This window comes from Microcaecilia unicolor, chromosome 11 (assembly GCF_901765095.1).
Source record: "Microcaecilia unicolor chromosome 11, aMicUni1.1, whole genome shotgun sequence".
NCBI lineage: Eukaryota > Metazoa > Chordata > Amphibia > Gymnophiona > Siphonopidae > Microcaecilia > Microcaecilia unicolor.
The window spans coordinates 131,213,913-131,358,091 of record NC_044041.1 but is presented as its reverse complement, the minus strand read 5'-3'; the positions used below and the strand labels follow the sequence as shown (position 1 = coordinate 131,358,091).

Here is a 144,179-nt window from a genome sequence, read left to right as displayed (position 1 = left end):
AGGAATGGATCTTCAGGAGCTTAGTCAAGATCGGGAGGCGGGGCTGGTGGTTGGGAGGTGGGGATAGTGCTGGGCAGACTTTTACAGTCTGTGCCAGAGCCGGTGGTGGGAGACGGGACTGGTGGTTGGGAGGTGGGGATAGTGCTGGACAGACTTGTATGGTCTGTGCCAGAGCCGGTGGTTGGGAGGCAGGGCTGGTGGTTGGGAGGTGAGGATAGTGCTGGGCAGACTTATATGGTCTGTGCCAGAGCCGGTGGTTGGGAGGAGGGGCAGGTGGTTGGGAGGCGGGGATATTGCTGGGCAGACTTATACGGTCTGTGCCCTGAAGAGCACAGGTACAAATCAAAGTAGGGTATACACAAAAAGCAGCAAATATGAGTTATCTTGTTGGGCAGACTGGATGGACCATGCAGGTCTTTTTCTGCCGTCATCTACTATGTTACTATGGAGCCAAAGGATAGGATGTGGAAGTTTTCCCCATCCCTATACAATGATAAGGCTTTTCATACCTATCTGAGGGAGAAGTGGATGCATTACCAGACTTATAACCACATATCAGATGTAGGCCCTGTTACTTACTGGGAAGCATCGAAAGCAGTTTTGAGAAGCCATATAATAGCATACACATCATCTCAGAGGAAGAAGAGGGAAGCAGAACTTCTGCGTCTCTCCCAGGAGTACCAGCAGATTCGCAGCCAGCATGTGCTGAGAATGAGCGATGAAGTTAAACAGCACATGCTGCAGCTTAGGAGACAGACTGATATACTGCTTTAGACTTAGCCTGGCCTCAGAATGACATCCTATAGTATATCTCCTATCAAACTGAGCTCTCTTTTTCATCAAGCACTGCCATTTCCTCCCCTCACCCTCCCCACTGACAGTTTGAACTTCGTGGGTGTGGCTTGGATCTCTTTCAGGGAGAGAAAACTAACAACTTATAGCAGCAGCTTCAGAGAGCATTTTCCATCTCACAGATAGGCTGCAGAGAATACCTCCTCCTGCTTTAGACTTAGCCTGGCCTCAGAATGACATCCTATAGTATATCTCCTATCAAACTGAGCTCTCTTTTTCATCAAGCACTGCCATTTCCTCCCCTCACCCTCCCCACTGACAGTTTGAACTTCGTGGGTGTGGCTTGGATCTCTTTCAGGGAGAGAAAACTAACAACTTATAGCAGCAGCTTCAGAGAGCATTTTCCATCTCACAGATAGGCTGCAGAGAATACCTTCTCCTGCTTCCACCCACCCCTAGAGTGACATGTCTTATATAACCTCCCTATCAACCCACTCATTACTTTACCTCACCCATTTCTATTCTTCTATCACCTTCTCCCACTACTCCAACCAGAGTTACACCTAATCACACTGACCACCCTTCAACATCTTCTGTCCTTCTGTGACTGTTCTCTTGTGCTTGACTGCTTAAATATTTTAAATTTAAATGCTTTACTTTTTGTCTATTAGATTGTAAGCTCTTTGAGCAGGGACTGTCTTTCTTCTGTGTTTGTACAGCGCTGCGTACACTTTGTAGCGCTCTAGAAATGTTAAATAGTAGTAGTAGTAGTAGTACTGTTGAACCAGAAGGTGGAAAGGGATATCTATTTCCAATGCTTTAAACTATTTAAATGGGGTAGCAAAGCGGGAAAACGTTTAGCCAATTTAGTGAGACCGCCGCGCAAGAAGCAGGTTGTCATCGCCATAAAAGATGGCAGTGGGCGGGTGTATACAACAGAATCACAAATCAGAAACCAATTTGTAAAATTTTATGGGTCACTATATCAAGTGTGGGACTTTAGAGGATTGTGAAGCCTTTTTCCAGGATATAACAGTGCCGACCCTTACAGCTGATCAGAGAGACGTCTTAAACTCACCTATATCAGGACAAGAAATTAGATCTGGCATTAAATCTTTGAAACTAACAAAGGCCCCTGTACCCGTTGGTTTCGGCCCAGAATATTATCGCATCCTATCAGACTTAATCATGTTACCTCTGGGAGCCATGGGTTGGTGCAGGAGGGAGTGGGTCTCTATCAGAATTTGGCACACATTGTATTATTACCAAAACTGGGTAAGGACACAGCTCAAGTGGGTTCATACCAACCTATTTCACTCTTGAATCAGGATGTCAAGCTACTGGCAGCTATACTTGCCCAACAATGAAATATAGCAATGCCCGCCCTCGTACATTTTTTTTTTTTTTTTACATTTGTATCCCACATTTTCCCACCTATTTGCAGGCTCAAGGTAAAATTATGTATAATCATACCTGATAATTTTCTTTCCATTAATCATAGCTGATCAATCCATAGACTGGTGGGTTGTGTCCATCTACCAGCAGGTGGAGATAGAGAGCAAACTTTTGCCTCCCTATATGTGGTCATGTGCTGCCGGAAACTCCTCAGTATGTCGATATCAAAGCTCCATCCGCAGGACTCAGCACTTAGAGAATTACACCCACGAAGGGACACTCTGCCCAGCTCACCACCGCCGAAACGGGGGAGGGGAATTAACCCAGCTCATCCCCACACAAGTGGGGGAGGGGAATCCGTCCAGCTCATCCCCGCGGAGCGGGGGAGGGACACCACACCCGCCGATGCGGGGGGATCTGGCTTATCCTGCAACCGCAACCGCGGGAGGAGCTGACTGACCCTAACACCGCCGAAGCGGGAGGGGTACAAAGCTGCCCTACAGCCGCACGAAGCGGGAGGGAGTGCCGGCAGAATTTAAATCTCAATCCAGCCCCGTAAAACGGAGGGGAGAGGAATGCAGCAGCTCACTGTAACACAAACTCGTCTCAACTCTTGAAGAATCCAAGTGAAGGAAGAACTTGAACACGAAGTCTTTCTGAAGTAACTGAAGACTAAACTTGAACCTGAAATGCAACCAGAATAAAAACAGATATCTGGGAGGGGCTATGGATTGATCAGCTATGATTAATGGAAAGAAAATTATCAGGTATGATTATACATAATTTTACCTTCCATATCATCAAGCTGATCAATCCATAGACTGGTGGGATGTACCGAAGCAGTACTCACCCAGGGCGGGACATAGAAATCCCTGACCTCAACACTGAAGCTCCAAACCGGGCCTCCGCCCGTGCAGCCACAGTCAACCGGTAATGCTTGGAGAATGTATGAGCCGAAGCCCAAGTTGCCGCCTTGCATATCTCTTCCAAGGAGACGGATCCGGCCTCTGCCATCGAGGCCGCCTGAGCTCTCGTGGAGTGAGCCTTCAGCTGGATAGGCGGCACCTTCCCCACGGCCACATAAGCTACAGGATTGCATGAAGAAAAGCAAACGTCATTACAGAAATCAGGTAAACAAGCGTATACCTCATGATTATATATGGCATCCAAAGATAAGTGCACAATTGGGCGTATGATTATAGAATAGGTTTTCTTGCAGGCATAAACTAATTATCTCAATTGACAATTGTCAACTGTCAATAATTAGCACTAATTAGTACTAATTAGGAGTGTAACATGTGTAACTGTTTTATGCTCCTATTCTATAAACAGCACACTTCATTTCTATAGCATGCATCTCCTAGTATATGTAAACCACTTTGACTGTATCTGCGGAAAGCGACGTCTGGATTCAACGTCCTCATCGGTACCGGGGAGCTCCGTTGACATGCTTCGCTCGAAGAAGTCGAAGAAGCATCTTCACCGGTCACCTTCCCGACTTGGTACCGGGAGCTCTGGGTCGCCGAGGGAGTTGGCACCCAGCAGGCATCGGCACCGGGAGGACCGCTCACCCTCCATCCAGGAGGTGTCGGTGCGCTCTGCCCCGGACAGCCCGGTACCGCCTCCATGCCCGGAACAGATTTTGACCTCGATGCCTACACCGGCTTCTCAGCCTTTCTCTACAGCCGCTCTGCACGAGAGTCTCCGGGCCGTTCTTCCTGGCATTCTGGAAGAGCTGTTGCGCCCTTCTCCGGTACCGGGGGTGCTTGCGCCACCGGTGCCATCGAGTGAGGTCCCCGGGGTGAGGTCCCCAGTACCGGTGCCGCTTGCGGTACCGGTTTCGGCTGCCTCCCAGGTGGACTCCCCGACGACGTCGGGGGAGGGAGCTTCACCGCTGCCGGCCAGGGCGTCTACCTCTCGACGCTCTCACCGTGGCCGTGGTTCCACGGAATCGAGACGGACACGGCTTCAGACACAGGTCCATGAACGTGTCTGATACCGATGATGAGGCCTCGTGGGAGGCAGAGGAAGACATCAGATATTTCTCTGACGAGGAGTCTGATGGCCTTCCTTCTGACCCCACTCCTTACCCTGAAAGACAGCTTTCTCTCCTGAGAGTCTGTCTTTCTCTGCCTTTGTCCGGGAGATGTCTACGGCCATCCCCTTCCTGGTGGTTGTGGAGGATGAGCCAAGGGCTGAAATGTTTGAGCTCTTGGACTATCCTTCTCCACCTAAGGAAGCGTCCACAGTACCCATGAATCATGTCCTGAAAAAGACATTGCTGGCGAACTGGACCAAGCCACTAACTAATCCCCACATTCCCAAGAAGATAGAATCCCAGTATCGGATCCATGGGGACCCAGAGCTGATGCGCACTCAGTTGCCTCACGACTCTGGTGTGGTGGATCTGGCCCTGAAGAAGGCTAAGAGTTTTAGAGAGCATGCTTCGGCGCCCCCGGGCAAAGACTCTAGAACCTTAGACTCCTTTGGGAGGAAGGCCTACCATTCTTCCATGCTCGTGGCCAAGATTCAATCTTACCAGCTCTACATGAGCATCCATATGCGGAATAATGTGCGGAAGCTGGCGGACTTGGTGGACCAGCTCCCTTCTGAGCAAGCCAAGCCGTTTCAGTAGGTGGTCAGGCAGCTGAAGGCATGTAGGAAATTCCTGGCTGGAGGGGTATTTGATACCTTTGATGTTGCGTCCAGGGCCGCTGTCCAAGGTGTGGTGATGCGCTGACTCTCATGGCTGCGTGCCTCCGACCTGGAGAACAGGATCCAGCAGCGGATTGTGGACTCCCCTTGCTGTGTGGATAACATTTTTGGAGAAAAAGTCGAACAGGTGGTAGAGCAGCTCCATCAGAGGGATAACGCTTTCGACAAATTCTCCCGCCGGCAGCCTTCAGCACCTACCTCTTCAGGTAGACGTTTTTATGGGGGAAGGAGGGCTGTTCCCTACTCTTCTGGTAAGCGTAGGTACAATCCTCCTTCTCGACAGCCTGCGGCCCAGGCTAAGCCCCAGCGCGCTCGATCTCGTCAGCAGCATGCGCCTCAGCAAGGCCCCACAGCTCCCCAGCAAAAGCAGGGGGCGAGCTTTTGACTGGCTCCAGCAGAGCATAGCCGAGATCAAAGTGTCCGTGCCGGACGATCTGCCGGTCGGGGGGAGGTTGAAAGCTTTTCACCAAAGGTGGCCTCTTATAACCTCCGACCAGTGGGTTCTCCAAATAGTCCGGCAAGGATACGACCTCAATTTGGCCTCCATGCCTCCAAATTGGCCACCGGGAGCTCAGTCTTTCAGCTTCCAGCACAAGCAGGTACTTGCAGAGGAACTCTCCGCCCTTCTCAGCGCCAATGCGATCGAGCCCGTGCCACCCGGGCAAGAAGGGCTGGGATTCTATTCCAGGTACTTCCTTGTGGAAAAGAAAACAGGGGGGGATGCGTCCCATCCTAGACCTAAGGGCCCTGAACAAATATCTGGTCAAAGAGAAGTTCAGGATGCTTTCCCTGGGCACCCTTCTTCCCATGATTCAAGAAAAAGATTGGCTATGCTCTCTGGACTTAAAGGATGCTTACATGCATATCCCGATACTGCCAGCTCACAGACAGTATCTCAGATTCCGTCTGGGAATGCGTCACTTCCAGTACTGTGTGCTACCCTTTGGGCTCGCCTCTGTGCCCAGGGTGTTGACAAAGTGCCTGGCTGTGGTAGCAGCAGCGCTTCGCAGACTGGGAGTGCACGTGTTCCCATGTCTCGACGATTGGCTGGTGAAGAACACATCCGAGGCAGGAGCTCTACAGTCCATGCAGATGACTATTCGACTCCTGGAGCTACTGGGGTTTGTGATAAATTATCCAAAGTCCCATCTTCTCCCAGTACAGAGACTTGAATTCATAGGAGCTCTGGTGGATTCTCGGACGGCTCGTGCCTATCTCCCAGAGACAAGGGCCAACAACCTGTTGTCCCTCGTCTCCCGGGTACGAGCGTCCCAGCAGATCACAGCTCGGCAGATGTTGAGATTGCTTGGCCACATGGCCTCCACAGTACATGTGACTCCCATGGCTCGTCTTCACATGCGATCTGCTCAATGGACCCTAGCTTCCCAGTGGTTTCAGGCTGCTGGGGATCTAGAGGACGTGATCCACCTGTCCACGAGTTTTCTCGTATCCCTGCACTGGTGGACGATTTGGTCCAATTTGACTCTGGGACGACCTTTCCAAATTCCTCAGCCGCAAAAAGTGCTGACTACGGATGCGTCTCTCCTGGGGTGGGGAGCTCATGTCGATGGGCTTCACACTCAGGGAAGCTGGTCCCTCCAGGAACAAGATCTACAGATCAATCTCCTGGAGTTACGAGCGGTCTGGAACGCTCTGAAGGCTTTCAGAGATCGGCTGTCCTACCAAATTATCCAAATTCAGACAGACAACCAGGTTGCCATGTATTACATCAACAAGCAGGGGTGCACCGGATCTCACCCCCTGTGTCAGGAAGCCGTCAGCATGTGGCTGTGGGCTCGCCGTTACGGCATGTTTCTCCAAGCCACATATCTGGCAGGCGTAAACAACAGTCTGGCCGACAGATTGAGCAGGATTATGCAACCTCACGAGTGGTCGCTCAACTCCAGAGTAGTGCGTCGGATCTTCCAAGTGTGGGGCACCACCTTGGTAGATCTCTTCGCATCTCGAGCCAACCACAAGGTCCCTCAGTTCTGTTCCAGACTTCAGGCCCACGGCCGACTGGCATCGGATGCCTTCCTCCTGGATTGGGGGGAAGGCCTGCTGTATGCTTATCCTCCCATACCCCTGGTGGGGAAGACTTTGTTGAAACTCAAGCAAGACCGAGGCACCATGATTCTGATTGCTCCTTTTTGGCCGCGTCAGATTTGGTTCCCTCTTCTTCTGGAGTTGTCCTCCGAAGAACCGTGGAGATTGGAGTGTTTTCCGACCCTCATCACCCAGAACGAAGGGGCGCTTCTGCATCCCAACCTCCGGTCTCTGGCTCTCACGGCCTGGTTGTTGAGAGCGTAGACTTTGCCTCTTTGGGTCTGTCAGAGGGTGTCTCCCGTGTCTTGCTTGCTTCCAGGAAAGATTCCACTAAGAGGAGTTACTTCTTTTTATGGAGGAGGTTTGCCGTCTGGTGTGACAGCAAGGCCTTAGATCCTCGCTCTTGTCCTACACAGACCCTGCTTGACTACCTTCTGCACTTGTCTGAGTCTGTTCTCAAGACTAACTCTGTAAGGGTTCACCTTAGCGCAATTAGTGCATACCATTACCGTGTGGAAGGTAAGCCGATCTCGGAACAGCCTTTAGTTGTTCGCTTTATGAGAGGTTTGCTTCTGTCAAAGTCCCCCATCAAACCTCCTACAGTGTCATGGGATCTCAATGTCGTTCTCACCCAGCTGATGAAACCTCCTTTTTAGCCACTGAATTCATGCCATCTGTAGTACTCGACCTGGAAGGTCATTTTCTTGGTGGCAGTAACTTCAGCTCGTAGAGTCATTGAGCTTCAAGCCTTAGTAGCTCATGCTCCTTATACCAAATTTCATCATAATAGAGTAGTCCTCCATACTCACCCTAAGTTCTTGCCAAAGATGGTGTCGGAGTTCCATCTGAACCAGTCAATTGTCTTGCCAACATTCTTTCCCCGTCCTCATTCCTGCCCTGCTGAACGTCAGCTGCACACATTGGACTGCAAAAGAGCATTGGCCTTCTATCTGGAGCGGACACAGCCCAACAGACAGTCTGCCCAAATGTTTGTTTCTTTTGATCCCAACAGGAGGGGAGTTGCTGTGGGGAAACGCACCATATCCAATTGGCTAGCAGATTGCATTTCCTTCACTTACGCCCAGGCTGGGCTGGCTCTTGAGGGTCATGTCACGGCTCACAATGTTAGAGCCATGGCAGTGTCAGTGGCCTACTTGAAGTCAGCCACTATTGAAGAGATCTGCAAAGCTGCGACGTGGTCATCTGTCCACACATTCACATCTCATTACTGCCTGCAGCAGGATAACCGACGCTACAGTCGGTTCGGGCAGTCGGTGCTTCAGAATCTGTTTGGGGTTTGAATCCAACTCCACCCCCCTAGGCCCATGTTTTATTCTGTTCCAGGCTACACTCTCAGTTAGTTGTATAAGATGTTAGGTCAATCTCAGTTATGTCCTCGCCGTTGCGAGGCCCAATTGACCATGTTTGTTGTTTTGAGTGAGCCTGGGGGCTAGGGATACCCCATCAGTGAGAACAAGCAGCCTGCTTGTCCTCTGAGAAAGCGAATGCTACATACCTGTAGAAGGTATTCTCCGAGGACAGCAGGCTGATTGTTCTCACAAACCCGCCCGCCTCCCCTTTGGAGTTGTGTCTTCCCTTGTCTTTGTCTTGCTATATACGGGACTGACGAACACGAGCCGGTTCGGGCGGGAAGACGACCGCGCATGCGCGGTGCGCATCAGCGCGCGAGGGCTAGCAAACGTCTTTGCTAGTGAAGATTCCTATTGGAGGGGGTGCCGTGGACGTCACCCATCAGTGAGAACAATCAGCCTGCTGTCCTCAGAGAATACCTTCTACAGGTATGTAGCATTCGCTCTATGTGAATTTCTGAATAGTTGGATCAGCCTTATGTTATTATCCACAGTGAACCATAACATGTTATTTGCAGGGTATGAGACTAGTTTCCTTAGCGTCCCACAGATCAGTCCACAGATGAGTGGGTTATGTCCCTCTACCAGCAGGTGGAGATAGAGAGAACCTCAGAAGTTTACTATATGTGGACCTGTGCATCCATCTTAGCCTCAGTATTCTCTCTATCTCAGCAGGTGGATGGTAATAATCTCTTGTGGGTTTAGCAGAGAGCTGCTGATTGTAAGCTCCGACAATCCCCAGTAGGCCTCATTGGTTCACATTGACACAGTCAAATTTTAGTTTTCGACTTCAGCCGAAACTTAGTAATAAGTTTCGGCTGCAGTTTCAGTTTTGGCCAATAGTGGTTAGACAATTTTGGTTTTGGCCGAAACTGGAAAAACCCAGTTTCAGTTGGCCTCTACCTTGGGTGAGGTCTCACATAAGGCCACTAGTGGGCCATTTGGTATTGTTTGTACCCCCAGTTGCATGCGTTCAAAATCACAAACCTGTTCTCATCGTCCTTAAGGAGATATCTGGCTTGGTGGGACCTTCCTAGATACCTTGTCTCCTCCAGATTATATGGTGGTTACTATTAATGATAGTCTGATGGGCTGAGGGCCTATTATCTGGTGGGCCAATGCTTGGAACCTAATGCCAGCATTAAAGACGATTAGTGCCAGACTAGTTCTCCTGATGAATGCTGTAATTGTTTCAGCGCAAGTACTGAAACCATTAGCACAGACCGCATTTAAATGCATGTAAATGTATTTAAATGTGGTTATTAAAAACCCCGCAATGCTTAGAAAAAAAACAAGTCTTGTAGGTATGTTTAGAGCCAGAAACCTGGTCTCGGCGGTATTGAGGATTGGTTGAGAGAAGAGGCGTCTAAAGGCACCGCTTCAGTCCCTGTAGCCTGACCACCCTACCCTGGATGGGCTTTGCCAAAATTGCTGCCACTGCCTCCCCCTGAGCATCAGCTCGACTCCCCCCTAAACTTCAACCTTAAAAATTAATCCCCGGGGTCCCTCCCAGCCCCTTTGCAAAAAAATAGCCTGGTGGTCCAGCAGATCCACCCACCCATCAGACCCCTCGGAGGGAGAGATATGTGGAGGCTAATGTTGTACCACTGGGGTGCTTTTTTAGGTTTTGGTGGGGGAGCCAGTGCAGCCTTTTTTTTCTTTTTCTTGAGGAAAGGGGTAAGGGGCTGTGGCATGCTAGAGCATGGTTTGTTGGGTTTTTTTAAACATCAACTTTCCTGTCAGTGCCTGAGCCAGTTAACATGCAGGCACTGATAGGAAAATTAGCACAGAGTAGTAATCAACTAATGAATGCTGCAATTAATTTGCATGCTCATTATTCTGAGTATAACACAGCAATTCTGCTGTGCTAGGTTCACAGTAGAATTTGTTTCTACTGCAAACCTTTGTGTACCGCCCCGTGGGACAGATAGGTTGGCCTAAGCAGGGAAACCTCATGGAACATCAATCACCTGAAAGCAAGGTTCATTCGTTTAGCTCTGCCTCAGGTCCCCCTGCTGTTACCTGGGAAGGCTGTTCATATGAAGTCTGACCATACCATTGTAGTGTAGTACCTCAACAAGCAAGGCAGGACCAGGATTGCTACAGTTGCTCAGGAAGTCAGCAGGATTGGCAACTAGGTGCAGTTCCATTTGGTGGCAATTTCAGCAGTGTATGTTGTGGGAGTGGAGAATAAACAAACTGTCTCAACAGACATTGGGAGAGTGGGAGCTGAGGCACTCAGCCTTTCACCTCTTAGTTGATTGGTTGGGGCCCCATTCTTTGATTTAGTGGTGATACAGCAGAATGCAGAGTTCCCTCTCTTCCTCAGCCACAGAAAGGAATGGGATTCAGTGAGAACTGATGCTTCGATTCAATTCTGACCAGAGCAGGAATTCCCGTGTGTCTTGCCACTGTGGGCCTTTATTGGTTGTGGTACCTCAGAAGGCAATGAGAACACCCATTTTTAATGATTGTAGTGGTTTTGGACTGGTCCTGGCTTATGTAGTACATACAATTTGGTTCACTTGTTGAAAGCACCCCTCTCTCCTCCCATTCCACAGGTTCTATCCCCAAGGGACCCTAGTCTCTTGTGGCAATACAATTTTGATGGAAGATCAGTTCCCTTTGGCTATGACTTGGCCCCTGAGAGGTGGCATTTGAAGCACATAAGTTATTCAGTGTTGGTCACCATGAATTTTCTCAAGGCCCTCAGGAGTCCTACAGTTGTAGTGTATGTCTGTTTGTTGCATGTTTTTGAATACAAGGGTTGGTAGCAAGAACTATTTCTGTGGTATGCAAACCTGTCTTTCAGTTCTGGCATTTCTGGAGGGTGGTCTTGATCAGGGCTTGGCTCTCAACTTTGGCAGCTCCGTCTTGTTTCAGAGGCATGATCAATAGTATCTCCTTGGAGGTTCAAGTGGATGTTGGGGCACTTTTGGCGGGCAGTAAAACATTCATTCTTCATTGCAGGGAGTTGTTCCACAGTGAAATTTAACTTGGGCTTTTTTGTGCCTTTGTTAATCCCTTGAGATAGACTTTGAAGGTGATTGTCTGGATTATGTGTTGCAGGTCCTCTTTTAGCCTTCAAGGCTGACTCTTTGTTCCATTTGCACATACTTGCCACCTTGCTCAGGATGGTTTCCTCCTTTCATGTGAATCAGAAATTATATTTTAGAATCTGTTTGTATGAGCATATATATATGTTTACATAAACTGAGTGTTCTTTGGTGTATGATAAAATATTGTAGGTGTTCCACCACAGTAAAAAGAGTTTAGGAATCACTGTCTTAGGAAGTGAAGAATTCTTCAAGGTGAGGTGGTATTGAAGTCCCCTCTGATGCATTGGATTAAAGCAGGTTACATCCTTAACTACAGCATTGTTCTGGTTATTGAAAACTCGAGCAACCTGGCACAAAGCCTAGGTGCTCACCCTAGAAGATATTTGCAGAACAACAACTTGGATGTTGCTGCATTCCTTTGTGCAACATGACAAGATTGATGTAAAGGCTGGAGTCAGTATTGGGGGAGGGGGGCTTTGTCTTCCTCCTGCTCTGAGAGATAGAGCTCTGGTACATCCTGTTAGTCTAGATTAGTCTAGCAGGATGAAAAGAAAGGTGAAACTTGGCCTTACATGATGATTTACTTTCCTTGCTTCCTCCTAGACCAATCCAGGAACCACCCAGAGAGATTGCTGTGATTGAGGATTTTCTTCAGTGTCAGCCTGCCCTTTCAGTTTTGGAGTTGCCAGATATCTCTCTTCATAATTCTCTCTAGTCTGTAGATGGTTTCCCTGAGGAGCTTTTCCAAATGAGTTTTTGAAAAGTTTCAGGTTATACCACTCCTTACTCTGATGATGTCACTGGAATATTATGGTTTCTTTGCTGCCATCTGGTGTTAGGATAATGGAAGCCATTATTCTGGACTAGTCTAGCAGGAATTAAGGAAATAAAATGATCAGGTAAGACATAGTCACTGCCTTTGAGTAAGGTTAAATTTAATGTGAGCAAATACCAGAATTTTTCATTTTTGTGTGCAGAATTCTCCCAGCTGTATTTAATAGGTGAAAACAAATACAGGCTGACAATATTTTCCCTCACCTCTTACAGATCCTGAAGCCATCTGAGAAGAAAGCCAAATACCAATATGGAGGGTTGAACGCTGGCCGCCCAGTCACCCCTCCTCGTTCAGCCACCCCTCCTAAGAAGCGATAATACACTTCTGAGAGATGATTACGAAGAAACCAACAATCAAGGAGTGGATGCCAACCACCTTTCACCTGCTTCCAAGAAAATTCAGTTACACACGCCCTGCACTGCATCACTTTTCACACTCAACCAGTGTTTACAAATATTTAAAGAGGCTTTGCTCCGCAGGTGGCCAGGGCCATGCTAATGATATCCTGCTGGCCTTCCATGGTAGCTGTAGCTGGTGGAAGAGTCCTAGTGCCTAATTGCAACTCAGTGCACATGCCCCCATCAAACAATTTACAAGGCAGCCAGTGGACTCAGCTTGAAAATATTTTAGTATGGAGTGGGGGCTAGTGGAATTATCATGGGACAGAATTTTAACTCTAAAGTCCCAAAATGCAATGTGAGGTTGACAGTATTCAAATCAAGAAATCAAACCAGGTGTTCTGTGAAAGTTACTTTGTCTATAGCAGCAGCAGAGGGACAGATGAAAATGACCCAGCTGGATGAGTCTTAGTCATTGATGTAACCCAGGCACATGCTGTGCTCGCGGAAGCACACATACCTTTTCACTTTTTACAAAACAAAAGTCTCTTTGTAAATACTTAACCTTGATTTATCTAGAGCCTTTTTTTCTTACTGTCCTGTGTTGAGCCTTTTATTGTTTGTTTTCTAAGTCACCCTCACTCACTTTCAGTCTAGCTTTTGTATTCTATCATCCTCTTTGCTCATGAAAAAGAAAAGAAAGAAATGAAACAGATGGTTGAGTAATTTATTTCTTGACACGGGAAGAGGCAGAGCTTAGGGCCCCTTCTAGATAATCCTTCCTAGTTTATGGCAGGATGTATTACGGGATCACTTGGTCCTTCTGCACAGTGCCTGCTGTCTCGTGGCAGGATGTATCACAGGAACACCAGCCTCTTCTGCTGTTTCTTGACAAGATGTCCTTATGTATTTCAGTCACATAATGTTCTCCATGATAGTCATTTGGTATGTTTGATCAATATTTTCTGAGATACAGTACCTGTACATTGGACCTACTCTGTTTAGGCCAGCTGGAAATGAAACTCAGTCTTTCAGATATACATCTGTAACACGGCTCAGTTTTTTTAGTTAACCTGGATCTGAACACATCTTGCTGTGCAGCACTAGAGAAATGAGAAGTAATATGAGTAGTTTTTTTTAATATTGGGAAAAAAATAACAGGATGAACTCAGCTTTCCATGTAGATGATTTCTTAGCATTTGACCTTGTGTTGCTTTGACTTTCAGCTCATTCAAAGTCAGGGATTTGATGCCATGATTATTTGCGAATACTAACAACTGTTTTCTTATTTTACATTCATGCCCAACTTACTGTAGTGGCGTCATTGAAATAATGGTCTTTGGCCAGGTGCCACACATTTAGAGTCCATGATTGCATAGTTCAGAAAGGAACCCTAAATCCCAGCATTCTCCGAGGACAAGCAGGCTGCTTGTTCTCACTGATGGGTGACGTCCACGGCAGCCCCTCCAATTGGAATCTTCACTAGCATAGGCCTTTGCTAGTCCTCGCGCGCCAATGCACACCGCGCATGCGCGGCCGTCTTCCCGCCCGAAACCGGCTTGTGCCGACCAGTCTTCTTTTCTCCGCGCTCGGTACGGTTGTGCTTTACCGTTCGTGCCCCGAAAAGTCGGCCTCGCGCGTCGTTTTTCGACTGTTTTCTGTGAGAAATCCAGAAAGTGTTTGGATTAACCATTTTTGTTTTTTCCTTCCTCTACTTCGAGTTTTTTCGCCCCGTTAAGTTTTCTTTCGTCGTCGGGGTAGGCCATACTTAGGCCCCGGTCGAAATTCCCTTTTTTCTGTGCCAAATTTCGCCATTTCGTCTTTCGATTTCGCCGGCGTGATTTTTCCGCCCATGACATCGAAGCCTTCCAGCGGCTTCAAGAAGTGCACCCAGTGCGCCCGGGTAATCTTGCTCACTGACAGGCACGCGTCGTGTCTTCAGTGTCTGGGGGCTGGGCACCGCCCTCAGGCCTGTAGTCTGTGTTCCCTTTTGCAAAGGCGGACTCAGGTAGCGAGGTTAGCCCAGTGGAACATTTTGTTCTCGGGCTCTTCGTCGGCATCGGCACCGGGGGTATCGAGTGCATCGACGTCTTCAGCGTCCAGACCTTCAACCTCGGCGGCCAGTACATCGAGTGCATCGATGCATCGGCCCTCTGCATCGGCGCCGAGACATCGGACAGCTGCATCGACGTCGGTGGTACCGGGACCTCGTCTGCTGATGTCGTCGGACGGTGGTGCTTCGTCTGGAGTGCAGGTGAGGGCTGTCCATTCCCCTGCTGGTGGCGGTGAGCCTTCGGGTGGGTCTCCCCCTACCCTGAGGGCTCCTGCGGTACAGCCCCCCCGAGACCGACCTCCTTCGGCCTCGGCCCCGAGGAAGCGACGGCTGGATTCTACGTCCTCCTCGTCGGTATCGGGAAGCTCCGGTGACATGCTTCGTCCCAAGAAGTCGAAGAAGCATCGTCACCGGTCCCCTTCCCATGTCGGTACCGAGAGTTCTGGGTCGCCGAAGGAGTCGGCACCCAGCAGGCATCGGCACCGAGAGGACCGCTCACCCTCTGTTCAGGAGGTGTCGATGCGCTCCACTCTGGACAGCCAGGAACAGCCTCCACGCCCGGAACAGGTTCTGACGTCGACGCCTGCATCGACCTCCATGCCTTTCTCTGCAGCCGCTCTGAACGAGAGCCTTCGGGCCGTTCTCCCAGAGATTCTGGGAGAGCTGCTGCGCCCTACCCCTCCGGTACCGGCGGTGCTTGCGCCTCCGGTACCGTCGAGCGTGGCGCCGGCTGGCCCATCGCCCGAGGTGAGGTCTCCGGCGTCGGTGCCGCGTGCGGTACCGGCTGCCGTCGCCTCCCAGGAAGGCTCCCCCACTACGTCGGCGGAGGGAGCTTCGCCGATGCGGGCGAGGGAGTCTACCTCTCGACGCCCCCATCGTGGACGTGGCTCCACGGAGTCGAGTCGGGCACGGTTGCAGACACAGGTTCGTGAACTTGTGTCTGACACCGAGGGTGAGGCCTCGTGGGAAGAGGAAGAAGACCCCAGATATTTCTCTGACGAGGAGTCTGAGGGTCTTCCTTCCGATCCCACTCCCTCTCCTGAAAGACAGCTTTCCCCTCCTGAGAGTCTGTCTTTTGCTTCCTTTGTCCGGGAGATGTCTACGGCCATCCCCTTCCCGGTGGTTGTGGAGAACGAGCCCAGGGCTGAAATGTTTGAGCTCCTGGACTATCCTTCTCCACCTAAGGAAGCGTCCACTGTTCCCTTGCACCATGTCCTCAAAAAGACATTGCTTGCGAACTGGACCAAGCCTTTAACTAATCCCCACATCCCCAAGAAGATCGAGTCCCAGTACCGGATCCATGGGGACCCAGATCTGATGCGCACTCAGTTGCCTCATGATTCTGGAGTTGTGGATCTGGCCCTAAAGAAGGCTAAGAGTTCTAGGGAGCATGCTTCGGCGCCCCCGGGCAAGGACTCTAGAACCTTAGACTCCTTTGGGAGGAAGGCCTACCATTCTTCTATGCTCGTGGCCAAAATCCAGTCTTACCAGCTCTACACGAGCATACACATGCGGAACAATGTGCGGCAGTTGGCGGGCTTGGTTGATGCGCTCCCCCCTGAGCAAGCCAAGCCTTTTCAGGAGGTGGTCAGGCAGCTGAAGGCGTGCAGAAAATTCCTGGCCAGAGGGGTGTATGACACCTTTGATGTTGCGTCCAGGGCCGCTGCTCAAGGTGTGGTGATGCGCAGGCTCTCATGGCTGCGTGCCTCCGACCTGGAGAATAGAATCCAGCAGCGGATTGCGGACTCGCCTTGCCGTGCGGATAACATTTTTGGAGAGAAAGTCGAACAGGTGGTAGAGCAGCTCCACCAGCGGGACACCGCATTCGACAAGTTCTCCCGCCGGCAGTCTTCAGCCTCTACCTCTACAGGTAGAAGATTTTTTGGGGGAAGGAAGACTGTTCCCTACTCTTCTGGCAAGCGTAGGTACAATCCTCCTCCTCCACAGCCTGCGGCCCAGGCTAAGCCCCAGCGCGCTCGCTCTCGTCAGCAGCGCGCGCCTCAGCAAGGCCCCTCGGCTCCCCAGCAAAAGCAAGGGACAGGCTTTTGACTGGCTCCAGCAGAGCATAGCCGACATCCAAGTGTCAGTGCCGGGCGACTTGCCAGTCGGAGGGAGGTTGAAAGCTTTTCACCAAAGGTGGCCTCTCATAACTTCCGATCAGTGGGTTCTCCAAATAGTCCGGCAAGGATACACCCTCAATTTGGCCTCCAAACCTCCAAATTGTCCACCGGGAGCTCAGTCCTACAGCTTCCAGCACAAGCAGGTACTTGCAGAGGAACTCTCCGCCCTTCTCAGCGCCAATGCGGTCGAGCCCGTGCCATCCGGGCAGGAAGGGCTGGGATTCTATTCCAGGTACTTCCTTGTGGAAAAGAAAACAGGGGGGATGCGTCCCATTCTAGACCTAAGGGCCCTGAACAAATATCTGGTCAAAGAAAAGTTCAGGATGCTTTCCCTGGGCACCCTCCTTCCCATGATTCAGGAAAACGATTGGCTATGCTCTCTAGACTTGAAGGATGCCTACACACACATCCCGATACTGCCAGCTCACAGACAGTATCTGCGATTTCAGCTGGGCACACGTCACTTCCAGTACTGTGTGCTACCCTTTGGGCTCGCCTCTGCGCCCAGGGTGTTCACAAAGTGCTTGGCTGTAGTAGCAGCGGCACTTCGCAGGCTGGGGGTGCACGTGTTCCCATATCTCGACGATTGGCTGGTGAAGAACACATCCGAGGCAGGAGCCCTGCAGTCCATGCAGATGACTATTCGCCTCCTGGAGCTACTGGGGTTTGTGATAAATTATCCAAAGTCCCATCTTCTCCCAGTGCAGAGACTCGAATTCATAGGAGCTCTGCTGGATTCTCGGACGGCTCGTGCCTATCTCCCAGAGGCGAGAGCCAACAACTTGTTGTCCCTCGTCTTGCAGGTGCGAGCGTCCCAGCAGATCACAGCTCGGCAGATGTTGAGATTGCTAGGCCACATGGCCTCCACAGTCCATGTGACTCCCATGGCCCGCCTTCACATGAGATCTGCTCAATGGACCCTAGCTTCCCAGTGGTTCCAGGCTGCTGGGGATCTAGAAGACGTAATCCACCTGTCCACGAGTTTTCTCGAATCCCTGTATTGGTGGACGATTTGGTCCAATTTGACTCTGGGACGTCCTTTCCAAATTCCTCAGCCACAAAAAGTGCTGACCACATATGCGTCTCTCCTGGGGTGGGGAGCTCATGTCGATGGGCTTCACACCCAAGGAAGCTGGTCCCTCCAGGAACGCGATCTGCAGATCAATCTTCTGGAGTTGCGAGCGATCTGGAACGCTCTGAAGGCTTTCAGAGATCGGCTGTCCCACCAAATTATCCAAATTCAGACAGACAACCAGGTTGCCATGTACTACGTCAACAAGCAGGGGGGCACCGGATCTCGCCCCCTGTGTCAGGAAGCCGTCAGCATGTGGCTCTGGGCTCGCCGTCATGACATGGTGCTCCAAGCCACATATCTGGCAGGCGTAAACAACAGTCTGGCCGACAGGTTGAGCAGGATTATGCAACCTCACGAGTGGTCGCTCAATTCCCGTGTAGTGCGACAGATCTTCCAGGCGTGGGGCACCCCCTTGGTAGACCTCTTCGCATCTCGAGCCAACCACAAAGTCCCTCAGTTCTGTTCCAGGCTTCAGGCCCACGGCAGACTGGCATCGGATGCCTTCCTCCTGGATTGGGGGGAGGGTCTGCTGTATGCTTATCCTCCCATACCTCTGGTGGGGAAGACTTTGTTGAAACTCAAGCAAGACCGAGGCACCATGATTCTGATTGCTCCTTTTTGGCCGCGTCAGATCTGGTTCCCTCTTCTTCTGGAGTTGTCCTCCGAAGAACCGTGGAGATTGGAGTGTTTTCCGACCCTCATCACGCAGGACGAAGGGGCGCTTCTGCATCCCAGCCTCCGGTCCCTGGCTCTCACGGCCTGGTTGTTGAGAGCGTAGACTTTGCCTCTTTGGGTCTGTCAGAGGGTGTCTCCCATGTTTTGCTTGCTTCCAGGAAAGATTCCACCAAGAGGAGTTACTTCTTTCTGTGGAGGAGGTTTGCCGTCTGGTGTGACAGCAAGGCCCTAGATCCTCGCTCTTGTCCTACACAGACCCTGCTTGAATACCTTCTGCACCTGTCTGAGTCTGGTCTCAAGACCAACTCTGTAAGGGTTCACCTTAGTGCAATCAGTGCATACCATTATCATGTGGAAGGTAAGCCGATCTCAGGACAGCCTTTAGTTGTTCGCTTCATGAGAGGTTTGCTTTTGTCAAAGCCCCCTGTCAAACCTCCTACAGTGTCATGGGATCTCAATGTCGTTCTCACCCAGCTGATGAAACCTCCTTTTGAGCCACTGAACTCCTGCCATCTGAAGTACTTGACCTGGAAGGTCATTTTCTTGGTGGCAGTTACTTCAGCTCGTAGAGTCAGTGAGCTTCAGGCCCTGGTAGCCCAGGCCCCTTACACCAAATTTCATCACAACAGAGTAGTCCTCCGCACTCACCCTAAGTTCTTGCCAAAGGTTGTGTCGGAGTTCCATCTGAACCAGTCAATTGTCTTGCCAACATTCTTTCCCCGTCCTCATTCCTGCCCTGCTGAACGTCAGCTGCACACATTGGACTGCAAGAGAGCATTGGCCTTCTATCTGGAGCGGACACAGCCCAACAGACAGTCCGCCCAATTGTTTGTTTCTTTTGATCCCAATAGGAGGGGAGTGGCTGTGGGGAAACGCACCATATCCAATTGGCTAGCAGATTGCATTTCCTTCACTTACGCCCAGGCGTGGCTGGCTCTTGAGGGTCATGTCACGGCTCATAATGTTAGAGCCATGGCAGCGTCGGTAGCCCACTTGAAGTCAGCCACCATTGAAGAGATCTGCAAAGCTGCGACGTGGTCATCTGTCCACACATTCACATCTCATTACTGCCTACAGCAGGATACCCGACGCGACAGTCGGTTCGGGCAGTCAGTTCTTCAGAACCTGTTTGGGCTTTAAGATCCAACTCCACCCCCCGAGGGCCCTGTTTGTTCTGTTCCAGGCTACACTCTCAGTTAGTTGGTAAATTTTTTAGGTCAATCTCAGTTATGTCCTCGCCGTTGCGAGGCCCAATTGACCATGGTTGTTGTTTTGAGTGAGCCTGGGGGCTAGGGATACCCCATCAGTGAGAACAAGCAGCCTGCTTGTCCTCGGAGAAAGCGAATGCTACATACCTGTAGAAGGTATTCTCCGAGGACAAGCAGGCTGCTTGTTCTCACGACTGGGTGACGTCCGCGGCAGCCCCCACCAACCGGAAAAAAGCTTCGCGGGACGGTCGGCACGCAGGGCACGCCCACCGCGCATGCGCGGCCGTCTTCCCGCCCGTGCGCCACCGCTCCCGCCAGTTCCTTTTTTTCCGCGTCTGGAGAGAGTCGTGCCTCGCCGCTCTCTCTGATTCAGCCGCCGGATTTCGATCGCGTTTACGCGGATCGTGCTTTTTCTTTGTTTAACTTTGTTTAGTTACCGTCCGGTTTCTTTTTAAAAAAAAAAAAAAAGAAACCCTGCGCGTGTGGAGCACGCACTCCCTTTTTCCCTCGCTTCCAGCGGGGACGCCGCGTTGCGGCCTAGTGGCCGCACGGTCGTTTTCCTTTTTGTGGTGTGATTTCAGCCACCATTGACGACTTTGACTTCGCCGACGCGATTTTTCCGTCGATGTCCTCAAGGGTCCCGAGTGGATTTAAAAAGTGTGGTCGCTGCGGCCGGCCGATCTCGCAGACCGACACCCACGCTTGGTGCCTCCAGTGCCTCGGGCCGGAGCACAATATCAAGTCGTGTTCCCTGTGTCTTGGTCTCCGGAAACGGACTCAGGTTGCGAGGCAAGTTCTGCGGGACCGTCTTTTTGGAACTTGCGCCGGCCCCTCGACGTCGACCTCGACGGCATCGGTATCGACGCCCGGTCCTTCGGTACCGGTATCGATGCCCGAGACATCGGCACCGATGGCATCGACCCCAGGAGAACAGGTCCCGCCGGTCCGCTGGCGAGGGTAGAGGTGAGCGGCCGCGTGAGCAGTTGGCCCCGGTCACTCCCTCAGCCCGTGGCCCTCGGGACCGAACCCTGTCTGACACGGCTCCCCGGGACCGAGGGGGATCGTCCTCCTCCTCCTCCATACCTCCCGGCACCGGTGACGCGCATCGGAAGAAAGACAAGAAGCGTCGTCACCGGTCGCCCTCGGTGCATCCGGACATCGGAGAGGAGGCGGCGCCGAAGCGTCATCGTCGAGAGGAGAGGTCCCCGTCGGTCGTGGAGGTACCGACGCGTCAGGGTTCCGGCACCTCGGTGCCGTCTCCTGGCCCCCATCAGCTTCTGGCACCGACACCCCTACCGGCCCCACCGCCTTTCTCGGCAGCGGGCCTGGACGAGTGCCTCAGAGCCATCCTTCCGGGGATCCTGGAAGGGCTGATGCGCCAGGCTGTGCCGGCGCCGGGGGTGCTTGCGCCCTCAGCGCCGATGTCTGTGGCGCCGGTGAGCTCTAGCCCGGCGCCGGGGCCATCGACACCGCCGCCGCTTGCGGCGCCGGTCTCTACCGCCACGCAGGTGGAGTCGACGTCGATGGAGGGAGCTCCGTCCCCGCCGGCGCGGGAGTCCACCGCTCGACGACACCGAGACCTCGGTGCCTACACGTCGAGCCGGGCCCAGTTCAGGACTCAGCTACATGAGCTTATGTCCGATACCGAGGATGAGGACTCGTGGGGGGAAGAGGAGGACCCTAGATATTTCTCCTCAAAGGAGTCTATGGGCCTTCCCTCGGACCCCACGCCTTCACCGGAGAGGAAGCTCTCACCCCCCGAGAGCCTCTCCTTTGCCTCCTTTGTGCGGGATATGTCTATCAGCATTCCCTTCCCCGTGGTCTCTGTGGAAGAGCCGAGGGCCGAGATGCTCGAGGTCCTCGACTATCCATCGCCACCTAGAGAGTCCTCCACGGTGCCGCTGCACAATGTCCTCAAGGAGACACTGCTTTGGAACTGGGTGCGACCGTTAACTAACCCCACCATTCCCAAGAAAGCACAGTCCCAGTACAGGATCCACTCCGACCCAGAGTTAATGCGGCCCCAATTGCCCCATGACTCGGCGGTCGTGGATTCTGCTCTCAAGAGGGCACGGAGTTCGAGGGATACCGCCTCGGCGCCCCCGGGGCGGGAGTCTCGCACTCTGGACTCGTTTGGGAGGAAGGCCTATCAATCCTCCATGCTCGTGACCCGCATCCAGTCATACCTGCTCTATATGAGCATTCACATGCGGACCTATGTGCAACAACTGGCGGACCTGGTCGAGAAGCTCCCGCCGGAGCAGTCCAGGCCTTATCAGGAGGTGGTCAGGCAGCTGAAGGCGTGCAGAAAGTTCCTGTCCAGGGGTATCTATGACACCTGTGACGTGGCATCTCGTGCTGCGGCCCAAGGTATAGTGATGCGCAGGCTCTCATGGCTGCGTGCCTCTGACCTGGACAACCGCACCCAGCAGAGACTGGCCGACGTCCCTTGCCGGGGGGATAACATTTTTGGTGAGAAGGTCGAGCAGATGGTGGACCAACTGCATCAGCGGGAAACCGCTCTCGACAAGCTCTCCCACCGGGCGCCTTCAGCATCCACCTCAGCAGGTGGACGTTTTTCCCGGGCCCGGCAGGCTGCACCCTATTCTTTTGCAAAGCGTAGGTACAACCAGCCGGCCCGAAGGCCTCGTCAGGCACAGGGACAGCCCCAGCGCGCTCGTTCCCGTCAACAGCGTGCGCCTAAGCAGCCCCCTGCGCCTCCACAGCAAAAGCCAGGGACGGGCTTTTGACTGGATCCACGGGAACATAGCCGCCCTCAAAGTGTCCGTACCGGATGATCTGCCGGTCGGGGGGAGGTTAAAATTTTTTCACCAAAGGTGGCCTCTCATAACCTCCGACCAGTGGGTTCTCCAAATAGTGCGGTGCGGATACGCCCTGAATTTGGCCTCCCTGCCTCCAAATTGCCCTCCGGGAGCTCAGTCCTTCAGCTCCCATCACAAGCAGGTACTTGCAGAGGAACTCTCCGCCCTTCTCAGCGCCAATGCGGTCGAGCCCGTACCACCCGGGCAGGAAGGGCAGGGATTCTATTCCAGGTACTTCCTTGTGGAAAAGAAAACAGGGGGGATGCGTCCCATCCTAGACCTGAGAGGCCTGAACAAATTCCTGGTCAAAGAAAAGTTCAGGATGCTTTCCTTGGGCACCCTTCTGCCAATGATTCAGAAAAACGATTGGCTATGTTCCCTGGATTTAAAGGATGCATATACTCACATCCCGATACTGCCAGTTCACAGACAGTATCTCAGATTCCGCCTGCGCGCACGGCACTTTCAGTATTGTGTGCTGCCCTTTGGGCTCGCCTCCGCCCCACGAGTGTTTACAAAGTGCCTCGTGGTGGTGGCGGCGTACCTACGCAGGCTGGGAGTGCACGTGTTCCCATATCTCGACGATTGGCTGGTCAAGAACACCTCGGAGGCAGGAGCCCTCCGGTCCATGCAGTGCACTATTCAACTCCTGGAGCTGCTGGGGTTTATGATAAATTACTCAAAGTCCCATCTCCAGCCAACCCAGTCTCTGGAATTCATAGGAGCTCTGCTGAATACCCAGACGGCTCAGGCCTTCCTTCCCGAAGCGAGGGCCAACAACCTCCTGTCCCTCGCTTCGCAGACCAGAGCGTCTCAGCAGGTCACAGCTCGGCAGATGTTGAGACTTCTGGGTCATATGGCCTCCACAGTTCATGTGACTCCCATGGCTCGTCTTCACATGAGATCTGCTCAATGGACCCTAGCTTCCCAGTGGTTCCAAGCCACCGGGAATCTAGAAGATGTCATCCGCCTCTCCACCAGTTGCCGCACTTCACTGCTCTGGTGGACCATCCGGACCAATTTGACCCTGGGACGTCCATTCCAAATTCCGCAGCCCACGAAGGTGCTGACGACGGATGCATCTCGCCTGGGTTGGGGAGCTCATGTCGATGGGCTTCACACCCAGGGTCTGTGGTCCCTCCAGGAAAAGGATCTGCAGATCAACCTCCTGGAGCTCCGAGCGATCTGGAACGCGCTGAAGGCTTTCAGAGATCGACTGTCCTGCCAAATTATCCAAATTCGGACAGACAATCAGGTTGCAATGTATTACGTCAACAAGCAGGGGGGCACCGGATCTCGCCCCCTGTGTCAGGAAGCCGTCGGGCTGTGGCGCTGGGCGTGCCAGTTTGGCATGCTCCTCCAAGCCACATACCTGGCAGGCGTAAACAACAGTCTGGCCGACAGACTGAGCAGAGTCATGCAACCGCACGAGTGGTCGCTCCATTCCAGAGTGGTACGCAAGATCTTCCGAGAGTGGGGCACCCCCTCGGTGGACCTTTTCGCCTCTCAGACCAACCACAAGCTGCCTCTGTTCTGTTCCAGACTTCAGGCACACGGCAGGCTAGCGTCGGACGCCTTTCTCCTCCATTGGGGGACCGGCCTCCTGTATGCTTATCCTCCCATACCTTTGGTGGGGAAGACCTTACTGAAGCTCAAGCACGACCGCGGCACCATGATTCTGATAGCGCCCTTTTGGCCCCGTCAGATCTGGTTCCCTCTTCTTCTGGAGTTGTCCTCAGAAGAACCGTGGAGATTGGAGTGTTTTCCGACTCTCATTTCGCAGAACGACGGAGCGTTACTGCACCCCAACCTTCAGTCTCTGGCTCTCACGGCCTGGATGTTGAGGGCGTAGACTTCACTGCGTTGGGTCTGTCGGAGGGTGTCTCCCGGGTCCTGCTTGCCTCCAGGAAGGATTCCACTAAAAAGAGTTACTTTTTCAAGTGGAGGAGGTTTGTCGTTTGGTGTGAGAGCAAGGCCCTAGAACCTCGTTCTTGCCCTGCACAGAACCTGCTTGAATACCTTCTGCACTTATCAGAGTCTGGCCTCAAGACCAACTCAGTAAGGAATCACCTTAGTGCGATTAGTGCTTACCATTATCGTGTGGAAGGTAAAGCCATCTCTGGAGAGCCTTTAGTCGTTCGATTCATGAGAGGCTTGCTTTTGTCAAAGCCCCCTATCAAGCCTCCTACAGTGTCATGGGATCTCAACGTCGTCCTCACCCAGCTGATGAAACCTCCTTTTGAGCCACTGAATACCTGCCATCTGAAGTACTTGACCTGGAAGGTCATTTTCCTGGAGGCAGTTACTTCAGCTCGTAGGGTCAGTGAGCTTCAAGCCCTAGTAGCTCATGCTCCATATACCAAATTTCATCACAACAGAGTAGTGCTCCGCACCCACCCAAAGTTCCTGCCGAAGGTGGTGTCGGAGTTCCATCTTAACCAGTCAATTGTCTTGCCAACATTCTTCCCCAGGCCGCATACCCGCCCTGCTGAACGTCAGTTGCACACATTGGACTGCAAGAGAGCATTGGCCTTCTACTTGGAGCGGACACAGCCCCACAGACAGTTTGCCCAATTGTTTGTTTCTTTCGACCCTAACAGGCTAGGGGTCGCTGTCGGGAAACGCACCATCTCCAATTGGCTAGCAGATTGCATTTCCTTCACTTACGCCCAGGCTGGGCTGACTCTTGAGGGTCATGTCACGGCTCATAGTGTTAGAGCCATGGCAGCGTCAGTGGCCCACTTGAAGTCAGCCACTATTGAAGAGATTTGCAAGGCTGCGACGTGGTCATCTGTCCACACATTCACATCACATTACTGCCTCCAGCAGGATACCCGACGCGACAGTCGGTTCGGGCAGTCGGTGCTGCAGAATCTGTTTGGGGTGTAAATCCAACTCCACCCTCCAGGACCCGAATTTATTCTGGTCAGGCTGCACTCTCAGTTAGTTGTTCTTCGTAGGTCAATTTCTGTTGTACCCTCGCCGTTGCGAGGTTCAATTGACCTGGGTTCTTGTTTTGAGTGAGCCTGAAAGCTAGGGATACCCCAGTCGTGAGAACAAGCAGCCTGCTTGTCCTCGGAGAAAGTGAATGATACATACCTGTAGCAGGTGTTCTCCGAGGACAGCAGGCTGATTGTTCTCACCTACCCTCCCTCCTCCCCTTTGGAGTTGTGTGTTTCATCTTTTGCTAGTCATTCAACTGGCGGGAGCGGTCGCGCACGGGCGGGAAGACGGCCGCGCATGCGCATGCGCGGTGGGCGTGCCCTGCGTGCCGACCGTCCCGCGAAGCTTTTTTCCGGTTGGTGGGGGCTGCCGCGGACGTCACCCAGTCGTGAGAACAATCAGCCTGCTGTCCTCGGAGAACACCTGCTACAGGTATGTATCATTCACTTTCTCCGAGGACAGCAGGCTGATTGTTCTCACAAACCCGCCCGCCTCCCCTTTGGAGTTGTGTCTTCCCTTGTCTCTGTTTTGCTACATATAAGACTGGCCGGCACAAGCCGGTTTCGGGCGGGAAGACGGCCGCGCATGCGCGGTGCGCATTGGCGCGCGAGGACTAGCAAAGGCCTTTGCTAGTGAAGATTCCGATTGGAGGGGCTGCCGTGGACGTCACCCATCAGTGAGAACAATCAGCCTGCTGTCCTCGGAGAATACCTTCTACAGGTATGTAGCATTCGCTTTAGATACTGCCTTTTCACAATGACTGGGACTTTACCCTGAATGTCTTTGCTGAAGCAGCAGACTTCGCTGACGCAGAGAGCAGAAGACCTGATCTGGAACTCAAAAGCCAGGTTCCTCCACATGGCAGTGCGCAGCAGTCAATGGACAAGCCTGTGGCTTTTTTTTATTTTCAATTTTGCATACATTACATTTTGTTAGCAGAATGTATGTGTGGTTGGGCTGAAAGAAATTTGGAGTGTTTTTCTGCCTTCAGCATTGAGAAAAAAAAAATCCTTCCTAGTGCCAAACCTAGCCAAAATTATCAGCAGCTCAGACTCAGTGTAGCTCTTTTCATCCTACCTACCTGTTGATTTTTCTTCTTAATGAGTCTGTTTTGCCTTTGAATTGTAGTCCTAGCCAGATTTTATTTTTCCAGCAGGAAGTTTAATCCTGCTTTGACAATGGTTGTACTATAACTGCATTTCTAGTGGGGCTGAATGGCAGGGCATTAACAGCCAACTCCCCCCTTCTTTGTACCCTTTCTAACTATGGGATATCCATTCTGAGGGTCTGGGTATTCTAGATCAGTGTTTCCCAAGTCCCAGTTCTGGAGTACCCATTGCTATTGCCTCCATTATATGCAAATATCTTTCAAGCATATTCATTGTGGATATCCCAAAAACCTGACAGGCAAGAGGTACTCCAGGTCTGGACTTGGTAAACACTGCTCTAGATTTGTCTCTCTCTCTATGCCAAGTGTATTTTGGTATTATCCTACCTCTTTTTAAAGAGTTTTTAATATATGCTAACATGGACTTTGCTTTTTTTTTTTTTTTTTGGCTTTATGTATTTATATGCAGTTTGTTAGGTCTCTTACCTGGTTAGTGTGAGCAAGAACTACTCAGTTCACAGTATTATTGTGCTGTATCCTTTACTTGGGCACATTCAATTTAATCTCCCCAGTATTTGCCCCATCCCTATGTGATCTATGTGCTTCTGGAGCATCAATGAGGATCACAGGGTTTGTAAAAAATCAGTTTCTTCCTTTGAGATGAGCACTATGACCTTTGGATCAAAACCAGCCCTGAGGTACCTTTCATCTGGCCTATAGTGACCCCATATGTAGGCCGTGCTCTGCTACTCTTTACCTCCTTTCTGCCAGCTGTGATTGGCTGTTTTCTGCAAACAGCTAATCAAGTTTAGTTTCAAATTTATTATACTGTCCATCATGTAACTTTTGAGTGGTGTACAATTGTTAATATTCAATAGAAAAAAAAAAACTATTCAACAGAGGAAAGGAACAGTATTAATGATATTCCTATCATTAATACTGTTCCTTTCCTCTGTTGAATAAAGGAAAATAAATACCACGTTGCCAGGTTCTCCAGGCCCCCCCTAGTCCATCGTGCTATAGACAAAAATAAATTACCATTATGCTAAATTGAGAAAGTATCACTGAATAAACATTTTTGAGTTCTCATTGAAATAATTTTAGACATGTTTCACATCTTAATTCGATGGGCAGGGCATTCCACAATTGATGGGCAGCAATTCTCAAACATTTTGTTCAAATGTGATCGTATTGTATCTATCTAAAAGTAGGAACTATGAGCAACTGATATGGGCTTGACTTTAGCGACCTGCTTGGGGAATAGAGTACAGAAGGCACGATAGAAAAAGTGGATAACTCATTTGTTGGACTTTGTAAGCTGACAACAGGTTTTATATGTGAGACAATGTGATAATGGTAGCCAGTGTTCACATTTAGGCGTCATTCCTACCAATCCAATTCCTGGACCACAGTGATTAAAAAAAAAATTTTTTTTGACTTGTCACAGCCATAACTGCTTGTGGTTAGCACAGGTATTGTCATTGTGCTACTGAATTTTGGTGAACCTGGAAGATGTACTGAGCCAAATTGACAAATTAAGAGTAGTAAATAACCTGGACCGGATGGCGTACATCCAAGGGTACTCAAAGAACTCAAGCATGAAATTGCTGATCTGCTGTTTATAATTTATAACTTGTCATTAAAACATCTATAGTACCTGAAGATTGGAGGGTGGCTAATTTGAGGCCGATTTTTAAAAAAGATTTCTAGGGGTGATCTGGGAAATTATAGACCAATAAACCCGACATCGGTTACAGGCAAAATAGGGGAAACTATTATAAAGAATAAAATTATGGAACACATAGACAAACGTGGTTTAATGGGACAGAGTCGGCATGGGTTCAGCTAAGGGAAGTCTTTCCTCACCAATTTGCTTTATTTCTTTGAAGTCATGAATAAACATGTGAATAAAGGTGAGCCGGTTGATGTAGTAGATCTAGATTTTCAGAAAGGTTTTGATCAACGTTCTTCATGAGAGACTCCTGAGAAGATTAAAGAATTATGGGATAGGTTATTGGACAGAAAACAGAGGGTTGGGTTTAAATGGTCATTTCTCTCAGTGGAAGAGGGTGAACAGTAGAGTGCCGAAGGGGTCTTTACTGGGTCTGCTGCTGTTTAACATATTTATAAATGATGTAGAAATTGGAATGACGAGTGAGGTGATTAAATTTGCAGATGACACAAAACTGTTCAAGGTTGTTAAAACGTGCGTCTGTGAAATACTGCAAAAAGACCTTAGGAAATTGGAAGACTGAGCATCCACATGGCAGATGAAATTTAATGTGCACAAATGCATGGTGATGCATATTGGAAAGAATAATCCAAATCGTAGTTACCTGATGCTAGAGACCACCTGGGGGGGGGGGGGGGGTCAGCACTCAAGAAAAAGATCTGGGTGTCGTCATAGATAATCTGCTCAAATTTTGTGCTCGATGTGTGGCACGGCCAAAAAAGCAAACAGGATGCTAGTAATTATTAGGAAAGGGATGGTGAATAAGAACAAAAATACCATAATGCCTCTGTATCACTCCATGGTGTGACCGCACCTGGACTATTGAATTCAGTTCTGATCGCTGAATCTCAAAAGATATATAGTCAAAGAAGAGCGACCAAAATGATAAAGGGGATTCAGCAACTCTCATATGAGGAAAGGCTAAAGAGGTTAGGGCTCTTACGCTTGGAAAAGAGACAGCTGAGGGTTGATATCTCTTTATTCCCTTACCCTTAATTGTTCTGTCTGTCTGCCTGTCTTATCTAGATTGTAAGCTCTTTGAGCAGGGACTGTCTTTTTGTGTATGGTGTACAGCGCTGCGTATGCCTTGTAGCGCTATAGAAATGATAAGTAGTAGTAGTAGATATGATTTAGGCCTACAAAACCCTAAAGGTGTAGAATTAGTAGAAGTAAATCGATTTTTTACTTGTTCCAAAAGTACAAAGACTAGGGGATTTGCAAGGAAGTTACATGGAAATACTTTTAAAACAAACAGGAGGAAATATTTTTGACTCAATAGTTAAGCTGTGGAACTCTTTGCCAGAGGATGTGGTAACAGGGGTTAGCGTTTCTGGGTTTAAAAAAGGTTTGGACAAATTCCTGGAGGAAAAGCCCATAGTCTGCTATTGAGATAGACATGAGGAAACAACTGCTTGTGCTGGGATTTGTAGCATGGAATGTTGCAATTATTTGGGTTTCCGCCAGGTACTTGTGACCTGGCTTGGCCACTGTTGGAAACAGGATACTAGGCTAGATGGATGGGCCATTGGTCTGACCCAGTATGGCTTCTCTTATGTAACTTCTGCCCTCCGTCAGCCTCTGGCACAGGCCTAATCTACAGTAATGTGCACAAGTCTGGAATAAGCAGCTGTTAATGCTATTTTGAAGCTTCTATGTGCAATGTTTCACATAACTGGAGATGTGATAGTGGAACATCTTACATTATATTTCAGTGGTCATGCCTCTTTCAGATGCAGGTATTGAATATACTCGTGTATACGTTTGAGAAATTTTGACTCCAAAATGCCTTACAAAACAGTCATCTGTGAGTCATTCTCCATACTGGATAATAAAATCCCCCCTCCTCCCCCAGCACCATCTGGCATCACTCTCTCCACTTCCATATCTCCACCAGCCCATGCTTCATCGTCTCAATCTCACCCCACTGTGCTGTACCTTCAAACTTGTCTGCTGTAGATTAGTGACAGTGAAGAGATACACATAGGCTGCCTGCCTCAGTGTGCCCCCCCCCCCCAACTCAAGTTCCTGTTGCTACATGGACAGGGCAGGACAAGTCAGATGGAGCAGGCCACAACCAGCTAAGTGGGGCTACTCTACATAAAGCAAGTTGAAGGTATGCAGGGGAGGGGGAGAGTGAGAATCTGAACCGCAGGCTGGAAGAGGGAGAGATGTAAGGTCGTGCACTAGGTTTTGGGGGGGGGGGGGTGGGGGCAGATGCTGGATAATGAGAGGAAAGGACAGAAGGTAGTGATGAGAACCCTGCAGTGGAAGGAGAGGGAGCAGTGTTGGACACAGAGGTGGAGGGGATGGAGACAGGTGCTGGACCAGATGAGGGAGGGCTGGAGGGGAACCTCGCCTTATACGTGGGCCACTGCATTTTGGCCATTTTTAGTCCCAAAACTGTTTTTGACTTATACATGAGTATATATGGTAATTTTTTACTTTAGATATGCATTTATATTGTCTGCCGCTTAGCTAGCAAGTTAAGCACAGAATCAAATCTTACAGCAAAATTGGATGCAACGTCAGCCAATCACAGTTACTTAATTTTGACCGCATGCTTACCTCAGCTACTCGGGCAGTAGTTTTACAACTGAGTAGTAGCAGTTCCTTCATCTACAGGGGATCAGAGATACCTGGAATTTGGTTGAGGGGATATATAAAGCAAGAAGACGCTGTTGTTGACAGAGGTACAGAGTCGCGCAAGAAAAGTACTCAAACAAGAGATGTGGAAAAAGGTGCATTTCGGTCATGAAAGCACTGCCTGCCTCGAGGCAAGGCTTATACATACGTAAAACAAGCAGAGCCAGATTGACAGCGCGGGGGGAGCGAGAGTGGACTTCTGCCGGCGCACATTTTCAATGCAACACGAGAAAAAAAAGTAGGTATGGACAGAACGCTGTTTGGGGGAGCAGCCACTCCCCTGGCGCCCCACCTAGCTATGCCACTGATGTAAGATTATCTCCAGGTGAAGAAGTATTTGAACATGTTAAATATTCATTGAAGATCATGGCTTGGGATTACACAACAGCATCTGCAGTTGTGAGGTCACAAATCATCACTGACATGGTAAATGCCAAGGAATGTATTGCGATACTGAAGAAACACGATTCTAGCAGCAGATAAACTTTTTTTTCCAGGTGCCTACGTATCCCAAGATGACAATGCCATCAAGCAAAAGCAGTTCTTGAAGCTAGAGAACCTTGGCAGGAAATAGCAGTGGAAAGATCCAAGCACTCTCTTTCATCAAATAAAGCATCTGAGCACTCGCTACAGCTTGGAAGAAAGGGGTCACAAGAAACCATGTTATAAAGTTGGTCCATTCAATGCCAGGAAGGTGTAAGTTTGCAAGAATAAAGGCTGACCTACCAAATGCCCATTTACTTGCCACATCCAAAATACCTTTCTTTTAATTGTAAATATCGTTGACACAATATCTAATTAGCAGCTGTGCCACATTGACATTGCAATCAGTACCCTTGTTTTATGCGGTTTCATATTACTGAAAAATTAAGTTGCTTTCCTGTAACATAGGTCCTCATTGGACAGCTAAATAAATCAGCCACATACATAGGTTGATACCACCCTGATGGCTACAGTTCAGAGCTAGTCTTCCAGAGCTCAGAAAAGTTTAGAAAACTGCCTGGGTGCACAGTTCTCCCTCTTAAGTAACCAATGTCCTTTCCTCAGTTCATACTATTGAATTGAACTTCAATCAAGAAGGAAGATTTGTGTGGCTGATTTATCCTACTTTCAATGTAGAACCTACTTTACAGGTAGCAACTTCAATTTCTCCATGGACAAGCTGGATAATATCAGCCTAACACATGGGTGAATCCCAAGGTAAGAATGCAGAGGTAATTGGTAATTTAGTTATCTTTCAGCTAAGCCTTACACCCATGGGTAATGCTGTGGTAGTTTGAAGCAAAAGAGAAAGGGAAACATAACCATTGGATATGGAATGCAAAATGAAAGAGATATCCAAGAGTCACCATGAAGAAATTACTCAAGGGAAGCGAGAGTAACATAGTTGTAACCAGGGGCATATCTGAACTGCGGCGGTAGGGGGGGCCAGGGCCAGAGTGAGGAGGCACATTATAGCCCCCCCCCCCCGCTGCCGCCGCCATTGCCATCCCCCTCCCCCCAGCCACTGCCAATCTCCCCCCGCCGTTGCTGTCGCCTACCTTCGCTGGCGGGGGACCCCAACCCCTGCCAGTCGAGGTCCACGTCCTCCTGCCGCTGCCGGCTGCCTGTAAAAGAATTCCGTCAGCTGGCGGGGGACCCCCAACCCCCGCCAGCCAAGCCGAGGTCCTTTCATTTCTTCCACTAAAGCTGGCGCCGAAAGTTTCTTCTGAGTCTGACGAAGCTCATTCTGTTTCTGAGTCTGACGTCCTGCACGTACAACGTGCAGCGACGTCAGACTCAGAAGAAACTTTCGGCGCCAGCTTTAGTGGAAGAAATGAAAGGACCTCGGCTTGGCTGGCGGGGGTTGGGGGTCCCCCGCCAGCTGACGGAATTCTTTTACTGGCAGCGGCAGGAGGACGCGGACCTCGGCTGGCAGGGGTTGGGGTCCCCCGCCAGCGAAGGTAGGCGACAGCAACGGAGGGGGAGGGTTGGCAGCGGTAGGGGGGGTCCAGGGCGAAATCTGCGGGGGCCCAGGCCCCACGCAGATACGCCCCTGGTTGTAACATGAAGAAAATATAAGCAAAGTCATAGTTTAAGTTGACATTTGGTATATTATAAATTGATAGTTTGGTGCCCGTGGTTTAGAAACAGAGAATTCTGAGTTCTGATTGGGTGAAGATGGGCATATTGTGAAAGTGAGCACGAGAGAACAAAGTGAGGAGAACTCAAGGAAGATGTACAGTGAGTCTTTTATTCTGAGAAACATAAAAACGACCCAACATGGCCATGTTTTGGCGCTAAGGCCTGCCTTGGGTCACTATTTCTAAGTAAAATAAACATAAATGGTATATGAGTGATTAGTAATAAAAATACAGATTAAAACATCTAAAATTGTATATTAATAAATAAAACCGTGTACATGTGATGGAGTGACACTCAGTGCTTCCCGCCTCTACTTCCAGTGCTTGTCACCCTTCACCTCTGACATTACCTCTGCTTCTGTACTTTTCATATTTCTCAACAGCAGCCTGCACACACAACACAGTGTGGTTGTGCTGCATATTTGTATAACTTTATTTCTCCAAGGACAAGCAGGCTGCTTGTTCTCACAACTGGGTTGGCGTCCAAGGCGGCCCAAGAATGGAAATCTTCCATAGCAACAAAAAAGTTTGCTAGAGCCTTCGGGTGCGCACACCGCGAATGCGTGGCCATCTTCCTGCCCATTGCGCAAGATCACCAAGCAGTTCTTTCTTTTTCCACGGTAGAGGGTGGCTGCTTGTTGGTCTCCCTCCACAGCCCAGTGAAAGAGCCTTCAGTTTTTCTCCGTCTATTCCGCTATTTTTTTCTTTCCCTTTTAGTTTTTTCCTTTGCCCTGTCTATACAGTTTTTTTTTTACGCCTTTATTTATTAGTTTGGTCCCTTTAACTTTTGTTTTTGCTTACGCGTTTCTCAGTTTTGTGCCTTTTTTATTGGCACAATCGAGAATTTTGGGCCCAACCATCGCCCAGGCTACGGAGGACAGGAAAAAGCAGGCAACAGTTGACGGTGCATTGAAATTGCCTCCTCTGCTGATTAAGCAGTAGGAGGAGTGTAGCAGTGAGTTGGGCCTGAATTCTTATTTGAATCAGGGGTAGTAGATGAAAAATATGCGTCCAACATTGATGCTCTCTTCATTACCCTTCCTCCCAACCCTCCCCCACCCAACCAGAAGGGGAATTGACATTGGCACACCCCTATTCTTGACTAGAGATTTCTGGAAACAAATGGCATAAGGGAGGAGCAAGACTGAGTTGTGGAAGGGAGAGACAAGTTATTGGAGAAATTGTGGGTTATGTTTTCCAAATCCTCACTGTTGGGACACACTGATTTCTCCTTTTTAACGTAAAGTGGTGTGGTAGCCATTAGTCCACTTTTAAAGGTGATAAATAGAAATAAAACCAAAAAAGAGAAGAAAATATGATATCTTTTTTTATTGGATTAACTTAATGTTTTTTTGTATTTAGTCCAATACAAAAAGTCTCATTGTATTTTCTTTTCTATGTTTCTTTAGAATAAAGCTGTAAGATTGATCAGAGAGTTCCTGGGTGAGAATATATACAGTATTAAGCTATGAGGATTATTATTATTTGTAGCATTTGTATCCCACATTTTCCCACCAATTTGCAGGCTCAATGTGGCTTACATTTGCTGTAGTGGCGATTGCCATTTCCGGTCAATAGGATTACAGATGGTATTACATTCAAGTGCGTACATACATGGTAGAAGAGTACATTATGATATTACTTAGGTATCAGCATTATGTTGTTGCATAGGTATCGACATTAGGGTAAAAGTGTTCATGTTTGTTCAGTAAAAACAATGAGGTAGGTCAGTCGTATAGTGAGAGTGTAACAGAATCTTCGGCTAAGTAAATCAGGAGACAAGAGGCAAATGGTTCCGAAAACAAGGCAGCTTTATTGCTAGCAATGAACAGTACTGAGTTCAGTCTCAGGATACTGTGTGTCAGAAATCACCTGACACTCACATTTATACCTCCCTGCTGGGCCTGCGCATTAGGCCCCTTATACAGTGGTGGAAATAAGTATTTGATCCCTTGCTGATTTTGTAAGTTTGCCCACTGACAAAGACATGAGCAGCCCATAATTGAAGGGTAGGTTATTGGTAACAGTGAGAGATAGCACATCACAAATTAAATCCGGAAAATCACATTGTGGAAAGTATATGAATTTATTTGCATTCTGCAGAGGGAAATAAGTATTTGATCCCCCACCAACCAGTAAGAGATCTGGCCCCTACAGACCAGGTAGATGCTCCAAATCAACTCGTTACCTGCATGACAGACAGCTGTCGGCAATGGTCACCTGTATGAAAGACACCTGTCCACAGACTCAGTGAATCAGTCAGACTCTAACCTCTACAAAATGGCCAAGAGCAAGGAGCTGTCTAAGGATGTCAGGGACAAGATCATACACCTGCACAAGGCTGGAATGGGCTACAAAACCATCAGTAAGACGCTGGGCGAGAAGGAGACAACTGTTGGTGCCATAGTAAGAAAATGGAAGAAGTACAAAATGACTGTCAATCGACAAAGATCTGGGGCTCCACGCAAAATCTCACCTCGTGGGGTATCCTTGATCATGAGGAAGGTTAGAAATCAGCCTACAACTACAAGGGGGGAACTTGTCAATGATCTCAAGGCAGCTGGGACCACTGTCACCACGAAAACCATTGGTAACACATTACGACATAACGGATTGCAATCCTGCAGTGCCCGCAAGGTCCCCCTGCTCCGGAAGGCACATGTGACGGCCCGTCTGAAGTTTGCCAGTGAACACCTGGATGATGCCGAGAGTGATTGGGAGAAGGTGCTGTGGTCAGATGAGACAAAAATTGAGCTCTTTGGCATGAACTCAACTCGCCGTGTTTGGAGGAAGAGAAATGCTGCCTATGACCCAAAGAACACCGTCCCCACTGTCAAGCATGGAGGTGGAAATGTTATGTTTTGGGGGTGTTTCTCTGCTAAGGGCACAGGACTACTTCACCGCATCAATGGGAGAATGGATGGGGCCATGTACCGTACAATTCTGAGTGACAACCTCCTTCCCTCCGCCAGGGCCTTAAAAATGGGTCGTGGCTGGGTCTTCCAGCACGACAATGACCCAAAACATACAGCCAAGGCAACAAAGGAGTGGCTCAGGAAGAAGCACATTAGGGTCATGGAGTGGCCTAGCCAGTCACCAGACCTTAATCCCATTGAAAACTTATGGAGGGAGCTGAAGCTGCGAGTTGCCAAGCGACAGCCCAGAACTCTTAATGATTTAGAGATGATCTGCAAAGAGGAGTGGACCAAAATTCCTCCTGACATGTGTGCAAACCTCATCATCAACTACAGAAGACGTCTGACCGCTGTGCTTGCCAACAAGGGTTTTGCCACCAAGTATTAGGTCTTGTTTGCCAGAGGGATTAAATACTTATTTCCCTCTGCAGAATGCAAATAAATTCATATACTTTCCACAATGTGATTTTCCGGATTTAATTTGTGATGTGCTATCTCTCACTGTTACCAATAACCTACCCTTCAATTATGGGCTGCTCATGTCTTTGTCAGTGGGCAAACTTACAAAATCAGCAAGGGATCAAATACTTATTTCCACCACTGTACGTCACAGTATGACATGCGCAGTAAACATTTGTAGTTCTCACAGTACATATACACGTCATAATACTGAAATAATACTGGCAAAGGAAACGAAACTTATCATCCTGTTTTTGCACACACACACACATAATCATACAATGCTTCTTTCACAGAGGAGATAAGACTCGTTAGGCTCAGAGACGCAGGATGGGGGTGGCAACACCCTCACAGGCTATCTATTCATGTGGCGTCTACGTGCAGGCTGAATTCTGTGTGCAAGCCTTGGCAACTAAATGTTACAAGCTGTTTATCTAATGCACCTGCATCCTGTCTCAGACAGTTATCTATCTAGCTAGCAGGAGCTGACAGTTTGTGGTTAAGGCACAATACAAGAAGATGCAAGTGTTCAGTAAACATTCAAGTATAGAGTATGCCCCAAAGAAGGCAAAGTCCATAAGTTGTATGCACAGAGCAAAGTCTATAAGTAGTCTGCACAGAGCTTGAGGTCGTCCTGCCAGTCTAGTGATGGCCGCAGGCTGTGTCCAGTGTTCACTTGTCCACTCCTACAATTCCTCCCTTTTGATACTTGAACATCCGTTCCGGTGGAGAGTATCACCTTCATGAGCCCTGAAAGGGAAGAGAGAGACAGGGACAGTTAGCAAGAGGAGGCAATAAGAGAGCCCTAAGCCCTTGCGCAGCCGTTGGTTACTTCGCCGGGGTCGAGACGGAGGGTCCCTAGGGGATTCCCCCCCCTTTGTAGCCGGACTTGTGCTGTCACAAGGGTGCCGGCCCGTCGATCGCCTCGGGAGAAGAGACTTCAGCTTCATCAACATCGGATTGCGGTATGGGGGAATACATCTGGAGGGCCATGATGTGGGCGGCTGCACGCCGATCGGCAATAGTTTCCATGGTGGAACGGAGACATTTGAAAACAAAGGGAAGAGACAAGGGTATTAATAAACAGGACAACAAGAACAGGCCCCCCATAACAAAGATGCTCCTGAGGCTCCCAGAGGTAGGCAGCCAGTCGGTTAGGGAAGAAGTCCAATCCCAGGCACTGTTCCAGGTTTGAACAGGGACGTGGGCCAGCTTCACCATTCAGTCGGCGATATCCTTGATGACGTGACTCTGGTCGTCGATCCGCAGGCAACAGTTGCTGAGATTGAATTTGCCACACACCCCGCCCTCCTGGGCCAACAGGTAATCAAGGGCAAGGCAGTTTTGGTAAACCGCGGTGATCAGCTTGGTGTTCTGTCGTGCCAAGACGTTGAGTGCAAGGGCTGAGTCATTCGTGAGTATTTCAAGCACTGCCTGCAGGCGGATGATGCGATTCAGCATATAGACAGGGGTGCAGTATCCATACGTGCCATGCTCAGCCCAGGTGGCCGGACCATAATAATGAATTATGCGTTCCGGCGGCCACTCGTTGTCCTTCCAATCTCCTATCCGGACTTTGGTGTCGCGGGTGGACCGTCTCCGTCTGTTCCCGGGCCCCTGTTCCATGTAGAGGGGAATACCAAGCGTCTCGCCCACCCGAAGGGGCAGAAGAAAGAAGCTGGGTCGGACTGTGCCCAAGAGGCAGGTACCAAACCAGCGGGCTGGGAGCTGTTCATAGGCCCTGCGGCCACATATGTAATAGTAGCCTTCCGGGGCTATCCATTTAAGGGAGGCGTTACCCCCGTGTGTCCATGTCGCGTTCAGGGTGGGTTCAGTCCACATGGGCGTCGGTATGGGTAGGTCGTCGGTTTGCCACCGGGTGGTCTGGCTGCCATTGTACTGGATGACTCCCGTGCAGGCCGAGTCTCCAACGGACACAGAGTATCGCTTCGAGGAGGCCCGGCTGGCACACAGAATGCCTATAATGTTCGTTCTCAGTGCCCATTCATAAGGGCGCGGACGTTGCGGAAAGGTAATGTTAGTGGTGTTCAGGGCATCCCACATATACTGGTGGACTTCCTTCGCTTCCCAGGGCCATTGCTCACCCATGTCGGTGCCCCCGCAGACAAAACAGTTAGTAACTCCAAGGGAGAGGGCAATGTTCTCGGCCAGATTGAGGAACATGTTTCGGGCTTCAGGGGAAACGGGAAACTTAGTAGCTACTTCCTCTGCGCGAGCGATTTCATCAAATACCTCCTGGAATCCAACAACCGTGGTCTGATAGTGCGTGAGAGGCTTTTCTTCGAGGCGCTGGCAGATGGTGATATAGGTAAGTGGATCCGACCCGGTGCCGTCAATGCCGAGGCCCCAGGTTTCTTTCCAGGGGGTTCCATGTCCTCTGAGAGGCCAATCCAGGAGTACAGTGTTGCCGGGACCCCGATGGAATTCACCAAGGCCAGTACATCCGGGATATCCTCCTCCCGTGTAGGCGCATACTCGCTTCCATCCGGAGGTCCGAGTGTCTGCCGCACATGGGAGCCAAGCCCAAGGGGAACCATATCTCCAATCTAGGGTAAGGGGACAAACATATTTGTGGTTGTCAGCATAAGACTTTCACCAGCTTTGGCTGCCGCACTTATGAGACCAGGGATGCTTGTCCATAGCAGCACAAACGTCAAAGGTGAGGGTGGCCGTAGTCTGTACTCCGGCAACAAGGACGCGGGTTGAGTTAACATAATATAGGATACCATCTCCCTCGATTCCGGTAGACGACGTGATGATGCGCCCTCGATGCGATGGGACCTGGTACTGAGGAAGACCAACACTCAGGGTAACATTGTAGTATCTGGGGGCTGAGGGAGAATGGCAAATAGTGCGATTCTTATTCTCAAGGCATCTGTAGAACTGATGGGGACCATCTGGTGTAATAATGACACATGAAGCAAGGGGATGGCAATCTTTCTCCGGGGGCTGAGACTGATGAATGAGGGTGGTGACTAGGTTATACCCTTCAGCCGTTTGGTGACGCACCAGGCGCAAACACTTGGTACAGTTCAGACTAAGGGCAGCTGACTCCACCGGGACTGGGCAGAGGTGGAGGATGAAGAGTAGTTTGAACATCATGGTTGGGGGAAGAGGTATCCGAGCTGTTGCAGCAGGAAGAGGACGAGGCTTAAGATGACAGCTCCAATAAACAGTGAACCAAAGGCGCAGAACGTCCAAGGGCTAAGCTTCTGACTAGGCATGGACCTGTTTCACTTCCTCTTCAGGGTAAGTCACAGAGGAGCGTCTGGGTGGCTGTGAGCAGTCCAAACTCTGGTTGAGCCGTCGGTAGGTGCAGCTGGCTTCAGCCTGGTCCAATGTATCCACACGGGGCTCCCTGCAAATTTAACAGCGGTTGGGGTGGTTAGGAGAACAAGGGAGGGCCCCTTCCACTTGGGCTTCAAGCAGTCAGATTCGTCCCATTCTTTCACCCATACTTCATCTCCCACCCAAAACTGGTGTGTAGGGCTGGTAAGAACTAGGGGACCTACACTCTCAGTATGTAGGTGCACTACCTCGCGTAAGGCCCTTAGCTGTTTTACTAGGGAACTCTCACCCTGTATCTGCAAGGAGTCGGGGAAGGAAGGCAGAGGTGGTGGCCTGGCGTACATCATCTCATAAGGGGTAAGACCTGTAGCTTTCAGTGTGCACCTAAGATGCAGTAATGCTAGTGGGAGCAGGTCGGGCCATTTGGCTTTGGCTTCTTGGCATAGTTTAGCAAGCTGGTTCTTCAGGGATCGGTTGGCTCTCTCTACTACCCCGCTGCTCTGGGGTCTCCAGGCACAATGTAGCTTCCAATCGAGGCCCAGTCTAGTACTAAGTTGCTGGGTCACTTCACTGGCAAATGCAGGCCCATTATCAGAGTTGATCTGTTTAGGGAGCCCATATCGAGGCAAGATGTGGTGAATGAGTAAGGAGGTAACTTCTTTAGCCATCTCCGTCCTGGTAGGTACGGCTTCAATCCATCCGGTGTACGTACACACTGCCACGAGGACAGCCTTGTAGTCCCGGGCCGGGGGCATGTGCGTGAAGTCAATCTGGCAGACGTGAAATGGGCTGGTGCCCCGGAGGATGTGACCAGGAGCAGGACCTGGTCCTGTCCGTGGGTTGTTCCGGGCACAAGTTGTGCATTGGCTGGAAGCATTCTTGGTCCAGAGGAATAGTTTGTTGACATAATAGGTCTTCTCGAGCAGGCGTCCCAAGGCGTCTCTGCCCAGGTGGGTGCGGTTGTGGGCTTCCCTGATCACCGCCCAGGCCAGGGCTTCGGGTATCCATATTCGGCCATCCTGTAGTATCCACCATCCATTATGCGATTCCAGGCCCTCTTGCCGGGCCCACTCTGTTTCTTGTGGGGCATAGATGGGGGCCTCTGTGGAGAGATGGATGAAAAGCACGGGGTCAGAGGAATGAGGGAGCTGACTTGCCCTTTTTGCTGCATCATCTGCCCGCTGGTTTCCCCGGGCAATGGGGTCCGTCCGGCCTGTGTGAGCCCTGCAATGTATCACAGCTACTTTCTTTGGTTTCCACACAGCCTCGAGTAGTTGGCAGATCTCAGTGGCATTTGCGAGCCCCTTCCCTTCAGCTGTTAAGAAGCCTCTTTCTTTGTACAAGGCACCGTGTACCTGGAGGGTAAGGAAGGCATACTTGGAGTCAGTGTAAATATTCACAATTTTTCCCTCTGCCCAGAGGAGAGCCCTAATGGGCGATCAATTCGGCTTTCTGGGCTGATGTTCCGGGTGGCAGGGCCATAGCCTCGATCACATGATCCTCAGATATGACGGCATAGCCAGCTTTCCGGATTCCTTCGATCACTTGACTACTTCCGTCCGTGAACAAGGTGATTCCCCCCTGCCAGGGCTGATCTTTGAGGTCAGGTCTGCTAGAATGTACAGTGGCCATTACCTCTTCACAGTCATGGAATGGTGGTTCCGGGGCCGGGAGAAGGGTAGCAGGGTTTAGGTTGGTGGTGTCCTGAATTTGCACCTCTGGGTTCTCGCACAGGAGGGCTTGGTACTTGACTAGTCGGGAGTTAGTCATCCATCGGGGCCCATGACTCTCGAGCAGGCCGCGGATGGTATGGGGCGTAGTCACAAGGAGCGTCTGGCCGAAGGTGAGTTTGTTGGCCTCGTGTATCAACAGGCATGCAGCCTCAAAGCTTCGAAGACACCCCGGCCAACCTCTTGCCACGTTGTCCATGCCCTTGGAAAGGTATGCTACAGGTCGTTGCCAGGTGCCAACCATTTGGGTGAGGACCCCAAGTGCCAATCCCTTCTTCTCGTCGACAAACAAGTGGAACGGTTTGGTCACATCTGGCAATCCGAGCGCTGGTGGGGCCACGAGGGCCTCTTTGAGGTCCTGGAGAGCCTTCAGTTCGTGTTTCTCCCACTGGAGGGTCTGGCCCTCGAGTTCAGGTCCCTTCAGCTTGGTGTACAGGTCCTGGGTCAAAACAGCGAAGTTAATGATCCAGATCCGGCAGTATCCAGCTGCTCCTAGCAGCGCACGCAGTTCTTTCTAATTGGCAGGGATGGATTGGTTGCGAATAGCTTGGGTATGGGGTGTACCGAGCCTTCGGGTTCCTTCTCGGAGGCGAAATCCCAGATACTCGACTTCGATCTCACATATCTGGGCCTTTTTCCGGCTGGCTCAGTACCCTTGAGTTTCCAAGGTTTTCAAGAGGTAAAGGGTAGCTTCTGCACAATCCGTGTATGTTTCCTGGGCTACCAACAGGTCGTCCACGTACTGGACGACAGGCCCATACTCGTCCTGGTAGATCTTCAAGTCTTGGGCAAGTTGGTCACCGAAGAGGGTAGGTGAATTCTTGAATCCCTGGGGGAGCCGGGTCCATGTGAATTGCTGCTTACTCCCAGTCTGTAAGTCTTCCCATGTGAAGGCAAACAACTGCTGGCTATCGGCAGCAAGAGGGATGGAGAAGAAAGCATCCTTCAGATCAATGACACTATACCACTTGGTTTGGGCTGGCACTTGGCCTAGAATGGAGTAAGGGTTAGGTACGAGGGCAACTATGTCAGCCACCTGGTTGTTGACCTTCCTCAGGTCCTGGACGGGTCTGTACTCTGATGTTCCTGGCTTCTTAACGGGCAGCAGTGGGGTGTTCCAAGCAGATCTGGCCGGTTTGAGGACCCCTTGTTGAAGGAGTTTCTGTAGATGCGTTTGCATACTGTGTCGGGCTGCATAGGGGATGTGGTACTGTCCTTGGTTGACAATCTGGGCATTAGGTTTGAGTTCGACCCAGATGGGGATGGCGTTGACAGCAAGTCCGCCGGGGTTCACTTCTGCCCACACGCCGGGCACCCCAGCCATGAGGGTTCTTCTCTGCCGTGCGAAAGGGGTATCCTGGCAATAGCGGCAGTCGTCGGGGCCTGCGAATAAGGGGGCGTGCAGTCTCCATTCTTCTTGTACAGGGCAGATAAGTGTTACTGGCCGGTCTTCAAACTGGGCTTCTACTTCTCCCGTAGCCTTGAATCGTAAGGTGGCTTGGAGCTTGCACAGTAGGTCCCGGCCAATCAGGGGGACTGGACATTCGGGGATATGTATGAACTGATGAGACACCATCGTCCCTCCGATTTGGACATGGCGTTCCTTGAGGAGCGGGGCAGTGAGGACTTTCCAGAGGCTCCCACAATCGGTATGGTTTCTTTCGTGGGAGGGGCTATGGCAGTGGTGATGACAGATCGTTGGGCCCCTGTGTCTAATAGGGCCTTCATTAGTTGTGTCCCCACTCGGATTTCCACCAGAGGGTCAGTGGGGACTCTGCCCTCCCGGTCACTTCATGCGGGATAGCCCCAGGCCGCGTCAAGGGCCATTTGCCATTCCTGTTGTTCAATGTGTCCCCGGCCTCGCTGTCCTTGCCTGGGGCCTCGTGGGCGGTCGTCGTCCGCCCCCTCTCGATTCTGGTCTCGTGGCTTCTCCGGGCAGTCCGCCCACCAGTGCCCTTCTTGTCGACAGTTGGCACACTGGTTCCGTCCTATGGGGGACCGCGTTCCTCTACCCCTTCGGCCCCTTCCTCTGCCGCGCGGTCTTGATCCCAGGCGCTCTTCCAACACCGCGGCCAGTACATCCGCATTCTCACGCATTCGTCTGCTTGCCTCTTTCCGAGCCTCGGATTTCTCTTCCTGATCGCGGTATCCGAACACGCGATCGGCTATGGCCTTCAGTTGGCTTATACTCATCCCCTCAAATCCTTCAGTCTTCTGGAGTTTCTTTCTTATGTCCGCTGCTGACTGGCTGACAAAGCTCATGACCACTGTGGGGACATTTTTTGGATCTTCGGGATTTATTGGGCTGTGTCTCCTAAACGCTTCCATCAGGCGTTCGAGGAAATCCCCTGGGCTCTCATGCTTTTGTTGCACAACGTTGTGAATTTTTCCCATATTAGTAATTTTCTGTTTGCCTTTCTTCAGGGCCGCCAGATAGGCCTGCTGGTATTGACGGGTGCGGGTTTGACCATCCTCCGTCCGATAGTCCCAATCAGGACGTGCGGTGGGCACCTCCCTTCTTAAGCGGTCTTCTATCTGTGCTTCGTCCGGGTGGGCCCTCCGGACCGCTTCCTCCATATTCTGTTGTAGCAGGCGGCGTTCCTCAGTAGTCAGGATGTGGGCACTCAACTGCCGGAGATCACCCCAGGTTGGGTTGTAGCTGTATATTATGCCCTCCACCAGTTCTACAAGTTGTTCGAGTTTTTGGTCATAGGAAGGCCCATGCACCTTCCAGTTATACAAGTCGGCACTAGAGAATGGGACGTGACTATAGACTGTTGACTCGATGGGCTGGCCTCCCGGGGTCGGAGTGTATGTTGTTGATTGTCGGATCGGAAACAGGTCGGCGACATCCGCCAGCTGACTTGGAGGAAGGGTACTTATCAGGCTCGACTGGGGAAATCGGGTTATCGGTTTAGTAACCCTCTGGCTCTTCCTGGAGGTTCCGGGGCCCGTTGATTCGGGAGTACTTGCTCGGGAAGTTTCTTCCGCGTCCGACTCTGGGCCGGAGGCCTCGGCGTTATTCAGGCCCTCTGTCAAGTTCGTGAGGTTGGGATATATGGGACTGTAGGGGGGTGTGCTGCCTCCTCCTCGTAGGCCTCTACCGTACTGAGTATAGGGGCCGTCGGAGGAACCTTTTCGGGATTCTGGGGGCCCTGAACTTTCCCTCGGATTTCTTTTGGAGGTCTTGGTCTCGGGAGGGTACTGGTAGTACTGGTAGTACAGGGCGTGGCCTCCATGGTGGTAGTACGGGGCGTGGCTGCTTCAGTGATGGGGGTGTTCCCTACGGCCTTCGCGACGGCAACAGTTGCCGGGTAGTTGAGAATATTGGGCGTGGTATGGGCTTTCAACTTGGTCTTGCGACCCTTCCTTTGACTTATCACCATAAGGGCGGCCTTTTCCACCTTGTGCTGGTCCCAGACCGGCGGGTTCCGGACTACATCAAGCCACCCTTCCACATATGGGATATCCTCGGGACAGCCTGGATTTCCCTCAACTATAACCACATTCATGACTGCCGCCACTTTTTCATATTCGAATGACCCTTCCGGTGGCCAATCGACAAATCTCCCTAACCCGGGCTACATAAATTGACATCGCTGTATCATCCCAGCTTTACTGCATTGTTCCTGGTCGAACACTTCGCTAAAGTGTTCCGTCATTAAGTCTAACGGAGTAGACCCACCCCCGCCCATCCTAACCTGAGTGCCAAAGGATAGGAGACAGACAAAGGGGGAAAGGGGTGGTGGAGGAGTAAGGGGTCTCGTTCCACCGGACACAAAAGGGTCAACAGCCGGCCTGACCGGAATGCGGTCGCCCGATCCGAAACTGCAGGCCCACTCACTCAACTTTCATACGCCACAAGAAACCCTCCCGTTCGGTTTCTTCGCAGAGCCTAGTGGGTTTCGGGACCTAGTCCGTATTAGCCACTGGCCAAGAGGGTGATCAAGCCTCTTCTTCGACCCTTTACCAGGCCGGTCACTACCCAGAGTATACTCGCCTGTCCGCCGTCTTCGGACGTGGCCTGTTGGCACACTTCTCTCCGGAGTTCGAGGCAAAAAAGAAAAGGTGCCTTGCTGGAACCACATGGCCCCACCGCCAGTCAGCCGGTGTCTATCAGCCCTCCTTCGGAAGATGGACGCTGAAATCAGCGGTGGCCACTTACCACCTCTTTGGAGGGGGGCAGATTACCCGACCCGACCGCGGCGGGGGAGGGGAAGAATATAATCCGTTTCCCTCTATGTACTCCTGGCTGGCTCACCAGAAAATGTAACAGAATCTTCGGCTAAGTAAATCAGGAGACAAGAGGCAAATGGTTCCGAAAACAAGGCAGCTTTATTGCTAGCAATGAACAGTACTGAGTTCAGTCTCAGGATACTGTGTGTCAGAAATCACCTGACACTCACATTTATACCTCCCTGCTGGGCCTGCGCATTAGGCCCCTTATACGTCACAGTATGACATGCGCAGTAAACATTTGTAGTTCTTGTAGTTCTCACAGTACATATACACGTCATAATACTGAAATAATACTGGCAAAGGAAACGAAACTTATTATCCTGTTTTTGCACACACACACATAATCATACAATGCTTCTTTCACAGAGGAGATAAGACTCGTTAGGCTCAGAGACGCAGGATGGGGGTGGCAACACCCTCACAGGCTATCTATTCATGTGGCGTCTACGTGCAGGCTGAATTCTGTGTGCAAGCCTTGGCAACTAAATGTTACAAGCTGTTTATCTAATGCACCTGCATCCTGTCTCAGACAGTTATCTATCTAGCTAGCAGGAGCTGACAGTTTGTGGTTAAGGCACAATACAAGAAGATGCAAGTGTTCAGTAAACATTCAAGTATAGAGTATGCCCCAAAGAAGGCAAAGTTCATAAGTTGTATGCACAGAGCAAAGTCTATAAGTAGTCTGCACAGAGCTTGAGGTCGTCCTGCCAGTCTAGTGATGGCCGCAGGCTGTGTCCAGTGTTCACTTGTCCACTCCTACAAGAGGCATACAATGAGGTAGGTCAGTCGTGTAGAGAGAGATCAAATCTGTCTTGTTCGTGTTCAGTCTTATTGTGTATTAATTAGGTTGGTTGGTTGTGGTATGCCTTCTTGAATAAGTCAGTTTTCAGTAGTCTTCGGAAGATGGTTAGATCTTGCGTTCTTTTTATGGCCTTCGGAAGTGCATTCCATGTTTGCGTACAAATGTAGGAGAAGCTGGTTGCGTATGTGGACTTGTATTTTAGTCCTTTGCAATTGGGGTAGTGGAGGCTGAGGAATGTGCGTGCTGATCTTTTTGCATTCCTAGTAGATAGGTCTATAAGGTCTGCCATGTAGGCCAGGGCTTCCCCGTGTATAATTTTGTGGACCAGGGTGCAGACTGAACGCAATTCGTTCTTTTAATGGAAGCCAATGTAATTTTTCTCTTAGGGGTGTGGTGCTTTCGTATTTTGCTTTCCCAAATATGAGTCTGGCTGTTGTGTTTTGAGCTGTTTGAAGCTTCTTAATGATTTGTTCTTTGCAGCCGGCATAAATGGCATTACAGTAGTAGTAGGATAATTGCATGATGGAGTTTGAACACTGAGATTTGCATTTGGGACATGATCGATTGGACTGTTTTTTTATGTGGAGTGACTTCAACTGATGAACTCTGTCCTCCTCGACTGCATTTTCATAGACTCAAGAACATGTGAAAGACATTTGGGACTTTCATAAATTTTACTGACAAGTATTTGCTGTTTTGAGGATGGTGAATAATTTGTAACAAACACATTGGCAATTGTATGGTGTCAACACGTTATCTTTAATAAATGACAAAGCCATTCACGTGAAAGTGAATGAGAGGAATGAAAATAATTGTAGAGCTGACCAGTGTTTGGGGTAATTAGGTTATTTTATTATATAACTAGTAAATAAGGCCCGTTTCTGACACAAATGAAACGGGCGCTAGCAAGGTTTTCCTCAGAGTGTGTATGTTTGAGAGAGAGAGTGTGTGAGAGTGACTGTGTGAGAGAGAGAGTGAGTGTGTGTGTGTGTGTGACAGAGAGAGGGTGAGTCTGGGTGTGAGTGTGTCTGTGAAAGAGAGAGAGTGTGTGTATGTATGAGAATGAGAGTGTGTGTGTTTGAATGAGAGTGTGCAAGTGCATATGTGAGACAGTGACTATGAGAGAGAGTGTGTTTCACATAGTGTATAATTATAGTACAGCAAGAGGCCCTCACTGGATGCCCACCGGAAGGGTGGAAGGCCAGATTTTAGGACTCAGGCTGTAAAAATACCAGCTAGGTTTAAAAATCTATGACTGGCTGAGCAAGGACTTGCTTTTCCAGCAAGTTAATATGTGTCCCAGCTTGGGATCCATCCACTGGAATAGTGGTGGGTCAATTTACATACCTTAAACAGCTTAAACTGCTAAAAGGCACTGACTAGGCCTAAAGATCTGATGATGGCCTTGTTGCTGAGCACCTGCAGAAGCAGAGCTGCTTGATAAGCCTTATTAGAATTTAGTGTGACATTCAAAAGCAGTGCAAAAGCCAAGATCAAGGAATTGATGGCTAAAATCCTAAAAAGTTTGGTTCAGAACATGGAGTCTGTTGCAGTTAAAATGGCAGCCAGAGTCACAAGATATGGAACTGATCTCTTCATCTTAGAAGAGATGGTTGCACAAGATTAGGAACAGTCCATATTAGGAGTTGGCCATATTAGGAGTTAGTTGCAAGACAGGAAAAAGATTAAGAAACAGGTGGACACCTGACCTGTGGTTAAGATAAAAAAAATCCCTCTCCATAGACTTGTATGGGGACCAAATACTATATAAGAAGTGGGCATCAGAGCTATCGTTGGAACATTTTCCCCAACGAATCTCCGAACGGCGAAGCTCTGGCCGGTTGAACCCAGAATCTGTCTGATGTCTGTACCAAATTGAAGTCCTGATTTGGGTGAGAATAAAAGACTATTTCTTTCACTAAACTGTTTCAGTCTTTGTTTCAATCTATTTTCTCTCCTCCACCTGTTTCACAGAATACTACACACACAAGTAGGAATCTTTCTTTCTCACTCACATAGATTTCATGTGGGAGCATAAATGGCCAAAGATTCACTTAGATCCAGATAGACAGAAAGCTGTGGTCATGGGAATTAGATTTGAACTGCGCCTTCTGTCACCCCCCCTGCGCCTCCATGACCGGAGGCGCTCCTTAGAACCCCGTGACATAACACCATGGAATGGAGTGTCACTGGAATTCAGGGAGGGGGTGATTAACAAGATCTTAGAAGAGCAAACCCTCTGTACACCTCCGTGGGGAAGGGTCCTGCGGGGGTCTAGAGAGGGATAGATAAAAACAATAGATACACTGTGTGTGTGTGAGAGAGAGTGTGGGTGCGATACACAGACTGTCTGTGAGACCGAGAGAGTGTATGAGACCGAGAGTGTGTGAGAGTGACTGTGACACATAGAGAGTGAATGTGATACAGTGTGAGAGACTGAGTGAGGGAGAGAAAGACAGACACTGACTGTGTGTGTGTGTGACAGAGATACCTCCCCCTCCCTCTGTGGTCTCAGGACCCTCTCCCCACCCTCTGGTCTCAAAATCCCTTCCCCTGTGGTCTCAGGATCTCCTCCCCCCCTCTCAGGTCTGAGGACCCCCTCCCCCTCCCCTCCCCTGTTGTCTCAGGACCCCCTGCCTCTCCCCCCCCCCCTCTGTGTGGTTGGCAGCAGCGTGTGAGTGTGTGACAAAGAGAGTGAGACTGGGTGCGAGTGTGTCTGTGAGAGTGTGTGTGATTGTCCTCTCTCCCCTGCCCCCTCCAGCCACCCAGCAATTATCCTCTGTCCCCTGGCCCCCCCTCCAGCCACCCAGCGATTCTCCTGTATCCCCTGCCCCCCCTCGAGCCATGCAGCAATTCTCCCTCCCCTGCCCCCCTCCAGCCACCCAGCAATTATGCTCTCTCCCCTGCCCCCCCTCCAGCCACCCTGCGATTCTCCTGTATCCCCTGCCCCCCTCAAGCCACCCAGCGATTATGCTCTCTCCCCTGCCCCCCTCCAGCCACCCTGCAATTCTCCTGTATCCCCTGCCCCCCTCGAGCCATGCAGCGATTCTCCTCTGTCCCCTGCCCCCACCTCGAGCCACCCAGCGATTATGCTCTCTCCCCTGCCCCCCTCCAGCCACCCTGCGATTCTCCTGTCCCCTGCCCCCCCCTCCAGCCACCCTGCGATTCTCCTGTCCCCTGCCCCCCCTCCAGCCACCCAGCAATTGTACTGTGTCCCCAGATTAGCTGCGTCGAAGCGGCGGCGTTATTGAAAGCCCTGGCTGGCTACGGAGTCAGCTTCAGAACGTTGGAGGTGTTTGTTCCCTCAGTCCTGCCTTCTGATTACCCGCCCTTGACGTCATCATGTTTTGATGCGAGGGTGGGGCAGAGAGAGATGTGACAGACTTATGAACGTTACAAACCCTTCACTGAAGCCATGGAGTCAGCTTCAGAACACTGGAGGTGCTTTTTATTATAGTAGATTTTTGAAAATAAAGATTGTTTTTCAATGTCTGATTTAGATATAGTCAAGTCTTTTGTATGTCACATAGATGTGCCTAAAGCTATGGAAATAAGTAGTATGAGGGTAAATAAGAACATAAGCATTGCCATACTGGGACAGACCAAAGGTCCATCAAGCCCAGTATCCTGTTTCCAACGATGACGTCTAGATCCTTTAACTGGTCAGTGACTTCTAATGTGGAACCTTGGATCACGTAGCTATAGTTGGGGTTCCTCTTTCCCACATTCATCACTTTGCACTTGCTCACAATAAATGTCATCAGCCATTTGGATGCCCAGTCTCGTAAGGTCATCGCACAAAGAAAATATAGTATAGTATTCCTGGGATGGAGACCATGCCTGGACTGCACAGCCAGAGAACAGGGAAGCCTCGAAAGGTAGAGCAGGACAGTACTGGCCTCAGTTATAATAAAAGCGAGAGAACTAAGTGCAAGGGATAACCAAACTTAGCCCCTGCAGAGCAGGGGCGTAGCCAGACTTCAGCGGGAGGGGGGGTCCAGAGCCTGAGGTGAGGGGGCACATTTTAGCCCCCCCCCGATGCTGCCGACCCCCCCACCCTTTTTGCCCCCACCGCTGCCACCACCAACAACTTTGACCCCCTCACCAATGACCCTCTCGACCCCCCTCCCGCTGCCGACCCTCTCGACCCCCCCTCCCACCACCAACCCTTCCTCACCGCCGCCGTCGACTACTTTTGCTGGTGGGGGACCCCCAACCCCCGCCAGCCGAGGTCCTCTTCTTCCGGCGCAAGGTTTCATTCTGTTTCTGTGAGTCAGACTCACAGAAACAGAACGAAGCCTTGCAGATCAGCCAGCAACGCGGAAGAAGAGGCCCTCTGCTGGCGGGGGTTGGGGTCCCCCGCCAGCAAAGGTAGCCGACGGTGGCCGTGGGGGAGGGTTGGCGGCGGGAGGGGGGTTGAAAGGGTCATTGGCAGGGGGGTCCAGGGCCAAATCTACGGGGGCCCAGGCCCCCGTGGCCTGACATAGCTACGCCACTGCTGCAGAGTACTGTCCGTACCTGGTACACAGGAAGTGGAACAAGCAGCAATACTGGAAAATCACCACTTTGCTGCTATCCAATAATGCACGGATGACAATTAATCAAGCCTCAGTGAGAATATAGCTCCTGATGCAACGGCCCCTCTGTTCTGCAGAGACTCGAGGCAGTCCTGCTCCATCAAACCACTGCTCCAATGGAAGGATGCTATGACCATTTTGATATCAGAAACCAATTGGCAACAAAGTTTAACAACTTGTGGGAGGATTCCAATGCAAAACAAACTGAAGCTGATGAACTAAAACTGTGTAAGTTAGCACATATGTTAATTAATTTACTGGGTACAAAGGCATTGGGCTGGCTTCAGAATCTGCACATCTTGTTTCTTGTGAGCTGCTCTGTAGAAAGGTTCTCTGAGCAAGAGTTACATTTACTGTGCTCTTATGTATTACATTTTCACCTCAGTTGGGGAGAGTGTAGATTGCCAGTGAGTGCACTAAGAGCTTACTAATGAGTGGAGGGTGAAGGGGACACATACTTAGTCTTCCCCCAACAACAAAATGTGGAAAACACCCTCTTACCTTTATCCAGAATTTATCCCCCCATCCCCATCACCTTACCAGAATCCATAACCTCTGTTTCCTAGGTGCTCCAACAGGATGACATTTCCTTACTGTCTATTCCCTGCATGTAGGTCAAAGATTGAGGTCCCACTAAGTAATGCCAGAGCAACACTGAATGCCAGCTGTAAGGTGGGTTGTTCTGCCACTCAGCATTTTCAACTTGTGAAGGAGAAGGAATCTGGGAAGTGAAGGTTTTGGAGTTGGAGGTTAGATTAGATGGTTCTGGAATGGGATAAGTTGGATTTTCCTTTGTTTTGATTAAAGATTTATTGCAGAGGTCTAGTGCTATACCTATAATTAAGCTACAACATCAGAAATAAAGGTAATGCGCTAAAAGGTTAGCAGAAATTTTAGGGCACTTTTAATATATAGAGCCCTATGTAATATCACAAGAGAAACCGCTGTAAGGTGTAAATCTCAGCTGTTGCCCCTTTCTTTCTCTCTTCTTCGTAAGTTCCTGGAACCAGTGTGTGGACTAACTTTGCAGTTCTTCCCTTAGGGTCTCCTTGATATTACCAAGGAGCCAAGTGTTTAATGCAGCGAACTTTGATCCTGGGTTCAGTTCCCACTGCAACTTCTTGTGATTCTGGGCAACTCACTTAACCCTCCATTGCCCCAGGTACAAATAAGTACCTGTACATACTATATAAACTGCTTTGAATGTAGTTGCAAAAGCCACAGAAAGGCAGAAAAGCTTTACTCGGTATGCCTTGGTTTTGCGGTGCTTTTTGTTTTGCATTTATCTACATGAACTTCATATCTAGTAACATAGCAAATGACGACAGATAAAGACTTGAATGGTCCATCCAGGCCGCCCAACAAGATAAAAACTCATTTTACATGTATGTGATACTTTATATGTATACCCAAGTTTGATTTGTCCCTGCCTTTCTCAGGGCAAAGACTGTAAAAGTCTGCCCAGCACTGTTCCTGTACTAAATGTTCTGAAGCTAACGTCGAAGCTCCTTAAAATTTATGCTCCAGCCCATCCATATCTATTCAGCCACGATCAGGGCGCAGACCATAGAAGTCTGCCCAGCTCCAGTTTTACTCTCCAATTACTGACGTTGCCACCTAATCTCCGCTAAGATTCCATAGATCCATTCCCTCTAAACAGGATTCCTTTGTGTTTATCCCACACATTTGAATTCCATTACCATTTTCATTTCCACCACATCCCATGGGATGGCATTCCATGTTTCTACCACCCTTTCCGTGAGTCTGCCCCCCTTTCAACCTCAATTCATGTCCTCTAGTTCTACTGCCTTCCCGTCTCCGGAAAAGGTTCATTTGCAGATTAATACCTTTCAAACATTTGAATGTCTGTATCATGTCACCTATTTCTCCTTTCCTCCAAGGTATACATGTTCAGGTCGGCAAGTCTCTCGTACGGTTTGCAACGCAAATCCCATACCATTTTTGTAGCTATTCTAATCAACTTATTCCAATCAAAGTATTAACAAAGTATTAATATCTTGTTAATACTTTGATTGGAATAAGTTGATTAGAATAGTTTTAATGAGGAGTTTGGAGTGCTATGATGTTTTAAAGGGGTTTAAAGCAGTGCATACTGCGAGTGAGTCCTGTGGACAAAACCCCTCTACTGAGCACTATTAGCATATTTAAAAAGAAAAAAATGTTTGTGTTTCACAGTACACATTTGTTGTTTTACTTTGTACGGAGTATAGGTTTCTTGATGTAGTATTTAGCAATAAACAGGTGGGAACCGGACGGTATCTATTTATCCCGGAAGTTGGTTTTAATTAAATTCTAACTGCCAGACCCTCGACCATTCTTCTAACATTTGGAGATTCCTTCTCATTGTTTCTACTCCCTCCAGGGTATCCACTCTATTGGCTATCTTGGTGTCATCCGCAAAAAGGCAAACCTTTCCTTCCAAACCTTCAGTAATACCTCTCACAAATATATTAAACAGAATAGGCCCCAGCACCGACCCCTGAGGAACTCCACTGCTTACCTTCCTTAACTTTGAGCGGATTCCATTTACCACCACCTTCTGCCATCTGTCGGTCAGCCAGTTTTCCTATTCAGTTCACCACTTTGGGGCCCAAATTCAGCCCTTTCAGCTTATTCACGAGTCTTCTGTGGGGGACCGTATCAAAGGCTTTGCTGAAATCCAAATAGATTACATCTAGTGCATGTCCTTCATCCATTTCTTTGGTCATCCAGTCAAAGAAGTCAATGAGATTCGTTTGGCAGGATTTTCCTTTGGTAAAGCCTTTGTTGCCTCGTGTCCTGTATCCTGTTGGCTTCTAGAATGTTAACTATCAGCAGTGACTCCATTATTTTTCCTACCACTGATGTAAGACTTACCGGTCTATAGTTTTCCACGTCTTCCCTGTCTCCACTTTTGTGAAGAGGGACCACATCCGCTCATCTCCAATCTCGCGGAAGCTCTCGCGTCTCTAATGATCTATTAAATCTTTAAGAGGTCCCGCCAGAACCTCCCTGAGCTCTCTCAGTATCCTGGGATGTATCCAGGGCCGTGCCAATGCGGTAAGTGGGGTAAGCACCACAGGGGGGCGCCGACCTCTGGAGGGCACCGCCGCGGTGCTTACCCTCACCGCTTACCTGAGCTCCGAGCCGCCGAGGCCTTTAAACCTTTTACCTCCGAGGCTCGACGGTCGCAGCAGCATCAGTGAATGCACTGCAGACGTCTCCCTTCCCTTCGTGCTCGTTGGTCCCCTCAGTGTCCCGCCTTCTTCTGAAGTCAGAAGAAGGTGGGACACTGAGGGAACCAATGAGCGCGAAGGGAAGGGAGACGTCGGCAGCGCTTTCACTGACGCTGCTGCGACGGAGGTAAAAGATTTAAAGGCCCCAGGGCGCAGAGCTGAGGTAAGGGAAGGGCAGAAAGGCATGGATGGGAGGACAGGGCCCAGGGAGAGGACAAATTGCTGGAAATGAAGGGGAGGGGAGAGAGGATTGCTGGCTATGGATGGAGGAGGGAAGGGCAGAGAGGGACAAGGATGGACATGGATGGGAGGGCAGGGCCCAGGGAGAGGAGAAATTGCTGGAAATGGAGGGGAGGGGAGAGAGGATTGCTGGCTATGGATGGAGGAGAGAAGGGAAGAGAGGGACAAGGATGGACATGGATGGGAGGGCAGGACCCAGGGAGAGAGGAGAAATTACTGGAAATGGATATAGAGCAAGAAATGAAGAAGAAAGGAGGAAAGTAAAGAAATAAATGGAAAGGAAGCCCTGGAAATGGAGTTAAGAGGACAGATAGCAGCAGAATCAGGTACTGGGCCAGCATGATCAGAAAAAGAAAGTCACCAGACAACAAAGGTAGAAAAAAATCATTTTAATTTTAGCGTTTGGAATATGTCCACTCTGAGAATGTACATCTGCTATCTTATTTTGCAATGTATAGCAATTTGTTTCTAAGAATATTGCCGACAATTCCTGTCAGTGTGGCAAGTGGTGAGCGATCATTTTCACGGTTAAAAATCATAAAAAATTATTTGTGAACTATCTGTTGAGCAATCCCACAAAGATGCACTCCATCTTTCAGCTATTTCCTTTGCATCTTGTGCCACATGGGGGGGGGGGGGGCGCCAACTGATAGTCTGCAGGGGGGCACCAGAGACCCTAGGCATGGCCCTGGATGTATCCCATCCAGCCCCATAGCTTTGTCCACCTTCAGATTCTCAAGCTGTTTATAAACTTGTAAAGTGGAAGCTAATAATGATTATGGTGAAAATAGAAATACTGACATAACAGAAAAAGACCAACCAGCCAAGCAGGCTGCTGTGTTATCCCTGATAACTGTGCCAAAGATTAAAGCCCAGCTGCTCCATCTATAGGACATCACACATTATACAAGATGGTACTTGTTTCTCTCTCCACTGGACTTGTTCTTCTGGTTGGTTCACCATGCAAGACTGCTTTTTTAAAAATGTATTCTTTTTTAGTTCAAACCCAGCACCCTCTTGCCGCCCATGACCAACCACATGGTTCCCACAATACCACCAACACCAGTGCAGCAGCCACTTGAACATGTTAGGGCTCTGTGGCCTTTCCAGATAGCTTCTTCTCTCCCATTAACTGTCACACCAATCTGCTTTAAAGAAGAAGCACCTCGTCTATGAAGAAGACCTAGGTATGGAGTACCTGCATTTCTGTAATAATTCTAGCTGCAGTTGTACTGTTTTTTTTTTTTTTACCAGTGCAAATGTATTTCCATACACTGGAATCATTTTGCATATTTTAACAGTGTAAATTTTATTTTGCAGAATAAAAGTAAAGTAGTTTTTCAAACATGCTTTGTGTATGCAAAATTATTTTTTTTGTTCTGGGAGTATCAGGAGAGAGGGGATCCTCTGGTAAGAATGTGGGGAATAGGGGGTCTCAGGGATGGGGAGAAGGAAGGAAAGTATCCCTCCCTGCTTCTCTATTTCCTTATCTCAGGTGCCAATATACACAGTGCATGTCACCAACTCTCTTAAAATCCAGCCCTAGCCAAGTGTTGCCCAACCTTTTTCAAGGCATACCTAGTTTCTAAAATATTGTATAGCATACTTGTCTCCATGGACATAGGAATAAACTCATTTGGCCAAAGGAAAGGTTGGAGAAGCTCTGATAGCTGCACTGGAGGGTAGAGGGTGAAGGTGCTGTGTGTAATAGGAGAGAATAATGTGGTTGACATGTTAGTCCACTTTAAAGGTTAAAAAATAGAAATAAAAGAACAAAAATTGATAACTTTTCTTACTGGGCTATCTTGATACATCTTTTGACTAGTTTTTAAAGACCAGACTAGAGAATGACGCGTCCCCGCGAACTCTGTCCCTAACCACACTTAAAAAGCAAAATCATGTGCATGTAAGGACTGCTTACACGAATTAAAACAAATGCCCTTAAAAAATAAAATAACTGGTCTGGCAAGCAATAATGAAACAATGATGGACAGGGCCACCGAGAGACTGGGCCAGGCCCGGGGCAAAGCTGTGCCTGGGCCCCCCCCCCCCCAAGGTTGTCGTTGTCATCGCCCCCCTCCGTCCACCACCGGGCTGGGCCCCCCTGAATTCAAATCATAGCGCCTCACCTCGACCTCGCTCCGTATGAAAGAAGTGCAGCAGCGGCAGTCTGCAGATCGCCTCCCTTCGGGCCTTCCCTCCCTGTGTCCCGCCCTCACGCAATTTACATCAGATGAGGGCGGGACACAGGGAGGTAAGGCCCGAAGGGAGGCAATCTGCAGACTGCCACTACTGCGCTTTTTTCACACGGAGCGAGGTCGAGGTGAGGTGCTATGATTTGAATTCAGGGGGGCCCGGCCCGGTAGTGGACAGAGGGGGACGGGTGGAGGCAGTGGTGTGCTGGTAAATGTTTAACAGGCTCTCTCCCCCGTCCACCTCTGCGCCCCCCCCCCCAAATTGCAGAGCTAGCTATAGCCGGGGAGAGAGCCTGGGGGGAGCAATGCATTACTCCAGGAAAAAAAATGTAATGATCCCAGGTTCCAATCTAATTCATGTTTAATGTGGGATAAAATGCCATAAATAAGTAAATAAATATAAACTTTTAATGTTGAGCACCTGATTCTCAAAGTGGACATATTCCAAACACTATAATGAAAATAAAATGATTTTTTTCTACCTTTGTTGTCTGGTGACTTTGTTTTTCTGATCATGCTGGCCCAGTATCCGATTCTGCTGCTATCTGACCTCTTAACTCCATTTCCAGGGCTTTCTTTCCATTTATTTCTTTACTTTCCGCCTTTCTTCTTCATTTCTTGCCCTTCATCCGTAAGTAAAAGCTGGGTCTTCCGCAGACCTGATTGTCCAGTGGATCCAGCTTCTGCCTATTTTCTTCATCCATGTGCATTTTTTCTCCTCTCTTCCTTTTCCCTCATCTCCTTCCTCACTCTTCTCTCCCCTCCTCTCCCCTCCATCCACTCATGCCCAGCAACCCTCCTCTCCCCCTGCCCTCCCCTCCATTCACCCATGTCCAGCGATTCTCTTCTCTCCCCTGCCCCCCTCCAGCCACCCATGCTTAGCGATTCTCCTCGCACCCCTGCCCCCCCTCCAGCCACCCATGCCCAGCGATTCTTCTCGCTCCCTTGCCCCCCTCCAGCCACCCATACCCAGCGATTCTCCTCGCTCCCATGCCCCCTCTAGCCAGTGGATTCTTCAGGGCAGGCAGGAAAGATCCCCAGTCTTTCCTGCCTGCTGCCGGCGCTGACTCTCCCGCGGCGCTACTGCATCGCTCTTCAAAATGGCCACCAAGACTTACAAGGACGGCCTCCAAGACTTCAGCAGATGTCTCGCGAAGCCACCGCTGGAAGTCTTGGCGGCCATTTTTAAAGAGTGATCTGGAAGCGGGGGAGGGGCAGCGGGCAGGTAAGGCTGGGCATCTTTCCTGCCGGCCCCGAAGAATGCCTTCTTCAGGTACTCGGAGGGACCCTATAGCTCGAGGGAGGGAGGGAGGACAGCCGGCTCGCCCTCAAGAACAACCGGCTCTTGCGAGCCGGCTCCAGCACACCACTGGATGGAGGGGACTGCGGTGCCGGGCCCCCCTTGGAGGTCCGGGGAATTTTGTCCCCCCTGCCCCCCCTCTCGGCAGCCCTGGTGATGGAATATTCATTCACATAACAAGCAATGATGAGAACTAATTTTTCTAATCATTCTACACCACCAAGCACATTTAATCCTTTTCTCATATTATTCAAAACAGGGAACCACAGAAAAACTGAAATAGAGATCTCCCTCAAGAAAGCCAGGTAAACACTGGTAAAAGAGAAACAAAAACATATTTTCTCCTGCACTCTGCAAAATACAAAAATAGAAAAGACATACATTTCACAAAGCACGCACATCTCAGTACTTAAAAAGTATTAAATAAAAATATTTCTTTTCTACCTTTGTTGTCCGAGCCCTTCTGATCCCAAATACACCAGTATCCAGGTGTATGCGGCTCTTCTGATGAGAAACAGAGCTGAATCTAGGTGGATGCTGCCACTCAGACAATGAATACAGCTGGATTTAGGTGTGAGCAGCCCTTCCAGAATCCTGGTCTATTTTCAAACAGAAGGGCCGAATTCACCAGGATCCTGGTGTATTCTTCCCTTGACTGAAAATACACCAGGATCCTGGTGTATTTGGCCCTTCTGATCAAAAATACACCAGAATCCTGGTGTATTTCCAATCAGAAGGGACGAATACACCAGGATTCTGGTGTATTTTCATTCAGAAGGGAAGAATACACAAGGATCCTGGTGCATTTTCAACCAGAAGTGCCAAATACACCAGGATACTGGTGTAGTTTAGATCAGAAGGGATGAATGTGGCCCTTCTGATCCCAAATACACCAGGATCCTAGTGTATGTGGCCCTTCTGATGAGAAACAGAGCTGAATCTAGGTGTATGAATACAGCTGGATCTAGGTGTAAGCAGCCCTTCCAGAAAGAGTTGGACATATGCAAAGAGAGTTTCTGCTGTGTCTAACAGGTACAATAATTTTTAATGCTGTTTTGCTGATTTAAAATTTTATGTTATATGTTCATTGGGGAAGTTTAAAAAAAATGACACACATAGGCATTAAAACTTTTGCAAGTATTTTTATAGAGGACTATCTTTATTGTCATCATGAAGAAAAAAGAAGGCATCTAGACCTCCATTGAAAACCACAATATAGCACTGGAAATAACAAAGCAGGTTCTGCAGTAGTGACGAATATATTTTGAAAATAACCCCCCCCCCCTTCACATACCCCCGAAAATTCCACTAGCCCAGCCCCCACAACTCCTCCTCCCCTAACAAGAGAGAATGCAAATCTACTTGGCTATTGTTTTTGACAAACGGAGATGGCTGCTGTTGGGGGACTGGGTTCAACTTTATAGTCTCCTGTGGACCAGATAAGCTCATCTCATATCCCCTCATTTAATCTCAAGGAGATAAGAGTTTTCAGTTTTGGCACAGTATAAGACATCACAAGAACAAATTATAAGAAAACCACTGGACTGCATTAGGGGCTATTAGCCCATTTAGTTATGTTTAAACAAAAGAGATCTGCATAAAACAAAATATTTATTTTTATTTGGAATTATAAAACCACTTGCCCCTGAAATATGTTCCAAAACAGAATAATCCATTTGTGTATCTAAAAGTCAAACTTCTACAAAACAGATGAAAATGTGATTCCATGTGCCCCAATGAAAGGAGAGTTTAATTCTACTTCCATTGAATTTCAATATATCCCATCATCTTTAGAAACACCAGGCAGTTAAGATGAACCCATTAGGAAACAAGATATCCTCACTGAAATCTGGTCATCTATATTGAACAGCATAGTGAAGAAAAATGATTACAAACTACCATTTACAATAAATTTTGAAGCTTTAAAAAAATGATATTCATAGTAACATATAGTAAATGACGGCAGATAAAGACCTGAACGGTCCATCCAGTCTGCCCAACAAGATAATTCATTTTACATGGTATGTAATATTTTATAGTATATCTGAATTTGATTTGTCACTGCCTTTCTCAGGGCACAGACCATAGAAGTCTGCCCTGCACCGGTTTTATTCTGCATTGCCACCCATGTCCGCTAAGATTCCATAGATCCATTCCTTCTAAACAGGATTCCTTTGCGTTTATCCCATGCATGTTTGAATTCCATTACCGTTTTCATCTCCACCACCCTAATACTTCCTGACAATACTCCTGAGTCTGCCCCCCTTCAACCTCAATTCATGTCCTCTAGTTCTACCACCTTCCCGTCTCTGGAAAAGGTTCGAATTCGGATTAATACCTTTCAAATATTTGAACGTCTGTCTGTATTATGTCACCCCAATTAGGGACGATGTAAAAGCCAGATCTGCGGAATGTTGGCGATCGAATCCGGGAAGATCCCGAGGATCCCGCTGTATCCGGTTTTTACACCGTCCCACCCCAATTATGTCTTTTATCCTCCACCTTGTATGACCCGTCAATCCAACTGAAACAGCTTTAGGCTTCTTACAGATGGATCAACAATAAAGAACTACAACTACAAGGCAGATGCAGCAGCTAATAGGTTTGCTTGCTTTGTTTTGAATGAATGGCAATGAGAGCTGCGCAGGGGGTGGGGGGAGTGGAAATAATTATTAGCATTTGTATAGCGCTACCAGACGCACGCAGCGCTGAACACCTGACACAGAGACAGTCCCTGCTCAAAAGAGCTTACAATCTAAGTAATACAGACAAACAAGGCAATTACGGGTGAGGGAAGTAACAGGTGAGAAGGGAGGAAGGGACAAGGGAGATTAACCAAATTGGCTTCCTTGCTTACAGTGGCCTAGATAGCCTCACTTCCACTCCAATCTATTGCACCCGTTTGTTTAACTTTCTAAAAGATTTTTGCAGCGCTGGGTTATAGCTGGTGATCGCTGCATACTGTAAGCAGTAGCGGGTTGAAAACAAAGAAGCGTTCCTTCTGTCATTAAACCTTATTTTAAGCTTGAGAACGCGGCCCCCCTGTGACGTAATGTTACCGTCGCACGGAGGATCGCATTCGCAACCTTTAAGGAGGACTCGATTGGTAAGGAACTAGAAGGATCCCGGAAGAATAAACCTCAGCGTTAAATACATCATCAGCTGTCTTCTTCTAAAAGCATTTATTTTGGACGATATATGTAAACGACTAGGCAAAGAAAACAATTAACTTTTAAAAGTTTTTAAATGGAATCCTGGATGATCCCGCCGTATCCGTTTTTTTACCGGTCCTGTATCGCATTCTCCCTCCACCCCCATCCCCGCAAGCTCTGGTGTCACTCCTGTACCTCTCCGCTCTGGGTACCTGTGCTGGCGGGGGTCCCCAACATCCCGCCAGCCGGTCTGGCGTTGCTGCTGCAGCTGATGTGAAGGCCAGACTGTAGGATGCTGGTTCTGTGTGAGTCGTCCTGACGTGCAGGACAACTCGCACAAACAGAATTCTACTGGCTCCACATCAGCAGCAACCGGAGACAGGCTGAAGAGGACTTCAGCTGGCGGGGATTGGGAACCCCTGCCAGCATAGGTACCCGATTGCGGCGCCGGGGGGGGGGGGGGGTAAAATGTGCCCCCTCACCTTCGCCCCTCCCGCCGAAGTCTAGCTACTAACACGCTGCTGCCATCGCACGCAGCCGGGAAGCCTTCTCTCTGCAGCAAGCGGAAACAGGAAGTCGCAACACTGTCAGTCGGAGAGAAGGCAGTGTGTGCATATGTAAGGCTGCTGCAGCAGGAGTGACACAGGAGCTTGCAGGGAGAGCAAGCGAACGACACCGGAAGGGAGGGAGGACGAGAAAAAGGTAGGCTCTGTGGTACCGCGGGTGCAGGGGCGGGGAAATAACCTCTTTTTGCACCCGCGGTAAAACTTTGAAAATTTCCCCCATTCCTGCATTACCCGCCCCTATGGCATTCTCTACCTCAGGCCAGGATCATAAAAGCGAAAGATGAAAATACCAGGATATATAAGTGAAACATAAAAGGATTCAAAAAGAAAGGTGTGTAGTGGGGGGTGGTGGGAGGGATAGGGAGAGATGAATAGATGTTCAGAAGGTGACAAAAACACTATAATTTTATGGTTTATAGTGATAACAAAGGATTTAAGATCTGTGTATCCAGTTGGTGTTATAAAATATTTTCTTAACTTCAAAAGTTTTAAGTTCCTGGATAGTTTTAAAATTTAATTTTAGAAAGATGGAGAGTGGTATATGTAACGTGCTCAAAGAAACTTCTGCATGTGTAAGAGCCACTGCTGGTGTGGTTTCTCTGGTCACTGTACAGTTTTGCGAGCAAAGAAGTGGTGACTTTTTTTTCATGACATACCTTAGGAAATGCTGCTCCAGCTATTCTTCCCAGCATTGAGGCCAACAGGAGGAGGAGATCACCCCAGTGCCTCGAGCTGTGTTGTCCTCTCTGCCACCTGGGATTAACTGAGGTGTTGAGCTGTGTGGTGTTCCATGCAGTTCAAAGCATCAGATTCCACCAACCTTCGCTATCCATCTGCATTGATGACCCTATTAACAGCCATGTTATCTGAAGTTACAAACTACAATAGCATGTATGATGTAGAGAGTTGTATGGGTACAGAAATCTTACCCGTCCCCACTGGAATCTTACCCATCCCCGCAAAATTTAAACCAATCCCAACCCATCCCCACCCCCACCTGTCCCCGCAAGAATTTAACCCATCCCTGTAAGAATTTAATGGTACATAAAAGAAAATTCCAGTCGTCTCTCTCTGGATTTGAGCCACAGCACTGTAGGCAAGGAAGGAATGGAAATTGAAACTTGGAACACTCTGGTGTGCACATGTAAGATTTGTCTCTGATTTACTGACACTGTGTGCTGAGAGGTCACCATATACACATGCCAGTAGGTCTGGTGACATCCGATGCTCATGCCTATGTCAGAGCTGAGGTTTGCGCATCAGCCCAGGAGCAAAGAGGATCAATTGTAACATAGTAAGTGACAACAAATGAAGACCTAAACGGTCCATCCAGTCTGCCCAATAGTCACACTCATTATCAATTCATGATTAAATCAGCGAGCGTGATATATACTTGATTATGGTCTTTCTTTTGTGTTTCTGGAACATAGACCATAGAAGTCTACTGGCCCCTATCCTTATGTTCCAACTGCTGGAGTTGCCGTTAAAGCCCACTCCAGTCTATTCATCTTCTCATTTGTGAGACACAGACCATAAAAATCTGTCCTGCACTGTCCTAAACCAGATTGCCATGTATGAGACCATACAAGTCTGCTCAGTATTAGCCCTAGTTCATCACAGCCAGTCGCCATCTAAATGTCACTTGACACATCCACACACATGCAGCCATTTAAGGTTAAGTTTTTTATAACTTCCATTTTCTAATTAGAGATCCTCTGTGTTCATCCCAAGCCTTTTGGGAATGCCATCATCATTTGTGTCTCTACCACCTCCTTAATGGAAGACTTTCCACATTTGTGCTGTTAAAGCAAGGAGGAGGAGACAGCACTCAAAGAACTTGGTACTCAGTAGATGAGTGGCTGGTGCAGAACTGCTTCCATCCCCGTGGGAACCCTGCAGGAAATGCTTCCATCCCTTCAGGAACCCTGCAGAAATGCTTCCGTCCCCACGGGAATCCCGCAAACCCTGTTCCCGTGCAGCTTTCTAGTATGATGTTGTTTGTGATTTCTAAACATGAGGGATAGAAAGAACAGAATATATGGTTTGGTTGATAGAGAGGTAAGTAAGTGCCCCAGCTTTGGGAATACTAACCTGCTACAGCTTCTCTTTGCTTCTCTCCTTTTAAAAGGATTTAATGAAAAAGTGCAAGGAAGAAACTCCACTCCTCCCACTTAGATGATGTGTGAAAACCAGCCAGGAGCACTCATCAAGATGGATCTTGGATCCCTGACGCAGACAGCTCATGACCCCATACACCTTCTGCCATGTGAAATTCAGTACGATGGACATGCAGCAGTGGACAAATATTTCACCCCTACTATTTGCCAGGGAGTATCAGGTATGAAACTACAACTTCTGAGAGCCAAGGGGGATAGGATCATTGCACTGAAGGCTGAGATTTATTGTTTAGTTGTGAGGTTACTTACTGATTTTTGGTCACCAGAATTTGTTTTGTTCTTAAACTTGTTAATTTTCAATTGTATGATTTATACTTTTGTTGTGTATGTTTTTATTGTTTGAAGAAAGATAGTATGAGCTATTGATTTTATTTGCTTTTATTAACATTTTTTTTTTGCAAGAATCAACAACTTAAAACTATGTACAATTAATATTGCAGTCAGCCAGGTTCCAAATTCCCCACATAAACCCCATCTCTATAGCCCCTGGCCCTATGAACTTTGCTCCCCAAAAGTACAGTTCATCTTAATCTACTAATGATCCCTCATCTCTTCCCAAACCTTATTTTAACCCCCACCCCTGTGTTCAGTGATTAAGGTCCATCCAGCTTAATTGGTATAAAAGAAGTAAAACTAAACCAAGTCCGATCACATTAGGGCTGCATCTTCCACCACTTCAGAAGTAGGTCCCAGAATCTTTGGTGTGCCACCAGCAATCCGCTCCCATCAGGCAAATATTGAGTATCTTTAGTGTCATTTCCACCTTTGAGAGCGCCTGTACTTGTCTCCAGTACCGGGCAATGCAGCTTTTTGTCGCAAACATATGGGTGTTCAGTGTATTTAACAGTCAGCATTCAGGTGTGAGAACTATAACTTTCTTCGACACTACTTGAATTACCATTAGGTCTCCCACTTTTTCCCATAGCGTGAATTAGAGATTGATGCAGGGACAAAATTTGTCCCCGCGAGCTCTGTCGGATCCCATCTGCACAAGCTTTGTTCTGCTTTTAAATCATTTTATTAAAGTATAAAAAGAAAAAAATATTCTGTACAACTGTCATTTTATAAATCACAATCAATACTGAACAAGGGCCAACAAAATCCTTGTCTCCCCTCACAAATATCCCCTCCACTATCGGGAAAGCTGAACAAGTCGGAATACCTTGGTCATACACACACAGAACACAAATTCCAAGTACATAATAGCTGACCAAAAATGATAAACATATATTAACCTAAAACCACAAGAAGCCATACATATCATAGCAATAAACTTTTAACCTTATTGATCCTGAGGTTCATCTAGCCTTCCTCTGTTCCCAGTCGTTTGTGCACTGCTGTTCTCGTAGGACTTCTCTGTTCGTTTACCTTTTGGTTTTTAACAGAATACCCCGGTTACCTTTTGGTTTTTAAAGAATACCTCGGTCACACACACACAGAACACAAATGCCAAATACAAATGCTGACCAAAAATGATAAACATATATTAACCTAACACCACAGCTATCTCTCCTGTTTCCAGCAGTGAGCCACGGCACGGGTAGCGCTGAAGACAGTTGCTTCTGGTACTCCAGTCCGTCTTGCTGCTTTGTCCCACTCACAGGAAGTTGAAAGGTGGGATGAAGCAGCAACGGGACCGGGGCAGCCGTAAGCAACTGTCTTCAGTGCTGCCTGCGCTGTGGCTCACTGCTGGAAACAGGGAGGAGAGATAGCCGGCTGGACCTGAAAGAATGGAGGGAGAGCTCAGCTTGCCTGACTGTGGGGACAGGGATCAGGGAGCCTGAGGAAACAAAAATCCACCTGGCTGGCCACTATTGGGTTGGTGGGGGGCTCTGAGACAGAAATGGGGGGTCTAGGCCCCCTGTAGCTGCGCTACTGGAACAAGCTACAGGGGAGGAGGAGGACAACGATGTCGAGAATGGACCTAAGCCCAAATTTTGGAAGCTGGTTGTTAAAAGCTTATTGAATGGACAGCACCAACAGAGTCAATCCAATTCCTTCATAATTGGGAAAACAGATGCAGAAATATACTAGACCACATAGCACCACTTCAAACCAGAACCTCACATAGAAAAAATTCAATACCATGGTTTAATGAAGAACTTAAAGAATTAAAAACACAAGTCAGAAGACTAGAACGTGCCTGGAATAAGAAAAAAGACGACTCTGCATTCAACGATTGGAAACAACTACAAAGAAAATACAAATATAACATCAGACAAACTAAGAGATCTTATTATAAAAATAAAATTGGACCAGGCTACAAAGACACATACAAACTCTTCCAACTTGTGAACACATTACTGAACACCACCCCGGTCACCTCCAACAACACAAACACTCCGTCAGCAGATAACCTAGCGAACTACTTCAAAGAAAAAATTATAAAGTTATGACTCACAATACCCATCAGCAGAAGTGATTATGCAAACCTCCTTGAATGCTTAGACCCATCACCTGGGGAATATCCAGCAGACCGAACTTGGACTAACTTCGACATACTATCGATCGACAGCATTTCCCAACTGCTAAAAAATTATGCAAAATCACAATGCAAACTAGACGTCTATCCTACCAATCTCATAAGATCTGCCCCTCAACAATTCAAAACAGACCTCACGAAACACATGAATTACATGCTACAAAATGGTCTCTTCCCTAAAGATAAAGGAAATATCCTACTCACGCCTCTACCAAAAGACGCAAAGAAATCCACAAGCAACCTGACCAATTATCGCCCTGTAGCATCCATCCAGCTGATAACCAAACTTATGGAAGGTGCAATGACGAAACAGCTCACTAACCACCTAAACAAACACTCAATCCTGTATGAATCTCAATCAGGATTTAGATCAAACTACAGCACCAAAACAGTGTTAGTAACTCTAATGAATAAACTTAAGCAATTGCAACTGGCAACAACATACTTCTTTTGCAATTTGACATGTCCAGTGCCTTCGACATGGTTAACCATGAAATACTACTACACATCCTGGAATACTTCGGAATTGGAGGAAACGTGCTTAACTGGTTTAGAGGATTCCTGACAACAAGATCATACCAAGTAACAACTAAAGCAGCGACATCAGCCCCATGGACACCTGAATGGGGAGTTCCCCAAGGATCCCCCTTCTCACCAACCCTCTTTAATGATGATACCTCTAGCCACACTCCTGGACAATCAAAACCTCAATCCATACATATATGCAGTTGACGTCACTATCTACATCCCATTCAAACGTGATCTAAAAGAAATCACCAACGAGATTAACCAAAGTTTCCAGATCATGCACTCCTGGGCGGACACATTTCAGTTAAAACTCAGCGCAGATAAAACACAATGCCTTATACTTACCTCACAACACAACACAAATACATTCTCCACCATAACCACCCCAGACATCTCCCTTCCTGTCTCCAACACTCTGAAAATTCTTGGAGTTACCATTGATCGAAATCTCACACTTGAAAACCATGTGAAGAATACAACTAAGAAAATGTTCCACTCCATGTGGAAACTCAAAAGAGTAAAACCTTTTTCTCCAAGGGCCATTTTCCGAAACCTGGTACAATCAATGGTACTAAGTCACCTGGACATGCACTTTATGCTGGCTGTAAAGAACAGATTATTAAGAAACTTCAAACTGCCCAAAATACCGCAGCCAGACTTATATTTGGAAGGACAAAATACGAAAGTGCAAAACGCCTAAGAGAGAAATGACATTGGCTTCCACTTAAAGAACGGATCACGTTCAAAATCTGCACGATTGTTCACAAAATAATTCACGGAGAAGCCCCATCTTACATGCTTGACCTCGTGGACCTGCCACCCAGAAATGCCAAAAGATCTGCCCGTACTTACCTTAATCTATATTTCCCCAGCTGCAAAGGATTAAAATACAAACTAACACATGCGTCCAGCTTTTCTTACAAAAGCACGCAAATGTGGAATGCTCTTCCAAACCACTTGAAAGCTATTAACGAAATAACAAACTTTCGCAAATCGTTGAAAACCTATCTATTCACCAAAGCTTATCACGAGAAGCCATAACTGACTACAAATCATCAACACCCCTCCCTCACTTATACCGTCTTCTTTCTGTAACTGCTTCAGTAGATTGAATGCTAGCCTTGTTATTACTATATCTTTATACCACCAAATGTATTTCTGTTCACTGAAATGGTGATGCCATTACAGGATTTTGTAAGCCAAATTGAGCCTGCAAATAGGTGGGAAAATGTGGGATACAAGTGCAATAAATAATAATAAAGAGTAAAATTATGGAACACGTAGACAAACATGGTTTAATGGGACAGAGGTCAGTATGGGTCCAGCCAAGGGAAGTCTTGACTCACCAATTTGCTTCATTTCTTTGAAGGCATAAACATGTGGATAAAGGTGAGCTGGGCTATATAGTATATCTAGATTTTCAGAAAGCTTTTGACAAAGTTCCTCATGACAGAGTCCTGAGAAAATTAAAAAGTCATGGGCTAGGAGGCAGTGTTCTTTTGTGGATTAGGAATTGTTTATTGGACAGAAAACAGAGGGTAGGGTTAAATGACCATTTTTCTCAATGGAGGAGGGTGAATACTGGAGTACCACAGGGATCTATACTGGGACCAGTGCTATTTAACAGATAGAAGGCCAGGGCTGTGTATTGTTTCCTAGGATGGACATGGGGTTTTGGGGAAAACGTTGGTAGAAAATTTGACTGATTAAGATGGGATTCCGACACTACGTTAGGAAGGAACTTAGGATGCATGTGGAGAACTACTGTATTAGGATGAAATTTCGTGTAAGGTGGATTAGCTACTAATGCCTATAGCTACTGACCCTGCGGACTGAAGTGACTCTACTGAGAATAAGACTTTCCAGTTCAAAATTCAGATGGCAAGTATCAAGAGTCTCGAAGAGAGCTTTCTTCTGCTTGGTGAGAATGACATTGAGATCCCATGACATTGGGAGACTTGACTGGGGGATTAAGCAGTAGCAAGCCTTTCATGAAGAACAACTAGATGGGCTTACCTTCTACACATTGATAGTACGTGCCAGTTATGCTCAGGTGAGCTCTTACTGAGTTGGTCTTTATTTATTTATTTGCTGCATTTGTATCCCACATTTTCCCACCTATTTGCAGGCTCAATGTGGCTTACATTATGTCGCAAATGCGAACACCATTAACAGAATACAGGATATTGTTGCAAATAAGGTATAAAGAATAACAGGTAAATTAGAAGTAAATGAATAAATAATAATAATAATCTTGAGACCAGACTCTTATAATTGAAGCGAGTACTCAAGCAGTTTCTGTGTAGGACAGAAAAAAGGATGGTACAGATGGTACAAAGTGTAGTGGCATGATTTATTTTAGGCAGGTCAAGGTGAGAGAGTGTTTCCCCCATGTTGAGGGAACTTCATTGGTTGTTTTTGTATGCTTGTATTACTTTTAAGACCTTACTATTAACTTTTAATACACTGAAAGGAGATGGTCCTGAATATGTGAAGGTTAGACTAAGACAGTATATCCGGCAACAGATGTTATGATCCAGTTAAGATTTGTTTTCTTACTTTTTTGTATGTCAATCGCTTTATTTGAAATATATTAAATAAAGTTGAAATATAAATGTGAAAAATATTGCTGCATGTTCCTACTCTAAAGGAGGTTAGAGGTGAAAAATTTAGATTGAGGATGGCGCCTTTACGGTAGAATTAACTACCAAAGGAAATAGGGCTGGAGAAAAATGTTAAAATGTTTAAAAAAGTACAAAAAATGATAAGTAGTAGTAGTATTGGTAGCCATGTTTTTTTTTTTTTTTTTTTAGGGGGTTTGATTTTTTTCTGTATGCATACAGTTTGAGTATTTTTATGTAAGCCTTTTTTTAATGAATGTGATTTTATGTGAACTGCTTGTTTGTAAAGAAGCATAGAAACTTTTAATAAAAGATAAAAGGATCTAAAACCTTGATCTCGCACCAGACGGCAAACCTCTTCTGTTTAAAATTATATGACCTCTTTCTGGAATCTTTCTTAGAAGCAAGCAAGGCACAGGGGACACCCTTATTCAGTCCATTTCTAACCTCTAAACATCCGAGCCGTGAGGGCTAGGGACTGAAGGTTGAGATACAGAAGTGACCCCTTGTTCTAAGTGATATGGTTCGGAAAACAGTCCAGGCTTCACAGGTCTGGAGGCTAGCTTCAGAAGTAGAGAGAACCATATCTGCCTCTGTCAGTATGGAGCCCAGGTTGGATGCATCTGTCATCATCTGGAAAGCCTTGTATACCAATTTCCTTAATATGGGAAACAAATTTCTAGATCTAGAGGCCACAATGATAGAAGCAGACTTGAATTTAGTAGCAGCCAAGGAGACTTGGGTCACTGAGAGCCAGGACTGGTGGAGGAATGGCATTATATATTAAGAATAGTATTAAAGTAACAGAACTGCCAGATGTATGGGCTAAGGAAGAAGTTCTATTAGTTAAACTGGTAAAAGGAAAATGTATTTACATTGGTGTAATATACAGGTCACTTCTACAGTCAGAAGATATGGTCAGACACTTAATTGAAGACAACCACAAAATAGCTAGGAAAGGGGAAGTACTACTGATAGGTGATGTTAACAGGCCGAACGTCGACTGGGGCATCCCTGCCGTACAATCTTCTAGAAGCAAAGAGATCTTGGATTCTCTATAGGAAGAATTGTTTCAGCAGTGGGTAACGGAACTGACACGAGATTGAGCTATCCTAGACCTGGTGCTCACGAAGGAGCAAAAGGGGCGCTTAGGGAAGATGTAAGAGATCTGCCAGTACCGGAAATGAATTTTCAAGGGTAATGATGCAGAGGAACTGAAAGAAATCTCGGTGAACCTGGAAGGTGTACTGAGCCAAATTGACAAATTAAAGAGTAGTAAATCACCTGGACCGGATGGCATACATCCAAGGGTACTCAAAAAAACTCAAGCATGAAATTGCTGATCTGCTGTTAGTAATATGTCACCTGTCGTTAAAATCGTCCATAGTACCTGAAGATTGGAGGGTGGCCAATAGGATGCCGATTTTTTTTTAAAAAGGGTGCCAGGGGTGATCCGGAAAATTACAGACTGGTAAGCCTGACGTCAGTGCCAGGAAAAATAGTGGAAACTATTATAAAGAATAAAATTACGGAATGCATAGACAAACATGGTTCTAATGGGACAGAGACAGCATGGGTTCAGCCAAGGAAAGTCTTGCCTCACCAATTTGCTTCATTTCTTTGAAGGCTTGAATAAATATGTGAATAAAGATGAGCCAGTTGATGTAGTGTGTCTAGATTTTCAGAAAGCTTTTGATAAGTTCCTCATGAGAGACTCCTGGGAAAATAATAGTCATGGGATAGGAGGCAAAGTTCTGGTATGGATTAGGAATTAGTTATTGGACAGAAAACAGAGGGTAGGATTAAATGGTCATTTCTCTAGATGGAGGAGGGTGAACAGTTGAGTGCCGCAGGGATCAGTACTGGGACCAGTGCTATTTAACACATTTATACTGACCTGGAAATCGGAACAACGAGTGAATTGATTAAATTTTCATTTGACACAAGACTATTCAAGGTTATTAAAACATGTTCAAACTGGAATATTGCAGGAAGACCTTAGGAAATTGGAAGACTGGACATCCAAATGTTAGATGAAATTTATTGTGGACAAATGCAAGGTGATTCACATTGGAAAGAATAATCCGAATCATAGTTAATCTGATGCTAGGGTCCACCATGATGGTCAGCAACCGAGAAAAGATCTGGGTGAATACACTGAAATCTTCTGCTCAGTGTTTGGCGGCGACCAAAAAAGCAAATAGGATGCTAAGAATTATTAGGAAAGGGATAGTGAATAAGACTGAAAATACTATAGTGCCTCTGTTTCGCTCCATGGTGCAACCTCACCTTGAGTACTGCGTTCAGTTCTGGTCACCTTATCTCAAAAAAGGTATAGTGGAATTAGAAAAGGTTCAAAGAAGAGCGACCAGAATGATAAAGGGGATGGGACACCTCTCATATGAGGTAAGGTTAAAGAGGTTAGGGCTCTTCAGCTTGGTAAAGAGACGGATGATGGGAGATATGATTGAGGTCTACAAAATCCCGAGTGGTCAAGGATGTGTAGAAGTAAACTGAGTTTTTACTCGTTCCAAAAGTACAAAGACTAGGAAGTAATATGGAAATAATTTTAAAACAAATAGGAGGAAATATTTTTTCACTCAACAAATAATTAAACTGTGGAGCTCTTTACTACTACTACTATTTAGCATTTCTATAGCGCTACAAGGCATACGCAGTGCTGCACAAACATAGAAGAAAGACAGTCCCTGCTCAAAGAGCTTACAATCTACCGAGGATCTAGTAACGGCGGTTGGCATATCTGAGTTTAAAAAGGATTGGACAAGTTTCTGGAGGAAAGTCCATAGTCTGCTATTGAGTCAGAGTAAGATATGGGAAGCAACTGCTTGCCCTGGGATTGGTAGCATGGAGTGTTGCCACAATTTGGGTTTCTGCCAGATATTTGTGACCTGGCTTGGCCACTGTTGGAAACAGGATACTGGGCTGGATGGAACATTGGTCTGACTCAGTATGGCTACTCTTTTATGATCTTATGTACTTAAAATCCAGTGTCGAGAAGCTAATCCACAGGGTGTTAAAAAATTACCTGTGGAGAGGGCAGAGATCCAGACTGTCTATACATGGAGCAATGAATCCAAAGGCTAAAGGAGGTCTGGGACCATTAAATATCAGATATCTGTCAGTAGCCAGCAGTATGCGGCATGCTAACGATTGTGTCAGAGAAAATTCTGAAATATCTTTGTACCAGATGGAGACACATCTCCTGCCAGGTTACCATTTCAGTGCGCTCCTTCATGTCCCCTCTGGGAAAGTGCCTTTTGAAGCACTTCTTGTTGTTGCAACCATTACGTACAACCTGGAGATGGGTATGTAAACATCATGTGGAAGCAACAGCCACTCCCATTTCCTGCTGTCACATTTAACCAGAGTTTTCCCCCCTAGAATTGATTATAAAGTGAGATTCTCTCCACTGCATATACATTTGGATCACAGTTTAAAGGGTCATTACAATTCCATCATGTGGCTCTCCAGGAGATGACGTTGTTAGAGTACATAAGAACATAAGCACCGCCATACTGGGAAAAGACCAAGGGTCCATCAAGCCTAGCATCCTGTCTCCGAGAGCGGCCAATTCAGGCTTGAAGAACCCGGCACCCCCCTCCCCCCCCCACCAAAAAAAAAATTAAGAATGTTCAGTGGACTTTTCCCTCAGGAATCTGTCCAAACCCCCTTTAAATTCCGTAAGGCCAGCTGCTGTTACTACATTCTCCGGCAACGAGTTCCAGAGTCTAACTACACACTGAGTAAAGAAGAGGATTATGTGCATGTGGCTGCACACTGGACTGAGGATTTATATCTATGAAGATTTGGTGGAGTCTTGCCTTAAATTCACTAAAGTTCTCTCTGATAATATGTCTCTTTGGGAGATGCAATACATATTTCCTTTGAGACTGTACATCTCTCGCAAATGTGCATGCAAGGCGAAGATACAGATATCAGACTCATGCCCTAGTTGTGGCGCCCCTGCTGCTACTTTGGGACATATGTTTTGGTTGTGCCTACAGGTGACACACTTTTTTGGAAACAACTTCTTGACTTTGTCTTCTGGCAATGGAAGCAGCAGATTGTATTACAATCAGACTTGTTTGTAAACTGTGGAATTCCTTCTCCGCTCCCTAGGGACTTAAAGGGCTTTATGGGAAGGGCCATTTTGATGGCAAAGAAAACTGTACTTCTGTTGTGGATTTCCAGAGAAACTCCCACATATGCTATATGGCAAAATCAAATGATTTGTTTGTTAAATTTTGAACGATATGGAATCATCTCTCTGAGGGGTGTTAAGTTCCAAAGCATCTGGGAACCTTTTTGGGACATGCTTACTCCCACAGCAAGAAGTAGAATTCTGAACTTCCAATAGAATTGGTTCTCTTTGTGTTCTCCATTGGAATGTGGGTATTCTCAACTTTGGAAGGGATGGGTTGTTGGGGGGGGGGGGGGTAAAGTTCTGCACTGTAATGGAACAAAATGTCATGATTTATGAATTAGGATCTTTGTGAAGAGCGTTGATTGTTTTGAGGAAACTGTTGCATATTTTTGTTGTAACTTTGTTTGATTTTTGTTAATAGAAAAGATGCTTCCATAAACTCAGGATAGTAGTCGTCCCTGAGCAACTGAGTCTGTACCTGCCTCAGTCTACTGGACTCAATGGTCAGAGTCTGGGCAGGAGTGCCAAGGAATGGTCAGTCTCCTGAGCTCTGAGGAAGCTTCCTCCCCCATAAGACTGGACACTAACACCGCCTTGACCAGCGCCGACTCCAATGCCCTTTGAGGCAATGGCGTCGACATGTGGCCAACAGGCAGAAAATGGGTCGAACTGACAATCGTGGTTGACACTGATACCCTCTGCTTCGGCTTCATGTCAGTTGAGAAGATGCCCCAGTTCCTCTTGGAGCAGTGCCTGGATCTGCTCCTCAAGGTTGAGCACTGATAAAAAGGGCTGGGACTCATTCGGTGTGGTCACAGAACACACTCTCAAATTGTCCCATTACTCAGTCATGTCCACTGTCTTACTCCTCCTCCTCTTCCGATGTGTCCTATGACCCTGCTTTTCAAGATCACCTCCACTTCCATCCATCTTCACACATGCACGCCATATAATGAGGATCACCATATGCAAAGTACAAAAATAACATATTTTAAAGACCTTAATTAATAGACAACCCACTGTCTAGGAACATTGAGTTGCCGAGAGAGTTGGCACCAATTTTTACAAGCAGGCAGCTCAAGTCTGACCATTTTTCCAATACTCCAACTCGCCACTGTCCTTGGAGGTCTTACACTGTCTCTGTCATAACCTAAACACCTGCTGCCATTTTCCACTAATTTAATCTTTCCCCTGCTGTGGCCTGCTTTGCCGTCTCCTCACCTTCGCTACCCAGCTCTCACAAATCACAGCAGGCCTCCTTCAGTGTTTGCACGGTTTAGTATTCACCACAGTGATAGTGAGACCAAAGAGAAAAGTCCTCCGGTATCTTGTGCCATCTTTCTGGAGCCTGGTTGTAATTTCTTTTAAAATCTTTCCATTTTTGCAGTGTTATGGCCTAAAGATCTGGGAGTATAGTGATCTCAAGCCCTTCCTAGTGCATCCTTCATTTTTGGTGTATAATGCCAGTGATCTTTTCTTTAACTTCATAATCATGAAGATGAATAACTGTCTCTGAATTTGTCATTGTACAGTTGGCCCAGTGCCATATGAGTGTAATGTAATTTAATGTCCTGTATTTGCTCTCTTAAACCCTCATCATACAACACTGCTGTGCAAATCTTGTGAGACACTTTCTTACTGTCCTTGTAGATTTCAATCTCTGGCCCCCATTGAATGCACAGGCTAATCTCATCCAGTTTTTTAATTCCTCTAATTTGTCTTGCATTTGCCCCTCTATCACCCTGCATTTTCTTTAGTAAGGCTTGCACCAGGTTAACTCCTCACTGTGCTCCTCAGTCTTCAACTTTGGTTTCTTCAATCCACTGGTTGAGCCCCCTACCCCCAGCTTGCCTCTCAATTCACTTACCACTGTCAACTCTTCTGCTTTTATCAACACAATTTCTCCTTTAACCTTCCTGAACCACTGCTGAAAGTCTAGTGAGTAGCAGCTCTTCTGCAACTCACTGCTCTGAATCATGCGGTCCCACATCTTTTTCTGTGGTGTCCATCTTGGTTCCCTCCTTCATGCCTCTATCCCTGCCACTCTGGAACAGTTCTCTGAAATCCATGGTTTTGCTAGGGGTCGCCATCATTCCTCAATTTTTGCATAAATCTGTCAGGGGATCAGAGTTTGTGTCTCAGGCAGCCACCTGTCTGAGTGACATAATTTCCTCCAAATATAGATTTTTAAATAAAATAAAGCTTGCAGTGCTGCTTTTCCTGTTGTAGGGCAGACTTTAAACACTTTTTTCCTTTTCCAGCAAAAGAAGTGTCATTCCGTGGCCGTCCCTTAAAAGGGCAGGAGATCAAGATTCCAGCAGGTTACATAGGACTAGTCGTGGAGGAAAATCACAGGCCCTGCTCTGAAGAGGAAGTAAGCCCTTGGGGTGGGGAGGAAAACATTAAGGACTCTGGTACAGCAATAGCATCTATGTTTCTGCTGATGTCTCACAGTTCTGCAACTTACTTTTCACTCTGTAATGCAGCCCTGCCCTTCAGTTTTCATTCGATGGCTTTTTCATAACTAGGAAATTCAAGAACTGTAAAAAGGAGTTATCAGGACTGTCCCTGGTAACTTGTGTAGTGTCACAGCCTAGTATTAAGTTGGAACTCCATTGCCAGTTATAACACCAATTGTGAAGGCATAGCCTAGTCAGGCTGAGGTTGTGAACCAGGGAAACCAAATTTCTGTTCTTCCAGTAAGTCTCCTTAGGTGCAAATTTACAGCCTTTTTCTGTTTTATGTCTATAGAGGAAAATAGTAAACAGGCCCTTACATTATGAGCCCTCTCAAAGTAGGAACTGCCTTCCGTACCTGATTGTAGCTAGCCTTGAGAGCAGATTTAGAAAGGCAAGTAAATCTAAAAAACAAATGTCCTTTGTTCAGTAGTGGTATATGGAATTACAGATAGCTAGCAATGTCAGCATGTGATATAGGTGCCAGCTCTGTGGGTGCTTGAGCACCCCAGTATTTTTCCCTGTAAGTCTGTGGGAGAGGAGTAGAAACAGGCTTTGAAGGAGAGAATTGGGCCTTATGAGGAAAAGAGCGTGCAGAAGGCGACATGATCTGGGAGAGAGGAACAAGAGCATGCTGCAGACAGAAGAGCTGAAAGTGGTGAAGAGTAGCTGTGTGGGACTCGGAAAAGAGCAGCTGAGTAAAAGAGGAGGGGTCATGGAGAGAACAGACATGAAGGTGAGAAGTGGCAGAAAAGAGTAAGACCTAGAAGAAAATGAGATGAGAGAGACTATGGAGAGACAAGCACAAATGGAGGAAAGAGAAGTATGACACAGGAGGAAGACTGGAAGAGCATTTTTAAAAGAAGAAACGTAAGGATAGAGAGGAAACCAAGTACAAGTAGAGACAGAGGACTAACTCAGACACAAAGGTTGAAAAATTGTTTAGGTTCTTAGTAAAGATTTCTGTATCTGTTGGGCTGGGTCAAGGGTAGGACAGTAGTTGTATTTTGCCCTTCGCCTACAGCCCTCTGATCACCAGAATTATTATTATTTTACTGGAAGCACGTGGGGGAGCAGGAGGGTATTGTGCCAGTATTTGATACCATGGTCTGAAAAATATCCTTAAATTTACTTTTCTTTGTAATGGAGAGACCTATGATCGAGCTTCACATTGAAAGGGGAATAGAGAGGAACACCACATTGTAGTTGTTTCACAAAAACAAGTTAGAGGAGTGGCCTAGTGGTTAGGGTGGTGGAACTGAGTTCGATTCCCACTTCAGGCACAGGCAGCTCCTTGTGACTCTGGGCAAGTCACTTAACCCTCCATTGCCCCATGTAAGCCGCATTGAGCCTGCTATGAGTGGGAAAGCGTGGGGTACAAATGTAACAAAAATAAAAAATTACATCTTATGGGAGAGTATGGTGTTGGACCTTATAAGTACTACTACGACTGCTTATCATTAGTAGTGGGCTCATATAAATAGCATGGCAGTAGCAGAAAGAGGTTATAGGAGATGTAGGGGGTAAGGGGTACATTATCCTTAAACTACATGTGTTTCTTAGTTTGGTATTGGTAAGCCCTGGCTTTCCATTCACACTTCCAGCACGGCTGTGCTACTCAAATTCTGACTCGGCTCAGGCTAGCTTTTGGGGTGTGTGACCTCTGTGGCTGTTCAGGGTACCATGAATAAGGGGCTACTGCTATAGTGGTGTTCCACCCCCATTCTTCCACATCATGTGGGCCAGGGAAAGAGGGGAGTGGGGAGAAAATTGTGCTGGGAAGAGAATGGAGGAGAAAGAAGGGGATGATGCTGGTAAAAGGAGAGAGTAACAGGGATGTTTTGCTGGTGTCACCACTAATAAAGGAGGGGGCATTATGCCAAAGCTGCTGCCACAAAATGGGGTGCCAGTTCCCATTTTTGCAGAAGGCAGGTTAGCTTCTAGAGTCAGTCCTAACTCAGCTGATATGAATGCATGTCTTTGGGTTCACTGATTTCCTGCTCAGCATGTGATCTTTGGGATTTTCATTCTGAGGCAGGAAGCACCACATGTAACTGTGGCCTTGGGGGCTGTGGAGCAACTGACTGCTGAGTTTCCAAGGTTTGTGCATGCAGATGATGGAGCAGAGCTCACAGGGCCTTTCTGGATATGGAACTGCTATTGTACTTCAATCTTTGAGTTCCAGGGGATGGGAAGATGAGTGGTGGTAGGGAGTAGGTGCCAGGAAGGGTGGGGATAAAAAATTTGAAACGTGAGATGAATCTGCTTATGAGGGATGGGAGAGCCTGGCCTGCAGGGAGGGAAACTAACCAAGAGGGGAACCTAATGGGAAGAGGAATTAGTTGGGGGCAAGGCAGGTCATGTCAGGAGGAAGTAGGGAAGTGTAGAATGGTGAAGTGGAGTATAGGGGAGGGGGTTTTAAGCACCCTACCCCAAAACAAAAGTCAAACTGCATTTGGAGAAAGAAGTAATGGAAAAAAAAAAACAGAATAAGGTGAAAAGAGGCAGAAGACATTAAGGCAAGGAGGGGTTGAGGAAACGTGGGAATAGTCAGGGAGAAAAGTTAGTGTGCGCAGTTTAGGTGGGGAAGAGGGACCATTGAGGACTGGCTGGGAGGGAGAAAATTTGGGTTGTATAAATGGGCCAGGGTGGACTGGAAGACATAGCTTGAGTGTGGTGTAGATGGGCTGGGAGTAGGATGGTAAACTATGGTGATAATTTGGGGTTAGGAAGTAAGAGAGACTGATGGGACTTGCAGTACTTCCCCCTAACATTTCTTTTACCCACAAGTCCTCCCTGTGCATGCACCACCTGTTATGCTCTACATTTAAAGACTGCCTGGCAGTTACTACTACTTATCATTTCTATAGTGCTACTAGACGTACGCAGCGCTGTACACTTGAACATGAAGAGATAGTCCCTGCTCGACAGAGCTTACAATCTAATTAGGACAGACAAACAGGACAAACAAGAGATAAGGGAATATTAAAGTGAGGATGATAACATAAGGGTTCTCAACAAGGGTTAGGAGTTAAAAGCAGCATCAAAAAGGTGGGCTTTTAGCTTAGATTTGAAGACGGTCAGAGATAGAGCTTGACATACTGGCTCAGGAAGTCTATTCCAGTCATATGGTGCAGCAAGATAAAAGGAACGGAGTCTGGCGTTAGCAGTGAAGGAGAAGAGTGCAGATAAGAGAGATTTACCCAGTGAATGGAGTTCCCGGGGAGGAATGTAGGGAGAGATGAGAGTGGAGAGGTACTGAGGAGCTGCGGAGTGAATGCACTTATAGGTCAATAAGAGGTGTTTGAACTGTATGCGGAAACGGATAGGAAGCCAGTGAAGTGACTTGAGGAGAGGGCTAATATGAGCATAACGACCCTGGCGGAATATTAGTCGTGCAGCAGAATTTTGAACAGATTGAAGAGGAGAGAGATGGCTAAGTGGGAGACCTGTGAGAAGCAAGTTGCAATAGTCTAAGCGAGAGGTGATAAGAGCGTGGATGAGGGTTCTGGTAGTGTGCTCAGAAAGGAAAGGGCGAATTTTGCTGATATTATAGAGAAAGAAACGACAGGTTTTAGCAGTCTGTTGAATATGTGCAGAGAAGGAGAGGGAGGAGTCGAAGATGACCCCCAAGGTTGCGAGCTGATGAGACAGGAAGGATGAGAGTGTTATCCACAGAAATAGAGAATGGGGGAGAAGGAGAGGTTGGTTTAGGGGGAAAGATAAGAAGCTCAGTCTTGGTCATGTTTAGTTTCAGATGGCGCTGAGACATCCAGGCAGCAATGTCAGACAGGCAGGCTGATACTTTAGCCTGGATTTCAGCTGAGATTTCTGGTGTGGAGAGGTAGATCTGGGAGTCATCAGCGTAAAGATGATACTGAAAACCATGGGATAAAATCAGAGTACCAAGGGAAGAAGTATAGATGGAGAAGAGAAGAGGTCCCAGGACAGATCCCTGAGGTACACCAACTGACAGTGGGATAGAAGTAGAAGAGGATCCACTAGAGTATACACTAAAGGTACGCTGGGAGCGATAAGAAGAAAACCAGGAAAGAACAGAGCCCTGAAATCCAAGTGAGGACAGTGTATCAAGGAGTAGGCTGTGATCAATAGTGTCAAAAGCAGCAGATAGATCGAGAAGGATGAGACCTTTGGATCTGGCTAGGAACAGATCATTGGAGACTTTAGCAAGCGTTGTTTCAGTTGAATGAAGTGGGTGAAAGCCAGATTGACGTGGATCAAGAATAGCTTGAGATGAAAGAAAGTCAAGGCAACGGCGGTGAACAGCACGTTCAAGTATCTTGGAGAGGAAAGGGAGGAGGGAGATGGGGTGATAGTTGGAAGGACAGGTAGGGTCCAATGAGTTATTTTAAGGAGTGATGTGGCATGTTTTGAAGGCATCAGGAACAGTCGCAGTGGACAGTGAAAGATTGAGGATATGACAGATAAACGGGATGACAGTAGGAGAGATAGTGTTAAGTAGATGGGTGGGAATAGGATCAGAGGAACAGGTAGGTAGTTTCGAGGAGGAAAGATGATGTGTAGTTTCCTCTTCAGTGATTTCAGAAAAGGAAGAAAAGGAGGCAGGTGTTGGAGGGTTGAGAGAATGGACTAAGGGTTAAGGGTTGAGAATTGAAGTTTAATCTTGTGAACCTTATCATGAAAGAACTCAGCCAGAGTCTGGGGGGAAAGTGAAGGGGGGGGGGGGGGGGGTTGTGTCCACAATCCACAATGCTTTAATTTCCTTTTTATAGACTTGGTAATTTATGCCTAGTTGAGCACCCCCAAACATTTTGAAAAGTTGGCTCCTATAGCATGTGACATATTGGTGATTAGTGTTTAGTCACTTCTTGCACCCATACTGTAACATGTAGAGAGGGAAATGCCTGGGGTATATGGTCTTTTTTTCCTTCAACTGTATTTGATTTGTTTAGGTTCTTGTGCTGAAGCATTTGATTATTTATAAGCCATTTGTTTTTGTGAATTTTTTAAAACCATTTTCTTTAGGGCCGGACTGTGTGTATGAAGTCCACCTTCTTGTCTTTCACACAGTGGAACCTGGAGACTTTGCCCTCTGCAGATGATTGTGCAATGATGTCACTCATGTGGCCCAAAATCTCAGAGGCTGTAAGTTGCCCACACTTGTTTATGTTTATTAAAAGCTTGATATACTGCCATTTCTGGTTCACAGGTTAAAATAGTTTACAATACATTAAAATAGCTAAATACAATAGGGAGGTCCGCCTCAGAAAATGTTGTTAAGTGCCAAAGGAAACAGGACACGATAACCTACACTCTGGTAGTTATAACACATGGAGAGGTAGAGGTTGCACCATGAAGTAAAAAAGATGGTTTAAGAGAATAGAAGGAGAGGGAGGCCTGGGGGCGAGGGGGGTATAGTTTCGGGAAGGGCAATATTCCTTGCATATTGGAGAGTCATGTGCAATATTAGCTCGGAGAGAAATCCTTTGAAGGAACATATTCAGAGGTCTCGCCTGTAAATACTGTTGGGATATAAACAAGGCAATAATACACAGAGTAAAACACGAGACATAATTATTGGAGTTTAATATAAAAGTTTATTGGTTATAGTTATGCAATTGACTTGTAATTGTACAGGAACACATTCATGAATATTTAAGAAGAAAAGAAGGAAGGAAAAGGGGAGAAAAGATTGGTGTGTGGGGGGGGGGGGAATTGGATGATAGAAGTTTCAGGTTCATTAATGTATGATAGAATTATTTGTTATCAGATTTCTATTGATATGGAATTGTCTACCATGTGATATCATCAATAACAATCGTTGAAACATAAAAAGTATAGAACATGGTTGGGGGCGGGGATAAGAGTTAAAAATTTGATGGCTGTACATAATGCTGTATTTTTTGAAGTGTTGCTCCACTGAGTTCTGTAAAATTGCATTGACGCCGCTATGTTAAGGTGGATTTGTACTTTTTGACTTGTCATCAATAAAAACCGTTGAAACATAAAATAGCCAAAAACAAAAAGTAGGTGAAGAGGAATGCCAATTAAAATAAGAAAGATCACAATCATACTACACAATAAAAGAAACAAATTTGTGTTAAGATCGTTAAACTTGGTAAATGACCAAACCATATGGATGCAGATCATTTTTATATTAATTGGCCTTGCTGGAACCTTTTTAGAAGTCCATGAGTACTGTTCTAGGTAAAGTATAGTATAGCTAAACAGCTATACTATTCTTCATGGTGGGGAAGAATAGAAACACTGCAGAGGATCATCCTCCCCAAAGTTTTCTTCCCGAAGTAGAAGCTGTACCAGTGGACTCTCATAGACAGATGATCAAAAGCCCCGTGCTGTTCTAAATAGCACTGGAACAGCGTGGGGCTTTACCAGGCCCCAACTACCCCTGCCCTGAGCAACGGGGGCTGGAGGTCCGGCGGACCTCCGGTCCTCCTGACGATCCCCCCCCCCCCCCCAGGTTCAGGGAGGGCTAGAGATCCAGTGGGTCTCCAGCCCCCCTAACTCCCCTCAACATGTGCAACCAGTCCCTGGTGGCCCAGTGGGCGACCAAACTCCCCCTTGCTACCTCCCCCCCCCCCCCCCCCCCCAGGTTCAGGGAGGGCTAGAGATCTGGTGAGTCTCCAACCCCCCAGTAAAGGGTCCCTGCTGGTCCAGTGATCAATCTGTCCCTCCTACCCCCCCCTACCTTGTGGGTTGGAGGAGGGAGGTAGCCTGCCTGCCTCCCTCCTCTTCCTTTCACGCCGCAAAATGGTGGTGCCCAGCCCTGACTAGTGTATCCTGGGATGCGCTGGGCAGGGTTACACACCATTTCCATATTATCATGCTGATCAATCCATAGACTGGTGGGTTGTGTCCATCTACCAGCAGGTGGAGATAGAGAGCAAACCTTTTGCCTCCCTATATGTGGTCATGTGCTGCCGGAAACTCCTCAGTATGTTCTCTATCTCAGCAGGTGGTGGTCACACACAGCAGCAGCTCTGGCTAGGTCTCCAAGCCTAATTTTTAGGTTTTGTTGAGTACCTGGGGTTGAGGGCTCTTCTTGAGCAAGTGCAAACCTGGTGGTGCCAGGTCCCTCCTTTTCTCCCCCCTCCCGCTGGCTCCGTTGAAAAAATTTTGGTCGTCCTTAAGGGCGTTTATTTCAACGTTTATTGCAGCTACTCACTGGGACACCAGTTCGTTACAGCTCGGAGCGAGAAGCAGGTAATTTTTACCTTTTGTAGCGGGCAGGGGGTTCGCCGATCGGTCTCCACGTGGCCTATGGCGTCGGAGGGCGAGGGCGCAAAGAATCGCTCCCCGGACCGCGTGTGCGCTTCTAGTGGGGATGCGGGGGTCTTAAAGTCTGATTCGCCCTTGTTGGGTGTCAGTTTGGAGGCCGGTCAGTGTCCCGGTTCTTCCTCCGGTGCGGCGGTTTTTCCCGCCATAAACGCCCATTCCCCGCTGCTCGCCTCCGCCATCTTGGCCGGCCACTCTGCTCGGACGGCTTCTTCTTGGGCCGCCCTTGAAGTGGGAGACGTTAATTCTATGGCCGCCCTTGATTTGGGCGACGGCAAAAAAGCAGCCAAAGTTAAGCGCCGTTCTTCCCGCGCGGCTCCTTCGCGGAGTGTTGCGCCGGACGCCATTTTGGATGCGCAGCATGTTTCTCTCCCGCTCTTGCGAGCGCCGGGTGCGTCTAGGGCTGTGGCCCAGGCTGCTGAAGTGCACAGTCTGGGGGGTTTCTCCCCCGAGTTCATTTTGCTGCTGCATCAGGCCTTCCTTATGCAAAACGCTGCTCCGGCTCCCTTGTCCGATAAAGGGGTTGAGGCCCCCGGAAGTAAACGCCCTCGGGTGGATTCCCAGGCCTTAGAGGACTGTTTCCTCTGATGTAGATGAGGGCAGCGTATCTGGGTTCTCCCAATGGTCCTTTGGGGATTCCTTGGAGGAGACGGATTCCCGCTCGGATGGAGCGGATGACCCCTCTGCAGCGCGGATTTTTCGCTCAGAGGACTTGCCCAACCTGTTAGTGCAGGCCATGAGCATTTTGAAGATTTCCTCTCCGGAGGACGTCTCTCCCTCAGCCCCTGTTGGCTCTGCCATTATGCTGGGGACGAAGCGCCCGCCTAGAACCTTCCACGTGCATGATGCCATGCATACCTTGATTTTGGCTCAATGGGATGTCCCGGAAGCGAGCCTCAAAGTGGCTAGGGCTATGTCCTGCCTCTATCCTCTGCCTGAAAGTGAACGGGAGGCCTTTCTTTGGCCTACCGTGGATTCTTTAATCACTGCGGTGACTAAGAAAACGGCGTTGCCGGTGGAGGGTGGCGCGGCCCTAAAGGACGCCCAAGACAGAAGATTGGAGGCGGCCTTAAGGTCGTTCTTCGAGGCGGCTGCTTTAAGTTTGCAGGCCTCAGTTTGCGGCTCCTATGTGGCCAGGGCGTGCCTGACGATTGTGCAGGTGGCTTCCCCCTCGGATCCTTCCTTGAGGGCTGATTGGCCGGCCCTGGAATCGGGCTTGGCTTATTTGGCAGACTTGCTGTATGATGTCTTGAGAGCCTCGGCTAAAGGTATGGCTCAGACAGTCTCTGCGCGGCGGTGGCTTTGGCTGAAGCATTGGTCTGCTGACCACGCCTCTAAGTCTCGCCTGGCTAAGTTGCCTTTTAAAGGCAAGCTGCTCTTTGGGGTCGAACTGGACAAAATTGTGACCGATCTCGGCATGTCTAAGGGCAAGAGGTTACCAGAGGTCAGGGCTCGGGCCAGTGCTCGCCCCGGTAACTCCAGAGGACGGTTTCAGGAAGCCCGTCGGTACCGCCCGGGCAAGTCGGGCTCCTCTGCCCCCTCTTCCTTCAAGAGGAACTTCTCCCCCAAGCAGCATTCCTTTCGCAGAGACTGCCGTCCCGGAGGTGCGCCCTCCGGTCCTCCCCCAGGGTCTCGTACCCAATGACGGGGCCCTGGTCCCTGGCCCAGTGCAGATTGGAGGATGCCTGTCCTCGTTTCTGGGCGAGTGGACCAGGGTAACTTCAGATGCTTGGGTGCTGGAAGTCATCAGAGACGGCTACAAGCTAGAGTTCTGCCGACCCTTAAGAGACGGGTTTGTACTCTCTCCCTGCAAGTCTCCGGTCAAAGCTGTGGCAGTGCAGCAGACTTTGGACAATCTGATCCGCCTGGGTGCGGTCGTTCCGGTGCCAGAAAATCAGCTTGGCAAGGGACATTACTCCATTTACTTTGTGGTACCAAAGAAAGGAGGTTCTGTACGGCCTATCCTCGACCTCAAAGGGGTCAATCTGGCCTTGAAAGTTCGGCACTTTCGCATGGAGACTCTCCGCTCTGTTATAGCGGCAGTGAAGGCAGGGGAGTTCCTGGCATCCTTGGACATCAAGGAAGCGTATTTGCATATTCCCATCTGGCCTCCTCATCAACGCTTTCTGCGTTTTGCAGTCCTGGGCCGACACTTCCAGTTCAGAGCCCTCTCGTTCGGGTTGGCTACTGCTCCGCGGACCTTCTCCAAAGTAATGGTGGTCATCGCGGCCTTCCTGCGAAAGGAAGGAGTACAAGTCCATCCTTATCTGGACGACTGGTTGATCCGAGCCCCCTCTTATGCAGAGTGCGGCAAAGCTGTGGACCGGGTGATTGCTCTTTTGAGCTCCCTGGGGTGGATCATCAACTGGGAGAAAAGCCAGCTGCGCCCGACTCAGTCCCTGGAGTATCTGGGAGTTCGTTTCGACACCCAAGTGGGCAGAGTGTTCTTGCCAGACAATCGGATTGTCAAGCTTCAGGCTCAGGTGGACCAGTTCCTAGTAGCCTCTCCTCTTTGGGCTTGGGACTATGTGCAGCTGTTGGGCTCTATGACGGCTACGATGGAAGTAGTGCCCTGGGCCAGGGCTCATATGAGACCACTACAACACTCTCTGCTGCAGCGCTGGACTCCAGTGTCGGAGGATTATGCTGTGCGCCTTCCCTTGGACCCAGCAGTGCGCAAGGCGCTGAGCTGGTGGCTGAAGACAGACAAGTTGTCTGCAGGAATGCCTCTTGTGACCCCGGAGTGGATTGTCGTCACAACGGACGCCTCTTTGACGGGCTGGGGAGCCCACTGCTTGGGAAGGACAGCGCAGGGGCTCTGGTCTCCTGCAGAGGCAAAGTGGTCTATCAACCTCCTGGAACTCAGAGCCATTCGGTTGGCGCTTTTGGAGTTCCTCCCGGTACTGGCGTTGAACCCAGTACGGGTCCTGTCGGACAATGCCACGGCTGTGGCCTATGTCAACCGCCAGGGAGGTACCAAGAGCGCCCCTCTAGCCAAGGAGGCCATGAATCTATGCCAGTGGGTGGAAGCGAACCTGGAACAGCTGTCAGCGGCCCACATTGCCGGAGTCATGAATGTCAAGGCGGACTTTCTCAGTCGCCATACCTTGGATCCCGGAGAGTGGCAGTTATCGGCTCAGGCGTTCTTGGACATCACGAAGCGCTGGGGCCAGCCGAGCCTAGATCTGATGGCGTAATCGGCCAATTGCCAAGTGCCGCGCTTTTTCAGCAGAGGACGGGACCCTCGATCTCTGGGAGTAGATGCTGTTCTCCAACGGTGGCCAACACAGGAGCTTCTCTATGTGTTCCCGCCCAGGCCCATGTTGGGCAGGGTACTAGACCGGGCGGCAAAGCATCCGGGCCGGATAATCCTGCTGGGTCCGGACTGGCCCAGACGTCCCTGGTATGCGGACTTGATCAGGCTCTCAGTGGACGACCCTCTGCGGCTGCCCGTGGAGCAGGGCCTGTTGCATCAGGGTCCCGTGGTGATGGAGGATCCCTCCCCCTTTGGTCTTACAGCCTGGCTATTGAGCGGCAGCGTCTGAGGATGAAGGGCTTCTCAGACAAGGTCATCGCCACTATGCTGAGAGCGAGGAAGCGCTCTACTTCTACTGCTTACGCCAGGGTTTGGCGTACCTTTGCAGCGTGGTGTGAAGCAGGCTCACTTTCTCCCTTCACTGCTCCAATTTCTTCAGTGTTGGCGTTCCTGCAAGAAGGTCTGGAGAAAGGCCTGTCGCTCAGTTCCCTTAAAGTCCAGGTAGCGGCTCTGGCTTGCTTCAGGGGCCGCCTGAAGGGTGCTTCCCTGGCTTCGCAGCCAGACGTGGTGCGTTTTCTCAAGGGAGTTAATCACCTGCGCCCTCTTCTGCACTCAGTGGTGCCTGCGTGGAATCTCAACCTGGTGCTAAGAGCCTTGCAGAAGCTGCCTTTTGAACCCTTGTCGAGGGCATCTCTGAAAGACCTGACGTTGAAAGCAGTCTTTTTGGTGGCTATCACTTCAGCCAGAAGAGTTTCCGAGCTCCAGGCACTATCATGTTGAGAGCCTTTTCTGCAGTTCACTGAGGCAGGAGTGTCTATTTGCACAGTGCCTTCCTTCCTGCCCAAGATTGTTTCTCGCTTCCATGTGAATCAGCAGCTCTGTCTCCCATCCTTTCGTAGGGAGGACTACCCAGAGGAGTACTCTGCTCTCAAATATCTAGATGTGAGACGAGTCATCATCAGATACTTGGAAGTGACCAATGATTTCCGGAAGTCGGATCATCTGTTTGTCCTGTTTGCAGGTCCTCGTAAGGGTCTGCAGGCTGCTAAGCCTACAGTGGCAAGATGGGTCAAGGAAGCCATTGCAGCGGCTTATGTGGCCGCGGGGAAGGTGCCGCCTATCCAGCTGAAGGCTCACTCCACTAGAGCTCAGGCGGCCTCGATGGCAGAGGCCGGGTCCGTCTCCTTGGAAGAGATTTGCAAGGCGGCAACTTGGGCTTCGGCCCATACCTTCTCCAGGCATTACCGCTTGATTGTGGCTGCTCGGGCGGAGGCCCGGTTTGGAGCTTCAGTGTTGCGGTCAGGGATTTCAATGTCCCGCCCTGGGTGAGTACTGCTTCGGTACATCCCACCAGTCTATGGATTGATCAGCATGATCATATGGAAGATAAAATTATGTATCATACCTGATAATTTTCTTTCCATTAATCATAGCTGATCAATCCATAGCCCCTCCCAGATATCTGTACTGGTTATATTCTGGTTGCATTTCAGGTTCAAGTTTAGTCTTCAGTTCCTGTTCAGGAGGACTTCGTGTTCAAGTTTTTTCAATTGGATTCTTCAAGAGTTGAGACGATTTTGTGTTACAGTGAGCTGCTGCATTCCTCTCCCCTCCGTTTTACGGGGCTGGATTGAGACCTAAATTCTGCCGGCGCTCCCTCCCACTTCGTGGGGCTGTAGGGCAGCTTTGTACCCCTCCCGCTTCGGCGGTGTTAGGGTCAGTCAGCTCCTCTTGCGGTTGCAGGGGATGAGCTGGACGGATTCCCCTCCCCCACTTGTGTGGGGATGAGCTGGGTTAATTCCCCTCCCCCGTTTCGGTGGTGGTGAGCTGGGCAGAGTGTCCCTTTGTGGGTGTAATTCTCTGTGCTGAGTCCTGCGGATGGAGCTTTGATATTGACATACTGAGGAGTTTCCGGCAGCACATGACCACATATAGGGAGGCTCTCTATCTCCACCTGCTGGTAGATAGACACAACCCACCAGTCTATGGATTGATCAGCTATGATTAATGGAAATAAAATTATCAGGTATGATACATAATTTTACTAAGGGAGGGGGTAGGGAGAGGGGGGGCGGTAGGCCGGGAGAGGGGGGTGGATTGATCACTGGACCACCATGGACACTTTGCTGGGGGGTTGGGGGGGCTGGAGACCCACCGGATCTCCAGCCCTCCCTGAACCTAGGGGGGGGGAACCTCCAGCCCCCCTGTTGCCTGGGGGGGGGGTTTGGTCACCCACTGGGCCACCAGGGACTGGTTGCACATGTTGAGAGGGGTGTGCTGGAGACCTACTGGATTTCCAGCCCTCCCTGAACTTGGGGGGGGGGGGGGGGGGAGATCGTCAGGGAGACCGGAGGTCTGCCGGACCTTCAGCCCCCTGTCGCTGGCAGGTTTGCCTTGGGGGGAATGGGGGCCTGCCAGCATGCTGGACAGGGCTCACCATTCCTCTCCAATGATCTGCAAACCCCAATGCCAGTAGAGTTTGCTGCGGCCAGCGACCCAATCTTTGGCGCGCTGGTCGCTGATCATTGGGGATGAATATGTTTAGCCCTGTTTAGCGTGCATTTGCATGCTAGTTGCGTTCAGAGCCCTCAAGCAAACACAGGCGCTAGTATGGAGCTAACAGCCTCTAGTGCTGGCGTTTGCTTCTGATCATCCCCTTGTCAGTTCTTAAGCAAATTTTCTTCATTGTAGCACTCGTAATAAACAAAGAAAATCCAACTTCTGCAAATTAGAGTCTGTATCTAGCCACCCAGAGGCAAGGAGATCTGCTAGAACCTCAGCCCAGCTGAGAGAAAAAGCTGTAACACTCAAGTGTGCCAGTGATCAAAAACCCCGTGCTGTTCTGAACAGTGTTGTAAAATTAGCGCCAGAACAGCACAGGGAAATAAAGGCTATGATCAAAACTAATAGCATGCAAATTAATGTGTGCTGTTAGTTTTGATCATCTGAGGACTTCTGCAGGAGGATTGTCCTGGGCATGCGCCCAAGGCACAATCTTCCCGCAGAAATTGTTTGAAAGGTCATGGCTGTAAAAAAAATAAATAAAAAAGCTTGGACCTGTCAAATCAGCCATAAGGTGCTGTGGATCTCCAGCCCCCCTCCCCCAAGCAATACCTGGTGGTCCAGTGGGACCCTATAACACCCCTCCTCCCAATCTCTCTGTACCTTTAAGCAGGATGAGGGAGTAGCATTCCCCCTTCCTGTGTGCACCACATTCAAAATGGCAGTGCCCTGATTGGGGCTTTCCTAGCAGGGTGAGGGGTGACTTTTTAGGGTATTGCATGGGGGGGGGGGGTTGTGTTTGAGGGGGCTGGAGGTCCAGCTGCAAGGGTTAGTTGTTCTGACCATGATGTTGATGCTGGTAACAACCTTGTTATTCTAGCACAGTGGGACCCTTGTCGGCAGTCTTTATCTGTGTGCAAGGTCGCAGCTCCAGCAAATGGCTTTGCATTGAAAGATGGAATAAACTTAAGTCTGCATTTTTGAAGTTGGGTTCTTAATGCTGGATAGTATATGTATGTATTATATAGGTTCACATATAGTGCTTGTTTTGCTTCTACAGGAGTAACTCAGAGAACATAAATGGGGAATGACATGGGGGAAATGGTGAAAAATCTTGATTGAATTACAGTAGATTAAGGAGGGATCAGCCCTAGAACAACTGCTGATCACAAAGCATATTAGCAAGACTGGGCTGTCTCATACAGCCCGCATGGGTAAAGAGGGAAGGCTGGCCCTAGCTCAGAGCTAACAGCCAATAGAGAATGCTCACAAGGAGTCAATCACAGGATACTGCAAATTATAGGAAAAGCAGTCCTAATACACAGTGCTATCTATTACACAGACAATGCAAATGCATACAGATAATACTCGTATTAAATATATGTAACAATGCACCCTGCCTTCATGAATATGGGGACAGAACACCATGGAATGATTCTGAAACACAAATGCTGTCCTCACAATTGTCTCCATAATATGGACACCCTTCTGGAGAAAAGCACAAGCACAGACTGCCATATCCATTTCAACATATGTTCACTCTGCAGGGTTAAGTATTTACTAACACTGACCTTGCTAGCCATTTGCTTTCAGGATAAGGAATTGCATTTGTGAAAAATCCAAGCCTCACTTCCTCCAATAGTTAGGTAAAGGTTATTCAGGTCAGTGTCTTGTCTGTGTTGGAAAAGGTGTTAATGACTTGTGTCATCTTTTGCAGATCCATCGGCCTGTGGACAGTGAGGAGTAAAAGGGGACAACAAGGATCTTTCAGGGCCTGTGGGTGGCAGCTCGGCCAAGTCCTTTATCAGAACTGAGGGATTAGGGGTGTTTTGGGGTTTTTTTTTGTAGTTTGTTACAGTGATTTCTACTAAATTTTGTTAAATAAAAGATGGTAAGGAGCTTAGTATGGTCCTTTACTATGTTTATTGTTAAAGAAAAATACTCATAAAATTATATCATATCCAGTATTTACTAAGCAGAGTTAATCAGCTATACAAGTAGGGACATATATTGCTCTGTCAGTTCTCGGTTCTTCCTGTTCTGTCTTCCCCTAGAAAAATAAAATATTAGGTTTGACCTTGAGCTACATGATATGCCAAGGTCATCCAAGTGGTTCCCTGGTGGGTGGAAATTGTTTAGATTGAAACATGCACCAGAATGTTACTTCTTTCGTGGACCAGACTATGCTATCCCAAACTGCTCTCGCTGTGCTTCAGTGTTATTAGTATGAAAAATAAGAAAATGTGTTTGGTCAGACCAAGGAGCTATTTCTCATAGCTGATTTTCAGGAATGAGTAATGGCTCTCGCAAATATATGTAGTGTGAAGTGATGCCCCCCCTGGGGATGTGCCTACCGCTGTCTGCTGGTCTTCTAGACATTGGTTGGGACAGCTTCTCTGGCTGGGAGGGAGCTTACTTTTAAAAGAAAGGCTGCTTAGAGGTTTTTGACTGCTGCCTTTTCCCCCAATCTGTCTAGTCCCTAGAATCCCACTTTTTATGCCCTAGTAGATGTTGGACTCTAGAATGTGAAATAGACCAGGCGACCCAGAAGTCTGCTCTTACCTGTGGTCCTTCTCTTAATATCTCCTTGAGAATCTGCTGACCTTATCTCCATCTATCCTATAAAGAAAAAGAATAAAAAAATGTTCCTTTCTTTTCACTTGCAGATATTCTGGCCTCTAAAAGTTGCTATATCTCTGTTTGCATCCTGACTCTATAGTCCCTCTGTACCCACCTCTAGGTTAACTCTCCCTATATAGGGAAAATCAAGAGAAGTGTCTTCAATACACCCTACATTGGTCAATTCTACTCATTTATATCTCTTAACACAGTTCACCTTTTCACACTTGTGAATCACATCAATATGACCTTCATTCAATGCAATACATGTTGTACTTTAGTCTTGTCAAACCATCTGGAACCTTAAAGCTTGCCCAAGAAGGAAATGGAAGAAGGAAATGGGATTACTCAATTCCCAGCCAATCTACCACCAGCACTGCCACAGAAAATAAAGCAACAGAGGAATACATGGGTCACAGTAGGCTCTGGTGTGACACAGAAGCATTCACTCTCCCAACCTTGCTGCATTGGATCATTTTGATGCTGAGAAAAGAAGTACTGATGTGGAACCAGAGGCAAGGAATGTAACAATCCAAGGGACAATCCCAAAACAATGACAGATCGGTGCAAAGCAGAAATTTCTTACTGCCAGGATTCTCAGCTACCAGAATTACCAACCAAATACTGAACATGATCTGAGAGGAGAGTAAGGCTTCCAATACTGATGTTGTAAGCCACCTGGAGACATATGATCTGGCCAATAATAGCAAGTTTAGAGTACAGAGATTGTTCTAGAATCTTGGGTAGAGACTGAAGTCTTTGGTTCAGACTGCAGCTTTTTATGAAATAATTCTTACATGTGGGAAGGGAGAGAAAAGGCTACATAAAAGAGAGGAATTCAACAAGTGGCTCAAATCTTAGTGTAAAGAAAAAGGTTTTAGATACATAGGATATGAATAAGTAGAGTCTATGAGAAGGCTATAAGGCCGTAATATTAATAGTTAGGACAGGTGAGGCAATAGGGTTTCTACTAAAATGAAAAGAATTGCATGTTCCCTCTAAATGATTAATTACTCTGACCTCGTATCTTCTCAGACCGTTTTTAAACAGTCTTGAGTACTAACAAGCTCCATAATCAGTAGGACACCCGGGATTCTATAAGAAGATAATTTATTAGTATCTTACCAAAGGCAGTACAGGCAATTAGGCATTCATATCTGGAACATGGTGGAACAGCGCTTCGCGACACACAGCAGGTGCAATCTGACTTCTCTCTTCTGCCCCCATACCCTAGCACACTGCCTTTTTATACATTTCTTGTACCATTCATTCCTATGGACCCTCACTTTCTCACCAGCAGTCTTTGCCCATTATCGGTTGATAACAATGACTTCACATGTTCCCAAGCTCTAAGTATCAACAAATGATGTGACATGTTTTCAAGAACCTTCTAGATATCAACATCTGTTAATTAATGACTTCACATGTCATTACGTTCCCTTCAGCCCCCCCTGGATGTTCTCATCCTATTTGCACTTGACCCACTACTATCTTCCACTAGTCAAAACATCCTTGCCTGTGACTTTCTTGCTAGTGCCAGTCCAGCTGTTATTTACAGAGCAGATTCCCCCCTCCCTCTGTCTGCTCTCAGTTGCTTACCTCAGCATTTGCTGCAGTGAAATGTATCTGTGTCAGAGATGATCTTTGATTCTTAGAGGCCTAGCTCTTGGCCTGTATTTCACTGAAAGCAAGTGACAGCATATTTCTACAGATAGTACAGTACAGGCTGTACTGTAATGGTGGGCTACATTTTTCTGTAGCAATAAATGATATCCCCATCTAATTCTGATGTATTTAAGTAATTTTAAAGTGGAGGAAAAACCTCAAATGTTAAGGGAACACTCCGTCGTTGATGGAACCAACATAAGGGAGGTCCCTTAAATCATCACGGGCAAAAACCCCCTTCTTTTCTTACAAAAGTATGGCTATTCTGCTCTGATACTCTTGAACGGATGATAACCGTGTAAATTTTACTAAACGGTTCAAAATGCACTTATCTTTTAGCTTTGCAGTCACTTAGACATCCTCCACGGCCCGACTTCGGCCCAAGTTTCGAATTCTGCCTCAGGGTCCGTGGTGTCTGACTGACAAGATCTGTTGAAAAAGTGCAAAATATCACATCAGTATAATTTTTCAAAGACACGACTTCATAAACTGCTCCGCAAAGTGATCCTTACAATATGCACGTTATCTGTCCACACCTGCTTCTAGCTATCGGAAAGATGGTCGCAATTTATATAAGTCGACGTCAGACGCCTTCAATCCAAAACCTGCCTATAGGGGTGTCAATCAAATGATGTCACGCTGTGTTCAAAAAAATTGATTCCATTCTATTTTGGTATTTATACCGAAGGGATGCAATGTATGTAAATGAAAGATCCAGCGTTGTTCTTGTCTTAATAAAAAGTTTTTTTTATCATCTTCTCCTAAGTGCCATTTAAGTTGTTGGAGCACGAAACACCTTAGGCTTTCAAAAGAATGACCTTCCTTGTTACAATGAACTGCCAAAGGTGCCATAGTCTTCTTAGTGTTGATAATGCCTTTGTGTTCAATCAATCTGGTAGATAATTTGCGAGATGTCTGGCCTATATAAAGTTTATTGCAACTACAAATAATGCAGTAAACCACCGAATCAGATGAGCAAGAAGTGCTTTGCTGTAAGATATACTTCTTAGATTGAGGATCTACAAACTCGTTAACATCCAACATGATATCACACATTCCGCATTCTCCGCATATTCTGTGTCCTATTTCATTTCTCTCCTGTATAGAGGTAAGTTGTCTTAAAGCTGAAGGCGCAAGAATCTCTTTTAAATTACGTCCTCTGTTGTATGCCAACCTTAGCTCACTATTTTCAAAACCTGGTAATGTTTGAATGACATGCCAATTAGATCTTATCGTATTGGCAACTTTATTCACCGTAGTGGAGTGACGTAACACACAAGTTATAGTATCTTCTTCATCTTCTTTGTCTGCCTGGGTATAAGGAGATAGTCACGATTATTATATTTAGCCCGTTTATAGGCTTGCTGTATCACTCCCTTAGGATACCCTCTGTCTCTTAATCTTGAACTCAACTCTCTAGCTTTCATTTATATTCTGATATATCCAAGCATATACGCCTACAGCATAGAAATTGGGAAAAGGGTAAGAAAAGGAGGTTTTTGCCCGTGATGATTTAAGGGACCTCCCTTATGTTGGTTCCATCAACGATGGAGTGTTCCCTTAACATTTGAGGTTTTTCCTCTACTTTAAGATTACTTAAATACATCAGAATTACATGGGGATATCATTTATTGCTATATGAATATTTGATCATTAGATATCCTAGATAGCTCTTTTTGTCGTTTAGGTTGGTCTGCATTTTTCTGTGACAGGAAAAGGGGGCAAATTAAGAATGTTTCTGTACATTTAAACTGGTGAGGGTGACAAAAGGGAAACAAGGGAATTCAGAAAGTCACCCTCAGAAAAAACATGATGACAGAGGGAAAGGTCATGTTTAAGTATAGAAAACCATCCAAACTCACTTAGCACATGGAAAGCAATGAGCACAAATGCTCGTAGTCCAAGTAAAAAAAGTTCAAGATTTGCAAGCCCTGATGTTTTGAGGAAAACTTGGATATTGTTGCTATTACAGAGACTTAGTTCAATGATTTCCATGAATGGGATGCAACCATACCAGGCTACAATCTTTTCACGAAGCATAGGGATGACTGAAGAGGTAGAGTGTTGATGCTGTATATGAAAAACAATATCAGAGCAGCTGAACCTGGGGAAAGGAAGAAGCTATATGGATCATCCTGGAAAGAAAAGATGGAACCTGTATCCACATGGATGTTATCTACAGACCTTCAGCAGAAAGGGAGAAGCTGGACAAGGATCTGATAGAAGATATTCATAAGTTTGATATAAAAGGTGAGGTGTTGGAGTCACGTGACGCTATGAGCTGAGCTTGCAGCGTGGTGCCTCAGCTCCGAGACCCTCATCCCTTAATCAGCCTAATTTACCAGGGAGAAGTCCTTCAAAACTCGCTGATTTAATCAATAACAGCGTATGGAAAAATATATCACGAAATCTCCAGCAGTAATGACCCAGCGACTGGCCAATAAAGGAAAAAATAAGGTGAGCAGCGCGGTGGGAAAGATGGCGGAAGCTGGCCCCGACATAGCAGTGTCGAGTTTTACGGAGCAGCAACTGACCCAGCTGACCGGCGCAATCACGAGTGCCCGGGCTCTGAAATGGACAGTGCTAAATGACAAATTGGATAATCTCCAAATGGCAATGGAAGGGCTAGGTACTCGAACAAACGATTTAGAAACGCGGGTCTCCGCATTAGAAGATGACACACGCAGCTATGGACCCGACCTGTGTAATTTACAACAACAGCTGAGAGAACAAGGATTAAAAATCGAGGATCTGGAGAGCAGATCACGAAGGAATAATGTGCGCATTGTTGGGCTCACTGAACAACTCCTGGAGCGAAACTTAGAGCCATGGCTGGAGTCTTGGCTGGCAAAAGAATTGGCTCTAACGGATTCAGCGGGACCGTTGGTGATTGAGCGCGCACACCGCGTGGGAAGAAAGCTGGAGATAAACGCTAAACCCAGGGTAGTGGTGGCAAAGATCCTAAACTACAAACACAAGCTTGAGATTCTCCAGGGCTTTAAGACACGGAGAGACTCATTGAAATATGGAGGACAGAACATACTGATTTTTCAGGATTACACCCAAGCAGTACAAGAACAGAGAAGAAAATTCCATCCAATCTGTTCAAAGCTGGCGTCAAAAAAGATAAAATTTGCTCTACAATATCCCGTGAAACTGCGGGTGCAAGTGCAGGTTCGCTGGCAGACTTTTCAAACAGCAGCAGAAGCCGAGAAAGTGCTTAACGAACACCATATGTTGGTAGAGACCTGAAGTTAACATTCCTCAGTGGAGGGAATGTGGAAATCTACTCATTACCTGGTCTCTAATTGTTGATGGAGGAGATCGGGACTGGATGATGGAAGTATAAATGGATATCAGCAGGGAGGTGCAAAAGAGACGGTTGGATTTACATAGTAGTAAATGATGGCAGAAAAAGACCTGCACGATCCATCCAGTCTGCCCAACAAGATAAACTCATATGTGCTACTTTTTGTGTATACCTTATCTTGATTTGTACCTGTCCTTTTCAGGGCACATACCATGTAAGTCTGCCCAGCACTGTCCCCGCCTCCCACCACCGGTTCTGGCACAGACCATATAAGTCTGCCCAGCACTATCCCCGCCTCCCGCCACCAGCTCTGCCACCCAATCTCGGCTAAGCTCCTTAGGATCCATTCCTTCTGAACAGGATTCCTTTATGTTTATCCCACGCATGTTTGAATTCTGTTACCGTTTTCATTTCCACCACCTCCTGCGGGAGGGCATTCCAAGCATCCACTACTCTCTCCATGAAAAAATACTTCCTGACATTTTTCTTGAGTTTGCCCCCCTTCAATCTCATTTCATGTCCTCTTGTTCTACCTCCTTCGCACCTCTGGAAAAGGTTCGTTTGAGGATTTATACTTTTCAAATATTTGAACGTCTGTATCATATCACCCCTGTTTCTCCTTTCTTCCAGAGTATACATGTTCAGGTCATCAAGTTTCTCCTCATACGTCTTACCATTTTCGTAGCTTTTCTTTGCACCGCTTCAATTCTTTTTACATCCTTCGCAAGGTACGGCCTCCAAAACTGAACACAATACTCTAGGTGGGGCCTCACCAACGACTTATACAGGGGCATCAACACCCCCTTTCTTCTGCTGGTCACACCTCTCTATACAGCCTAACAACCTTCTAGCTACGGCCACCGCCTTGTCACACTGTTTCGTCGCCTTCAGATCCTCAGATACTATCACCCCAAGATCCCTCTCCCCGTCCGTACCTATTAGATTCTTCCCGCCTAACACATATGTCTCCCGAGGATTTCTATTCCCTAAGTGCATCACTTTGCATTTCTTTGCATTGAATTTTAATTGCCAAACCTTAGACCATTCTTCTAGCTTCCTCAGATCCTTTTTCATGTGTTCTACTCCCTCCCGGGTGTCCACTCTGTTACAGATCTTAGTATCATCCACAAATAGGCAAACTTTACCTTCTAACCCTTCGGCAATGTCACTCACAAATATATTGAACAGAATCAGTCCCAGCACCGATCCTTGAGGCACACCACTACTCACCTTTCCCTCCTCCGAGCGAATTCCATTCACCACCACCCTCTGGCTTCTGTCCGTCAACCAGTTCCTAATCCAGTTCACCACTTCGGGTCCTATCTTCAGTCCATCCAGTTTATTTAAGAGCCTCCTGTGGGGAACTGTGTCAAAAGCTTTGCTGAAATCTAAGTAGATTACGTCTATAGCTCATCCCTGATTCAATTCTCCTGTCACCCAATCAAAGAATTCAATGAGATTCGTTTTGGCACGATTTCCCTTTGGTAAAACCATGTTGTCTTGGATCTTGCAACTTATTGGCTTCCAGGAAATTCACTATCCTTTCCTTCAGCATCGCTTCCATTACTTTTCCAATAACTGAAGTGAGGTTTACCGGCCTGTAGTTTCCAGCTTCTTCTCTATCACCACTCTTGTGAAGAGGGACCACCTCCGCCGTTCTCCAATCCCTCGGAACCTCTCCCGTCTGCAAGGATATATTAAACAAATCTTTAAGAGGACCCGCCAGAACCTCTCTGAGCTCCCTCAATATCCTGGGGTGGATCCCATCCGGTCCCATGGCTTTGTCCACCTTTAGCTTTTCAAGCTGTTCATACACACTGTCTTCCGTGAACGGTGCTGTATCCACTTCAATCTCATTTGTACTTTTTGCAGTCCATTGCGGTCCTTCTCCAGGATTTTCTTCTGTGAAAACAGAACAAAAGTATCTATTTAGCAAATTTTCTTTTTCTTCATCATTATCCACATAGCGGTTTGCAGTATCTTTTAGTCTCACAATTCCCTTTTTAGTCATTCTCCTTTCACTAATATATCTGAAGAAATTTTTGTCACCCCTCCTTACATTTCGAGCCATTTGTTCTTCCGCTTGTGCTTTCACCAGACGTATCTCTCTCTTGGCTTCTTTCAGTTTCATCCTGTATTCCTCCTCGTGTTCCTTTTCTTGAGTTTTTTTGTGTATTTCTGGAATGCCAACTCTTTAGCCTTTATTTTCTCAGCCACTTGCTTGGAGAACCATATTGGTTTCCTTTTTCTCTTGCTTTTATTTACTTTCCTTACATAAAGGTTCGTGGCTTTATTTATAGCTTCTTTCAGCCTGGACCACTGTCCTTCCACTTCTCGTATTTCCTCCCAGCCCATCATCTCCTTCCTCAGGTATTCCCCCATTTTACTAAAGTCAGCACACTTGAAATCCAGAACTTTGAGTTTTGAGTGGCCGCTCTCCACTTTAGCTGTAATATCAAACCAAACCGTTTGGTCACTGCTGCCCAGGTGGGCACCCACTCGGATATTTGACACGCTATCCCCATTTGTGAGCACCAGATCCAGCGTCGCTCCCTCCTTCGTGGGTTCCGTCACCATTTGTCTGAGCAAACTGCTTTGTAAAGCATCCATGATCTCTCTACTTCTTTCTGATTCCGCAGACAGAACCTTCCAATCTACATCCGGCAGATTGAAATCTCCCAGCAACAGCACCTCTCTCTTGTTTCCCAACTTTTGAATATCTGCGATCAGGTCTTTATCTAATTCCTCCAATTGTTTCGGAGGTCTGTAGACAACACCCACGTGGACAGAGGTTCTATCATCTCTTTTTAAGGTGATCCATATTGCTTCTTCCTTTCCCCAGGTCTCTGTCATTTCGGTCGCCGTGATATCATTTCTCACATATAGAGCTACTCTTCCACCTTTACGACTCTCTCTATCCTTCCTAAACAGATTATAGCCTGGTATGTTTGCATCCCATTCATGGGAACCATTTAGCCACGTCTCCGTGATTGCAACAATGTCTAAGTATGCCTCCAACATCAGGGCTTGAAGGTCATGAACTTTATTGCTTAGACTGCGAGCATTTGTGGTCATCGCTTTCCATGTACATTTCCTGGTATGTGCTTCAACATTTGTGATTTGGGGTTGTCTTTTCTCTTTGGGTACCTTCATATCCTTTTGTTCCAACTTCATTTCTTTCTCATCTGCTTCAGTTCTATTTTCAGGATCATCACCATGCTGTAATGGAGCAAAAGAATTCTGTAGGGCCACACTTGTGAGGGCGGATGCCTCTGTGTTACATAGCGAAGTCTGCCTGAGCCTACTGTGAACCATCTATTCCTAGGTGGTTTTATCCTTGGAGGCAGTGGTGTGAATTTGGCTTGATTCTGTGCTGCATGGTTTTGTGTAGTCTTAGAAGCTGCTTTAAGTGCATCTAATTCATGTTTTACCTTACTGAGCTCCTGTTTTAAACTAACAAGCTGATGACAGACAGGACAAGCCTTAAGTCTCCAGATAATTGGCCTTGAAACTGAAACACCACAATTATTACAGAGAATAAAAGTCATCCTGTTTGCTGGAATAGGAATGAACAGGTATGCTATGATGGGGTTAATACTGTGCAAGATTAACTTTACTCCTCAGTCATATCATATATAGGCAACCAGAGGCAGTTGTAATTTGGGTGGAGTTAATTTGTAATAAGTAGAATAGTAAGGAAATTTATTTAGGAAGTGTCAGTCTTGGGGTGGGTGGTGGGGGGGGGGGGGGGCTTAAAGTTTAAAACCTGTGGAATGTGTTTGTTTTAAAACCTATCTTCAGAAAAGGAAAAAAGTTCTAATACTTGCTAGCAGTTTTGAAATCTGAAATCTCCTTTTCAGATTTACAGATATCAATAAACCAGTTAGAAACAACAACAATCAAATCATAACAGTCAGAGCACACTATATGCAGAGCAGATTAAAACAGATCACACTATTTGCAGAGCAGAATGAAACAGTCAGATCACACTATTTTCAGAGCCAAGAGGTTTTTTTTTTTCTTTTTCTTTTTAGGAAAGATAGAAATGCAGTGACAATGATAGACAAGGAAAGAAGGAAGAGATGCACAGAGAAAACACCGCCAAAGGATAGGGATAAACAGGGATTTAGCCAGCACAAGTCTTAGCTGTGTGAGTTTCCTTCAGCCAGGAGATAAGGAGAGGCTGCTCAGTTTAGCCCCTCCTAAGCAATTAAAATGTCTGCAGAAGGACCAGGTGAGAATGGGGTGGGGGAGGGGGACCACACTGTTAGGAAAGGAAAAAAGTTCTAATTCTTGCTAGCAGTTTTGAAATCTGAACTCTCCTTTTCAGATTTACAGATATCAATAAACCAGTTAGAAACAACAACAATCAAACCACAACAGTCAGAGCACACTATATGCAGAGCAGATTAAAACAGATCACACTATTTGCAGAGCAGAATGAAACAGTCAGATCACACTATTTTCAGAGCCAAGAGGTTTTTTTTTCTTTTTAGGAAAGATAGAAATGCAGTGACAATGATAGACAAGGAAAGAAGGAAGAGATGCCCAGAGAAAACACAGCCAAAGGATAGGGATAAACAGGGATTTAGCCAGCACAAGTCTTAGCTGTGTGAGTTTCCTTCAGCCAGGAGATAAGGAGAGGCTGCTCAGTTTAGTTTTGCATGTATTTGAGTTTTCGGGTTTTACAAACGGTTTGTATTAGTTACTAGCTTTGAACTTACCCTCAAGCAACACAAGAGCAGAGCAGAAATTTACAGCCAACCTGCTCAAAGCTGGTGGGGGAAAAGATAAAATTTGCATTACAATACCTTGCAAAACAGCGGGTGCATGAGCAGGATCACTGGCAGACCTTTTAAACAGCCACAGCAGCGGAGAAAATGCTTAATGCAAACTATATGCTGGCAGAGTCCCGCAATCTACATCCCTCAGTGGAGGGAACGTGGAAAACTACCTGTTATGATTCTGCCGGCTTGGCAGGGAGAGAGGGGAGACGTCTCTTCTGATTGGCTGCCAGGGTTTGTGCTGACGTCTGTGAGTCTACTTAAGCCTGCGTGTTACTCCCTGCCTTGCTTTGGCGTTACACTCTTGTGGTGACTTGAAAGCCGCAGTTCTTGGCCAGAACGTGCTCTGTGCTCTGACTTTGATCTGAGTTCCCTGTTCAGGGATTTCTTTCCTTTCCCTTTGTTTGTGTTAGCTGGGGGCAGCGTGTGTGTGTTTAATTAGTTCTCTTGCCTCCAGCTGGGCTTCCCTTCGCTGGCTGCAGCCAGGGTTGCCAGGTGGAAAATTTTTTGCCAGCCCAATCCAGCCCCAAAACCAGCCCAAAACCCGCCCAAACACAAACCCCGCCCCTAACACCCCCACCCCCGCGTCATCACCCCGCCCCCAGCCATCATCAACCCCGCCCCCGCCGTCACCGGCCCCGCCTCCCCGTCATCGGCCCCGCCTCCCACGTCACCGGCCCCGCCTCCCCGTCATCGGCCCCGCCTCCCACGTCACCGGCCCCGCCTCCCCGTCATCGGCCCCGCCTCCCACGTCACTAACCCCGCCCAAAACGTCACTAACCCCGCCCAAAAACGTCACTAACCCCGCCCCCCCGCGGCCGAAAAAACCGCCCTGAAGCCCAAAAACAGCCCAAAAAACCGCAACCCGCCGCGGGCAAAAATTTCCCGCGGCGGGTCGCGGAAAACCGCCCAATTGGGCGGTAAAACCGCCCACCTGGCAACACTGGCTGCAGCTCTCTGTGGGAAGCCAGCTGCTTGTTCCTCAGTGGGGGCTGGGCTTTGTTCAGCTTTTGTCTCAGCTAGGCTGCTTGTCTGAGAGCGTCCTCTCTGGTTGTTTAAGGATTTCTCTTCCCAGTGTCCCGGCCTGCTGGCTCAGTGAGTTTAACCCTTTGTGTACTGTGTGTTTTGTGTCCCTGCCTCTGACAGTGTGTTTGTTCTATCGGCCCTGCTTCCCCTGGGGAAACGTTCCCTCTGTTTGTTTGTTGATTTAGGGAGCTCTCTCTCTGGTGTGCCTGCTGGTTCTACAAGCTTAACCCTTTGTGTTCTGGTTGCCTCTGTCTGCTGTGGGTTTGAGGCAAAGGTTTTCTGCCTTCCTTTTGTGTCTGGTTCCTCTGGCTTCTGCCTGGGGCTTCCTAATCCTTTTGGGGGTTGCTGTGTTAGTTCCCCTGCCCTGCGCTAGTCCCCTGGGTGGGCGTGGCCCGCTCTGGTTCTTTTGTTTCTCCCTCTGCCCTATCGCTGGTGTTCAGCGCGTGTCTGACATCTTGGGGTCCCGGGGGCCCTCTGGGTTCTTTCACCCCCCCCCCATGTGTGTCTGGGTTCCTGTTCGGCCGTGAGGCCCGCAAGAGTGGCTCTGTGTGCATGGGTTCCGGTTTGGCTGCGAGGCCCGCCTGTTTGCCTATTTCTCTTCTTCCTGAGGGACTGCGGGGAGGGGTAGCTTAGGGGTATTGTGTAGCTGGGGTGTGTGGTGGTGGGTCGGTCTCCCCTCGGCCAGGGCCCAAGGGCTCACGACCAACCCAACGGATTACACTACCCATTAATTGGTTTGTTAATTGCTGATGGGTTTGAATAGGGACTGGATGTTTGAAGAATAAATGATTACCAGCAGAGAAGTGCAAGTGAGATGGTTTGCTCTGTTTGGTTATATTTGAATTATCGGGTTTTGCAAATATGTTGCATTTGTTATTATTTATGTGTTTAAGAAATTTAATAAGACCTCTGTGTTATAGAAATGTGGGAGTTAGGAGGCATTGCTTGCCCCCCTTTTGAGGGCTCTCATTATGTCAGGGGGAGCATGGGAACGGTCAAGTCTGTCAAATACATATTCATGGGAGTTTACTTGCAGAATATATTTTGCATAATTAGTTGAGATGGAGTAGTTGGGAGGGAAGGGTTGGAACACTAATATTTGGGTTAATAAGAAGGATGCATATCACTTAAGGGTTGCATTGGTTAGTTGGGTTGGGTTCGGGATGGGGGGGAGGTGTCAAAAGTGACTAGATCTCGTAGAGGGCTATCAGGGGAACGAAGGGGAGTTTGGTCGGGATGCTTCGTGAAGGGACACGGGAGAGAGTGCAGGGGTCGGGAGGGTTTTTTAGAAAATGGGTGCCAGACAGGAAGAAAAGGATTGAACCTTATGTAAAAACATTACTATGTGTGTTAGGGATGGTTTTACTGATTCACATGGGGGAGACTGGAGGCTGGGCTGGCTCCTCCTGGGTACGGTGTTAAGTAACTGGGGGTTTACTAATATCATAAGTACATAAGTAGTGCCATACTGGGAAAGACCAAAGGTCCATCTAGCCCAGCATCCTGTCACCGACAGTGGCCAATCCAGGTCAAGGGCACCTGGCACGCTCCCCAAACGTAAAAACATTCCAGACAAGTTATACCTAAAAATGCGGAATTTTTCCAAGTCCATTTAATAGCGGTCTATGGACTTGTCCTTTAGGAATCTATCTAACCCCTTTTTAAACTCCGTCAAGCTAACCGCCCGTACCACGTTCTCCGGCAACGAATTCCAGAGTCTAATTACACGTTGGGTGAAGAAAAATTTTCTCCGATTCGTTTTAAATTTACCACACTGTAGCTTCAACTCATGCCCTCTAGTCCTATTATTTTTGGATAGCGTGAACAGTCGCTTCACATCCACCCGATCCATTCCACTCATTATTTTATACACTTCTATCATATCTCCCCTCAGCCGTCTCTTCTCCAAGCTGAAAAGCCCTAGCCTTCTCAGCCTCTCTTCATAGGAAAGTCGTCCCATCCCCACTATCATTTTCGTCGCCCTTCGCTGTACCTTTTCCAATTCTACTATATCTTTTTTGAGATACGGAGACCAGTACTGAACACAATACTCCAGGTGCGGTCGCACCATGGAGCGATACAACGGCATTATAACATCCGCACACCTGGACTCCATACCCTTCCTAATAACACCCAACATTCTATTTGCTTTCCTAGCCGCAGCAGCACACTGAGCAGAAGGTTTCAGCGTATCATCGACGACGACACCCAGATCCCTTTCTTGATCCGTAACTCCTAACGCGGAACCTTGCAAGACGTAGCTATAATTCGGGTTCCTCTTACCCACATGCATCACTTTGCACTTGTCAACATTGAACTTCATCTGCCACTTGCACGCCCATTCTCCCAGTCTCGCAAGGTCCTCCTGTAATCGTTCACATTCCTCCTGCGACTTGACGACCCTGAATAATTTTGTGTCATCGGCGAATTTAATTACCTCACTAGTTATTCCCATCTCTAGGTCATTTATAAATACATTAAAAAGCAACGGACCCAGCACAGACCCCTGCGGGACCCCACTAACTACCCTCCTCCACTGAGAATACTGGCCACGCAATCCTACTCTCTGCTTCCTATCTTTCAACCAGTTCTTAATCCATAATAATACCCTACCTCCGATTCCATGACTCTGCAATTTCTTCAGGAGTCTTTCGTGCGGCACTTTGTCAAACGCCTTCTGAAAATCCAGATATACAATATCAACCGGCTCCCCATTGTCCACATGTTTGCTTACCCCCTCAAAAAAATGCATTAGATTGGTGAGGCAAGACTTCCCTTCACTAAATCCGTGCTGACTTTGTCTCATCAGTCCATGTTTTTGTATATGCTCTGCAATTTTATTCTTAATAATAGCCTCCACCATCTTGCCCGGCACCGACGTCAGACTCACCGGTCTATAATTTCCCGGATCTCCTCTGGAACCCTTCTTAAAAATCGGAGTAACATTGGCTACCCTCCAGTCTTCCGGTACTACACTCGATTTTAGGGACAGATTGCATATTTCTAACAGTAGCTCCGCAAGTTCATTTTTTAGTTCTATTAATACTCTGGGATGAATACCATCAGGTCCCGGTGATTTACTACTCTTCAGCTTGCTGAACTGACCCATTACATCCTCCAAGGTTACAGAGAATTTGTTTAGTTTCTCCGACTCCCCCGCTTCAAATATTCTTTCCGGCACCGGTGTCCCCCCCAAATTCTCCTCGGTGAAGACCGAAGCAAAGAATTCATTTAATTTCTCCGCTACGGCTTTGTCCTCCTTGATCGTCCCTTTAACACCATTTTCGTCCATTTGTAGGTAACATGATTAAGATAGTTACGTGGAATGTGGGGGGTATTCATTCCCCCATAAAAAGATCAAAAATACTGCAGTATCTACAGCATATCAAGGCAGATGTAGTGTTTCTGCAAGAAACACATTTGTCGGAGAGTGAACACGCTAAATTAGCAAGGTGGGGGAGTGTGTGGCTTCAGCGGCAGTGGGCCGCAAAAGAGGAGTGGCCATTCTAATCAGGAAAGAGGTGGCAATGCAACTTACTAATATCATGAAATATCCCGAAGGCCGATTTATTTTGTGCCGGGCGATAATAAACAGGCAGCGGTTGCTCCTAGGAAGTATATATGCCCCAAACAAGCTTGACCTTAAATTTTATAATAATTTAGTGGCAATTTTATCTAAAATAGATTCTATCCCTTTGGTGCTAGGGGGAGATTTTAATATGGCTTGGGATCCTCCGATGGCAAGGGTCAATGAAGGGGAGGGGACTGCCAGACTTTTGCTCAATACTTGATCTTATAGATGTATGGCGGGTCTTACACCCATCAGAGAGGGAATATACCCATCAGTCTAGAGCGCATGATACTCATTCCAGGATTGACTACTTGTTGGTCTCGTGAGAGAGTTTCTCGGACGTAGGTGGAGCCGAAATTGGTCCTTGCATAATTTCTGATCATGCAGCGGTTTCGATGTCATGGAAATTGGGGAACCGAGAGGGGGTGGGGAGAGGCTGGTCCTTTCCTAGCTATCTCTATAAGGATAGGAACTTCAGGGAGTTTCTTGTAAACAAGTGGAAGGAATACTCACACCACAATGAAGGGATGAATGTTAAAGCCACTTTATTTTGGGAAGCTGCAAAAGCGGTACTGAGGGGGGACATTATAAGCTATGTTAGTCACCACAAGAAAGCCAGAGACAATGAAATTCTACGTTTGGAAAAACAATTGTTGGGCTTACGAAAACAATTTAGGAAAAAGCCTACTCCCCAGATTAGACAAAATATTATAACTGTTCAGACCACGTTGAATACCCTACTACAAGACAGGGCAGTTAAGTCACAGACATTTTACAAATTTCAGCTTTATAAATATGGAAATAAAGGGGGTAAAATGCTGGCGAGGCTGATCACTTCCAAGAACACGTCCAGACATATTTTAACTATTAGAGACGAAAGGGGGAAATTACTCCATACAGACAAAAAGATAAGAGATGTTTTTCAAAGATTTTTTCAATAACTATATAGTTCGGGAGAGGAGAGTGGCCTTAGTGAAGTTCTTTATTTGGAGAATGTTTTACTCCCACACATTACACAGAAAGAATGTAACTTTTTGAACGATCCCATAAGCAGCGATGAGGTGAGCTGGGCCATAGGAAGTAGTAAGCTGGGTAAAGCTCCGGGCCCAGATGGCTTAAGGGCAGAATTTTACAAATTGCTGGGGGATTCAATAGTGCCATCTTTAACTAAGGCATTTAATACCAGGGTGGAGCACGGTCAGCTACCAAAGTATGTTAATTTAGCCCAGATAATAGTACTGCCTAAACCAAAAAGAGACCATACCCTGGTAACATCTTATAGGCCCATCTCGCTTCTTAACCAGGAAGTAAAATTATTCACAAAAATTCTGGCAAATAGGTTAAGACGTGTGCTCCCAGGTATCATCCACGAGGCACAAGGTGGGATTCGTTCAGGGGAGGTCGGTAACACGGAATCTTAGAAGTATTTTAGCCTCCCTGGAACATTTAGAGAACACGGGTGACCCATCAATTATGATCAGTTTTGATGCCGAAAAGGCGTTTGATTGGGTGGAATGGCCTTTTTTGTTTTCTACTCTAGATAAATATGGATTTCAGGGGTGGTTTACGAGGGCGATAGCAGCCCTATATGAGTCACTTCAAGCTAGGCTGTGGGTGAATGGGATGTATTCTGAAGAATTTTAAGTTAGGCGGGGTACGCGGCAGGGTTGCCCGCTTTCACCCTTACTTTTTGCATTATATATGGATCCTTTGATCCGAGATGTATATACTCTTGTTCAACAATTAGTGGGGTGAGTTTGGAGAACAAGAATTTAAGGTGGCAGCCTTCGCCGACAACCTGCTGGTAGTGCTTACTAACCCCCAGGAGTCATTGGGAGATCTGTTGGAAATATTTTCAGAATTTGGGGCATACTCAGGGTTTAAAATTAACTATGATAAATCGGAAGTGTTGGCTATTACGGCAGAAACCCGTAGAACATGGTCGGGACAATTTCCGCTACGATGAGTGGAGAACTCCTTTCGTTATCTGGGCATCTTACTGGCTGCAAGGACAGCAGGGCTATATAGAATAAATATACAATGGCTGTTAGAGAAAACAAACCAGCAATTGGATGCTTGGAAGGCCTTAACATTGCCACTGTCGGGTCGACTGTGCTTGGTATGCATGGTCATTCTCCCTAGATGGCTATCCTGCTTATAATCGAACGAGAAAAACGCCCAAGTTCCGACCTAAATCGGGAGATGGGCGTTTATCTCACAAAAACGAATAACGCGGTATAATCAAAAGCCGAATTTGGACGCTTTCAACTGCACTACGTCGTGGATGCGGACAAAGTTGACGGGGGCGTGTCGAAGGCGTGTCGAAGGCGGAACTGGGGCGTGGTTATCGGGCGAACAGAGATGGGCGCCCTTTCGCCGATAATGGAAGAAAAATATGCGATTTCAGCGAGAATTTAGGGCACTTTTCCTGGACCCTGTTTTTCCACGAATAAGGCCCCAAAAAGTGCCCTAAATGACCAGATGACCACTGAAGGGAATCGGGGATGACCTCCCCTGACTTCCCCAGTGGTCACAAACCCCCTCCCAGCACAAAATATGACGTTTCACAACTTTTTATTTTCACCCGCAAATGTCATACCCACCTCCCTGGCAGCAGTATGCAGGTTACTGGAGCACTTATTAGGGGGTGCAGTGGACTTCAGGCAGGTGGACCCAGGCCCATCCCCCCCCTACCTGTTACAATTGTGCTGCTTAATGCGTTAGTCGTCCAACCCCCCCAAACCCACTGTACCCACATGTAGGTGCCCCCCTTCACCCCTTAGGGCTATAGTAATGGTGTAGACTTGTGGGCAGTGGGTTTTGAGGGGGATTTGGGAGGCTCAACACACAAGGGAAGGGTGCTATGCACCTGGGAGCTCTTTTACCTTTTTTTTTTGTTTTGTAAAAGTGCCCCCTAGGGTGCCCGGTTGGTGTTCTGGCATGTGAGGGGGACTAGTGCACTACGAATCATGGCCCCTCCCACGAACAAATGCCTTGGATGTATTCGTTTTTGAGCTGGGCGCTTTCATTTTCCATTATCACTGAATAACAAAAACGCCCAGCTCACAAATTAGCGAATAACATATGGGCGTCTATTTTTTTCAAAAATACGGTTGGGTCCGCCCCTTCACAGACCCGTTCTCGGAGATAAACGCCCATGGAGATAGGCGTTTTCGTTCAATTATGCCCCTCCATATGTCATGCAAACTTTGCCCTTGCGACTATTACAGAAAAATATACGACTGTTCTATCGTTTAGTGACGAGGTTTTGTTGGGCATATAAGAAGGCAAAAATCTGGATGCCCTTACTCTTGGGGGGGTGGAAGCAAGGTGGAATGGGTTTACCTAATATTAAATTATATAACATAGCATGTAATTTGAGACAAGTATGTGATTGGATTTGTGCCTCTGAATACCATACCCCTTTGGGCATAGAAAGGGAGTTGTTTAAACCTTATCAACTGGTCTCATTATTGCATGGAGATAGTGCAACTTTGGCATAGCTGGGAGGTAAATCTGTACTTCTGGGACCCGTACAGGAAGCGTGGAGATTCTTGGGGAAACATCTGGGAGGCGACCCACAGGTGTCGGAACTCTTAACAATTAGAGGGAACCCTATGTTTGGACCTGGACAGGAGAATCTAGTGTTCGTGCGGTGGGAAGCTCAAGGACTCAGTAATTTGGGGACAGTGGTAGACCACGCAGGAGAGCCTAGACTTTTAGACCACCTGTTCCCTCAAGAGTCCATTCGTTGGGGTGATACCTTTGCACACTGTCAGCTGAAGCACTATGTTCACTCTCTCAACAAAGTGGCACTCCAGTTTAACTTGGGAGAGAGAATTTTTAACCCCATTTGCCGAAATTTCTAGGGAGGCCCCCTCCATTTCTAACCTACAGAAGAAACTTTGGGCAGTGGTCCCTGGGAAGGAGTTGGCTCAGCTTAAGAGACGTTGGGAGTTAGACGTGGGACAGGATCTTACCTCTTGGGATATTGCAGCGCATCTTAAGAACATTCCCCAATTAATTAGTGGGGCAGGATATAGAGAATGTGCATATAGAGATGTTCATAGAGCATACTTTTCACGTTCATCTATTCCGAGCGGGGAATAGATGAACTTGAAGTGTAACTCAGCTGATAATTCTCTATATCATGGGATTTGGGGATGTTCGGTTATAAGATGTTTTTGGAGGAGGGTGGCGGCATTTCTTTCTCTTTTGATGACGAAATGTATACAGGGAACACCTGCCCAGGTGGTGCTTGATTGTCCTGACTCATTTAGGGGGCTCAGTGCGGGTGAAGTGTTGCTGTGTTGTACGCTCTGCTTGTTAGCAAGAAAATGCATCTTGCAAAAATGGGCTTCACAGGACAAGCCAGAATACTGGCACTGGCGAAACCAAGCACATCAAGTAATTACCTGGGAAGCACAAGAAGCCAGAGGCGCTTATAAACGTAAGCTCCGATTTCTTGGGATCTGGAACCCCTATTTAGCCAAGATAACACAACAGGGAAGAAGTTTAATCCTTAATAAATTATGATTGATACTGTATTTAACTCTGGTGCTCGATGAAATAATTATATGGGGGTATAGGGTGGGTTTGGGGGAAGAGGGGGGGATATAAGGGTTCTAAAAATGAAAATGATTTTCGTTGTCATTGTGATATATCAGTAGAATATATTGTGAATATGTCTTTTTGGTGATTGTAGCTTTGCAATTCTGTTGTCAATAAAAACTGTTGAACATAAAAGGTGAGGTGTTACTGTTGGGAGGTTTCAACTTGCCTGACATAGATTGGAACATCCTGTCAGCAGAATCGGAAAGAAGTAGAGAGATCGTGGATGTCTGTTAAAGTGCCTTGCTCATACAAATAGTGATGGAACCCAGAAGGGAAGGGTTGATGCTGGATCTAGTGCTCACAAATGGAGGCAGTGTTTCCAGTGTCTGTGTGGGTGCCCACCTAGGTAATAATGATCATCATAAGTACATAAGTATTGCCATACTGGGAAAGACCAAAGGTCCATCAAGCCCAGCATCCTGTTTCTAACAGTGGCCAATCTAGGTCACAAATACCTGGCAAGATCCCAAAAAAGTACAAAACATTCTATACTGCTAATCGCAGAAATAGTGGATTCTCCCCAAGTCCATTTAATAATGGTCTATGGACTTTTTCTTTAGGAAGCTGTCCAAACCTTTTTAAAACTCTGCTAAGCTAACTGCCTTTACCACATTCTCTGGCAACGAATTCCAGAGTTTAATTACACGTTGAATGAAGAAATATTTTCTCTGATTCGTTTTAAATTTACTACATTGTAGCTTTATCGCATGCCCCCTAGTCCTAGTATTCTTGGAAAGTGTAAACAGACGCTTCACATCTACCCGTTCCATTCCACTCATTATTTTATAGACCTCTATCATATCTCCCCTCAGTCGCCTTTTCTTCAAGCTGAAGAGCCCCAGCCGCTTTAGCCTTTCCTCATAGTCGTCCTATCCACTTTATCATTTTTGTCACCTTTCTCTGCACCATTTCTAATTCCACGATATCTTTTTTGAGATATGGCGAACAGAATTAAACACAATATTCGAGGTGCGGTCGCACCATGGTGCGATACAAAGGCATTATAACATCCTCATTTTTGTTTTCCATTCCTTTCCTAATACCTAACATTCTATTTGCTTTCTTAGCCGCCGCAGCAGCATACTGAGTAGAAGGTTTCAACGTATCATCAACGACGACACCTAGATCCCTTTCTTGGTCCGTGACTCCTAACGTGGAACCTTGCATGACGTAGCTATAATTCGGGTTCCTCTTTCCCACATGCATCACTTTGCACTTGCTCACATTAAACGTCATCTGCCATTTAGATGCCCAGTCTCCCAGTCTCGTAAGGTCCTCTTGTAATTTTTCACAATCCTCCCGTGGTTTAACGACTTTGAATAACTTTGTGTCATCAGCAAGTTTAATTACCTCACTGGTTACTCCCAGCTCTAGGTCATTTATAAATATGTTAAAAAGCAGTGGCCCCAGCACAGACCCCTGGGGAAACCCCACTAACTACCCTTCTCCATTGAGAATACTGACCATTTAACCCTACTATCTGTTTTCTATCTTTTAACCAGTTTTTAATCCACAATAGAACACTACCTCCTATCCCATGACTCTCCAATTTCCTCTGGAGTCTTTCATGAGGTACTTTGTCAAACGCCTTCTGAAAATCCAGATACACAATATCAACTGGCTCACCTTTATCCACGTGTTTGTTCACCCCTTCAAAGAAATGTAGTAGATTGGTGAGGCAAGATTTCCCTTCACTAAATCCATGTTGACTTTGTCTCATTAATTCATGCTTTTGAATATGCTTTGTAATTTTGTTCTTAATAATAGTCTCTACCATTTTGCCCGGCACTGACTTCAGACTCACTGGTCTATCCCGGAACTCCTCTGGAACCTTTTTTAAAAATCGGTGTTACATTGGCTACCCTCCAATCTTCTGGTACCGCGCTCGATTTTAAAGATAAATTACATATTACTAACAATAACTCCGCAAGTTCATTTTTCAGTTCTATCAGTATTCCGGAAATCGAAGCTGCCGAGTCAGAGAAACTTAATGAATTCTCTGTAAACCTGGAGGATGTAATGGGGCAGTTCTACAAACTGAAGAGTAGCAAATCTCCTGGACCGGATGGTATTCATCCCAGAGTACTGATAGAACTGAAAAATGAGCTTGCGGAGCTATTGTTAGAAATATGTAATTTATCCTTAAAATTCGAGTGTGGTACTGGAAGATTGGAGGGTGGCCAATGTAACGCCGATTTTTTAAAATATATTTTATTTATCGTTTTTATACATAGTAAACAAGTATAAACTTGTAAAGAAAAATCCACTATTACAATTAAATCTAAAGATAGTATTCATAACACAAATTAAATATTATAGCTTCATTTAAAGTCCACAACAGGAGTCCAAGATTCCTAAATAGGAGAAAACATGTAATAAACTTTATAAATCAAATTTTGAGATACAGACGAGTTTCTATTCAACTTTACTTAACTAGGAGCTCTCTTAGATGTTAAAAAAGATGACAACTGGTCAGGATCAAAATAAACATATTTCACGGCTTGATAGGAGATTAAACATTTGCAAGGATATTTAAGGTAAAAAGTTGCGCCAAGTTGAAGTGTCTCCTGTCTCATCTGTGAAAACTTTTGTCCTCGCCTTTGCGTTTCCCTCGCTAGATCTGGAAAAACACGAGTTTGCAAACCACGAAAGGTTTTTTCTTTATTCTGAAAAAACTTCTTTAAAATCCAGATCTTGTCCGAAGGTAACGCTACTGTGGCCAACATAGTAGTTGGTGTTATCTGTTCTGAATCCGACATTTCAAGAAGGGCAGAAACATCCAATGGTTGTGCATTCTGAATATTATTCCTTTGTAAAGGATCCAAACCCTTCACAGGTATATAAAAAACCTGTGAAAAGGGTGGCATATCTTTATCTTCTATCTCTAGAATTTCTCTGAGGTAATTTTTTAGCATCTCACGAGGGGAGATAAGTAGTTGTTGCGGAAAATTTATAAAATGCAGATTATTAGATTTTGAAGTATTTTCCAGCATTTCTGATTTTCTCCTTAAATTAACCAAGTCTTTAAGCATTGTTGTTTGCTGTAATTTCAACTCTAAAACATCCTTTTCCTGTTTAGCAAAATCTGCTTTAACTATTTACACCTCATTCTCAATTTCTGTTACCTTCCCATCCAATATCACAACTTCATTTCTTATTTTCCTCATCCGGGGGCACAAAAACGTCCCCATTTCTGCAATCAACTGCCAAAGATTGTCCAATGTCACTTCATCTGGTTTCTGAAAAAGTTTAGCAAATGCAATGCTCTCACTCTCTTCCTGTGAAACATGTTTCTCACCTTCCAATGTCCTTTGCAACTCCTCCTGTGTTTTTCCGGCAGTGTGAGATAACAGGGAAGAAGCTGACAAATCTCCCACGTTCTCCATTAAGGCTAACACTGCCTCCCGTCCAGTTCCACCCTGTAACACTTTGGTATTCAGGGCTAAGGACGCCGCCACCGGAGAACTACTTCTCACAGGCTGGGGAGGAGGGGCCCTTGCGTCGGGGCTCAAAGAAACTTCCAGTTCAAGGTTCAGCTCCTGGTCTCCTATACTGGGCTGTTCCAGCGAACTGCTCACCGACGCTGCTGTTGAAACCTGAGCTCGTTGCAGATAAGATTCAATCAAGCCAGAAGATATCAAAGGTCTTTGCTGCTGGGCTGCAGTAGCAGCAGCTCTGCCCCTTCTCTTCGGCATTACAAGGTAATTAAAGAGTAACAGTAAAATCTGGAGGAGCTCTGAAACATGTCTGTCTCAGTCAGTGGCCATCTTGGATCTGCCCTGTAACGCCGATTTAAAAAAAAAAAAAAAAAAGGATCCAGAGGAGATCCAGGAAATTATAGACCGGTGAGTCTGACATCGGTGCCGGGCAAAATATTAGAGACTATTATTAAGAACAAAATTACAGAGCATATTCAAAAGCATGTATTAATGAGACAAAGTCAACATGGATTTAGTGAAGGGAAATCTTGCCTCACCAATCTACTACATTTCTTTGAAGGGGTGAACAAACATGTGGATAAAGGTGAGCCGGTTAATATTGTGTATCTAGATTTTCAGAAGGCGTTTGACAAAGTACCTCATGAAAGACACCAGAGGACATTGGAGAGTCATGGGATAGGAGGTAGTGTTCTATTGTGGATTAAAAACTGGTTAAAAGAGAGAAAACAGAGAGTAGGGTTAAATGGTCAGTATTCTCAATGGAGAAGGGTAGTTAGTGAGGTTCCCCAGGGCTCTGTGCTGGGACCGCTGCTTTTTAACATATTTATAAATGACCTAGAGATGGTAGTAACTAGTGAGGAAATTAAATTTGCTGATGACACAAAGTTATTCAAAGTCGTTAAATCGCAGGAGGATTGTGAAAAATTACAAGCGGACCTTACGAGACTGGGAGACTGGGCGTCTAAATGGCAGATAACATTTAATGTGAGCAAGTGCAAAGTGATGCATGTGGGAAAGAGGAACCCGAATTATGTCATGCAAGGTTCCACGTTAGGAGTCACGGACCAAGAAAGGGATCTAGGTGTCGTCGTTGATGATACGTTGAAACCTTCTGCTCAGTGTGCTGCTGTGGCTAAGAAAGCAAATAGAATGTTAGGTATTATTAGGAAAGGAATGGAAAACAAAAATGAGGATGTTATAATGTCTTTGTATCGCTCCATGGTGCGACCGCACCTCGAATATTGTTCATTTCTGGTTGCCGTATCTCACAAAAGATATAGTGGAATTAGAAAAGGTGCAGAGAAGGGCGACGAAAATGATAAAGGGGATGGGACGACTTCCCTATGAGGAAAGGTTACAGCGGCTAGGGCTCGTCAGCTTGGAGAAAAGGCGGCTGAGGGGAGATATGATAGAGGTCTATAAAATAATGAGTGGAGTTGAACGGGTAGATGTGAAGCATCTGTTCACACTTTCCAAAAATACTAGGTCTAGGGGGCATGCGATGAAGCTACAATGTAGTAAATTTAAAACGAATTAGAGAAAATCTTTCTTCACTCAACGTGTAATTAAACTCTGGAATTCGTTGCCAGAGAATGTGGTAAAGGCGGTTAGCTTAGCGGAGTTTAAAAAAGGTTTGGACGGCTTCCTAAAGGAAAAGTCCATAGACCATTATTAAATGTACTTGGGGAAAATCCACTATTTCTGGGATAAGCAGTATAAAATGTTTTGTACATTTTTGGGATCTTGACGGATATCTGTGACCTGGATTGGCCACTGTTGGAAACAGGATGCTGGGCTCGATGGACCTTTGGTCTTTCCCAGTATGTACTTATGCTTTGGTTCTTTGCATATTCATATATTTAAGTGTTAGGTGTTTGTATGCCTGTTACTATGTTAGGCTATTGTTTGAAGATTGATTGCATTATTATCTGCTACTCATTTATTAAGTCCAGATGCATAGATGTAGTTTATCATTCTTAGCTGTTACGTCAACATATGAAACATTGTAATGACATTTATTGTAAATGCACACTATTGTTTGTTAGCTAGTGTTTGAAACTGTTCAACTCCTTTTTAGAGCTGAATCCCTTGAAAAGAGAGGGGGGTGATATAGGAGCAAAAGGCACTATATGCAGTACTACATGCCAGTATTACCAACCTGATGTTAAAATACACACTGTAGCTAACTTCATCTTTCACTGCCAAGGTCTGTTGCTTGTAAGGCTTCAGATTTGCATGCAATCTGCAAGGACATTGCAAACAATACTAAGGCTACCAGTGGACGAGAAGAATAACAACTACATTACATCACCACAAAGGGAATTCACAAGCTTGTATTGCAGACTTTGAGGCTAGTCCTCACCCAAGAAAAGCACATTGTTTACTGGAACAAATTACCTCATATTTGAAGTGCCACTTCAAATTGGTGCCAGTGAGCCAATATTGTGGCCCCTGAAGTCACAACATCTGAGACAAAATGGTTATGCATTGACAGCAAGGCCAAGAGTGCATGTCACTGACTCAGCTGCAGCCTGCAATCTCTACATAAAAGAGGCTCATATTTTTTTCCCTTGGGTTGTGCTCCTCTCACCCTCTGGTGGCCAGAACCGGTGGCTGCCCTAGACTTTCCAGACTTTTCAATCTGGTCCAGATATTTTAGCCTTCCAGTCTTGTTTTGAAGCTAGCCTCACCCGTAACTGCCTTGTGATTGCTGCACCAGTCCAGGGGGTTCCAGTCTGTGTGTTCCGGCTCACTGGGCGGCGCCTTGCCTGTGCCGGTGTGCTAGCCCAGTGTTGGTTGGTGGGTTTTGCCTGCTGCTGTCGCTCCTTGTCAGCAGCCCAAGGGCTCACGTTTGCTCCGCGGGCTCTGAACCTGGGAACCTGAAAATATCTTAGACAAATGGCTGTTCACATTCAATCTGAAGTGCAGCCCCTGCTTTGCCACCTGAGGAACACTGCCACCTGCAGGACATCATGTGCCATCTCTGTCCAGGTTGTACATTTACTATGTGATTGGGGTTAGCTGGCTGAAGCCTAACTTAGGGCCCTTTTACAAAGGTACATAAGCGCCTATACGTGTCCAATGCATGTCAAATTGGCAGTACCACCTGGCTGTAACAAAAGAGAGGGAACAAAGTACAAACTAAAGTCCAAACAAAAAAAACAGCACCACGGGCCTTTAAAAATGGAACACAGTTCTTTAATGAATGAGCCTTGACAAATGTATGTGTATATATGTATGTGTGTGTGTGTATATGTGTGTATATGTACACATATACATATAGTGACAAAATGTTGTCTTTTTAAAATTAAGATCAATTAATGCCACTAGATATTATAGTTTTGGTTTTTTATATTTGAAGATGTATATATTTATTCATTTCTGTGCTGATTTGAATGTTTTTGAAGGTTTATGATATTATCAGTGTAATGTTTGAAATTTATTGTATATTTTAAAATGTTTTAAAAAATTATTTTTGACCTGTTAAAGCTTTTATGAATATGAAATTTAGTTATAGCCAGTATTATATAATATGACCTTTTTATAAAATATATTATAAATAATTAAAATAAGCGTTTTAAACATATAATATTAATATATGAAAACTTTTTTGTCCAAAAGTAAGGAATAATATATTGTAGAGGAATATATTCGAGTTATTCCCCAAGTTTTCCACGTCATCACTGTGGTGAGTTACCATTTTTGTTTTGATTAATTATCCATTTATTTTTAAATTACTATATAATAATATATGAGAATGTTAAAATATTAAATGCAATGTTAAAATATTAAATGCTTTAGGTGTTTATATAGGCTTATATATGTATGCTTGATGAGTCTAAATATTAATCTTTGGTTTTACTCATATTTTAAAAAATTTTTTAAAATATATTATTTCTATGTTTTGTATTCTATGTAGACCCCTGACGCAGGTGCTAGTCACCGAAACACGGCCCGTGTCGGGTCTTTTTGTCAAGGCTCATTCATTAAAGAACTGTGTTCCATTTTTAAAGGCCCGTGGTGCTGTTTTTTTGTTTAGTACCACCTGGCTACCATGTGTCCTGGGTGGTAATTCCATTTTTGATGCTCGTCCAAAACAGGCAGTAGAAAATATTTTAAATTTTCTACCATGTGGCGTTTACCCAGCAGTAATCGGTAGTTTAAGTGCGCTGGCTGCTTATTGCCTGGTTAGCGTGTGAGACCTTATTGTAAGTCAATTGGTGGCGGTAAGGTCTCAGCCCAAAAATGGATGCGCGCTGCTTTTAATTTGCCGCATGTCCATTTTCTGGCACAAAAAAATGCCTTTTTTCCAGGCATGCTGAGCAAATGGACCTCTCCATGTCCAAAACACGTGCCTACACCAGCACAGGCCACTTTTAGGCACACCTTAGTAAAAGGCCCCCTTAGGGATTTATGTACCTTTTCTCTGAGCTATTTCATGATAAAATCATCTTTGTCATTATTCTTGCCTTTCATGTTGTTCTTGTTGCTATATAAATAAGCAATTTAGTTTTATAATATATTTTGGGTGTTGTGCCAGTATTTGTTAGTATATCTTGGGCATGAGGACTCGGATTCTAGATAATTTATTTTCCAACAGTGCACTGTCTAATGCTAAAGGGCTGCTGTTTCATATTTTTCCATAATTCATACTGAGTCACATTCCCCAATTTATACCCAAAAAGGGTGTGATCTGTATATGCCCTACAGTTCTACAATTCAGAGACTGGCTAATGATAACTTCCTTGCCAAACTGCACTACAGCCTACATACATGGAGCCAGATCTGCAGGAAATTCCCCTGTCAACTTGGCTGCCATATCTAGGCAGCTGGTAACAACATCTGCACATTGTTTATTGAAACAATGATTTCTTGGTCAAGCTGACCCTCTGGAATGATGCAAAATGGACAATGGAGTGACTCTTCAAATCATAACATCTGAAACAAGACTGTTGTGATAAACATTTCATCCAAGAACTGATATAAGAAGCCTCCTGGAAAATAAGAGGTCACCTGGAGAGGTTATCCGACGATCTGCTGATGCATGGTCAGATGACAACTGAACTCCCAGATCTGAGCTATCGTGACAGAGATATCTCCAGCTTGTTAAACCATGGCATCTTCCCCCGAGATGGACCCTCAGTACACCAGTCAGCTGCACCTACATCAGGTCCTGACAGAAAGCAGCACAACAGCTCCTGCCAGCCCTCATCAGAGGGCAGATCCCACCCTGGCCAGGTTGTTACTGTTTTTGTAGTGCTGGGGATGATAGTTGGCCTAAGCATTTACTGGGCCTAGTGTACAGGATGTGCATGCACTTTCAGCTCCCTGATAGAAACTAATTGCTTTTCTCTATGTAATTTAACGTGTATATTATTTTTCCAATGATATTAATTTTATGTGCTGTCAAATAAGTAAAAAAAAAAAATAACTGAGCCTTGTGTCCATACCTTGCTAGTCTAATTGGGCTTTGAGCTTGGATCCATAAGGGAACATGATATTTGTTCTACATTCCAGAATGCCAAATCATAATTATACTAAGAGTTCTTGCTCCCAAATTGTGCTCTCCTCTGACCAGAGGTGAGGTAACTGCATTAGCTCCACTACAATATGGTCTACAACCACTGGACTAGATGAGAGTTATTAAAGAAGAAATTATTACATTATAATGGAGCAAGGATAGAACTTTGGGGTACGCCACACACTAAAAAATTTAGCAGAGAGATTATCATTTACAGAAAATTGGTAAGAAGATTTAAACTACCTTAAAACAGTTGCAAAAAAAAAAAAAAGACCCATGGCTGATAGTCAATGCAAAAGGAGATCATAATTAACCAAGCTGAAAACCGATGAAAGATCTAATGATATGACAACAGTTGACTTTTGATCTGATGTGCATATTTCGTTATTAAAGGTAGCTCGAAAAGTTTTTGTGATGTGCACTGTCCTGAAACCAGTTTGTCTAGGATGAAGGGCTGGTTTTCTCAGAGAATGTGGTTAGTTGTCTTAATACTTCTTTTTCCAGAAGTTTAGAGAACAGTGGTAAGTTGGAGATAGCTCGGTAGTTTGAGGGTTCAGATGAGTCCAAGTTGATTTTTTTAAAATAATGGTATTACTACCACATTTCCAAACGTCGGGTACAACTCTAAACTGGAGGCTGTGTTGAATAAGGAATAAAATTAAAGGCATGAAGATCAAACAAAAATGTTTCACTAAGTGTGGGGGCCAAGGATCAAGGGGAGAGGAAGGTACATTTAAACAATAAAAATTCTGTAATAAATCTTGGAGCAGAGGAATTTTGAATGAACACTATTGACTAGTGAAAGAACAGGTAGATGCAGTCCTTTGCCTGTGACAGGTAATTTTATTCTGCCATGTTGAGGCTAATGCATCAGAAGAAGGTATTGAATCCTTCATAGGGGGTATTGAGTTTTAAGATGGTGAGATCTTGTCAAGTATTTGAAAAAGTTTTTGTGGTTTATTGGAGCATATTTTATAACTTTGGGGGAATGTATCTTGATGTTTCTCTTTATATATATATATATATATATATTTAGGAGGAGAGCTGCAACCGTTGAGGAGTATGGAGATATTAGATTTAAGGGAGAAGGGACCTTGCTGAGTGTGGAAAGGTCCATGCATGGCCTGGAGAAGCCAAAAGACTTCTCTTGAGTTGAGGAAAAGCTTCAACATGATGGATCAATTTGTTAGATCACATCATCATCTAGTGTGCATGCATTTTCCATGCTTATTTGTGGAAAAAGATTTGTACAATTAAATTCTTACAGTAAACTTAGTAAGATACAAGCATGGTTTACATAAAGTAACATAGTAGATGACGGCAGAAAAAGACCTAACTATAAATTACCCTCCAATATTTGTATCAATCATCACCTCATTCCTGTTAAGTCCTGAGGTAATATATACTCGGATACAAAATTTGACAATTTATTTATTTTCTTACATTTGTACCCCACACTTTCCCACTCATAGCAGGTTCAATGCAGCTTACATATTATATACAGGTACTTATTTGTACCTGGGGCAATGGAGGGTTAAGTGACTTGCCCAGCGTCACAAGGAGCTGCCTGTGCCTGCAGTGGGAATTGAACCCAGTTCCCCAGGACCAAAGTCCACTACTCTAACCACTAGCCTACTCCTCCACTCCATGCATCCATGGGTAAAAATGATGGTGCATAATATGTTTTTTTGTTGATTCACTGGTTAAATAATAATAATAAAAAAAAGATATGATTTCTACTTAGCTGTTCAATGATATTACCACTGGCAGACCACTGTAAGTTTTTGTAAATATAAATAGTATACCAAGTGCAGCCTTAAAAAAAAACAGCACACATTTCAAGAGTATAGGATTGCTCCAGCTGCCGGAAGAGGCCCACTTTAGCTGGTGGGGCACGGGGATCACTACCAGGTCAGCAAGGTGGTGAGGAACTGACGACGGCATGAAAGATCAGGAGCCATAAACTCATCTACTCTCCTGCCTTTGAGTGTGGTAGAATCTTGGAGAAGTGCAGCCGCCATCCAATCCGCATCTTAAAAGGAGGCTATGAGAAGTTCTCTGCTATCATTACTTTAATACAAAGAAGATTCTTCTTGGATGCCTCAAGCTTGTTTTTTTTTTTTGTTTTTGTTACATTTGTACCCCGCGCTTTCCCACTCATGGCAGGCTCAATGCGGCTTACATGGGGAAATGTTCCACTGTCTAGCAGCTTGAGAGAAGCCATGGACTCGCTGACGATGTCACTTTCTATCCAAATTTAGACACCAGATTCTGAGGCATTTCTACTGAGCCACTACCCGGTTGTGCTCCGAACTTGAATGATTTCTGTGTATTCATCTTACCTGCAATTTGTTCCACCATATAGCAGCTCAGGAGAAATCAGGCGTTCACTGGTGATGTTACTTTTCACTCAAACTTAAAGACACCAACTTCTGAAGCGTCATGATGAAGTGTTAGCCAAAAGGCATGACATGCCCCTTTGTATAACCTTCGTGTGGTCCAGTGCAGCCACACTATCTATTATAGGGCTGCAATTCATGAGTTTAATAAGTTAGTTCTGTATTTCTGATTTTTAAGATTTATAAAGCAGCATTGCAGTTTTAATCTGTTAATTAAAATCTAGCAATTTAAACTATTTTTAAAATGTACTGGCTTTTAGTCTGGTGTATATGTCTCGGACGTGGGTTGGAGGATGGATATGGGACAGCTGATATTGATCTACAGACTGATTCTTTAATTCCAGCAATTTGTAATCAGGCTAGGAGACCTAAGCAATACTTTAGTATGCCAAGAAATGTAGATCACTGTATAGACTGTATGGATGTTCTTCCTCAGGTTCCACAGGTATCAGTAATAGATATAATTCTAAAATGAAAAGCTGAAGGGAAAAAGTTGTTGAATATTTAATTACTATCCTACTAATGATTGTAATTGATAATACAGGTTTAAAGGATTATACACCTATACAATACTCTTACTTCAATGTTAGATCAGTTTGTAACAAAATTCTATAATTAGTGATTTGATAAGAAATTATCATCAAGTGGTCTATCTTTTATTGTAGAAATTTGGCTTACAGACCCAGACTTTCCATTAATGTTAAACATCTGTCTTCCAGGTTATAAGATCATTAATTGCCCTAGATTAGATAAAAGGAGAGGAGGACTTGTGCTTATCCAGAGATTTTTTTTTTTTCAATTAATGGACACAAGGATGTTCTAAGGATTAGAAGTAATGGCTTGCCAATGTTTAGATTCAACAGTCCCTGGTAGTTTTTGGATATTTTAATTACAGGCCCCCAGGCAGTTGTCTCAGATTTGTTGTACTTTGAGATTAGTTTTTGCTATGTAAAGCCTTTTACAGCTTTAGTTATGTTGGGGGATCTAAATTTACATTTAAAGATGACTTACAACATGCTTGTACTCGCCAATTTATTCAATTTCTGAATTCTCTAAATGTGTACTTATGTTCACTCACTGTTTTGCATACTCTTAACTTTCTTGCTTATTCCTCTCAAATCTAAAAATATTTTCGTAGATCTGAATTGGGAACCAGCCCCTTGGTCGGACTATATTCTTCTTTATTTTTATTTCAAAATTTCCAAACTTTAAATTAAACCATTTACAAAAAACATAATTAGCTATCAGGGTCAAGATAAAATTGATATATTTAAGTTTTGGTCACAAGGAGAAATTTGGATTTTTTGATAGCCAGTCCAACCTCTATGCTCAAAAGATGGATTCATTCTGTCTCTGCCAAATTAGAACTAGCACCACTAAAAGATAAAAGGAAGGTTAAGGAGAAATCTTTCCCTTGGTATACTGCTGGTTTAAGAGACCTTAAGAGGAAGTGTAGGAGATTAGAAAGGAGGTAAAGAAAAGAGGAATCAATATTAATGAGCTGGAGGTATTTGATAAATAAATATAAATGGCTACAAATGAAGCAAAAAATCTTTATTATGACCAAATTAAAAGAACTTATGAAAATTCATCAGTTACATTTTAGGATGTTTTCATCCTTGACAAATTTGGCTTCTGAGACTTTACATCCCACAGCAGAGGATCTGGCTATATTTTTTTCAATCTAAAGTGAACAAGATTATGCATGCTTTCATTTTGATCAACCCAATCAATACAATAACTGACATAATCTTTACCCCTATTCTAAAATCATTAGGGCAGTGGTTCCCAAACCTGGTCCTGGAAGCACCTCAACCAGTTAGGTTTTCAACATATCCACAATAAATATTCATGAGATTTGCATGCAGTGGAGGCAGTGCATGTAAATCTCTCTCATGAATATTCATTGTGAATATCCTGAAAACCTGACTTACTGGGGTGGCTTCAGGACCAGGTCTGGGAACCACTGAATTAGCAGCAGACCTGACTATAATTGATAACTATAAACTGTTGCTACCATTCCTTGGTTAGCTAAACGATTGGAATTTGCAGTTTCTGAACAATTGGATTACCTCATGACTGTATGCATTTTACACAGCATGACTTTAGACCATATCCCAGCACTGAATCATTAACATCAGAAATTAGGAGCTGCCTAAGTCAGGGTAGACAATCAATACTGCTCCAATTTGATATGTCAGCGGCCTTTGATGCAATTGATCATTCTTTGCTACAATACAGGCTTAGCTCTTTTGGCTTAGGTGGGAGTGTGCTGAATTGGTTTTCAGAATTTTTGAGTAAAAAAGTACTGTGTACAAAGGAAAGATTCCATTTCCACCAAATGGTCTGCACACGATTCTCCATTATCACCATAATTGTTTAATGTCTTTATGAGCTCTTTGGGTGAAATGATAGTATGTATGGTAGTTTTGTTCTATTATATGCCAATGACATTTTTATTTGAATCCTGTGTTGGACAGTTTCTTCATACTCATCAAAGTTTTGAAATGCAGTATTTAGCTGGTAGATAATTGGACTTTTAACAAGTTTTTGAAATTAAATAACCAAAAAAACTAAAATAGTAGGGTTTCGTGAATATGATCAATTGTATGTTAACAAATTAACTTTGATCTCGGGTGAGGCTCTATATATTGAGAGAACAACTAAAGTCTTGGACATAATCTTGGATAAAAAACTTACGTTATAAATACACATCAATGATTTGCTTAAGAGGATGTTTTTTTAAGTTCCGCCAACTATGAGCTATAAGATCTTTGTTAAGTTCTGCCAGGTTCAGAACTACAGCACAAGCAATTCTACTACCTCAATTAGATTACTGGGAATGCTCTCTACAGTAGTATTGCTGTTAAGTTTCGCCGCAACTGCAGCCCCTTCAAAATATCATAGATTGATTTTTGGGATTGGGAGATATGACAGGGCTTTCCATTGCTGAGAAACCTTCATTGACTGCCTGTGGAACAACACATTACATTTAAAATTGTTACATTTATTTTTAAATCTCAGATTACGTTCAATTGGTCTCGATTGAATTTTTCAAGTATTTGTGTCAATTTTCATTTTAAATCAACCTTAAGACTAGGATATCCTGCAATGAAGAACATTCAAAATCAATGCTAGAGAATTCTTTTCTTTCCAGGGTGCAAAGGCTTGGAACAATAGCATCATTCAGATTAGGCAAATTCATCTTCCCCAGTGATTTCTCTCTCTTGGTGCTTGAACACAAGGCATTAAAACTGGAATAACTTTATTGAACAAGCACTTGATTCTTTGCTCCTATACGTTCTTTCACTTACCGTCAGCGTCAGTTGGCACCCTATCCCTCAGCTACGTTTACTCAAACGAAGAGTAAGACATGCAGAGCATCTTTGGTGCAAGCACAAAATCATTGAGGCCAGTAGCCAATGTACCATAAAGTTTCATTATTTCAATTACTGTTTAAAACAGGCTAAACATGTCTTTTTTTCCATCATAGATAAATACTACTCTTAATAGCTTGTGGAGTCTATTCCAAGTAGTTGCTCAGCTTTGTCATTCTAATTTTAGAACCCATGCAACTGGCACCCCCTTCCCCTGATTCGTTGGTTCAATTTTTTGTTTCTAAAACACAACTGCTTTAGACATTTCTAGGCAGATCTGTTTGCTGCTATCAATCATCACAGATCCTGACAAGCTAGTCACAGAGTGCTTTTCACCTGTGACTTGTTTCACTCAAAATTTCTTTATCTTCTATATGGCCTACAACCTGTTCTTTAGATCCCTATCCCTCTGCATGGCTGAACTCTTGAGTTTTTGCTCTATATCTTGTAAATCACAGTTTGAGTTGGGTGTTGTACCGTCTTTTTGGAAAAAGGCAATAGTTCATCCTCTCCTGAAGAAACATACTCTGAACTCCACTATTCTGCTATCGTCCTGTTTCCAACCTTTGCTTCCTTGCAAAACTTATTGAAAAGGTTATCTTTCTCAACTACTACCACACACTGAACAGTCCTCAATACTTCACCCACAGCAAATCAGCTTTCAGCAACATAATAGCACCAAGACAGCTGCTACTTCACTTCCCAGCGACTTCCATTCTATTCTAGAGGTGAAATTTGTCTCGTCTCCAATGACCTATCTGCTGCTTTTGATCTAGTAGACCACATTCTTCTTTTACACAGGTTGTCGTCTATAGGTCTATCTGAGTCAGTTCTTTCACTGTTTTCCTCTTTTCTCAAAAGTTGCTCCTTCTCTGTTTCTCTCTGGGAAAAGCTCATCTTCTTATGCAGTCACCTGTGGTGTTCCCCAAGGTTCTACCTTATCTCTACTTCCGTTTAATAAGTATTTTAATCCTCTACCAAACTTTATTCAGTCAATTAATATTCAATTTTACTTCTATGTGGATGATATTTTTGCTTGTTTTTCCTACTTCACCATTGAACATCCATCTCCATCATTTACATAATTGCCTACAGTCACTTGCACACTGGATGCTGGAACACAAATTAGTGCTCAACCTGGACAAAACTGGTGTATGTAGTACTTCCGAACCTTTGCCACCTCCTACATCGCCGCTTCTACTTTTTCATCTTCAAATAATCCCCTCTCAATCATTTCATTACCCAGGTGTTATGACTGACTGTGTCCTGTCTTTTAAAGAACAGGGCACAGAAGTGGTGGAAAAGGGTTTCACATCTCTTTGCCGCATTACGTTCCTGAGGAGTATTCTTGCTTTTCTAGTACTGTATACCCTTACTCATGCAATCTTGAGATTGAATTATTTTATCTATGCAGGCTTACCATTGTTTCAGATTAAAAGGCTCCAAACCTTGCAGAACTCAGCAGCTAGATTGCTTTTAAAGGCCTGCAAATCCGATCACATCACCCTGCTACTTGTACATTTACACTGGCTCCCAGTTTCTTTCTGCATATCTTAAAATTCTTTGTCTTACCTGCAAACCATATTATATGGCTGCACCACAATATCTATTTGTGTTAACAATACCTTATATCCACACCCGTGCTTTAAAATCTCTTGATGCACATTGATTAGTACTGCCAAATCATAGGCAGGCCCACTATGAATGCACCCCGACACTCTGTTTTTTTTTTTTTCTTGGCCCCAAAATTGTGGAATGACCTGCCACCAGTGATCTGTGGTGAGTCCTCATATAACAAGTCTAAAAAGTTTTTTTAAAAACCTGTTTAAAAATATATATATTTTTTTGGCATTGCAAATGGAACAATGGTGGGTAGCTAGGCACTCCCTAGCTGGGGTGGTTGGTTGCACAAATGCAGTTTGTCTTTGATCTTGTATGAGTGTTTTTACTTTCATCACTATAGTTCATTTCCAAAGCTTTCTTTTTTAGAATGTAAACTGCTGTGATCTGTTTGCCAGTCCAGGCGGTATATCAAGATTTTAATAAACAATCTTACTTCCTTTTTTTTGGAAAGCATTAAAAACAGATCTTTTCTCCAAGTGGATTAATAATTGATTTTTTTTTAATAATGCTTGATTATTGTTATCTCTTCTGTTCATAAAAGATTTCTTGATTGCATTCCACCTTGATCTGTTAAGGAAACAGGCGGATTATAAGTCATAGAATAGACTAGAATAGGTGTTAATACAATAGATCGTATTATTCCTCAACCGATACAATTGCACTTGTTACCCACAAAACACCATATCCAGAGCTATTGCTCCTTGTTTTTTAAGACTTTAAAACAATTGCATCAGATTTGCAAACATTACTGCAATAATAGCGTTTAGATTGTACAGTGTGTTCAAATTATCAGTAGAGGTTGAATCCTTCCTCTTTACATTTTGCTTGGCATGCTTCCACATTTTCAGTCACAAGTGCACAAAGTTGGAATAATTTGCCTTTATATTTAAGAGCTAAACAGGATTTATTACATTTTAGGAAAAACACTGACAGAACATCTGTTTACCCTGATTTATTCTAATGACAGTTGAAATGTAAAATTAATTGTGCTATTTGTATTGCTTTAACTCTGCATGGTTGTTTGTTTTAAACATATGTCATTTATTTTGTTTTACAAATTTTGTTTTTTAAATATTTTTTATAACTTGCTTAGAAGCAATGAGATGGCAGGTTCTAAACAAATAAATAAAAGTAAATTTAGATAAAACTTCTCCCACACTTTAATCAGACTAAGCAAACTTACCATGTTGCTCCCATTCTTTAAAACCCCTCACGTTGTGCAGCCTAATTTCAGCAGTAAAACGTTAAACGTCCACCATCATTGACTTGTGAATCTTAAATGCAACATAGCTGTGCTTCCATCAGATGCAGGAAGAGGTGCCCGCTGCCTGCCTCCTTGGGAGAAAAGTAGAGGAGTTTCAGGGGCTCAGAATAAGAAATGTGTGTGCCAGATCTATTGGGCACTATCAGAAAGGGCAGTAGTCCAGCAGTTGAAAGAAGAAAACCACATTTCACAAGACGTTTCTTTAATTGCAGTCATGCCCATAGGTGACATATCCTACCCTATATGTAGCTAGTCTGGGCTTTCAGTTGCTGTTGGTACCACTGGCTTGCTTGGAATGCAGGACAGATTCATCAGGAACTAAAGCCCCTGTAAAATGCTGGCATTTTGATGGTGCCTGCTCTAAGCAACTCCACTGCTCCTACCACTTGCCCCTCTTGCTCCAGTCCTTGGGGGTGAAATGCATGCATTTCGAGTCAATCCTTAGAATCCTCTTGAGCATGGCTCTCTCGTGGCCCTCCACGATATCCTCTGATAGGGTCAAGATGTACTGCCCCTGTAAATTGGAACAAACCCAATCAATCAGCGAGAGACAGACGGAGTGTGTGTGTATCCAAAGTAAATTAAAAAAAATCCCTAGCACAGTTTTATCTACCAAAGGAGCCTGAAACCATGACTCTGACCGCTTAACTCCTCCCTACCCTCACCTTGTAGTAATTGATCAGATTGAGATACTGCAGGGTTGAGATAACATCTTCTTTTTTGACACTGGTAATTTCACTGATTTCACTGGAAAGGAAAGAAGTGGAAGTGTTAGTGAAATAAAAGTACCAAGATCTAGAACAGACCCACAGGCTTACACCAAGGTACAGACTACACAGCAGATCCCCCACATTCTTCCTTCCAGCAGTCTGTGAAATATAAGTAAAGAGAGAACTGCTTGCCCCATCACCCTCCTTCCAACAATAGCAGTAATGGATGTGCTGTGGCCTGACAGATCACAGCACACGAAAGAGACTGGTGCAGGGGTGGATTCTGTATATATGGAGAGATCACAAGAGTCAGGGACACTCAGCATTGCTGTTTCAATGTAGACGTTTAGGGCCTCATTTGTTGTTGATCTACAACAGCTTTGTGGTGAGGCTGAGTATTCACTGCAAGGGAAGGAGAAATTATGTCTTACCTGATAATTGTCTTTCCTTTAGTCCTGCCAGACCAGTACAGACCATTGGGTTATGTCCATTGACTAGCAGATAGAGACAGAAAAAAAAGAAAAGTAGTTCCATGCAATTTGCCGTTTAAGAGTATCATGAAGCCTGCATTGTTCACTATTTCAACTAGTTACACAGTGGTGCTCATAAGTAGTTCAGCTGCCAATTAGGAATAGTTGAGACTAAGTAACCAACGTATACATACATGGCTCAATATGGTAGCCATGCTCCACTGACATAGCAGATATTCTGCAAGGACAGCAGGCCATTAATTCTCACATGTGGGAGACATCATCTACGGTGCAAAACACTTTTTTAGGGTACCATCCCTTTAAGAGCTCGTGGCAGCGCTCCCACCACGCATGAGTAAGTGCCTTCCCATCCATCAGTATAGTAATATAGCTATACAAGACAACTCTAAGGAGAGGTATGTGAGAATTAACGGCCTGCTGTCTTTGAAGAATACCTGCCATAGGTAAATATCTTCGCTTTCTCCAAGGACAAGAAGGCCAGTTCATTCTCACATGTGGAAATCCGTAGATATCAGGCTCACTGAAAACAGGAGGACAATAGGAACTTGCAATGGTGAGTTCAAAATGTAAATTAACCTGAAACTATATACAAACTGTGTGAGAGTGCAGAATGAAACAGAACAAAACAGACCTAGGAGGGTGGAGTTGGATTCTAGAGCCCAAACATATTCCAGTATCTCACTCAAGGCAACAGAAAGATGTGAATGTCTGGACTGAAGACCACGTTGCAGCCTTACAAATTTCTTCTATAGAGGTTATTACAAGTGGGCTACTGACACTGCTGTGGTTCTCACATTAGCAGCCTTGGCATGACCCTCAAGAGTTAACCTAGCCTGGGCATAAGTAAAAGAAATGCAATCTGCGAGCCAACTGGAAATTGTGCGTTTCCCAATGATGACCCCCCCATCCTGTTGGGATCAAAAGAAACAAAACGCTGGGTGGACTGTCTGTAGAGCCCAGTCTGCTCCAGGTAAAAGGCCAGTGCTTGCTTGTAGACCAAGGTGTGCAGTGTGCTTTTGTAGGATGGGTGTGCAGCATGGGAAAGGATGTAGGAAGAACGATAAGACTGATTCAGATGGAACTCAACCTTAGGCAAGACCTTAGGGTGCGTGCAAAGAACTACTCTGTTATGATGAAATTATGTGTAATGTGGATCTACTACTAAGGCCTTAAGCTCACTGACCCTGCAAGCTGAAGTAACAGCCATCAAAAATAAGACCTTCCTGTTCAAGTACTTCAGTGAACAGGACTCTAGTGGCTCAAAAAGAGCTTTCATCAGTTGGGTGAGGACGACATTGAAGTTCCATGACTTTGTCAAAAGCAAATCTCTCATGAAGTGAACAACTAGAGGCTATCCAGAGATGGGATTACCCTCTACACGGTGATGGTAAGCAATAACTGTACTGAGGTGAACCCTTAAGGAGTTGGTTTTAAGACAAGACTTGGAGAGATGCATAAGATATTCAAGCAGGATCTGTGTAGGGCAAGAAAGAGGAACTAAGGTCTTTCCCTCACACCAGTCAGCAAACCTCCTCCATTTGAAAGAATAACACCTCTTAGTGTAATCTTCCTGGAAGCCAGGAAGACCCTGGAGGCATCCTCTGGAAGATGCAAGGAAGCAAATTCTACGCTCTCAACATAATGGCTGTGAGGGCCAGAGACTGGCGGTGAAATGTAGAAAAGATCCCTTGTTATAGTTATGAGGGTCAGAAAACACTCCAATTTTCAAGGTTCTTTGGAGGATAACGCCAGAGGAAAAGGGAACCAGATTTGCATGGGCCAATACGAAGAGATCATGATTCCCCGGTCTTGCTTGAGTTTCTGCAAAGTCTTCACCATGAGAGGGATGGGGAGATGTGCATACAGAAGGCTGTTCCCCCAATGGAGAAGGAATGCATCTGATGCTAGTCTGTCATGTGCCCTGAGTCTGGAACAGTACTGAGGAACTTTGTGATTGTATGGAGTGGCAAAGAGATTCACTGAAGGGGTGCTACAAACTCATAAAATCTTGCGGGCAATGCCCATGCTGAGTGACCACTTGTGCGGTTGCATTACCCTACACCTTGAGTATTGTGTTCAATTCTGGTCGCCGCATCTCAAGAAAGATATAGTGGAACTGGAAAAGGTGCAGCGAAGGGCGACTAAAATGATAGCGGGGATGGGACGACTTCCCTATGAAGAAAGACTAAGGAGGCTAGGGCTTTTCAGCTTGGAGAAGAGATGGCTGAGGGGAGACATGATAGAGGTATATAAAATAATGAGTGGAGTGGAACAGGTGGATGTGAAGTGTCTGTTCACGCTTTCCAAAAATACTAGGACTAGGGGGCATGCGATGAAACTACAGTGTAGTTAGTAAATTTAAAACAAATCGGAGAAAATGTTTCTTCACCCAAAGCATAATTAAACTCTGGAATTCGTTGCCGGAGAACGTGGTGAAGGCGGTTAGCTTGGCAGAGTTTAAAAAGGGGTTAGACAGTTTCCTAAAGGACGAGTCCATAAAACGCTACTAAATGGACTTGGGAAAAATCCACAATTCCAGGAATAACATGTATAGAATGTTTGTACGTTTGGGAAGCTCACCAGGTGCCCTTGGCCTGGATTGGCTGCTGTCGTGGACAGGATGCTGGGCTCGATGGACCCTTGGTCTTTTCCCAGTGTGGCATTACTTATGTACTCAGTCTGTTGGCCAGGCTGTTTAAATTGCCCGCCAGGTATGTGGCTCTGAGAACTATCTTGTTCTGGCCAGCCCATTGCCACAACTGGATGGCCTCCTGAACAGAGGGTGTGATCTGGTATCCCTATGCTTGTTGGTGTAATACATTGCAACCTGATTGTCCATTTGAATGAGCACAATTTGGTTGAACAGCCAATCTCTGAAAGCCTTTAGAGCGTTCCAGATTGCACGGAGCTCCAGAAGGTTGATATGCAGATCTGTCTCCTGAGCTAACCAGGCACTTAGAGTGTGAAGCCCATCTGGGATGCCTCCATCGTCAACAGTATCTGGGGCTGAGAAATTTGGAATAGAATGGAAGTCCCATGGTCAAATTGGTTCAAACCAGAGAAGGAATAGAACCAACTTCGGTGTCACCTGGATGTCATCTGCTAGGTTCCCATTGGGAAGCTGTGGTCCACTGAGCAGTTCTCATGTGAAGATGTGCCAAGGGAGTGACATGCCATGTGGCCTAGCAACTTCAAAACATCGGCCAAGTTGTGATCTGTTGGCTGGCTCAAATCTAAGTGGCAAGTGCCACTAGAGCTTCCACCCTCGGCATAGGCAAAAAGGCTTGCACTTGCTGCATGTCCAACAGGACTCCAATTAATTCTAATTTTTGAACCAGAAGCAGATTGGACTTGGGGTAGTTTAAAATGAACCCTAGTAGCTCTAGCACCTGAATAGTTCTCTGCATGGACTCCTGAGAACAGTTACTTCAATGTGCTCTTCAACAGCCAATTGTCCAGATAGGGAAACACATGGTCTCAAAGTCTGCATAGTGACACTGTTACTACCACTAGACATTTGGTGAAAACGCTGGAAGCTGATGCGAGGCCAAATGGCAGCATGTGCTACTGAAAATGATGTGTTCCCAGCCAAATCTGAGATACCTCCTGTGGCCTGGAATTATTGGGATAAGTGTGTAGGCATCCTTTAAGTCCAGAGAGCATAGACAATCTTGAGCCTGAATCACTGGGAGAAGGGTGCTCAGGGAAGCCATCCTGAACTCTTCTTTGACCAGGAATTTGTTCAGGGTCTTTAGGTCTTCTTTGGCACAAGGAAGTACTTGGAATAGAATCCCTTCCCTTGGTGGAATGAGCTCAACCGCATGGGCCTTTAAAAAAGCAGCGAGTTCCTCTGCAAGTACATCCTTGTGAAAAGAGCTGAAGTAAGACGCTCAGAGAGGGAAATTTGGTGGTCTCTGACACCAATGTAAGGCGTAACCAAGATAGACTATTTGAAGAACCCATCGGTCGGAGGTTACAAGGGGCCACTTTTCTTGAAAAAAAACTCCAGGCGGGAGAGAGGCTGAGTTTTTTTTCAAGAAAAGTGGCCCCTTTTTCTGCCAGCACCTACTATGTTAAATGGATTGAAGCAAGTAGAGAATTCCGTAGGGAAGGGGCCTGCCAGAAGAAGGAGCAGGAGAGTGTAGTCAAGGTGGGACTCTTTAAAAGGGGCATTTCTGGGACGGCTGTCATTAAGCGAACAGAGGACTCTAGGAGGAGTGTACGAAACAAGAGAGGAAGAAAGGTTAAGACAGGAGGCATGCATAGATAACCTTATGAGCTAAGATTAGGATTTTAGATGTCAAAAGAGATTGGTAACCAGTGTAACTGAATAAACAGGGTTGTGATATGGTCAAACCTAGAGGCATGTAGGAGGATCTGAGCAGCAGTATTTTGGATTGTTTGGAGATGACGTTTAGCATATTGTGGTAGTCCTGTGTAGATGGTACTGTAATAGTTAAGGTGAGAAATCAAGAATGCATAAAGGACCATCTTTTGTGAGGAGGCATATAAATAGGTTTTGACGGCCTTGAATTGCCATAGAGTGGAGTGAAGAAACAGGCCTAAGCAAGGGAGGCAATTTGGAATGTAAAAGAGTTCCTGGTCTAGTGTAATACCTAAGTATCTGAAATGGAACACCAGAGAAACAGAGCACTGGGGAAAGAAGGTGAGGAAGAAGAGCTAGCTATCCAAAAGGTGACAGTTTTGGTATGGCTGAGAACAAGGCAGTTGTCAGATAGTCATGATTCAATCGAAACCAGGGCCGAGTTAATAGTAGGAGTCTCAAAAAACAGAAGGTGGTCACTGGCATACAGCACACTAAAAAGGGTAGGTCTTTTCATTTTTGTTATTAACTTTGCCATGGATTATTGTAACTTTTTTTTTTGTTTGTTTTGTGTTATACTTGAAAAACCTTAATAAAAATATGAAAAAAAAAAAAAAGAAAAGAAAAGATAAAAAGGGTTGGTAACCAAGATTTTGAATCAAAAGCACTAGGGGGGGCTAAAGAAAATATTGAAAAGAAGGGGGCCAGGATAGAGCCCTGGGGGACACCACAACCTAAGGGATAGGATTTGGAAGATAGGTGCGTCAGGGAGATGTGTAAAGAGCAGTTGGGAAGGAATGTGGTAAGCCGAAAAAGAACAGTACTAGAAATGCCAGTGGAATGTAGCCTAGAAAGCAGTAAATCATGATCAACTAAGTCAAATGCTGCAGTTAGATCGAGAGAAACTAAGAACAATTTTTCTGGAATCAAGAGTCTTGTGAAGGTCACTGAGGAAAGCCATCAGAATTGTTTCGCAGCTATGACCTTGGTGGAAGCTAGACTGTCGAGGGTACAGCTTGGCCAGCTGGTAAAGAATTGCAGACTTCTCCGGTGGGAGAGAATCCACCAAATCAGTCATACTGCGCACCAGGTTCCACAAGCAGAGGCTCATGTAGAGCTGATATGGGATATGAACATTAAGGCCTGATATATTTTCTACCCAAATGAGTCCAGAGTTTGAGCTTCTCTGTCTGGGGGCACCAAAGCAAAGTCTCTGGAACTTCTGGCCCATTTGAGCGTGAATTCCACCACCAGGGAATGATGAGGCAACTGTGGCTTATCAAACTCAGGGGAATTCTGGATCCGATACATGGCAGAGGGGACTCCCAGTTTTTCACCTGAAGATCTTGTGAAGTGGGATGGTCACTTTCTGTCCCCAAATGAATGGGGTTAGCAGCCGCTATCTCCTTCACAAAAGCTGGAAAGGAGAGACTCTCAGGTGGAGACTTTTGCCTCTCCTCTGATGGGAAGGAGTCTGATGCAATGCCAGAATCCTCCTCCGTGGATATTCAGACACTCAAAAGTGGTCCATATCGTCAGCTAAGAATTCGTGGGAGGGTTGAGACCCAGCCTGCCTAGGGTAGGAGGAACAAATTCCTTGCCTGGAACAGTGTCGAGATGCAGGCTCCACTCTCAGCTCTGGCGAAGCTTCCTCCATTGATGTCGAGGGGGTACCTGTATGAGCGGCTGTGGACCTGTTTGATGCATACCCACTTCCAGTGTCAGACATGGGCCTAACAGCCATGGAGACTGATGCACCCAATGCCAGTGCAAGCGCTGACACCGATGTTGTCGTCGTCATCGTTGATTTTGACCTGGCTCCAAACATTTTCTCTTTCGGAGCCTCTCTGGATGTCTGCGTTCTTTTTTGCATGCACAAACAAAAAACAGTTAGTAGAGTTATGGTCTGGCCCCAAACACTGAATTCAACAGGAATGAGTGTCAGCCTCAGAGATGGTCCAACTGCACCGAGTACAGCACTTGAAGCCACTGGGAACCTTTGATGATATGGAAGGGAAAATGGCCATGGCCAAATCAAACGACTCTATGGTGATATAAAAAGAGGCAAATCGCTCAGAAAATAAAAGGGGAAAAAATTCCCGGCCGACACTCAGGCTTAAGAGGGCCTTGTAAGCCCGAGAAACATAAAGAAAACTTAAAACAGGGAAAACAAACTAACATCTTTAAGGGAAAGAAGGAAAAATTTCCTGCAGAGGAAAAGGATCAATTAGGGCAAAAAAATACCTGCAGGGAAGGCACAAAAGCTCACAGAGAAAAAGCCATGCACTCAGATGCTGTGCTGAGTCACAATCAACACGTTCTCTCCTTACCACGGATGAAAAGAGACTGATGGTCCCACGCTGGCACTGTGTGCGCTGCTATGAGCTCTTAAAGGGACAGTACACTAAAAAAGCGTTCCCCACCGGGTGTCGTGGTTGAAGTCACCTACGTATGAGAATAAACTGGCCTGCTTGTCTTCAGAGAAACAGGTATTTCACAGGGTCAGGAGGTATGTGAGACATAACTGACTGAAGAAGTTTCAAAAGACAGATCAGATCTGCCAAGAAAGAGACTAAGAAATTTAATCAGGGTGGGCTTCTTCACTGGATTGGGCCTAAAGGAAAGGATATTATCATATCAGACACAATTTCTCCTTCCTTAAAGTCCTACCAGACTAGTCCAGACCATTGAGATGTGACAAAGCAGTGTCCCTGTAGGGTAGGCCAAGAAGAAGACAACAAACTAAACTCCAACTAGTGCATCAAAGACAAAGCAAAGCACTGGTACTGGTCTGGATCGTAATAGACCTTGATGGAGGAAGAATGTATTTGATAATTAGAGAGACCCAACCAAAACATCCAAGTAGGGGACCTTCAGTCTGAAGAAAAATCTCCTCAGAGGAAATAATGCCAAAGAGCTATCTGTAGCACACAGTAATTCTACGGAACTATAGCATCCAACAGAACTGGTCAAGAGTCGTAGGGACCTGAAGTCAAAGAAAAGATAGCGTGGCGAGCCTGTGCTATGCAGGAGACTGGAATAGGAAAACGCCCTTGGTGAACTCAGACAGCATGCTAGTGAGCTTGACAGCATAGGCAAGGCAACCAGCTGGTCACAAACACTAGGTCAAAGGGCTGAATGTTGAAGGAGCCAAAATGAGATTGAGTGGAACCTTCTAGCTCCTAGACTTCTGCAATAATCCGCATAGAGGAAGAAAGGAGAAGGCTCTGTCTAACAGCAAGCTCCAACATATGGAGAAAATGCAGAACGCAGAATATAGCCTACAGGTGACCACCATGAGATCTGAAAAGATGTAGGCTCAAAAAATGAAATCGTGGCCTGAGGTACTGTTGCACCCAAGTGACCAGAGTAGAAGCTCCGAATAAGTGTTTAGCACAACCGTGCCAATAAAGATGGCCCAAGTTGTTGAGATGGAGATGGCCAACTAGCAGCCCTGAGCTGAGAAAGTAGGTAACAGATGCGCACCCTACCATTGTCTGGTACAGTTGAACTCTAAGCTGGCCAGTACAAGTGTTAAAACTCCTGTGTCCTGGAACTGAATAACACAGACTGGCACTGCAACTTTTGGCTGTGTAGCCAAGCCACCTAGTTGCCAACTGCTACTTGTGGAAGTGTGCTACCCAGGAAGGTGCCATATCTGAGACAGATAGCTGGGAACTGCACTCTACGTACCAAATAGCAAGGTGCCTTGCATATGAACCATAAAGGCAGATGTCCTAGCTGCAATGAAATAAGCTGAATCCTGGTTCTGGTTAAATTCCAAGCTGGCCACCGGCAAAGCCATATGCACTGCAGCAGACTACCAATACTGCCACGCTATATCAGCATCTACTGTAGTAGTTATAGTCAAGGTCTGGCTGCCATGCACCTGCCACATAGTTTGCTACTGACACATATGTGACAGAGAATTTTCTGCTATTGCAGCTGCATCAACAATGGTTGGTAACCACCATGAAAGACAAAAAGAAATTCTGTCCTCGTGCATCGCCACTGTAGCAGATTACTAGTGGCCACTATAGCCATGTCACAAATGTTCCTGTTGATGCAGCTGAGAACAACTGGATTGTTTCTGCATGGGAACCATGGAGCCTGTGTCTGCCCAAGTTGAATTCCACCCGCAGACACCACTGACAACCATGAAGCTGGATGCTAATGGTGAGGCAGAGCTCCCTGTTGAGACCACCTCACAGCTATGCCAAATTGCTGTTGATGCTAACACATACCATAAAAGTGGCTGCTGATGCCAGACGTCTCTGATGCTGAAGCTGTGCCATGGAAGCGGCTGTTTAAGAACCGAGATAAAAGTGACTGCCGCATTTGAAGACAGGACATGCAAGTGACAAAGGATCTGAAGCAATACTACCCTGGGGGCTGCTAATGCCACAGCTGCGCCATGGGCTGCTGATGCCACAGTTGCGCACCACAGATGCAGCCTCAGAGGTTGCAGAAGCATGGCAGTGACTGTAGAAGGTATAGCAACACTATGAAAGCAACTGCTGTTATAGAGAAAATACCATATAGCTGCACACTGGGGCTGAAGCAATGCCATGCCGAAGACGTGTGGAAATGAATGCTTGGCACGGAGCTGATGCTTTGCAAGGCCATCATCACTGAAGTGCAGCAAACTGATCCCATGGCACTGGCATCAGTTGTAGAGGGATATCCTCGCCGAAAGCTGCCATTACAACTGATTCATACAGATGGCTTACGCTGAAGCGGTTGCTGCTAGATGAGAGCCATGCACCTGAGGACAGCTGCAGGTCCCTGCAGCCGGGTACTGCCACAGCCGCCCCAAGAAGCTGGATTCTGTTGCCACTACTTGGCCAAGACAGCAGGCTAATGCTGGAGAAGCTGTATCCTATATAAGGGAGGTGCTGAGGAATCTATGTTATGTAAGCAGTTGGTGCTGCTGAAGCTGCTCTGTATTGGCGGCTAGTGCTGCTACATCTGTGCCATAAAAAGGGCTGATGCTGACGAAGCTATACCCTGCTGGTGAGTAATGCTGCTGAAATTACTATGCCCAGAGGACTGGCAGTGGATAAACTGTGTCCTGCAAATATCAAATGCCACTGACATCGTGCCACACAGGATGCTGGTGTCTCAGAAGCTTTGCTATGCTAGTGACTCATGCAATTGCAGAGGATCAGTGTTTCTCAGGCTTTGGCACCCAGAAGGCCAGTGTAGATAGTGATGTGGGGATGAAAATTTGTCCCCATTCCCTCCTACAACCAAAGATTCTTCCCAGTCTTGGCCGCAGTTAAGCAGACTTTCTAATTCCATCTCCTCACTGTCCCCGCATTCTCCATCCCCATCCCCTCACCATCCTTGCAGTCTTAATTTTCTTTTCCGCATCTCCCCACTCAAAGCTTTGAAAATTGACCCCAGTATAGTTAAAATAATCCATAATACTGCATTAGGGGCTTATAGCCCATTTAGTTATGTTGAAACAAATGAGAGATCTGTAATAACAAAATATTTTTATTATTTTGACTTATAAAACCACTTGTCCTTGACACACGCTCAAAACAGAATAATCCATTTGTGTATCTAAAATGTAAACTTCTACAAAACAGATGAAGTAAAGATATGATTCCAAGTGCCCCAATGAAAGGAGAGTTTAATTTTACTTCCATTTAATTACAATATATTTCATCTTTATAACACCAGGCTTCAAAAAGCAAATTACAATTCAGATGAATTTATCAGGAAACAGGGTATCTTCACTTAAATTTGGCCACATATTACTGTATTCTATAGACCAATGTAGAAAAATGAGCACAAAATGCAGAGTTATTACTGCTGTTTCTACCAGCTACAATAAGTTTTAAGCTGTTTTAGTAATATTGAATTTTATTTCATGCTATATATCTAGACATGGGAAGCTTTCAAATAAATAAAAAAGCTGTCAAAAAAGCAACAAAACAAACATTATCATCCTCTACCTGTATGCCCCAATGTTTCTGCTTACAAAAGGACATACAGGATTAAAGGAGCACAATGACAGCCAGGCTCTACAGGCATGCAGAAGGCAGGGGCAATTTCACAAATCAAGAATAGCAAATCTACTGGACTAGATGGTATTCATCCCAGAGTACTGATAGAATTGAAAAATGAACTGGTGGAACTATTGTTAGTAATATGTAATTTAGCTTTAAAATCAAGTGTGGTACCAGAAAATTGGAGGGTAGCCCATGTAACGCCGATATTTAAAAGGCTCCAGAGGGTATCTGGGAAATTATAGACCGGTGAGGTGAGCCTGATGTCAGTGTCAGGCAAAATGGTAGAGACTATTATAAAGAACAAAATTACAGAGCATATTCAAAAGCATGGATTAATGAGGCAAAGCCAACACGGATTTAAGTTAAGGGAAATCTTGCCTCACCAATCTATTACATTTCTTTGAAGGGGTGAACAAACATGTGGATAAAGGCGAGCCAATTGATACTGTGTATCTGGATTTTCAAAAGACGTTTGACAAAGTACCTCATTGAAAGACTCCAGAAGAAATTGGAGAGTCATGGGATAGGAGGTAGTGTCCTATTGTGGATTAAAATCTGGTTAAAGGATAGAAAACAGAGAGTAAGGTTAACAGAGAAGGGTAGATAATGGGGTTCCCCAGGGGTCTGTGCTGGGACCGCTGCTTTTTAACATTTATAAACAATCTAGAGATGGGAGTAACTAGTAATCTGCTGACAACACAAAGTTCTTAAATCACGAGAGGATTGTGAAAAATTACAAGAGGACCTTATGAGACTGGGCGTCTAAATGTGAGCAAGTGCAAAGTGCTGCATGTGGGAAAGAGGAACCCGAACTATAGCTACGTAATGCAAGGTTCCATGTTAGGAGTCACTGACCAAGAAAGGGATCTATCTCAGCTTCGTTGTTGATGATACGTTGAAACCCTCTGCTCAGTGTGATGCGGTGGCTAAGAAAGCAAATAGAATGTTAGGTATTATTAAGAAAGGAATGGAAAACAAAAGTGAGGACGTTATAATTTATTTATTTGCTACATTTCTACCCCACATTTTCCCACCTCTTTGCAGGCTCAATGTGGCTTACATTATGTTGCAAAAGGTATAATCATAAACAGAGTAAGAGGTTTGGTCTAATTTAACATATTACTGTGTAAGAAATTAGGTAGATAGGTCTGTAGAATGATTTACATAACACAAAATAAAAACAGGTAAGATATAATGACCAATAGTGATAATATGATTAACATAAACAGAGTAAGATGATTATGACTTTGTATCGCTCCATGGTGCAATTGCACCTCGCATATTGTGTTCAATTCTGGTCACCGCATCTCAAAAAGATATAGTGGAATTAGAAAAGGTACAGAGAAGGGCGACAAAACTGATAAAGGGGATGGGACGACTTCCCTATGAGGAAAGGCTGAAGCATCTAGGGCTCTTCAGCTTGGAGAAAAGACGACTGAGGGAAGATATGATAGAGGTCTATAAAATTATGAATGGAGTGGAACGGGTAGACATGAATCGTTTGCTTACTCTTTCCAAAAATACTAGGACTAGGGGGCATGCGATGAAGCTACAAAGTAGTAAATTTAATACGAAACAGAGAAAATGTTTATTCACTCAACGTGTAATTAAACTCTGAAATTCGTTGCCAGAGAATGTGGTAAAGGCGGTTAGCTTAGCAGGATTTAAAAAAGGTCTGGACAGCTTCCTAAAGGAAAAGTCCATAGACCATTATTAAATTGACATGGGGAAAATCCACTGCTATTTCTGCCATAAGCAGCATAACATTTTCGGGATCTTGCTAGGTATTTGTGACCTGGATTGGCCACTGTTGGAAACAGGATGCTGGGCTTGATGGACCTTTATTATTATTATTATTAACATTTGTATAGCGCTACCAGATGCACGCAGCGCTGAACACCTGACATAGACAGTCCCTGCTCAATAGAGCTTACAATCTAAAAGTAATACAGAAAGACAAGACAATTAAGGGCGATGCCAATTAAGATAATTAAGACAATTAAGTCAATTAAGAGAATTAAGTCAATTAAGACAAGACAATTAAGGGCGAGGGAAGTACTGGGTGAGAAGGAACAAGGGGAGGCAAATGAGTAGTAGCTAGGAGACAAAAGCAGTGGTGAAAAGGTGGGTTTTCAGCATAGATTTAAAAACAGGTAGAGATGGAGCTAGACATACAGGCTCAGGAAGTCTATTCTCTTCGTAGTCATTGTAAGCCGCTTTGGGACTGTGTTCCGTGGCAAAAGGCGGGGTATACATGATCTAAAAATAAATAAATAATAAATAAATATTCCAGGAATAAGGTTCCGCGAGGGAAAGGAACGAAGTCTGGAGTTAGCAGTGAAAGAGAAGGGGGACGACAAGAGAGATTTGTCCAGTGAGCAGAGTTCACGGGGAGGAATGTAGGGAGAGATGAGAGTGGAGAGGTAATGGGGAGCTGCAGAATGGATGCATTTAAAGGTCAGAAAGAGAAGTTTGAGTTGTATGCGGAAGCGGACAGGGAGCCAGTGAAGTGACTTGAGGAGTGGGCTAGTGTGGGTATAACGATTTTGGCAGAAAATAAGTCGTGCTGCAGAATTTTGGACAGACTGGAGAGGAGAGAGATGGCTGAGAGGAAGACCAGTGAGAAGTCTGTCCCAGTCTGGCAATACTTATGCACTTATGTCATATAGCTGCAACTTGCAGTACAAATATCTTTGCTGTTATCATAAGCAAAATGAAGGCATATAGTGCAGCACTGAATCTATATTACAGCATTGCAAATAACAAAGCAAGCTCTGGAGCAGTGACAAACACGTTGACTATAACCCCCCTTTCACAGACCCCTCGAAAACTCCCCAAACCCCAACCCAACTCCCCTTAGATCCCCCCAATCTCTTCCTAACAAAAGAATGCAAACAAAACCTCCTTGTATAAACTGCTCAAGTCTGCTCACGCCATCTCCTGGCTCAATCTAACCTCCTTGAGTAGCCTCTTTGGGGCAGGAAAGAAGCCCACTCTTTCCTGCTTGCTGCCCGCCGTCTGCTACTTCTTTAAAATGGCTACCGAGACTTCAAATGGCAGCCTTGGTGAAACTTCTGCTTGAAGTCTTAGTGCCATTTTGAAAGGTGGCCCATACTGGGCACAGCAGTGGCAGGAAAGAGTGGGTTTCTTTCCTACCCCAAAGAAGCCATTAGACCACCAGGGCGAGGTTAAGGTAGCCTCCGGGGAAGCAGGGTGGGGTGGGGCCAGATCTTTATTCCCATTACCGCGGGGATAAAGTAATGGTGGTCCCCGCTTCCGCAGTACTACCACATAATGTCTTACTGTACCCGCAGAAGTACTGCATAATTTAAAAAAAAATTCCCCCTACCATGTCACTCTCTAGGCTGGTACCACTTGAGGCATGCTGTGCTGTGCAACAGGTGGTCCTGCTTGCTGCTGACATGCCATGTAGATGGCACACACCATGGCCTCTGATTAAAGCCGGCGCGTGCTTCTCAGCCATAATGTAGCACAGGCAGTGAAGCTGCCCTAAGGGGCTATGTTCTGCCAGAGCTGCCTCATGCCCTTTAATGTATAGGCCCACTTCAGCTGGCTGTGGAACCATGCTATTAACCTAGGCGCTACCAATGTGACATACAGCCAGTTTTCAGTGAAATACAGAATGAGCTATACAGAATTAGCTAAACAGAACTGAACCTCGAGGTTCGAAAGAAGCTGTGCGGCACATCATGCACTCAAATCCAGGAGGCCGGTAAGAACATCAATTGTTATTGTAATATATAGATGAAGTCAAGGCAGAGATGAGCTACTGGAATGAAAAGAAAATTCCCCTGCTCAGCCCTCTGACACTCACAGATACAAATACAAGCCAATAAGAGCTTGCTAGTGTCCTAGTACTAAAATACTGTAGACAGCCCAATTCAAAGCACCTCCACGATGTACCAACAAAAGAATCCTGCACAGCAGGCAATAGCATGAAACATGTCCTCCATTTGTGGCACGGAAAAATAGGCAGGAAGAGAACCCCAAACTGAACCAATGGCTGCCTTTAGCAAAGGGCATACCGAAACACTCTGAAAGAAGCTGAAGAAACACAGTTCCCAAGGAACTTACTGAAGCCCCAACATCACGACGCCGACTTGTTGTTATGCAGCTGAAGGTCAAATATGAGCACTGCTACCCAGTTATGGTACCACTACCAA

At 46.2% G+C, this 144,179-nt stretch overlaps 2 protein-coding genes across 4 annotated transcripts in view; one reads left to right on the top strand and one right to left on the bottom strand.

Moving 5' to 3' along the window:
• The first annotated feature begins 42,965 nt into the window (after nt 1–42,965).
• Nucleotides 42,966–91,140, top strand: RNASEH2C (ribonuclease H2 subunit C). Of its 3 annotated transcripts, XM_030219119.1 has the most exons (7): nt 42,966–42,977; nt 49,743–49,749; nt 61,853–61,908; nt 63,901–64,110; nt 76,007–76,119; nt 81,209–81,328; nt 90,955–91,140. In XM_030219119.1, the coding sequence occupies exons 4-7, from the start codon at nt 63,948–63,950 to the stop codon at nt 90,982–90,984; spliced, it is 426 nt and encodes a 141-aa protein (XP_030074979.1). In that variant the 5' UTR covers nt 42,966–42,977; nt 49,743–49,749; nt 61,853–61,908; nt 63,901–63,947; the 3' UTR covers nt 90,985–91,140. The 3 variants fall into 3 exon arrangements, with proteins under 3 accessions (XP_030074979.1, XP_030074980.1, XP_030074978.1); XM_030219120.1 differs by lacking the exons at nt 42,966–42,977; nt 49,743–49,749; nt 61,853–61,908 and adding an exon at nt 61,137–61,160; XM_030219118.1 differs by lacking the exons at nt 42,966–42,977; nt 49,743–49,749 and having other exon boundaries at nt 61,470–61,908.
• Nucleotides 91,141–128,657: 37,517 nt separating this feature from the next.
• KAT5 (lysine acetyltransferase 5) overlaps nt 128,658–144,179 on the bottom strand; it is a 319,317-nt gene continuing 303,795 nt past the window's right edge. Inside the window, exons 12-13 of the mRNA XM_030220227.1 lie at nt 129,116–129,197; nt 128,658–128,964 (exon numbers count right to left, since the gene is read on the bottom strand). Coding sequence (XP_030076087.1) covers nt 128,830–128,964; nt 129,116–129,197 — 217 coding nt within the window. The 3' untranslated portion in view covers nt 128,658–128,829. The remainder of the gene's footprint in view (nt 128,965–129,115; nt 129,198–144,179) is intronic.

Excerpts from the sequence above, each read along its gene's own strand:
- RNASEH2C (XM_030219119.1), top strand. The coding sequence starts at position 63,948 with ATGATGTGTGAAAACCAGCCAGGAGCACTCATCAAGATGGATCTTGGA. Across the intron at positions 64,111-76,006 it reads TATTTGCCAGGGAGTATCAG|CAAAAGAAGTGTCATTCCGT; the intron begins GTATGAAACTAC and ends TTCCTTTTCCAG. Across the intron at positions 76,120-81,208 it reads GGCCCTGCTCTGAAGAGGAA|GGCCGGACTGTGTGTATGAA; the intron begins GTAAGCCCTTGG and ends CATTTTCTTTAG.